The following is a 144,179-nucleotide window of genomic DNA, read 5'->3' as shown; positions in this document are numbered from 1 at the left end:
GGTATTTTTCAAAAATCCAATATGGCGGCCAAGGTCACGTGACCGCATGCGATTTTATTGGCAAATTTTTAAGACCTTAGGCCATGCTTGCTATACAAAAAATTTCAAATCGACTAGACCCCTAGGTATTCTGGAGAAGCCATTTTTAGATTTTTGGAAAATCCAATATGGCCGCCAGGTCACGTGACCAATCGAAATTTGTATACCCAGGTGCACGAGATCTCATAGGTACCTATTAGCCCTGCAAGTTTCAGAAGTTTGCGGTAAGCGGTGTTTGAGTTCTAGGTCGACAAAAAAAGAGCGGAAGAAAAAGAAGAAGAAGAAAGTTGAATTCCTACGAAAACAATAGGGGCCCAGCCCGTTGGCTTGGGCCCCTAATTAAAGCTGCAAGCAGCGTTTGCGGGGCCCAAGCGGTTAACATGGTTGAAAAATCTTGCACTAATGATATTATGTGCAAAATTCGAGCTTTAAAAAGTAGGATTTTGAACATAATATCTAATAGTTACTGTACAATTCACTTGGAATTTAATATTTTACGGAAAATCCAATATGGCGGCCAAACCACGTGACCGATCCAAACGCCTTTCGCAAACTTGAAAGAGATCACACTTAAGATGTTACATGTCAAATTTTAGTCGAAGCGGTTTATTGGTTCTGGAGAAGAAGATTTTTAAAGAGCAAATCACGATTTTCGCAAAAATCCAATATGGCGGCCAAACCACGTGATCGATCAAAACGCCTTTCGCAAACTTGAAAGAAATCACACTTAAGATGTTACATGTGAAATTTCAGTCGAATCGGTGTTTTGGTTCTGGAGAAGAAGATTTTTAAAGATTAAATCACGATTTTCGCAAAAATCCAATATGGCGGCCAGACCACGTGACCGATCAAAACGCCTTTCGCAAACTTGAAAGAGATCACACTTAAGATGTTACATGTCAAATTTTAGTCGAATCGGTGTATTGGTTCTGGAGAAGAAGATTTTTGAAGATTAAATCACGATTTTCTCAAAATCCAATATGGCGGCCAAACCACGTGACCTATCAAAACGCCTTTCGCAAACTTGAAAGAGATCACACTTAAGATGTTACATGTGAAATTTCAGTCGAATCGGTGTTTTGGTTCTGGAGAAGAAGATTTTTAAAGATTAAATTGATATTTTTCAAAAATCCAATATGGCGGCCAAGGTCACGTGACCGCATGCAATTTTATTGGCAAATTCTTAAGACCTTAGGCCATGCTTGCTATACAAAAAATTTCAAATCGACTAGACCCCTGGGTATTCTGGAAAAGCCATTTTTAGGTTTTTGGAAAATCCAATATGGCCGCCAGGTCACGTGACCAATCGAAATTTGTATACCCAGGTGCACGAGATCTCATAGGTACCTATTAGCCCTGCAAGTTTCAGAAGTTTGCGGTAAGCGGTGTTTGAGTTCTAGGTCGACAAAAAAAGAGCGGAAGAACCAGAAGAAGAATATTGAACTCCAGTAAAAGCAATAGGGGCCCAGCCGGTAGGCTTGGGCCCCTAATTAAAGCTGCAAGCAGCGTTGGCGGGGCCCAAGCAGTTTAATGGTTGACAAATCTTGCACTAATGATATTATGTGCAAAATTCGAGCTTGAAAAAGTAGGATTTTGAACATCATCTACTGGTTACTGTACGTTTCACTTGGAATTTTATATTTTACGGAAAATCCAATATGGCGGCCAAACCACGTGACCGATCAAAACGCCTTTCGCAAACTTGAAAGAGATCACACTTAAGATGTTACATGTCAAATTTCAGTCGAATCGGTGTGTTGGTTCTGGAGGAGAAGATTCTTAGAGATTAAATCACGATTTTCGCAAAATGCAATATGGCGGCCAAATCACGCGACCGATCGAAATCTTTTTCGCAAACTTGAAAGAGATCACTCTAAGAATGACATGAGTAAAATTTCAGCTCAAACGGTATTTGGTTCTTGAGAAGAAGATTTTTAATGATTAAATTGCAATTTTCGTAAAATCCAATATGGCGGCCAAATCACGTGACCGATCCAAATGTTTTTCGCAAACTTGAAAGAGATCACTCTAAGGATGACATGAGTAAAACTTCAGCTCAAACAGTGTTTTGGTTCATGTGAAGAAGATTTTTGAAGATTAAATTGCGATTTTCGCAAAATCCAATATGGCGGCCAAATCACGTGACCGATCAAAGTCTTTTTCGCAAACTTGAAAGAGATAACTCTAAGGATGATATGAGTAAAATTTCAGCTCAAACAGTGTTTTGTTCTTGAGTAGAAGATTTTTGCAGATTAAATTGCGATTTTTGCAAAATCCAATATGGCGGCCTAATCACGTGATCGATCAAAATGTTATTTGCAAATATGAAAGAGATCACTCTAAGGATGACATGAATAAAATTTCAGCTCAAACGGTGTTTTGGTTCATGAGAAGAAGATTTTTGAAGATTAAATTGCGATTTTCGCAAAATCCAAGATGGCGGCCAAATCACGTGACCGATCAAAATGTTATTCGCAAACTTGAAAGAGATCACTCTAAGGATGACAAGAGTAAAATTTCAGCTCAAACGGTGTTTTGGTTCTTGAGAAGAAGATTTTTAAAGATTAAATGGGTATTTTTCAAAATCCAATATGGCTGCCCAAGTCACGTGACCGCACGCGATTTTATTTACAAAATCTGAAGACCTAAGGTCATGCTTCCTACAGAAAAAAATTCAAATTTACCAGACCCCTAGATCATCAGGAGAAGCCGTTTTTAGGTTTTTGAAAAATCAAATATGGCCGCCAGGTCACGTGACCAATCGAAATTTGCATACCCAGGTGCACGAGATCTTATAGGTACCTATTAGCCCTGCAAGTTTTAGAAGTCTGCGGTGAGCGGTGTTTGAGTTCTAGGTCACCAAAAAAGGAGCGGAAGAACGAAAAGAAGAAGAAGAAGAAGAATATTGAACTCCTATAAAACCAATAGGGGCCCAGCCGGTAGGCTTGGGCCCCTAATTAAAGCTGCAAGCAGCGTTGGCGGGGCCCAAGCGGTTAACATGGTTGAAAAATCTTGCACTAATGATATTATGTGCAAAATTCGAGCTTGCAAAAGTAGGAATTTGAACATCATCTAATAGTTACTGTACGTTTCACTTGGAATTTAATATATTACGGAAAGTCCAATAAGGCGGCCAAACCACGTGACTGATCAAAACGCCTTTCGCAAACTTGAAAGAGATCACACTTTTTATGTTACGTGTCAAATTCAGTCGAATCGGTTTGTTGATTCTGGAGAAGAAGATTTTTAAGGATTTAATCACGATTTTCACAAAATCCAATATGGCGGCCAAACCACGTGACCGAATCAAAACGCCTTTCGCAAACTTAAAAGAGATCACACTTAAGATATTACATGTCAAATTTTAGTCAAATCGGTGCGTTGGTTCTGGAGAAGAAGAATTTTAAAGATTAAATCACGATTTCTCAAAATCCAATATGGCGGCCAAACCATGTGACCGATCGAAACGCCGTTCGCAAACTTGAAAGAGATCACACTTAAGATGTTACATGTAAAATTTCAATCAAATAGGTGCATGGGTTCTGGAGAAGAAGATTTTTAAAGATTAAATCACGATTTTCTCAAAATCCAATATGGTTCTGGAGAAGAAGATTTTTAAAGATTAAATTGGTATTTTTCAAAAATCCAATATGGCGGCCAAGGTCACGTGACCGCATGCGATTTTATTGGCAAATTTTTAAGACCTTAGGCCATGCTTGCTATACAAAAATTTCAAATCGACTAGACCCCTAGGTATTCTAGAGAAGCCATTTTAGATTTTTGGAAAATCCAATATGGCCGCCAGGTCACGTGACCAATCGAAATTTGTATACCCAGGTGCACGAGATCTCATAGGTACCTATTAGCCCTGCAAGTTTCAGAAGTTTGCGGTAAGCGGTGTTTGAGTTCTAGGTCGACAAAAAAAGAGCGGAAGAAAAAGAAGAAGAAGAAAGTTGAATTCCTACGAAAACAATAGGGGCCCAGCCGGTAGGCTTGGGCCCCTAATTAAAGCTGCAAGCAGCGTTGGCGGGGCCCAAGCGGTTAACATGGTTGAAAAATCTTGCACTAATGATATTATGTGCAAAATTCGAGCTTGAAAAAGTAGGATTTTGAACATCATCTACTGGTTACTGTACGTTTCACTTGGAATTTTATATTTTACGGAAAATCCAATATGGCGGCCAAAACACGTGACCGATCAAAACGCCTTTCGCAAACTTGAAAGAGATCACACCTAAGATGTTACATGTCAAATTTCAGTCAAATCGGTGTGTTGGTTCTGGAGGAGAAGATTCTTAGAGATTAAATCACGATTTTAGCAAAATACAATATGGCGGCCAAATCACGTGACCGATCGAAATCTTTTTCGCAAACTTGAAAGAGATAATTCTAAGGATGACATGAGTAAAATTTCAGCTCAAACAGTGTTTTGGTTCTTGAGTAGAAGATTTTGAAGATTAAATTGCGATTTTCGCAAAATCCATATGGCGGCCAAATCACGTGATCGATCGAAATGATATTTGCAAACATGAAAGAGATCACTCTAAGGATGACATGAGTAAAATTTCAGCTCAAACGGTGTTTTGGTCATGAGAAGAAGATTTTTGGAGATTAAATTGCGATTTTCGCAAAATCCAAGATGGCGGCCAAATCATGTGACCGATCGAAATGTTATTCGCAAACTAGAAAGAGATCACTCTAAGGATGACATGAGTAAAATTTCAGCTCAAACGGTGTTTTGGTTCTTGAGAAGAAGATTTTTAAAGATTAAAATGGGTATTTTTCAAAATCCAATATGGCGGCCAAAGTCACGTGACCGCACGCGATTTTATTTACAAAATCTCAAGACCTTAGGTCATGCTTCCTACAGAAAAAAATTCAAATTTACCAGACCCCTAGATCATCAGGAAAAGCCGTTTTTAGGTTTTTGAAAAATCCAATATGGCCGCCAGGTCACGTGACTGACCAATCGAAATTTGCATACCCAGGTGCACGAGATCTTATAGGTACCTATTAGCCCTGCAAGTTTTAGAAGTCTGCGGTGAGCGGTGTTTGAGTTCTAGGTCACCAAAAAAGGAGCGGAAGAACGAAAAGAAGAGAGAAGAAGAAATTGAACTCCTATAAAACCAATAGGGCCCAGCCGGTAGGCTTGGGCCCCTAATTAAAGCTGCAAGCAGTGTTGGCGGGGCCCAAGCGGTTAACATGGTTGAAAAATCTTGCACTAATGATATTATGTGCAAAATTCGAGCTTGTAAAAGTAGGATTTGAACATCATCTACTGGTTACTGTACGTTTCACTTGGAATTTTATATTTTACGGAAAATCCAATATGGCGGCCAAAACACGTGACCGATCAAAACGCCTTTCGCAAACTTGAAAGAGATCACACCTAAGATGTTACATGTCAAATTTCAGTCAAATCGGTGTGTTGGTTCTGGAGGAGAAGATCTTAGAGATTAAATCACGATTTTAGCAAAATACAATATGGCGGCCAATCACGTGACCGATCGAAATCTTTTCGCAAACTTGAAAGAGATAATTCTAAGGATGACATGAGTAAAATTTCAGCTCAAACAGTGTTTTGGTTCTTGAGTAGAAGATTTTTGAAGATTAAATTGCGATTTTCGCAAAATCCAATATGGCGGCCAAATCACGTGATCGATCGAAATGATATTTGCAAACATGAAAGAGATCACTCTAAGGATGACATGAGTAAATTTCAGCTCAAACGGTGTTTGGTTCATGAGAAGAAGATTTTTGGAGATTAAATTGCGATTTTCGCAAAATCCAAGATGGCGGCCAAATCATGTGACCGATCGAAATGTTATTCGCAAACTAGAAAGAGATCACTCTAAGGATGACATGAGTAAAATTTCAGCTCAAACGGTGTTTTGGTTCTTGAGAAGAAGATTTTTAAAGATTAAATGGGTATTTTTCAAAATCCAATATGGCGGCCAAAGTCACGTGACCGCACGCGATTTTATTTACAAAATCTCAAGACCTTAGGTCATGCTTCCTACAGAAAAAAATTCAAATTTACCAGACCCCTAGATCATCAGGAAAAGCCGTTTTTAGGTTTTTGAAAAATCCAATATGGCCGCCAGGTCACGTGACCAATCGAAATTTGCATACCCAGGTGCACGAGATCTTATAGGTACCTATTAGCCCTGCAAGTTTTAGAAGTCTGCGGTGAGCGGTGTTTGAGTTCTAGGTCACCAAAAAAGGAGCGGAAGAACGAAAAGAAGAAGAAGAAGAAGAAGATTAAAGCTGCAAGCAGCGTTGGCGGGGCCCAAGCGGTTAATTATGTGACCGATCCAAATGTCTTTTATAAACTTGAAAGACATAAGCCTAAGGAGTAACATTTCAACTGAACTGGTGTTTTACTTCTCAAGAAGAAGCTTTTTAAAGAGTAAATTGGTATTTTTCGAAAATCCAATATGGCGGCCAAATCACGTGACCGATCAAAATGCCTTTCGCAAACTTGAAAGAGATCACACTTAAGATGTTACTTGTCAAATTTCGGTCCAATCGGTGCATTGGTTCTGGAGAAGAAGATTATTAAGATTAAATCACGATTTTCGCAAAATCCAATATGGCGGCCAAACCACGTGACCGATCAAAACGCCTTTCGCAAACTTGAAAGAGATCACACTTAAGATGTAACATGTAAAATTTCAGTCGAGTAGGTGTGTTGGTTCTGGAGAAGAAGATTTTTAAAGATTAAATCACGATTTTCGCAAAAATCCAATATGGCGGCCAGACCACGTGACCGATCAAAACGCCCTTTGCAAACTTGAAAGAGATCACACTTAAGATGTTACATGTCTAATTTCAGTGGAATCGGTGTGTTGGTTCTGGAGAAGAAGATTTTTAAAGATTAAATCACGATTTTCGCAAAATCCAATATGGCGGCCAAACCACGTGACCGATCAAAACGCCTTTCGCAAACTTGAAAGAGATCACACTTAAGATGTCACATGTAAAATTTTCAGTTGAATCGGTGTGTTGGTTCTCGAGAAGAAGATTTTTAAAGATTAAATCACGATTTTCTTAAAATCCAATATGGCGGCCAAGGTCACGTGACCGCACGCGATTTTATTCGCCAATTTTTAAGACCTTAGGTCATGTTTGCTATGTAAAAAATTTCAAACTGACTAGACCCCTAGGTCAGCAGAAAAGGCATTTTTAGGTTTTTGGAAAATCCAATATGGCCGCCAGGTCACGTGATCAATCACAATTTTAAGGATAACATGCACTAGTACCCATTAGTACCTATTAGCCCTGTAAGTTTGAGAACTTAACGTTAAGCGGTTCCTGAGATCAAGAGGGGCAAAAAAGCGGCGGAAGAAGAGAGAAGAAGAAGAATATTGAACTCCTACGAAACCAATAGGGGCCCAGCCGGTAGGCTTGGGCCCCTAAATATTGAACTCCTATAAAACCAATAGGGGCCCAGCCGGTAGGCTTGGGCCCCTAATTAAAGCTGCAAGCAGCGTTGGCGGGGCCCAAGCGGTTAACATGGTTGAAAAATCTTGCACTAATGATATTATGTGCAAAATTCGAGCTTGAAAAAGTAGGATTTTGAACATCATCTACTGGTTACTGTACGTTTCACTTGGAATTTTATATTTTACGGAAAATCCAATATGGCGGCCAAACCACGGTGACTGATCAAAACGCCTTTCGCAAACTTGAAAGAGATCACACTTAAGATGTTACATGTCAAATTTCAGTCAAATCGGTGTGTTGGTTCTGGAGGAGAAGATTCTTAGAGATTAAATCACGATTTTAGCAAAATGCAATATGGCGGCCAAATCACGCGACCGATCGAAAATCTTTTTCGCAAACTTGAAAGAGATCACTCTAAGGATGACATGAGTAAAATTTCAGCTCAAATGGTATTTGGTTCTTGAGAAGAAGATTTTTAATGATTAAATTGTGATTTTCGCATAATCCAATATGGCGGTGAAATCACGTGACCGATCCAAATGTTTTTCGCAAACTTCAAAGAGATCACTCTAAGGATGACATGAGTAAAATTTCAGTTCAAATGGTGTTTTGATTCATGAGAAGAAGATTTTTGAAGATTAAATTGCGATTTTCGCAAAATCCAATATGGCGGCCAAATCACGTGACCGATCGAAATGTTATTCGCAAACTTGAAAGAGATCACTCTAAGGATGACAATGAGTAAAATTTCAGCTAAAACGGTGTTTTGGTTCTTGAGAAGAAGATTTTTAATGATTAAATTGGTATTTTAAAAAAATCCAATATGGCTGCCAAATCACATGACCGATCGAAATCTTTTTCGCAAACTTAAAAGAGATAATTCTAAGGATGACATGAGTAAAATTTCAGCTCAAACAGTGTTTTGGTTCTTGAGAAGAAGATTTTTGAAGATTAAATTGCGATTTTCGCAAAATCCAATATGGCGGCCAAATCACGTGATCGATCGAAATGATATTTGCAAACATGAAAGAGATCACTCTAAGGATGACATGAGTAAAATTTCATTTCAAACGGTGTTTTGGTTCTTGAGTAGAAGATTTATGAAGATTAAATTGCGATTTTCGCAAAATCCAAGATGGCGGCCAAATCACGTGACCGATCGAAATGTTATTCGCAAACTTGAAAGAGATCACTCTAAGGATGACAAGAGTAAAATTTCAGCTCAAACAGTGTTTTGGTTCTTGAGAAGAAGATTTTTAAAGATTAAATGGCTATTTTTCAAAAATCCAATATGGCGGCCAAAGTCACGTGACCGCACGCGATTTTATTTTTAAAATCTGAAGACCTTAGGTCATCCTTCCTACAGAAAAAAATTCAATTTACCAGACCCCTAGATCATCAGGAAAAGCCGTTTTTAGGTTTTTGAAAAATCCAATATGGCCGCCAGGTCACGTGACCAATCGAAATTTGCATACCCAGGTGCACGAGATCTTATAGGTACCTATTAGCCCTGCAAGTTTTAGAAGTCTGCGGTGAGCGGTGTTTGAGTTCTAGGTCACCAAAAAAGGAGCGGAAGAACGAAAAGAAGAAGAAGAAGAAGAAGATTAAAGCTGCAAGCAGCGTTGGCGGGGCCCAAGCGGTTAACATGGTTGAAAAATCTTGCACTAATGATATTATGTGCAAAATTCGAGCTTGAAAAAGTAGGATTTTGAACATCATCTACTGGTTACTGTACGTTTCACTTGGAATTTTATATTTTACGGAAAATCCAATATGGCGGCCAAACCACGTGACCGATCAAAACGCCTTTCGCAAACTTGAAAGAGATCACACTTAAGATGTTACATGTCAAATTTCAGTCAAATCGGTGTGTTGGTTCTGGAGGAGAAGATTCTTAGAGATTAAATCACGATTTTAGCAAAATACAATATGGCGGCCAAATCACGTGACCGATCGAAATCTTTTTCGCAAACTTGAAAGAGATAATTCTAAGGATGACATGAGTAAAATTTCAGCTCAAACAGTGTTTTGGTTCTTGAGTAGAAGATTTTTGAAGATTAAATTGCGATTTTTGCAAAATCCAATATGGCGGCCAAATCACGTGATCGATCGAAATGATATTTGCAAACATGAAAGAGATCACTCTAAGGATGACATGAGTAAAATTTCAGCTCAAACGGTGTTTTGGTTCATGAGAAGAAGATTTTTGGAGATTAAATTGCGATTTTCGCAAAATCCAAGATGGCGGCCAAATCATGTGACCGATCGAAATGTTATTCGCAAACTTGAAAGAGATCACTCTAAGGATGACATGAGTAAAATTTCAGCTCAAACGGTGTTTTGGTTCTTGAGAAGAAGATTTTTAAAGATTAAATGGGTATTTTTCAAAAATCCAATATGGCGGCCAAAGTCACGTGACCGCACGCGATTTTATTTACAAAATCTGAAGACCTTAGGTCATGCTTCCTACAGAAAAAAATTCAAATTTACCAGACCCCTAGATCATCAGGAAAAGCCGTTTTTAGGTTTTGAAAAATCCAATATGGCCGCCAGGTCACGTGACCAATCGAAATTTGCATACCAGGTGCACGAGATCTTATAGGTACCTATTAGCCCTGCAAGTTTTAGAAGTCTGCGGTGAGCGGTGTTTGAGTTCTAGGTCACCAAAAAAGGAGCGGAAGAACGAAAAGAAGAAGAAGAGAAGAAGATTGAACTCCTATAAACCAATAGGGGCCCAGCCGGTAGGCTTGGGCCCCTAATTAAAGCTGCAAGCAGCGTTGGCGGGGCCCAAGCGGTTAACATGGTTGAAAGATCTTGCACTAATGATATTATGTGCAAAATTCGAGCTTTAAAAAGTAGGATTTGAACATCATCTACTGGTTACTGTACGTTTCACTTGGAATTTTATATTTTACGGAAAATCCAATATGGCGGCCAAACCACGTGACCGATCAAAACGCCTTTCGCAAACTTGAAAGAGATCACACTTAAGATGTTACATGTCAAATTTCAGTCGAATCGGTGTGTTGGTTCTGGAGAAGAAGATTTTTAAAGATTAAATCACGATTTTCTCAAAATCCAATATGGCGGCCAAACCACGTGACCGATCAAAACGCCTTTCGCAAACTTGAAAGAGATTACACTGAAGATGTTACATGTGAAATTTCAGTCAAATCGGTGTTTTGGTTCTGGAGAAGAAGATTTTTAAAGATTAAATGGGTATTTTTCATAAATCCAATATGGCGGCCAAGGTCACGTGACCGCATGCGATTTTATTGGCCAATTCTTAAGACCTAAGGCCATGCTTGCTATACAAAAAATTTCGAATCGACTAGACCCCTGGGTATTCTGGAGAAGCCATTTGTAGGTTTTTGGAAAATCCAATATGGCCGCCAGGTCACGTGGCCAATCGAAATTTCAAGGGTCAGGTGCACGAGTACTAACTACCAAGTACTTGCCCTGCAAGTTTGAGAAGTTTTCGTTCAGCCGTTTAGGAGATCTAGGTTGACAAAGAAACGGCAGAAGAAGAAGAAGAAGAGGAAGAAATAGTAGAACTCGAGCAATAACAATAGGGGCCCAGCCGGTCGGCTTGGGCCCCTAATTAAAGCTGCAAGCAGCGTTGGCGGGGCCCAAGCGGTTAACATGGTTGAAAAATGTTGCACTAATGATATTATGTGCAAAATTCGAGCTTGCAAAAGTAGGATTTTGAACATCATCTACTGGTTACTGTACGTTTCACTTGGAATTTTATATTTTACGGAAAATCCAATATGGCGGCCAAACCACGTGACCGATCAAAACGCCTTTCGCAAACTTGAAAGAGATCACACCTAAGATGTTACATGTCAAATTTCAGTCAAATCGGTGTGTTGGTTCTGGAGGAGAAGATTCTTAGAGATTAAATCACGATTTTAGCAAAATACAATATGGCGGCCAAATCACGTGACCGATCGAAATCTTTTTCGCAAACTTGAAAGAGATAATTCTAAGGATGACATGAGTAAAATTTCAGCTCAAACAGTGTTTTGGTTCTTGAGTAGAAGATTTTTGAAGATTAAATTGCGATTTTCGCAAAATCCAATATGGCGGCCAAATCACGTGATCGATCGAAATGATATTTGCAAACATGAAAGAGATCACTCTAAGGATGACATGAGTAAAATTCAGCTCAAACGGTGTTTTGGTTCATGAGAAGAAGATTTTTGGAGATTAAATTGCGATTTTCGCAAAATCCAAGATGGCGGCCAAATCATGTGACCGATCGAAATGTTATTCGCAAACTAGAAAGAGATCACTCTAAGGATGACATGAGTAAAATTTCAGCTCAAACGGTGTTTTGGTTCTTGAGAAGAAGATTTTTAAAGATTAAATGGGTATTTTTCAAAAATCCAATATGGCGGCCAAAGTCACGTGACCGCACGCGATTTTATTTACAAAATCTAAAGACCTTAGGTCATGCTTCCTACAGAAAAAAATTCAAATTTACCAGACCCCTAGATCATCAGGAAAAGCCGTTTTTAGGTTTTTGAAAAATCCAATATGGCCGCCAGGTCACGTGACCAATCGAAATTTGCATACCCAGGTGCACGAGATCTTATAGGTACCTATTAGCCCTGCAAGTTTTAGAAGTCTGCGGTGAGCGGTGTTTGAGTTCTAGGTCACCAAAAAAGGAGCGGAAGAACGAAAAGAAGAAGAAGAAGAAGAATATTGAACTCCTATAAAACCAATAGGGGCCCAGCCGGTAGGCTTGGGCCCCTAATTAAAGCTGCAAGCAGCATTGGCGGGGCCCAAGCGGATAACATAGTTCAAACTTTTTGCACTGATGATATTATGTGCAAAATTTAAGCTTGGAAAAGAAGGATTTTGAACATCATCTCATAGTTACTGTGTGTTTCACTAGCAATTGCATATTGTAAGCAAAATCCAAGATGGCGGCCAAACCACGTGTCTGATAAAAATGCTTTTTTTCAAACTTGAAAGAGATTAAACTTAAGATGATAAGAGTAAAATTTCAGTTCAATCTGTGCGGTGGTTCTGGAGAAGAAAATTTTTCAAAGATTAAATTGGTATTTTTCGAAAATCCAAGATGGCGGCCAAATCACGTGACCGATCCAGATGTCGTTTACAAACTTGAAAGAGATCACTCTCACTCTAAGGATGACATGAGTAAAATTTCAGCTCAATTGGTGTTTTGGTTCTGGAGAAGATTTTGGAAGATTAAATTGCGATTTTCGCAAAATCCAAGATGGTGGCCAAATCACATGACCGATTAAATGTCTTTCGCACACTGAAAGAGATCACCCTCAGGATGACATGAGTAAAATTTCAGCTCAATCGGTGTTTTGGTTCTGGAGAAGAAGATTTTTTAAAGATTAAATTGCGATTTTTGCAAAATCCAAGATGGCGGCCAAATCATGTGACCGATCAAAATGTCTTTCGCAAACTTGAAAGAGATCACCCTAAGGATGACATGAGTAAAATTTCAGCTCAATCGGTGTTTTGGTTGTGGAGAAGAAGATTTTTGAAGATTAAATTGCGATTTTCGCAAAATCCAAGATGGCGGCCAAATCACGTGACCGATCCAGATGTCTTTTGCAAACTTGGGAGAGATCACTCTAAGGATGACATGAGTAAAATTTCAGCTCAATCGGTGTTTTGGTTCTGGAGAAGAAGATTTTTTAAGATTAAATTGCGATTTTTGCAAAATCCAAGATGGCGGCCAAATCATGTGACCGATCAAAATGTGTTTCGCAAACTTGAAAGAGATCACCCTAAGGATGACATGAGTAAAATTTCAGCTCAATCGGTGTTTTGGTTGTGGAGAAGAAGATTTTTGAAGATTAAATTGCGATTTTCGCAAAATCCAAGATGGCGGCCAAATCACGTGACCGATCCAGATGTCTTTTGCAAACTTGGGAGAGATCACTCTAAGGATGACATGAGTAAAATTTCAGTTCAATCGGTGCTTTGGTTCTGGAGAAGAAGATTTTTGAAGATTAAATTGGTATTTAATGAAAATCCAATATGGCGGCCAAGGTCACGTGACCGCATGCGATTTTATTTGCAAATCCTTAAGACCTTAGGCTATGCTTGCTGTACAAAAAATTCCAAATCGACTAGACACCTAGGTATTCCGGAGAAGCCATTTTTAGGTTTTTGGAAAATCCAATATGGCGGCCAGGTCACGTGACCAATCAAAATTTCAAGGGTCAGGTGCACGAGTACTATCTACCAAGCACTTGCCCTGCAAGTTGGAGAAGTTTTCGTTCAGCCGTTTAAGAGATCTAGGTTGACAAAGAAACGGCAGAAGAAGAAGAAGAGGAGGAGGAAGAAGAAATAGTAGAACTCGAGCAATAACAATAGGGGCCCAGCCGGTCGGCTTGGGCCCCTAAAGAAGAAGAAAGTTGAACTCCTATAAAACCAATAGGGGCCCAGCCGGTAGGCTTGGGCCCCTAAAAAAGTAGAACTTTAGCAATACCAATAGGGGCCATCGCCCATGAGGGCGCTCGGCCCCTAAAAAGCCAATGAAAGCAATAGGGGAAAGCTGTAGGCATATGGGCCATGGTACACATAGACAGGGATATGCTGTTGAGATGCTTAGGTCAAAGGTAGTGCTACTAGGTCAAAGGTCATCCGTTACCCACGAAGATAGTCCGGTTCAAAAAATAGTGCGTGTCTTTATGTTTGAATAGCAGCTGATCAGCACTCAGCTAGTGGCTTACAAAGATAGAGCATGGGTTGTAAGTTGATTTTAGAGCCAACATGAGATTCATTCCAAAATCAGATCAGTGTTTCAGAATGTGAAGCAAGCGAGCTTTCATCTGATTGAGTTACGTACGAGGCCAGCCTACAGCTTATGAATAGGGAATATGCTCAGCCAGCATTACTGCACAGGGGCTGCTAATGCCAATGCTGGGCAAGCTAATAGAGCTAGGGGTCTGATTTTTGGTACATGGGGATACGTGTGGAAGCAAAGATTTTTAGCAAAAAGTCACGTGACCAGGATGACCTTTGACCTCGATTTCACGAATAGGCTTGTAAATCAGTAACCACAAGTGCTACTGCCTTGATATTTGGTGGGATGGAAGACAATATGGTAACACATCATGTAGCTCATTAATTATGCGCATATCTAATTCCGGGCTAGCCGATAGAGCTAGGGATCTGATTTTTGGTACACAGGCAGAAGTATAGGAGTAAAGTTGTTGACAAAAAGTCACGTGACCAGGATGACCTTTGACCTCGATTTCACGAATAGGCTTGTAAATCAGTAACCACAAGTGCTACTGCCTTGATATTTGGTGGGATGGAAGACAATATGGTACCACATCATGTAGCTCATTAATTATGCGCATATCTAATTCCGGGCTAGCCAATAGAGCTAGGGATCTGATTTTTGGTACACAGGGAGAAGTATAGGAGCGAAGTGTGTTGACAAAATGTCACGTGACCAGGATGACCTTTGACCTCAAAAACTTTGTTTGCCTCCTTATAGCAAAAATCAGACCTCTTGCTGTATCTGGTACTCCAGTAATTGCATACGTGCATGTTTAATAATGTGCTAAATGATGCCAAGGTCAAAGGTCAAGGGGCATCCCAAAATTTCGGTGTTCAATGTGGTCCCCAAAGAGGTCATTGTTCAAGACACGCTAGCCTATTGGGACCCTTACATAGGCCAGAATAAGCCATTTGTATAGCTTAGCTGCAGAGTATAGGGGAGGTCAAAGGTCATTGGAAAAATAAGAAAAATAATACTTTAAAAATCTTCTTCTCAAAACTGCCTGGGCAATTTCCTTGAAATTTTAATATATAGCATCTCGGTATCATTGCCTATAAAGTTTGCGAAAAGATTTTGGATCGGTCAAATTTTATGGAAATGGGACAGTAAAAAACATTTTCATTTCAAAATTGTAGCCAGGTCACATGACTAATTAAATATTCAAGACTAACATGCACTACCTCTCATTGACCTTAAACATTGTACCAAGTTTCAAAAAATTTCATTGAGCAGTTTCAGAGATTAGGAAGGACAAAAAAACGGCAGAAGAATAAGAAGAAGAAGCAGAAGAAGATTAAAGCTGCAAGCAGCGTTGGCGGGGCCCAAGCGGTTAACATGGTTTCAAGCTCTTGAAGAGATGGTAATATGTGAATAAATTGAGCATTGAAAAGTCTTTTAGTTGTTGTAAAGAAGGATTTTTAACATCATCTCATAGTAACTATAGGTTTCATTCGTAATCATATGTTTTACACAAAATCCAAAATGGTATTGCGATTTTTGCAATATCCAAGATGGTGGCCAAATCACGTGACCGATCCAAATGTTTTTTGCAACCTTGAAAGAGACCTCTCTAAGGATGACATGAGTAAAATTTCAGCTCAATCAGTGTGTTACTTCTGGAGCAGAAGATTTTTGAAGATTAAATTGGTAGTTTTTGAAAATACGATATGGCGGCCAAACTACGTGACCGATCAAAACGCCTTTCGCAAACTTGAAAGAGATCACACTTAAGATGTTACATGTCAAATTTCAATCGAATCAGTGAGTTGGTTCTGGAGAAGAAGATTTTTAAAGATTAAATCACGATTTTCTCAAAATCCAATATGGCGGCCAAACCGCGTGACCGTTCAAAACGCCTTTCGCAAACTTGAAAGAGATCACACTTAAGATGTTACATGTCAAATTTCATTTGAATCGGTGTGTTGGTTCTGGAGAAGAAGATTTTTAAAGATTAAATCACGATTTTAGCAAAATCCAATATGGCGGCCAAACCACGCGACTGATCGAAATGCCTTTTGCAAACTTGAAAGAGATCACACTTAAGATGTTGCAAGTCAAATTTCAGTCGAATCGGTGAGTTGGTTCTGGAGAAGAAGATTTTTAAAGATTAAATCACGATTTTCTCAAAATCCAATATGGCGGCCAAACCACGTGACCGATCAAAACGCCTTTCGCAAACTTGAAAGAGATCACACTTAAGATGTTACATGTCAAATTTCATTTGAATCGGTGCGTTGGTTCTGGAGAAGAAGATTTTTAAAGATTAAATCATGATTTTCTCAAAATCCAATATGGCGGCCAAACCATGTGACCGATCAAAACGCCGTTCGCAAACTTGAAAGAGATCACACTTAAGATATTACATGTAAAATTTCATTCAAATCAGTGCATGGGTTCTGGAGAAGAAGATTTTTAAAGATTAAATCACGATTTTCTGAAAATCCAATATGGCGGCCAAACCACGTGACCGATCAAAACGCCTTTCGCAAACTTGAAACAGAACACACTTAAGATGTTGCATGTCAAATTTCAGTCGAATCTCTGCGTTGGTTCTGGAGAAGAAGATTTTTAAAGACTAAATCACGATTGTCTCAAAATCCAATATGGCGGCCAAACCACGTGACCGATCAAAACGCCTTTCGCAAACTTGAAAGAGAACACTCTAAGGATGACATGAGCAAAATTTCAGCTCAATCAGTGTGTTGGTTCTGGAGAAGAAGATTTTTGAAGATTAAATTGCAATTTACGCAAAATCCAAGATGGCGGCCAAATCACGTGACCGATCCGGATGTCTTTTGCAAACTTGAAAGAGATCACTCTAAGGATGACATGAGTAAAATTTCAGTTCAATTGGTGCGTTGGTTCTGGAGAAGAAGATTTTTGAAGATTAAATTGGTATTTAATGAAAATCCAAGATGGCGGCCAAGGTCACGTGACCGCATGCGATTTTATTTGCAAATCCTTAAGACCTTAGGCCATGCTTGCTATACAAAAAATTTCAAATCGACTAGACCCCTAGGTATTCTGGAGAAGCCATTTTTAGGTTTTTTGAAAATCCAATATGGCGGCTAGGTCACGTGACCAATCGAAATTTCAAGGGTCAGGTGCACGAGAACTAACTACCAAGCACTTGCCCTGCAAGTTTGAGAAGTTTTCGTTCAGCCGTTTAAGAGATCTAGGTTGACAAAGAAACGGCAGAAGAAGAAGAAGAGGAGGAGGAAGAAGAATTAAAGCTGCAAGCAGCGTTGGCGGGGCCCAAGCGGTGAACATGGTTGAAAAATCTTGCAAGAATGATATTATGTGCAAAATTCGAGCTTGAAAAAGTAGGATTTTGAACATCATCTAATAGTTACTGTACGTTTCACTTGGAATTTAATATTTTACGGAAAATCCAATATGGCGGCCAAACCACGAGACCGATCAAAACCTATTTCACAAACTTGAAACACATCACTTTAAAGATGGTATATGCAAAATTTCAGTCAATTCGATGTTTGTTCGGAGAAGAAGATTTTTAAAGATTAAATCACGATTTTCGAAAATCCAATATGGCGGCCAAACCACGTGACCGATCAAAAGGCCTTTCGCAAACTTGAAAGAGATCACACTTAAGATGTTACATGTCCAATTTCAATCGAATCTGTGTATTGGTTCTGGAGTAGAAGATTTTTAAAGATTAAATCACGATTTTCGCAAATCCAATATGGCGGCCAAACCATGTGACCGATCAAAACGCCTTTCGCAAACTCGAAAGAGATCACACTTAAGATGTTACATGTCAAATTTCAGTCGAATCGGTGTGTTGGTTCTGGAGAAGAAGATTTTTAAAGATTAAATCATGATTTTCGCAAAAATCCAATATGGCGGCCAAACCACGTGACCGATCAAAACGCCTTTCGCAAACTTGAAAGAGATCACAGTTAAGATGTTACATGTCAAATTTCAGTCGAATCGGTGTGTTGGTTCTGGAGAAGAAGATTTTTAAAGATTAAATAGCGATTTTCTCAAAATCCAATATGGCGGCAAAACCACGTGACCGATCAAAACGCCTTTCGCAAACTTGAAAGAGATCACACTTAAGATGTTACATGTCAAATTTCAGTCGAATCGGTGTGTCAGTTCTGGAGAGAAGATTTTTGAAGATTAAATCACGATTTTTGCAAAATCCAATATGGCGGCCAAACCACGTGACCGATCAAAACGCCTTTCGCAAACTTGAAAGAATCACACTTAAGATGTTACATGTGAAATTTCAGTCGAATCGGTGTTTTGGTTCTGGAGAAGAAGATTTTTAAAGATTAAATCACGATTTTTCAAAATCCAATATGGCGGCCAAGGTCGCGTGACCGCATGCGATTTTATTGGCAAATTTTTAAGACCTTAGGCCATGCTTGCTATACAAAAAATTTCAAATCGACTAGACCCCTGGGTCTTCTGGAGAAGCCATTTTTAGGTTTTTGGAAAATCCAATATGGCCGCCAGGTCACGTGACCAATCGAAATTTGTATACCCAGGTGCACGAGATCTCATAGGTACCTATTAGCCCTGCAAGTTTCAGATGTTTGCGGTAAGCGGTGTTTGAGTTCTAGGTCGACAAAAAAAGGCAGAAGAAGAAGAAGAAGAGAAGAAGAAAAAGTAGAACTCGAGCAATAACAATAGGGGCCAGCCGGTCGGCTTGGGCCCCTAAGAAGAAGAAAGTTGAACTCCTATAAAACCAATAGGGGCCCAGCCGGTCGGCTTGGGCCCTAATTAAAGCTGCAAGCAGCATTGGCGGGGCCCAAGCGGATAACATAGTTCAAACTTTTTGCACTGATGATATTATGTGCAAAATTTAAGCTTGGAAAAGAAGTATTTTGAACATCATCTCATAATTACTGTGTGTTTCACTAGCAATTGCATATTGTAAGCAAATCCAAGATGGCGGCCAAACCACGTGTCTGATAAAAATGCTTTTTGTAAACTTGAAAGAGATTAAACTTAAGATGATAAGAGTAAAATTTCAGTTCAATCTGTGCGGTGGTTCTGGAGAAGAAAATTTTTCAAAGATTAAATTGGTATTTTTCGAAAATCCAAGATGGCGGCCAAATCACGTGACCGATCCAGATGTCATTTACAAACTTGAAAGAGATCACTCTAAGGATGACATGAGTAAAATTTCAGCTCAATTGGTGTTTTGGTTCTGGAGAAGAAGATTTTGGAAGATTAAATTGCGATTTTCGCAAAATCCAAGATGGCGGCCAAATCACGTGACCGATCCAAATGTCTTTCGCAAACTTGAAAGAGATCACCCTCAGGATGACATGAGTAAAATTTCAGCTCAATCGGTGTTTTGGTTCTGGAGAAGAAGATTTTTTAAAGATTAAATTGCGATTTTTGCAAAATCCAAGATGGCGGCCAAATCATGTGACCGATCAAAATGTCTTTCGCAAACTTGAAAGAGATCACCCTAAGGATGACATGAGTAAAATTTCAGCTCAATCGGTGTTTTGGTTGTGGAGAAGAAGATTTTTGAAGATTAAATTGCGATTTTCGCAAAATCCAAGATGGCGGCCAAATCACGTGACCGATCCAGATGTCTTTTGCAAACTTGGAGAGATCACTCTAAGGATGACATGAGTAAAATTTCAGCTCAATCGGTGTTTTGGTTCTGGAGAAGAAGATTTTTAAAGATTAAATTGCGATTTTTGCAAAATCCAAGATGGCGGCCAAATCATGTGACCGATCAAAATGTCTTTCGCAAACTTGAAAGAGATCACCCTAAGGATGACATGAGTAAAATTTCAGCTCAATCGGTGTTTTGGTTGTGGAGAAGAAGATTTTTGAAGATTAAATTGCGATTTTCGCAAAATCCAAGATGGCGGCCAAATCACGTGACCGATCCAGATGTCTTTTGCAAACTTGGGAGAGATCACTCTAAGGATGACATGAGTAAAATTTCAGTTCAATCGGTGCGTTGGTTCTGGAGAAGAAGATTTTTGAAGATTAAATTGGTATTTAATGAAAATCCAATATGGCGGCCAAGGTCACGTGACCGCATGCGATTTTATTTGCAAATCCTTAAGACCTTAGGCTATGCTTGCTATACAAAAAATTTCAAATCGACTAGACCCCTAGGTATTCCGGAGAAGCCATTTTAGGTTTTTGGAAAATCCAATATGGCCGCCAGGTCACGTGACCAATCGAAATTTCAAGGGTCAGGTGCACGAGTACTAACTACCAAGCACTTGCCCTGCAAGTTTGAGAAGTTTTCGTTCAGCCGTTTAAGAGATCTAGGTTGACAAAGAAACGGCAGAAGAAGAAGAAGAGGAGGAGGAAGAAGAATTAAAGCTGCAAGCAGCGTTGGCGGGGCCCAAGCGGTGAACATGGTTGAAAAATCTTGCAATAATGATATTATGTGCAAAATTCGAGCTTGAAAAAGTAGGATTTTGAACATCATCTAATAGTTACTGTACGTTTCACTTGGAATTTAATATTTTACGGAAAATCCAATATGGCGGCCAAACCACGAGACCGATCAAAACCTATTTCACAAACTTGAAACACATCACTTTAAAGATGGTATATGCAAAATTTCAGTCAATTCGATGTTTGTTCGGGAGAAGAAGATTTGTAAAGATTAAATCACGATTTTCGAAAAATCCAATATGGCGGCCAAACCACGTGACCGATCAAAAGGCCTTTCGCAAACTTGAAAGAGATCACACTAAAGATGTTACATGTCAAATTTCAATCGAATCTGTGTATTGGTTCTGGAGTAGAAGATTTTAAAGATTAAATCATGATTTTTGCAAAATCCAATATGGCGGCCAAACCATGTGACCGATCAAAAAGCCTTTCGCAAACTTGAAAGAGATTACACTTAAGATGTTACATGTCAAATTTCAGTCGAATCGGTGTGTTGGTTCTGGAGAAGAAGATTTTCAACAATTAAATCAGATTTTTAGCAAAATCCAATATGGCGGCCAGACCAAGTGACCGATCAAAACGCGTTTCGCAAACTTGAAAGAGATCACACTTAAGATGTTATATGTCAAATTTCAGTCGAATCGGTGTGTTGGTTCTGGAGAAGAAGATTTTTAAAGATTAAATCACGATTTTCGCAAAAATCCAATATGGCGGCCAGACCACGTGACCGATTAAAACGCCTTTCGCAAACTTGAAAGAGATCACACTTAAGATGCTACATGTCAAATTTCAGTTGAATCGGTGTGTTTGTTCTGGAGAAGAAGATTTTTGAAGATTAAATCATGATTTTTGCAAAATCCAATATGGCGGCCAAACCACGTGACCGATCAAAACGCCTTTCGCAAACTTGAAAGAGATCACACTTAAGATGTTACAAGTGAAATTTCAGTCAAATCGGTGTTTTGGTTCTGGAGAAGAAGATTTTTAAAGATTAAATCAAGATTTCGCAAAATCCAATATGGCGGCCAAGGTCACGTGACCGCATGCGATTTTATTGGCAAATTCTTAAGACCTTAGGCCATGCTTGCTATACAAAAAATTTCAAATCGACTAGACCCCTGGGTCTTCTGGAAAAGCCATTTTTAGGTTTTTGGAAAATCCAATATGGCCGCCAGGTCACGTGACCAATCGAAATTTGTATACCCAGGTGCACGAGATCTCATAGGTACCTATTAGCCCTGCAAGTTTCAGAAGTTTGCGGTAAGCGGTGTTTGAGTTCTAGGTCGACAAAAAAAGAGCGGAAGAAGAAGAAGTAGAAGAAGAAAGTTGAACTCCTATAAAACCAATAGGGGCCCAGCCGGTCGGCTTGGGCCCCTAATTAAAGCTGCAAGCAGCGTTGGCGGGGCCCAAGCGGTTAACATGGTTTCAAGCTCTTGAAGAGATGGTAATATGTGAATAAATTGAGCATTGAAAAGTCTTTTAGTTGTTGTAAAGAAGGATTTTAACATCATCTCATAGTAACTATAGGTTTCATTCGTAATCATATCAGGGCTCTGATGTAAATTACAATATTTATCTATTGTAATCAGATTACCCTCTTGAAATAAAGTATAATAATAATAATAATAATATGTTTTACACAAAATCCAAAATGGTATTGCGATTTCAGCAATATCCAAGATGGTGGCCAAATCACGTGACCGATCCAAATGTTTTTTTGCAACCTTGAAAGAGACCCCTCTAAGGATGACATGAGTAAAATTTCAGCTCAATCAGTGTGTTACTTCTGGAGCAGAAGATTTTTGAAGATTAAATTGGTAGTTTTTGAAAATCCGATATGGCGGCCAAACCACTTGACCGATCAAAACGCCTTTCGCAAACTTGAAAGAGATCACACTTAAGATGTTACATGTCAAATTTCAATCGAATCAGTGAATTGGTTCTGGAGAAGAAGATTTTAAAGATTAAATCATGATTTTCTCAAAATCCAATATGGCGGCCAAACCGCATGACCGTTCAAAACGCCTTTCGCAAACTTGAAAGAGATCACACTTAAGATGTTACATGTCAAATTTCATTTGAATCGGTGTGTTGGTTCTGGAGAAGAAGATTTTTAAAGATTAAATCACGATTTTAGCAAAATCCAATATGGCGGCCAAACCACGCGACTGATCGAAATGCCTTTCGCAAACTTGAAAGAGATCACACTTAAGATGTTGCATGTCAAATTTCAGTCGAATCGGTGAGTTGGTTCTGGAGAAGAAGATTTTTAAAGATTAAATCACGATTTTCTCAAAATCCAATATGGCGGCCAAACCACGTGACCGATCAAAACGCCTTTCGCAAACTTGAAAGAGATCACACTTAAGATATTACATGTCAAATTTTAGTCAAATCGGTGCGTTGGTTCTGGAGAAGAAGATTTTTAAAGATTAAATCACGATTTTCTCAAAATCCAATATGGCGGCCAAACCATGTGACCGATCAAAACGCCGTTCGCAAACTTGAAAGAGATCACACTTAAGATATTACATGTAAAATTTCAATCAAATCGGTGCATGGGTTCTGGAGAAGAAGATTTTTAAAGATTAAATCACGATTTTCTGAAAATCCAATATGGCGGCCAAACCACGTGACCGATCAAAACGCCTTTTGCAAATTTGAAACAGAACACACTTAAGATGTTGCATGTCAAATTTCAGTCGAATCTCTGCGTTGGTTCTGGAGAAGAAGATTTTTAAAGACTAAATCACGATTGTCTCAAAATCCAATATGGCGGCCAAACCACGTGACCGATCAAAACGCCTTTCGCAAAATTGAAAGAGAACACTCTAAGGATGACATGAGCAAAATTTTAGCTCAATCAGTGTGTTGGTTCTGGAGAAGAAGATTTTTGAAGATTAAATTGCGATTTACGCAAAATCCAAGATGGCGGCCAAATCACGTGACCGATCCGGATGTCTTTTGCAAACTTGAAAGATATCACTCTAAGGATGACATGAGTAAAATTTCAGTTCAATCGGTGCGTTGGTTCTGGAGAAGAAGATTTTTGAAGATTAAATTGGTATTTAATGAAAATCCAAGATGGCGGCCAAGGTCACGTGACCGCATGCGATTTTATTTGCAAATCCTTAAGACCTTAGGCCATGCTTGCTATACAAAAAATTTCAAATCGACTAGACCCCTAGGTATTCTGGAGAAGCCATTTTTAGGTTTTTTGAAAATTCAATATGGCGGCTAGGTCACGTGACCAATCGAAATTTCAAGGGTCAGGTGCACGAGAACTAACTACCAAGCACTTGCCCTGCAAGTTTGAGAAGTTTTTGTTCAGCCGTTTAAGAGATCTAGGTTGACAAAGAAACGGCAGAAGAAGAAGAAGAGGAGGAGGAAGAAGAAATAGTAGAACTCGAGCAATACCAATAGGGGCCCAGCCGGTCGGCTTGGGCCCCTAAATAGTAGAACTCGAGCAATAACAATAGGGGCCCAGCCGGTCGGCTTGGGCCCCTAAGAAGAAGAAGAAGAAGAAAGTTGAACTCCTATAAAACCAATAGGGGCCCAGCCGGTCGGCTTGGGCCCCTAATTAAAGCTGCAAGCAGCGTTGGCGGGGCCCAAGCGGATAACATGGTTGAAAGATCTTGCACTAATGATATTATGTGCAAAATTCGATCTTGGAAAAGTATGATTTTGAACATCATCTCATAGTTACTGTATGTGTCAGTGGGAATTGCATGTTTTACGTAAAATCCAATATGGCGGCCAAATATGAAGGGTGTAGCACTTGTGGTTTGTGAATATTGACATATACTCATATTTAAGGGCAAAGGTCATCGAGGTCACGTGATATTTTGTCAAAAAAATTGTAATGCTAAGTTATCCCTATATACCAAAAATCAGACCTCTAGCTCTATTGGCTGGCTCAGAATTAGATATGCGCATAATTAATGAGGTACAGGATGTGGTGTCATAAGGTCTCCCATCATACCAAATATGAAGGGTGTAGCACTTGTGGTTACTGAGTTATGGACATATACGTATATTCAAGGTCAAAGGTCATGAAGGTCACTTGACATTTTGTCAAAAAATTGTATTGCTAAGTTATCCCTATATATTTAAGGTCAAAGGTCATCGAGGTCACATGACATTTTGTCAAAAAAATTGTATTGCTAAGTTATCCCTATATACCAAAAATCAGACCTCTAGCTCTATTGGTTGGCTCAGAATTAGATATGCGCATAATTAATGAGGTACAGGATGTGGTGTCATAAGGTCTCCCATCATACCAAATATGAAGGGTGTAGCACTTGTGGTTACTGTGTTATGGACATATACGTATATTCAAGGTCAAAGGTCATGAAGGTCACATGACATTTTGTCAAAAAAATTGTATTGCTAGGTTATGCCTATATACCAAAAATCAGACCTCTAGCTCTATTAGCTGGCTCAGAATTAGATATGCGCATAATTAATGAGGTACAAGATGTAGTGTCATAAGGTCTCCCATCATACCAAATATGAAGGCTGTAGCACTTGTGGTTACTTAGTTATGGACATATATGTATGTTTGAGGTCAAAGGTCAGGAAGTCATGTGACATTTTATTAAAAAAATTGTTTTCCGTGGTTATCCCTATATACCAAAAATCAGACCTCTGGCTCTATTGGATTGCCCAGAATTAGATATGACTCTTACATAGGCCAGAATAAGCCATTGATATAGCTTAGCTGCAGAAGTATAGGGGAGGTCAAAGGTCATTGAAAAATCAGAAAAATAATACTTTAAAAATCTTCTTCTCAAAAACCGCCAGGTCAATTTCCTTGAAATTTCATATATAGCATCTAGGTAGTATTGCCTATAAAGTTTGCGAAAAGATTTTGGATCGGTCAAATTTTATGGAAATGGGACAGTAAAAAAAATTTTCATTTCAAAATTGTAGCCAGGTCACATGACTAATTAAAAATTCAAGGGTCAGGTGCACGAGTACTACACATCACCTGTTACCCCTGCAAGTTTGAGAAGTTTTCGTTCAGCCGTTCGAGAGATCTAGGTGAGCAAAGAAATGGCAGAAGAAGAAGAAGAGGAAGTCAGTAGAACTTGAGCAATAACAATAGGGTCCCAGCCGGTCGGCTTGGGCCCCTAAAGAAGAGGAAGTAGTAGAACTTGAGCAATAACAATAGGGTCCCAGCCGGTCGGCTTGGGCCCCTAAAAACATTTTGGATAGTATGGTGGGGAGCCTCTTCACATGTTTTACATTAGTTTCTAATCCAAGGTCAATGGATTTCTCAGCAAGCTCTACAACTCAGCCTTTTTAGCTTTGGAAAGGGGAATCTTCCTTGCTTTTAAAATTCTCGTAGCTCTTTCATGTTCATTTTGCGGACGTCTTCACGCGTGATGTTGCGACTTCCCTCCATGACTAAAATTTTAGCCCTCACTTTTGCAAAATCTCGAGCGCCCCCATGCGACCGATGTTAAAAATTCGTGCGTTTCTGACAACTCGAAACCGAGAGAGTTTGATACCGTCGGAGGGCCCACAGTACTTCACCTGCAGAAAGCTTGAGGGCGCTGTTGTGAAGTCCTCCGTATTCGATGGGAAAAGGCTACCGTAACGGCAAAGTGAAATCTTCTGAGAACTTTTGTTTTGCGGACAGCAGGGAATCCAGTTTATTCGTGTAAATACACAGATGCAGGTTGTTGTTGGATATGTTGTGAAACGCATCCATTTATACCTTTACGTCCACATGCCCTCGACCAATCAGCTACAAGATGTTCACCAAATCCTCCACAACAGGAATATCCATGACGTGACTGGATATACGTTCAGGGATACGGAAAACAAACCAGGTGACCTCCAGACACAATTGAGCAAATAGCTTCCTGGGTAAAAACAACCCCAACATTTTTATCGACTATCTGCATGATGGGTGTACTGTATTGAAATATGAATACTATCAGGGTGAGAATGAACTAGTGCCACCAAGATCCTTGACCTATTCATTTCAAGACGTTGTTCAGTATCTGGTATGTAGTCATCTTGTCCTCTGTATATCGCAGTGTCTCACCTACCCTTACCCTATACGGTTATTTCTTATCTGCAAACGACTGCAATCTACTGTAAGAATTTAATATCTTCCCATATTTTTCATTTTGCTTTACAATGTTTTATCATGCTATCGTACTGATAAAAATATCCACATGGTCTTGTTTCTATCACTGTGCGCGAGAAATACATCAACGTCTCGTGTTTATTCGTCGTGATATACCGTCGCACTATGGCGTATTTTATGGAATATGATATCAAATCAATTCCAGCAATCGTTATCATTTAAGACAAGTAAATCACCAGGTCTAAGAAACAAGCAAACAAATCAACAACAACAACAACAACAACAACAACAACAAACACTGGCAAAGTGCAATCTCGAACCACTAGTACAAGGTGTCAGGAATGGGTAAGCGTACCCTGCTAGCATGCTACATCCGTCAAGTTCGGGTAAAATTGGATGGTGTATATGCCAAAAATTTGTCTTAAAGATACAGCTACCTGCATGGTCATATAGCAGTGGTTTGGAGGTCACAATAGGTCAAATATTATGCATGGAAGCATGATCTTGTGAAAGGTTTACCATGATTCATAAAAAGACGTCGACTTTTGTCGTACCAGCAGATTTTCAACATAAGGTCATTTAAGACGACAAACACCTACAGACAATTGGCCAAGAACAAAATGTGAATGGTCATACGGGTTCATTCAAATAACATACTATAATTGTACCTGCATTGGGACAGTACAGGATACAAAGAAGTTTACAGTGTCAGCATTCACTTGACAATGACATCTCGGAGGGATCATTTCATGCATTTCATGCGTGACAAGCTTTAATTATCGAAAGTCAGGATCAACATTATCAGCAAAGTCTGGGAAAATAAGGGGCAACATCAAAAGTTCAATATAATAATCTAACTTAATTGCTTAAGTTTGGCCTCAGACCCCCCCCACCCCCCCCTTCTAACTTAACTGACCTAAATTGAAAACATTGCGGACTCATACCCTGTACTAATTATTTCAAACGACGTACCAATGTACCATTGAATTATATGAAAATTGAAAACCATTATAGTAACACAAATTCGGGTGACTGGATCGGTTTTAGCGTACGAAAAGCAGCCTTGAAATCGTAAATTTGCCAAAAAGACGTTAAATCGTTTTGACTGCACAGAAATTAATTTGGCCAAAAACCCCCCACCCCCAAACTTAAGCAATTAAGTTTTTTTTCAAACATCGATCTTTTGACGTTGCCCCTAACACCACGGAACACGATCGGAACTAATCTGGGATAATTGGACCTTCATATTTTTCACATTTCTCAAACGTGTTAGGTGCCATATAGCTGAATGTTGTAACATTACAAATTACTCATAAAAACAAGTGTGTAACTTTAAAAGAAAAGCAGATGAGCTCACATATACAGATTAAACAGACATTACTTCACCATCAAATTACCCCAAATTAGCTCCAATCGTGTTCCGGATATTGATCCTGCCAATACATTGAATAAGCTCAGTTTTTGGTTTGAAAGAAAGTGGTAAATTTCAAACCTTTCTGAGTTAGGCGCTTTAAATAAAATTCTTTGTTTGCCTTCCATGTGCTGGTAAGTATTCAGAGAAAATTAAGAAAACAATGTTAACACTTTTACAAGTAAAAGTATTATTTTTCCAAAAGAAACCAAATAAAAATGAGCTTATGTTAATACACTTGTGTTTTTTCTCTGTTTGTGTTTTTCCCTGGCTGGCTGGTAGGTTTTTCAAAAATCCAAGGACGGCAAACAAAGAATTTTCTTTAAATGGCCTTAGTATTGATGACAGAAAAATGGTCGCTGGTCTGGTTAAGGTGATTTGCAGTGAAGTGAATTCTATCAATGACCCCTTGAGAAAACAAAAGAGTTGAAACTACAATCTTCAATCCACAGTTCGTGTAATAGTAGTTGTCCACAGTGAATGTTTATATGATATTCGTCCCTTATTCTCCTTTGAAAGTTGTGCACAGTTAGTCATTTTGTTCACACATAAAAAATCTCAGCTCCTTTAACACGCATCATTCCTTAACTTTCAAGTGACGGGTAACAAATATACTTATGGGCATGCTAAATCATTGTGATCACGAGTTTCCTCTATACGACAACAAAATTTCCACGATTAAAATATTCCTTATACGTGAATATTTGTTCTCTCTCCCTCTCTCTCTCTCTCTCTCTCTCTCTCTCTCTCTCTCTCTATATATATATAGAGAGAGAGAACAAATATATATATATATATAAGAGAGAGAGAGAGAGAGAGAGAGAGAGAGAGAGAGAGAGAGAGAGAGAGAGTGTGTGTGTGATGTCAAAGAATCATTTTTAACCTTTCACTCTCATTTCTCCATGCAGGTTAACAGGTCTGATCGGACTCAGAAAAGCAGCAGCATGGGTTTACAGTATAAATATGTGTTGTATGAGGAGTACCAGACGTCTTTCATCAGGTTGCCAATACATAGGTTCAAAATTTACACATTAAAAATTATCGAGTCAAATCTTCCTTATGTTTGTAAACTGTCTTTCAAACTGTGTTTTGTTTATGTCTAGTCTATGGAAATCTGTACAGTATGTCTATAGAGCAACATGACAGCATAATCATCTCTTAATGAAAGAATTACAATTTTAATCATGTAAGTTTTCAGACAGAAGCCAAAGCAAACATTACAAAATAATTTACATAACTTTGTTCTGTCACAAAAAATTCTCATTACAAGTTAATTAACCCTTTGGGTGCCAAGTCAATTTTTGTCACCTTTATAAAATGTGCCAAATTCAATTTTTTTTTCAGAATTTTGCAAAAGTTTTGGTGAAAAATTGTAGCAAATGAAATGTGATGTCCATTTTATCCAAAATTATCAAAAAAAAAAAAAAACCAGAAAAATTCATAAAAAATGGTGAAATGTTGTACTGAAATTTTAGTGGGAAAAATTACAGCACTCAAAGGGTTAAAACATGTGTTCACTTTGAAAGATTGAAGGGTGTCTTCCTTACATTTATTTTTTATATTTCCTTATGTATATACATGTTTAAGTGTCATTTATGTCTGGTATATATACCGGTACATGCATGTATGCAGGAGCCATACCTATGTACCATATACAAGTATGAACCATCAATTTCATTATTTGGTCATCCCAAAACCAATATCCAGAAGTCTAGCTTGCTAGTCCTGCAGTATTGTCAACTAGAATTGCATTCATTCTTTGTCATACAAGAGATTTGTGTTAACTGATCACTGGTCATCTTCAGATAACTTTGCAAAAAGCTAAAATCAAAAGATGGAAATCAATATGGATCAGCAAAGTTTTGTTTCTGTCACAGTACAGTACTTGATTTTGAGATGCTATTGCTACATGAAAAACATTTCATAAAAATTTCAATTTAGACTTTTTGTTTCACTGCTCAATTTATTTGACTTTGTTTAACCTGCAGTTTACTGAAGATTTTGAATAAAATTACAAAAAGAAGAGCTGAAAATAAGTAAAAACAAATCTTTCAAAAATCCTCAAAATTTTCTTTTACAACTGTATTTTGACACTGTATAAAATGATTTTATTTGAAAAAATAAGCCTTTGAGAAATCTTTGAGCCATTGAGAAATTTACATTTTTCTGTGCTGACCAAATATCAAATGCTTTGAAGATTTCCATATCAAAGGTATCTGCCATATTTTTTGACATCTTCTGCCGATGCTGGATTGACCCATGGAACCCATGCTCCATTGTGCTTGGCCGGGTCAGCCGCCGGATCTAATGCTGGATTCATTGGCTCAACAGACGTGGCGTTGTATGCGTCCAGTATGGACAATAGCTTCTCCAGGACATCTGAAAATTGGAGTGTCAATAACATGTTATTGAGGCCTGACAAAAAAACTTGAATTTTTCTGGCAAAGCAACACAGGCATTGAACAAATTTCTTTTACAAATCATTTGTGACAATGAGTTAATATATATCACTGCAAAGAAACAGGAACACAGTTGATGATGAAGTGTTGAATTCAAAGGAATATATATATAGTTTTCTTAATACTTTTGTTCTGTAAAGTGATTTCATGGTATATTCGATAACAAATTTACCAGTATAGAGTGAATACAAAATCTATCATTTTCAATGGAAGCATTTGACGTGTACAGAGGAAAATTGAATTTAAATGTTTGAGCATTTTGGAAAGAGCAGCATTTTGCTTGTTAAAGGTATACAGTAACCTGTAATCTAAATATGTCCGTATATAGTCAAAGGGGCATTCCTTGGTATTCAAAATGCCCATGTGAGGGCGCTGTTTTTAAAAAGTGGCCACCCGCTTAAAATCTGTGATTGGTTAGATTTTTTCTTTCCATGGTAACTGTGGCAAAATTGGAACAGGTGACAGTATATCTTTTAACACTCTCTGTACAAATTGCTGCATTGATATTGATGACTTGAATTAAATTGACAACAAAAATAACGCATATTACATATACAGGTAGTGTTTATAAAGTAAATGTTGAACAGTTAGCTATGCTTTTCCAAGTGGAACAAGATAAAACACAAGTACTGAAAATAGTTAGCATACCCGCTGTTGTACATTAAACAATTCCTAAAAGTGTGGGTGTCTAATTTTACCCTTAACTATGACCTCAGTCATTTTATATTGTGATCATGGACGACACTGTCTTGCACTCTAACGACGTGATTCAAATGATATGCTTGTTGCAGTGTTGTACGTCATCTCCGTCACAGTCATCTATGTCACAGCGGATTGTATACCATCACGGAAGTATCACATCCGGGGCCATAAACAATTAAATAAATTCAGAAGTATTTGTGGCTATTTAACAGGATACCAAAATATTTCCAAACTTGGAAAAGTAGAAAAAAGCAATTCCATGAATAATTTATTCATTTTGTTTGGTCTGTGATGAAACGATTTTTTTGTCTGAGCAAAGCTGAATTAAATTTGGACGGCGTTTTTTTCGAAAAATTTTCATCAAAGTTTATGTTATCTATAATAGGATATGATAACCCTGTGATGACCAATTTGTAAAAAGTTCTGCCTGCATTTCTGTCCAACATGATGAATGCTTGACTTTTGACAACTGGACTGTGGCTACACAAGGATAAGCAATGTTTAACTTTCAAAACTTGCTGGTAGTCAGCTGTTTTTTAATTGTTTTCATTATTCTTCTATCGTCTTTTGTCATTGCCAGCTTTGTACAGTAATCTGCTTTGTCGAAATTAAGGCTTGCTTTGATAGAGGTGTTTGATAGAATGATTTTTTCAGGCAAGTAACTTATTGTGCAGTTAGGGTTAAGCCATGCTAAGGTCACTTGGGGACATTGATCTGCTGGTAAGACCTGCATGCTGCATTAAGATTTCATTGATTGAAAATTGTTACCTTTGAAGGTTTTAAACCTGATACCGTCATTATTAACTTCATCAAGAGTACTAATTATCTCATTAATTATCAATCTTTTGGATTGTAGGGTTAGTTTTACAGCATACTATCAACTGCAGAAGGCAACATGTGTGCACTGAGAATCCTTATCTCACACGGATGTGAGCATAATTCAAAAACATTATTTTGTAGTAAAGTTGTTTTATAGGAATTCCTTAGTGCGTCAGTTGACATTGCTACAAAGACATATATGATTCACATGATTAATGGCAAATGACAAAATTTGCCAAAAAATCTTTCTTTTCACAAACAATTCAACTCTGAGCTCTTTCACTCCATTTTCCAGAGTACTGGTCAGTGCGACATGTGGTATCCAGCTCATAATCTCTTTGAGTTGAATGAAGAATTTCTGGAAATTTCTTTGCATCATTCATACACATCAGTGTGTGTAATTTAGCCCTGAAGCAATGCAGATATAGATGTATCAATGTCTGTTATAGGACAGTTGCATTTACACAGTCTTCAAGGTAGACTAAAAGATCTGTCGTAGAGAGCACCGTCAAGCGATGGATCTTTCATCCGATCTTCAATGATGATTGATCCAATCATGAGTAATCATCTGTGAAAGGGCACTATACTCACCAGGCAGCTTATCAGCCAAGTTAGTAAATTCACATGGATCCTTGGAGATATCATAGAGACATGGTTTCTCTGCAGGTTTACAATTTGTTGATGCATTCTCTGGTTTTGGTCCACAGTCTATCTTCAGGGGTGATTTCAGGCTGGAATTGCCTCTTTTGAAGGACTGATTTTCTGTTGAGAAAACCTTATTTTAATATTAGCAATCCAGGTCTATGAAAATATTTAAAAAAATATAACTTCAAGCACTTCTAAATATACTGCAAAGGTCATTTCAAATGATTTTTAGTGGGATTGTTGTGTATGCATGCATGAACAAAGTTATGGAATTTGTATTGGTACATCTGGAAAATTGCTCATGAAACACTAGTAGTTGTAGGCAAACTTTTATCTCAATTGATGCTCCAGTCCATCAGAATATCAGTCTGAATTCAACTATTACTCTTTGCTTTGTACGAGTGCAGTAAATATTTCAGGAATACTACAGTATCACACTTTTTATATAGGACTGCCTGATCTTACAACCCAATCATACCCCCTCACTGGTGATGTCCTGAGATACTTTCGTTTTTCACCTGCAATGGTTTTGAGATAATGGTACATGGAAAGCTTTGACTGATGGAAAGCAAGGTAGCTCAACAGTTACTTGCACTCATGTTTCTGAAATGGAACCCTGAAAAAATCTGCACAGCAAGAAAACAATGCAGAATTCCATGAAAATAAGACAATGGACAATTAAGAAATAATTTTTCTCACCACAGCTCTGATCAAACTTGTAATTTATGTAACTCCACAGTACAACACTGAGAGAAAAACTAATGAATATTAAAATGCCATACCATCTGTGATTTCATCTGGTTTATACCATCCATCATAGTGACCACCTGCATCCTCTCCAATCACTATCTTATAGCTGCCAACTCTCAACGCTGCTGTCTTGGACACTGGGTCTATGTTGTGAAGAATTTCAGTCCTTGGAGACGGTACACCACTGATGATTGAAATAGAAAGACATTAAAAGTGAGAGTGATATTTGACACAATTCAAATCATGTATCATGGACAGAGTCTAATCCTGGCATCTTGGTTGACCTGTGCAGAGTGGAGCACTCTGAATACTCAGAAGTCATTGTTTATGGTAGTACGCACCTCAGGGACAGATATTCGGGCTCTCAAACTTTTACAATTCTTTTCTGATTACCAATTGGGGGGGGGGGGGTCATTTTAAAGCTCTTATTGTAAGAAAACATTTCACCGTCTTAGTTTTTCGAGAATCGAAAATTATATATTTTTCTTCATAGAGTTAACACAGGGATGGCAGCCATTTTAATTTCAACTATTGGTAACTCTTGGGTATAATTTGGATGGTGACCTCCAATTTTTATTCTTGATTTTTAAAGAGAAAGGTTGAAGTGTTCCCTGAGGAAAGTTTGAGCAAAAGTTTAAGTCTTACACTTTCGAGGCGCATACTACCTTAAAGGGAAAATATTTGTAACTTTTCAAAAAATTTTCACCATTTTTCATTCTTGAAACAAAAGAATACATTCTCCTTGTTTTCCCCTAAATGAGGTGAAATACAATGTATCAGCCTTTCTGGTACAATGCATTAAGCACAATCTGTGATGTTCTCAGTCTAGTTAAGACCAAAGTTCATTTATCAACTACATAACATTGTACCTTGCTCAAATAGACCGTCAACAAGTTGAACAATGAGCTGTTCTGATATGAACTTTGGAGTAGAACAATAGCGCTTTGTTTTTGTTAAACACAAAATGTTCCACAATAGTATCTGCAGGTTCATTGGCTATATGAAGAAGAAAGTGTAGCCGAACTTAAAAATGTCATACTCCTAGGGATTGTAGCAAAATGATACATATATGATAAATGGTATTCAAAGTTCCTCAACGTTCAACCTTTGTAATACGTCAAAGAAGTATACGGTACACCCACATTATCAAACATAAATGGCTTGTTGTTGTCTGACAGACTGAAACTAATAACGTCAAGTCATGGGGAATTTCTCTGTGGATGCAATATACTTTTGTGTCATGCACATAAGAATTCTTTTGTAAACAAATTTGATCTCCTGTTGATGAGGGACCTGTATTTACGGCTTCTACACTTCCTTGTGGGAGTCGCTGTTGAGAATCACACAAGTTTTCTAGTTTATTGGTACTGTATAATTTATGCAAATGAGCAATACCTGTGCATTGACCTAAGAGAGGCTTGAATATCACATTTCAACCGATAAAACAGTGTCCTTGTTGTCTTGACAACTTGACATATAATCCATGTACACAATTCTGTCAAGATAAGCCTTGATGATCTGACATGGGTTCAAGTGGAGGGACTGCGGTTCAACCAAAAATACTTCCCTCACTAAGTACTTTGAATGGAATAGAACTCCCTAGGTAAGAGTAGAATTTTCAAGTGCCAGAGGTCACTAGCAAGGTGTGTGCTATTGACATTGGTCAGTAAAATTGTAATTCATAAATTATGCAGAATTCTAGGGGGTGCACTGGTTGTTTTGAGTTGTGAGTTCCGTTAAAATGGCTACTGCTGGAGGTGCATGGGCTGCTGCTGATACGCAAATCCTGAATGAGATTGGTGAGGACCTTCTGTGTTGCAGTATTTGTCTTGAGCAGTTTGTGTCTCCAAAGACACTGCAATGTCTGCACACGTTCTGTGAACAGTGTCTGGTCTCGCTGGCTGCAGCCACGGGTGAAGTGCTGACATGTCCAATGTGTTGCAGTCGATATGAACTTCCTCCTGGAGGAGTGGCGGCTATCAAAACCAACTTCTTCATCAACAATCTGATTGAGGTATTTCAACAACGGATCAGCACCGTAGAGGGAGCCAAGATCAAGTGCAATGGCTGCAAGGAAGGTAGAGTCGTTCAAATGTGTGTGGAATGCAAGTTTATTCTCTGTGGGAACTGCGCTGAAGCACACAGAAGTCAGTCACTGACACAGTCACACAGGCTGCTGATGATAGAACGTGAAACGAGGAAGTCGGAAAGTCCACAAGCCAAGGGGTTATGTACAGACTGCGGCCAAAGTGAAGTGAGGGAGTACTGTGCCACCTGCCAGGTACCAGTCTGTGCACAATGTGCAGTTGAAAAACACAACACACCCGATCATGACACAACGGACATCAGTCATGCTGCACGGCAGTGTGCCCAGGAACTGAGGGTCTTGATTGATGATCTCAGAACCAAAGCAGACGAAGCAAAGACTAGCAGAGATCAAGTCAAGCACGCACAAAATGATCTGAAAGCCCACTGCAAAGCAGAAGAAGGGAAGGTGAGACAAAAAGCAAAGAAAATTATCGATGGCATCAAGAAAGAAGAGGAAAGATTGGTGGCCGAGCTTAGGAAGCAGAGCAAAATGCAACTCAAAAAGTTAGCTGTTGAAAAAGCGGAGATTGACTTGAAATACGGTAACATTAAGAGTGCATGTCATTACATAGAAACGCTGATGCATCATGGGAGCACTACGCAACTCCTTTTTGCCAAAGGTGACGTTAACCTCAGAGGGAAGGAACTCATTGCCATGGAAACTGGACCAAAGACACATTGCAAGAAAGACGTGTTTGCGCCAAATGCAGACTTCAACGTGCATGGCATCCTGGGACAGTTAGAGGTGACTGCATTGGATATTGGTACCTCTGAACGCGTTGATGAAAATGATCCAGGCACAACGGACATTCCAGGACAAACTGACTTGCCAATACTGATTGGGATTAGCTGTGCAACAGATCAATCCTCGGGAACCAGAAACTCAAAGGAAAAAACGCTACCACTGGGAGAGAAACAACGAACAAACCAACAACCCATGATGCATCAGAATGTGGCTGAAACCGATCAAAACGCAACTCACGTTGCATTGATACAGACGCCTTGTGAATCTACCTGTACCATGGCCATACCAGGCCACTCAGAAACAGAATCTATGGCTGCTGTTACAAAAGGGTTACTGAAGGTCATCGGAAAGAAAGGACGTGATGAGGGACAGTACATTTCACCTCGCAGCGTGGCCGTCAACAAAGATGGCAAAATCATCGCGGCTGACAAGGGAAATAACAGATTGCAAGTAACGACCATGGACGGACAGGCAATGGAAATATTTGAATTTCCCATGTTCGAGAAAGATTTCACCCCGCGTGACATTGCGATTTCAAAAGACGGTAAACACTACAGCCTAGATAGCAGCAATAGGCAAGTGGTTATGACTGATGGCGACGGTCATCTACTCAGATGCTTTGGACAAAATCAGTTGAAGAATCCATATGGCTTGGCTATCAGTCCCGTCAACGGCAATATTTATGTGTCAGACCGGGACGGCCATTGCCTCCACATTTACACCCGGAGTGGCAAGTACCTAAGGTCATTTGGGTCAAAGGGTAAAGATCAGGGAAAGTTTAACTTTCCATGGTGCATTGCGGTGACCAGTACTGGAAAGGTCTTCGTAGCTGACAACTCAAACAGGCGTATCCAAGTATTCAGTGCAACAGATGAATTTTTGTATTCTTTTGATTGTCAGAAGGAGGATGGTAGCCCTGGACGTCCCAGGGGTATAGCCATTGACAGCGATGAGCACGTCTACGTTACTGTGAATGACAGCATTCTGAAGTACGACAGCACTGGTCACTTTGTCTGCCGTATCGACATGGACGAGGATGGCCTGAATTTTCCGACCGGTGTAGCTGTGACCGATGACATCCCATGTAAGGTGATTGTGGCTGACAGTTGTAACAACTGCATCAAAGTTTTTGTCCAGAAGCAGTCTCGTCGCTGTGATGATAGACGCTTGACAATTTTACTACTAAATGGTCACTCATATGATTGATCTTATGATACAACGCTCAACCTATTGTACATTCTCTACAAAAGAGATCGCAATATGAAAATGTTCAATAGTGCAACAAGTTGACTATCGCACTGTGTATTTCCTCATTTACACATACATGTAGGGTATAAATATTGCTATGGATAAACTCTCTGTCTTGTTTTTTACCAGAAACAGATGGGCACAAAATTAGTATTTAACTGTACAGTAGCTAACTATTTTATTATAGCTTGACTTTCATCGAAAGATGATTAAAAACCAAAGTAGTGATAACACTGTCATCGCTTTGGAGCAATTTGACTATGGAAAGAAGTGCTAATCTAGGTACATCATGAAAAAATGTGTAATTTTTCATTTTATTGTGGTATTACAGTAGACGAACACATGAGCTGTTGCCATCTTCATTAGATCCAAGTCACATTAGGTCAATTGAACTTTCATAACCTCTTTGCCACAGATACAAAAGAGTGTTCATGCGTTCATGTAATGAAAGACTGTTAGCACACCCCTTTGAGCCTGACCCTAGCCTACCCTACTGCCCCGTGAATAGCTCCAGCTACATCATCGAAAACAACAGGTTGAGGGTAAAACAATTGTGAGAAAAGGGGTAACCAGCTTGGGTGTGGGTCAGTACAAGTATCAATTTATCATTGAAACATTTACATGTATACAGCATTCTCTGAAGGTTTCTGCTTTAAAACAACAGACCTTTTGCTCTCACAATGAAGTATTTATTATGGAGTAATTTTGACCTTTGACCGGTGTCTGACAGCTTGCTGACACTCAAGTCAGTTTAATAGTTGCAACTCTATCTCAGGTTCCATTACAATCAGATGCAGGCATAATGTTTGTGCCCCTTTATTCCATCTCAGTGGTCAAAAAGTCAAGAAAGATAATTTGTTTTTCTTGCTGTGCAATCAGTCAGCTAAGATTATTTCAACTGCAGTATTATTCAGGGTATATTGTACTTCTATGGATAACAAGTGTAATTTGCATGTTCAGGGATTCCTCGGATTAAATTATTTATGCTCATTAGAAAGGCAGATATTATGCTGAATGAAATAAAAACGAAACTCTATTTTATTTGTATGTCTTTGCATCTCTGTTTTAGATATTTTCATTGTAGGATTATAATCATACACTGATGATACACTACAGAGTCAGAGTAGGGTTTTACGTACCTAAAAACTGAAAGTTTTGAACTTTTGCTCAAACTATTCTTAGAAGAAATTTCAACCATTTTCTTTTACCGGTATTATCAAGAATACAAATCAATGGAAATCGATGCAAATGTGGAGATCAGAGAAACAAAGTACTTCATATTTATACCAAGGTGAAATTCAAAATGGCTGCTATATACAATAACTGTACATGAAAAAATTGAATTTTTGTTTTGCTCAACAAAAATCAGGTATAAAATGAATCCACACAAGCAGAGGACCAACAAAATTATTGTATAAATTTGAAAGTACAAACATCTGTCCCTGTGGTGCTGTATTCTACCTTAATTACACTTACCGTACACAGGGATGTAAAAAATAGCTGGCAGCCGGCAAAAACAACCGGCTGTCAGCTAAAATGTGCCAGCTGTGAAAATTTACTTAGTAAAAAATCTGGACATTTTGCACACACTTAATGTACTAACACTATTTGTAACTGCCTGTACTTTTATTTTTACCACCTGTAACTGAAATTTTTAACATCCCTGTTACACGAGATTGACACAGTGTGTATCAGTTCAAACGGTTCTTCCACTGTACAGGTATGTACCGGTACACACAGACAAAGTAATTACAAGTACATGTATGCCTATCACACATTCTCAGTTTCTTACCTGGACAGAGTATCCCACAGATTAAACCCATCCAAGTTTCCAGGAAGGTCTTTGATATCTCCGCCAGCAGCGTGGTACAGAGTAGGCAACCAATCGCAGACATGCATCATCTCGGTCGTTACACGCCCCGGCGCACTCAACAACGGACTGTGAACAAAGCCAGTGCCACGTACACCACCTTCCCACAGTGTGTGTTTGCAGCCTCGTAGCGGCCAATTAGAAGCGTCGTTGCCATCGTAACCATTCGTTGGTCCGCCGTTGTCAGTGGTTACGACGACGATGGAGTTGTTGTACATTCCATTTGCCTGCAACGCCTGAACAACGTATCCGATAGAGTCATCCACTGCAGCAACCATACCTAGATTAGTAGATATGTGTGAAGACAATATCATCCTCTAAAATATTGTCATGAAAGATTTTTACAATTGAAAATTAACACAGTCCCTTTGTTCTCCCTGCCAAACTGAACACCATGGCAAGACAGTGAAGACCAGGTTTAAATGATCTTGTTATTATAGTTCCCTTGGCAACTTTGAATTGGATAAACAAAAGTAAAGATGAGTCAATAAAAATAAACATAAATAAACACAAATAAACATAACATGACATACTCATTCAAAATATTAGCTATAATGGAACTTTTTTTTTTTCATAAATATGATGACTGTCATGCTATTTGGATTATGTGTTTCAAAATCATGTAGCTATAACTTCCCTTCAGTAAAACATTCACCAATTACCAGTACATGTAACAGACAATACTGAGAGGTTCACCTGAAAAGAAAACTTCTCCCATTGTTCATTATAAAAACAATGAGGTTTTCTGAAGGGGCCTTCCCATTGCTTTGTGAAGTAGGTGCATCCCCTAGAATTATCGATATTCATTTTGGTTGGTAAACTTGTTTCATTTGTGACGAGTATAATCTAGAAGTGCTATAATTATAGTTTTTCTGAGCATTTATCTAGTACAGGTATATGGTCTGTAGTAACCTTTAGTAAGCTACATCGAAACTTAAATCTTACCAGCAAGCAGTTTCCTTTTTTCACTTTTGATATTGGGAAATCTACTGGTGTAGCTATCCGGCGCTTGCAGTGGATAGATGTCATTCCCAGCATGCACTCCTAGATGAGCTAAATATAAAAACAATGGCTGCAAGAAACAGGTTTAGAAATAATTGGTGAGGTCAAAAGTTAGGTGATCAGAGAATTTCAGGTCAGCTCAAAAAGTGAGTGATCTTGTCCTCTTGCAGGTACAGTACTTGTAATGACAGTATTTTGATCTGAATTGTTAATTTCCAAGTGTTGATGGAATACTAGGATTCCTACAGCACAGAGTGTACACTTGCCACCAAATCCCTTCTCAACGCTGATGCCTAGACTTGTGATTTTATCACGTTTTCATTCCCTTGGTAGTTCTTTTTTGATAAATCACCTCTTCTGAGTTTTGGCAACAATGCAAAGAAGAGAGAATCAAAGTTGTTTCTGTGTATTTGAAAGATTGATGAAACATGTGTATTATTTCCACAAAATCACAGGCTTTTCTGAAAGTATTAAATCCACTACCTTTACCACACAAATATTGCTAATGGCAGGATATTCACATCGTTCCCAAAATCTCAAAATTTACATCCTGAAAGGCTAATGGGAAATATTGGAAAGTTGCTCTACAATTCGTTGACTACAATAAGTAAAAGAAAGACAACATTGACATACACACCTTGGTAGAATTTGCATAGGTTCCAATGGTTTTCAAAGCCTCCATTGTGAAGAGATCAGTTGCATATTGGTTGTATGTACTGTAGTCTAACACACCGTTTCGTCTCATATCATAGCCCCAGTACTTGCCCTGGAAAGTAGCAATAAAATTAGTAGACTAATTGAGCTCAACACCTGACATGTTCAATCAAATATAATTTTGAAAATCAATTCCGGGAGATGATGTTAACATTTAGACATACCGTATCAGTGTGCTTCAAGAACTTACAACAATATTTATATCTGCATGAATATCTACAAATTGATACACTTGGATGTTTGTCTCGCAACGATTTTATTTAATTTGCATATCTCTCAATGGAGTACCAGTACACAACAAACCCTGATTTGAGAGAGTTTTTAGCTAGCTTTGAGAGGTTTAACCAAATTACACTTGTAGAAAAGACCAGTAAAAGAATGACTAACTTCACCAGCAAGTCTGTCGTAGTAGTCCTCATGGCCACAGTAGTAACCAAAGTGAGTTTCAAAACCACGATGTGTCGGTGTGTGATCCTCTGTAAAGAATCCTAAATGCCACTGTACCGGTAAAGAAAGGCGAAGAAAAACAATTGATACATTTACACCGTTCATCCACTAAGTCCCTGTAAACAAATCTACATTGATGACAGTGGGTTTGGGCCAAGGCAATGGAACCATGGTGGTGAAAGCATTTAGCTGACACAACACAATGTTTGTGAGGTTCAAGTGTGTGGCAAGGGACTCTAGTTCAATGCTGCATTAAATACTGAAATGTGACAATAGATCTTGAGGAGAAAAGTAGAAAGTGACAGTATTTGGTAGCAGATATGAGACCACTTTCACAAAACTTGTTTATTTTTAGGGAAGTAATCACTGAGCAAAGGAAAAATGTTTTTTATTCTTATTGAGTACAGGTTCTTAAATTCAATATTCAGAAACATAGTCTCCTTGATGGGCTTACATACCGATAAACCCTGGCTTTAACCAATCAAATAGCAAGAAATGTGGCAGATTTCGGAAGCAATGTAACAACATCACAACCTTTACTTTGTTTGTGAAAACATTTGACAAAAATTGGAGAAAGTTGATTACCTTTCCAATCATGTGTGTTGTGTATCCTAAGTTATGGAAGTACTGTGGCATAATGGTTTCATTCAATCTCAATCCATATGGCTGGGCTCCGTAGATCACATCATGTTGCAGACCTGGTTGACAGAATAAAAGATGGGATAGACAAACTGCAGAAGTGTTTCATAATGGGTTGAAAGATCTGGCTTGTCAAGCTTAATTCAAATATTAAAGGCCAAGAATTTTTTTGTCATTATGTTCAAGGTACCGGTAGTATGCACCTCAGATTTGAAACTTTCTCAAATTTTCCTCAAGGAAACTTTTAACTATTCTCTTTCAAAAAAAAAAAGAATAAAATTTGGGGGTACTGAGCAAATATCGGTATTGAAGAAATAAATTACTTAACATTTACTGATATTTGAAATTTTAAATGGCCCATGGCTGCATTCCCTGAGGGAAAAATTTAATACTTGATTTTCACAAAAACAAGCTGGTGAAATTACTGTATTTGTTCCATGAGACTCAAAATGAGCCCCAATAAGTGGACCAGTTAAACAAATACGGATTAATGAGGAATAATTCATTATGATCAGCTTTGAGTAATCTGCTACAAATAGGCCTTGATGATGTCTCATATTGGCCTAACTTATGTAAATAATAGGATGTCTGCTTGTCATTAAAACAGCCCTGGTTGGTGTACAGATTGGCTGAATGCAGTGATTGTGTATAATTCTTTGGAACTAATCTTACTTACCAAAATGTATAGGATGACTCTGCCTGGCATCATGGTTGGTGCACAGATTGGCTGTACAATATGATAGTGTTCAATTCTATCTTATTCACCAAGACGTATGGGATGTTTGCCTGTCATCAAAGCACCTCTGATTTGTGCGCAAATTGGCTGTACATAGTAATTGTGTAGAATTCTACCGTATAGGACTAATCTTACTTGCCAATATGTACAGGATGTCTGCTTGTCATTAAAACAGCCCTGGTTGGTGTACAGATTGGATGTACATGGTAATTGTGTAGAATTCTATAGGACTAATCTTACTTACCAAGATGTATAGGATGTCTGCCTGTCATCAATGCACCTCTTGTTGGTGTACAGATGGGTTGCACATAGTAATTGTGTAGTATGACTCCTTGGTGAGCCAGTGCATCAATGTTTGGTGTGGGAATCTGGTCAGAACCATGCAAACTCACATCATCCCAACCCTTGAAGTCAAAGAACATCGTTCGAGATTATTACATTTTCATGTGTACACATCACAGCTACTTTTCAAAGAATATATTCCGAATATCCTTTCCAGAGTTTTCTAATATTAAAAGCCCTGTTAATTGACCAATCTGTGGATATCACCAGCATGCAGATTACATGATAGTTTACAATTGAGAATCAAGATTTTAAGAGGCTGCTTAATAGTTGACTTTATCAAGTTACGTTGACAATGTTACACAGATAATAGTCAACTAATCACCTTTAATCAGGCAACTCCACAAATTGATAGGAGATTGAGTTCTGATAAAAAACCAAGTGTAGAGTTGACAAGAGCTTGTAAAGTAAATTACCGGTACAGACACAGTCCCTCCAAACATTTGTGTGGAGGGACTGTGTTACAGATGTTTACTGGTGTATAATTTTAAAGGCCTGGGACTTAATCCCCGAGATAAAGTTTGTTCTATATAGTCTGTAAGAGGATTATGAAGTAGTGTCATAGCCTTTTGTTCTCCATTCTATTCTAATCTTGTAAGTAGATTTCCTTGCAAGACAATCTGATGACAACACAGGCCTTTAAACAGATGCCTTTCTCATCCCTGGTTCTTGCATTAGTGGATGTGTGAAGTATTTGTTATCACTTTGTCATCATCTTTTGTTCTTCATTAAAACTGTTATCAACTAAATGAATTTCCCATTTAGCTAGGTAATTTATCTGTTAATCTTAAGAGCGGCCTCTGAAAACACAAAACAAGAGGCATCATACATAGATAGACTTTGGTATTTGAACACAATGATATAGTCTAGGCAAAATTATACCACACATGATCCATTCCTTGCAGCTTCCAACTTCATTCAAATTTGAGTTTTTTTCTTGAAGACTGGAACTTAAGCCTTCCCCAGTATGACTGTCTCTCACATGATTTAACTTACCCAATCATCAACCACGATCAAGATGATATGAGGTGGCTGCTTTTCCTGTTGTCTAGAAATGGCACTTTGGAAATAAATTGCTGTCATCCAAAGAACAACGGTTTTGACTTTGAATCCCCAGTCTACACTCATGGTGTCTGTAAGTGGAGTGGAAAACGGGGAAAAATGCAAAAGTGAGTTTATTCATGTTATTTTACTTTTAAAACTGTTCCGTTGTTATATTGTCCGTCTCAAAAAACGAAGCATTTAGCATTTTAGAGATGGGGGCGTGGCTTTGAACTGGTCTTTATAAACATGGAAGCTATGTTGTGAACTGGTATGCTCACAAACTTCCTTTCGTATGGCAATGACAGAAAACCGTCGCCATCCAACATAAACTGTTATCATAGACTTAGGACATGAAAGCAGGAGGGACTGCTAGTAGCTGTGGTGGGAGGCCGTATAGCGCCGGGAACACACAGCATCGTTCGCAGGGCTAGCCTGACCTCAGACATGTTCGTAAGACACCGTGTCAACTTTGCAGCAGCACCAATCCACACGGGAATCCACATGATCCACTCGGACATGTCGGACCCATTCCTATCAACCATGTTTGTCTTTGAACTCTTTACCGTGGTTGTTACCACAAAACATACTCACTTGGTACCTATCGTGTTCTACTGCAATGTGAAACCGTGTATGGTTGCGATTAATTCAACATTTTTCAGGTCCAACTTCCGGACTTTGGCCATGTCATGACATGAGACTTTCATATGACGCTCCACAACATAACCTTTGACCTACGGGAACAGCTGAGTTGAAGGGAGCCACCACGCGTCCATAATATATTCTCTTTTGTTCAGAAAGCTCTTCCAAAGTGAGTGCAAGTTGTGTTGTACTAGTCGTTTACAGGTGTAAACTATAGAATAACAAGTATTTTATTGAAATACATTCAATTGGTATCCTTGCGAATGACTACACAATATAAACACCAGCATAATTTGGTTATTTTTTGGTCACAATATTAATAATTTGTTTGCCATTTTGATTGATCATTACGGGAAGGCTCCATTAAGTTAAGAATACCCTACTTCCCTATGAGGACTAATTTCACAGACCTGCCTTTCCTACATAGCACTACAATAGCACCAGCTGGATTAGATAAACATAACAATGGAACATTCACACCTTGAGGGATTAAAGTCTTCTGTTTGTCACCCGAGTTGGTCAGGGTCAGGCAAGGACTCGGGTTTCAGGTACCATGCAAGTTAATGCAGTCTTCCCCTAATAAGTTTTGCCCTTAATGCCGCACACTTAGCTAGTTTTCTAAACAGAAGCAGATCTTTATGTCAACACCAAAAACTTACCCTAAGCAAAGGTAATACTGGCCTGATTTCCTTTTTAAAGCGACAGAAGCTGTAACTTATGGCAAGTTTTTCAGTATTCTGCAGCACTTCTGTATATCAACTACCGTGTCTGACCCTACCGTAATCCGTTTGTCATGCTGAAATTTTGAGTATTCTTTTTGTCAACACAGCTTGTATGTGTGTAGTGATCATTGTTTATTGTTTACAAATGAATTCTAGTCCGGACTTGAATACAATTTTCAACAATAACAATGGAGATTATACTCATATAGGTTGTGTTGATATGCTAAATACTTGGCATTAAATTACAGTTTAGGGATTCAATGCAGAAAGTGTAGGGAAATCACAAAACCAAAGTTCTGAAAAAATAGCCACACGTTTCAGCTTATGGAGCTTTAAGGTAGTTTATGAATTGGAATGGAGAGACTCAAAACTTTTATTCAAATTTTCCTCAACAAAACTTAACAAACCATTCCCTTTTGAAATCATAATAAAAATTGCGGGTCAACATGACGTGTGGTACTGAAGAAACAAATCACCCAACATTTACAGATAATTGAAATTCAGAATGGCTAGTATTTTCATTTCACAAATATCAGCCAGTGAAAAGTTTATTTACTCAATGAGCTTCAAAATGAGCCCCAGGTGCAAGTATTTGACATGTGAATATATTCATAGGTAGAGTCATTTGTACTCGGTAACACTCAGCAATAACGCATTGAGTACGATGTAACCACTGGGACAAAAGCTAGTATTTCTTAGGACAGGGACTGAGTGCAGCCCACTGTGTACTTTTCAATTCAGAACATAATCTAGCAGCCCAAATAACTGATTGAAACAAGCTTGACCTTCTTTGCCTAATAATGAAAAAGCAAATACAAATTTCAAGTTGATAACTTCAGTGACAACTGTAGATTGACTGCTGGGGACTGACTGTTAAGGATTGAAACTTTGAAGACCAAGAGCTGATATAAAATTTTTCTGTCCAGTTTATTTACAAACATTATCATTAAAAACATATAAGTACTGTTTGTAACAGTGAGGTGGTCTGAACTTCAGTGAACCGTGTTCAAATTTGATAAAATATAAATAGTGCAAAGTCAAATATAAAATGTACAACAAAACGTGAATAGGTGTTGTAATAATAACTTAAACACATGACTGAAAAATAGCTTGGCAACTGATTTTCTTTGATAAACCTCTCTCTTTCAGATGAAGGTAAGACAAAATTATTTACACTTACACATTCATTTACAACTGTAGCATCCTGGAACAAGGGAATTTAAAATCATCGCTTTATGGAACATGGGAATTCAAATTAATACTGAATCAAACAAATATTCCACCTGAGATTTAAACAATCTTTGAAAATTATAAAAAAATATTACATAATAAAATACTGAAACTTGCCGATGCATATTTTGCTCAGTCAGCAAGGAAAACTATGGTTAAAATATCTACTGTACATCATTTCAGATTTGAACAAGAACTGTTATAAATACCCTACACACTATTTTGGGTTTAACCCTTTGAGTGCCGTAATTTTTCCCACCAAAATTTTAGTGTGAACAATTTTCCAATTTTTGCTAATTTTTCTGTCATATTTTTGATAATTTTGAAACAAGTAGACATCACATTTCATTGGCTACAGTTTTTTATCAAAATTTTGACAAAAATCTGCAAAAACTGACCGTGGTATATTTTATAAAGGCAACAAAAATTGACTTTGGTGCTCAAAGGGTTAATCAAGACTTTCATACAACGGTACTCTGTGAGCAATCACAGAATCAGTAATTCTCAAAAAGAAAAAAAAATACCTGGAGTTTATGACTGTAATTTGGCAATTTGCTTTTCATATCAAATGTCATGTTGATAAAATGGCTAAGAATAGGACAAGTTGATGGTGAGAAATAACGTGCAGTAACAGTGCTTTGACGGAAATTTCCTAGGATAGGCAAGACGTCTTTTTGATTCATATCATTCTGGAAGGACTTTACCAGTGCAATTTTTACTTTTATTGCCTGATTTTAGTCTAATATATTGACATTCGACTGAAAAGTATGTATGGATTCCACTACTTTGAAATTTAATTGCTTGTTCAGATACTTTATAAAAAAATTTCTGAAAGGTAGTGTAACTTTGGATGGACGGAAAAATACAAACTTTGTTTGAAGTGTCACGCTGTGAATACAAACCAGGCAAAAAGGTGGACACAACACTATTTTATACAAAAGTGCCATACAAAATTCTACATCTTCATCAAACTAATACTCTGGAGCATGTACCTGGTAAACAGGGTATTATAAACACTGCCACCTAGTGGCAAGAATTTGAAAGACTGTACAACCACACAGGTACATGCATGTCTCACGTTAACATGGGAAAATATTTTAACCCCTTGACTATCACAGTGTACCAGTAGTAAACTTTTGTTACCAAACATACCGTACTGTGAATATTTTAATTAAGTCTCTGCAATTTTCCGGCTCTAAAGGTGTACAGTAATTCATTGAGGTGCCAGGAATTTCCAGCATTCAAGGTTGTCAAGGGGTTACTGTACTGGTAGTACATCATCAAATGTAAATATATAGTCTAAGTTTTATAGTAGCTGCCATCTCTGTCTATAGTGCTTTGTTTCCATGTCTGTTATTTCAGTGTTTTCATCTCTTTTTCTTTGCTTGGTGTCTTCTCCAAGCAGTCTGTATGACCTCGGCTGCCCTCATGGCTTTCCTTATCTTGGCCACTCTCTCCTTCTGTTGTCTGATGGCACTCACATACGACTCCTCTCTCTCTGACTCATCCATGGCTTTAATCTTTGGTTTATTCATTTTCTTGTTGCTGCCATCCCCGACGGAATCCTTGCTGACTTTTGAGCTGTCCTTGGCTTTCTCGTCTTTGCTTTTCACGCTTCCTTTGGTGTCAGTCCTTTGGGCCACATCGCCGTCTGCGGTAACTCTGCTATCCTCGGTTAAGAAACTGGAAGTCATGTACATTGACAGTGGGTCCGTGCCAAAGGACTCCATGGACGGACTGGTGAGTTTCAGAGACGATGACGCAAATGTGCTGATGTCATCACCAGCTCTGTAGTCTATATTTTGGGTACCTGTGTGTGAGAGATACAGTTACATGTCCAGTAAATTAACCAAAACCATTTAACTTTGAACCACTCTTTCAACAGTGGTGAATGAATGGACAACTAAACTTTGAAGTGCATGATATTTTGCAGTGCATATTTAGCGCTGTAGGTAGTTATAAGCCTCTCAACATGCTTCCGGGAGAATAACAAAACATGGTTAACATAAAAAACAAAACCAGTGAAAACATCATTGAAAGTTAGCATTACTGGCCTTTTCATGATTAAAAGATCAAATAGCTAATAGATCAAATATGTTATTTGACTGACATTTTCTGATACATCCTTGTTGACTGTGAAAGTTGCCCCAATCTTCATGTACATGCCGTACAACATTAACAACTATGCTGAGTAAACTCTGACATACATGTACATATAGAAAACTGGTGATGCCAGTTAGGTTCGACAGGCAGTGACACCAATCCAGTTGCTAAATTAGCCTGGTTTGGCCGGACCATTGAGGGCGCTTCATTATACCGCAGAGAATGCATATAAGATCTGTGCAGCAAAAACGGGGCTTATGGCAGAGTCCAACTTACGTCTCCTTGCCATTATTGGTTGTGTTCTCTTATTGGCTCCAGATGCAGCTGCCTTGTCTAAGTATCTTGCCAGTTTCTCTTTCACTGACACGGGATTTGAGTCAGGGCCCTGCAAATAATACAGATGTCATGTAACAGTGTAATAAGACTGTAATAATTGCAACCACCAAAGACTACAACCATAATGATGTGTATTCACAGATACATGTAGAGCATGCACACATGTAACAGGCAAGTATATCCAAAAAATACCGTCAAGGACAGTGTGCTCACATTCGGTTTGAATTGGTAAATTCAAGAAATATTTAAACCAAAAAAACAAGAATGACAAACACAAATAAGGTCTGCAACTTAGGTACTGGAGGTCATCTTTAGGAACATGCATATCAACTTCTATAGCAATGGGACAAGCAGATCCTACATACATAAGCAAATGTCAACAAAAAAAATAGCCAGCAAAGCTTGACAGAAAGAAAAGGTGGGAGGGTGGGGAAAATAAAGAGTGGGAAAAAATGTACAAGGGATCTGCTAAAAAGTAATGCTACCTCATCAATCTTCTATCCCCTACCCCCTCCTGAATATCAAATGTTCCACCCCTTGGTTGACCATGTTTACATAACACCAGCTGGCACCGAAATGTATTTACAACTTGGGATGTTTTAATTAACGCTATGAGTGCTATCATTTGAACATAAATAGCACTTAAATTAGTTACAGATGATGAAATGCCTTCCACTCTGGGGGGGATTACAACATCTGGAATTATCCTGGATCCAAATTTCTCATCAGTTCTTGTGTGTCTTACATGCAAAAGTTGCAAAAATTGGTTTGCAATGAAAAAATTTACCTCAGCTTTGTTTTCTGGATCAAATTTTACTTCAAATGATATTAAATATGACAAAATTATGTTCACAGCCTTCAAAACTCTCACAACATATCCTGGGTTGGTGTAGGTCATTTAAGGTCACAAAAGAAAATTACCTAAAATATAAAAATTTGGGGGTTTCCCAACACTTTGAGCTGAAAATTTATCTAATAACATCCCTCGGGACTTTTGTACCAAATTACAAAGCTATCAGACAAGTAATTTTGAGAATAAGTTTTCTTGACCAAAATGACAAAGTGTCTTAAAAATACAAATTTGTATATTTCAGGACAATTTCCACATATCCAACCATGCCATCTCTGGACATCTGTACACCAAATATAAAAGCTGTCTATCAAGGGGCTTTAAAAAGAATATATTTTTTAATATTTTTTGACCAAAATGACAAAAATTGCTCCAAAACAGTAATATTTCCAATTTTGTCGTAATTTCAAGAATTAGAAGGGTAACACCCTTGCAAACATCCAATCCAAAATGAGAGCAATTGGGCTAACGGTTTCAGAGAAGAAGAAATTTTATTTAAAATGAGAAAAATAACAAAAAATTCAGCAAAAATACAAAATTCAAGATATCTTTACAATATTCATTAAACTGATGTTGATCAACCTTAGAAGCCTGTATACCATATATCAAAGCTATCAGATTAGTAATTTTAGAATAAAAAAATTTTTGACCACAAATTTGGAAAAATAGCCCCAAAATTACAAATATGAAAATTTCAATTCAATTTTTATACACTTGACTAAGATCATCCTGAGGAACATGTATACCAACTTTCAAAGCAATCAGATAAGTGGTTTCAGAGAAAAACATTTTTTGACTAAAAACTAAACATGGGGCCCGGGGGCACCGATGTCCTTTGTACCTCCTTACTGTTTATTATTTGCCATAAATGTGAAATTTGGCAAAAAGTCAAATTGTTTGGACATAAATGAAAGTTATTTGAACTGGTTGGTTACTGCTCCAGCATAAGTTCAAGTGTGGATTCTAAGTATCAACAACCTTGATATGTGTGAAAGTGAATTAAGAATAAGAGATGGGACTACATAGGATCAACAATCTCTAAAACAGGAAACGGTGAACTTATATGATACAGAAGGGGAGAAAATTTAGCCACAAACTATTGTAATATAATGGACAATGGCTAATCTAAACCAAATTACTTAAACTGGATTGTTGGCATTGATTACACATGTATTTATTGTCCATCAAATAGGAAATAAATTTGGGCCATTGACTAAAAAACATTTGCTTGTTACACTCACCACACTTGTACTTAGTATTTGGAGTGTACACCTATCTACAATACAATGATAAAAAGTTTGGACTCTGTAGGTCAACAGTGCATCTTTAATGTATGAGACTAAATAAGCTTACCCCTCAAGTATGTATAGGCCAAAAACAATATTTAATTTTGAATTATGTGGTGCAGGGAAGGACATACAATATGGTGAAAAGCAAACTAAATATAAAAACTGAATATACAATTATATGGAAATGTTGTTCCACAGTCATGAGTATCTGGTGTGTGCCGAGAGACAAATGTTAAAATAGGACAGTATCATCCTGACCACAGTTTGTCTGACTGAATGTTTCCTCTGATTTTCTGACACGGTGATAGGTACAAAATATTATGTTATTCACGATAGTTATACAACATGGCTTGCATTTTGTTCATTAGAACTGAGTTTTACATGTAAGATAACTTTCTCATAAACTGTAAATTCTGGCTTCTGGCAGCTCAAACGTCGCAATACTACATTTTTTGATATGATATGGAGTGACTTGCACACATATGCAATATGCAGTGACAGTCGATATATTCATAGTGAGAGTCTACTACATTCAAGCATAGTGATGTTGACAACTACATGCATGCCAATGCACGATTTCAAAGTAGCCAGGAGGAAATTCTAATGGTCTTTTAGTGGAAATATAGGTATTAAACGACAGTGAAACAAACAACATTAGTTATCGTTACCTTGCTTAAGTGCAATCTCGGATCATGTATGATCTGATGATCATGCCAAATAACCGTGTCAGATTATGCCGTGATTCTGAAGTGCGCGTAAATCGGTCAACATAAGCACACACTGTCTTTAGCGATCGAATGATGTCAAAATCAATGCACAACTGTCGAAATTACCCAAAATAGGCAACAGAAAACTAAAAGTTATCGCTGTGTCGAAAGGACAGTACATCAACATAAAACGACGCTAGTTTGTTATGACATGGAGGTAGAAGGATAGAGCATTCCCTCGCTCTCACCTAGCCCTGCGTACGACGCTGTGTGTTCCGCTACAGCTAATCGCCCCGCTCACCACAGCCCTGCAAAGACCCGTACGTAGGGTCGCGGTCGGTCGGTGACTTCAAATCCATTTTGGGACTTGACGTAAAAAGCCAAATTACTGCCGAAATTCAGCGTTCTTGGGCCCAGGTCGTATCCCTGCCTACCTCAGCTACTCGATCGCTTCCAAAAATGCCAGTCTTTTATTCACTTCTCGTAAATAACCGTCGATCTCGGCAACTCTCTCGCTAGCCCTGCGTACGATGCTGTGTGTTGGCTGCCAACGCACAGCATCGTACGCAGGGCTAGCGAGAGAGTAATAATAAATAAACTCTAAAAACTTTAGAACGTCAAAATTCGCACAAGACCGAGGAACAAGATCGCGTCGTTTGATTTTTCAGTCTTGCAAAACAACGCTAACTTGTTATATGCGCATGCGCATATTAAGGGGAGACCCATTTGATTTTGGGGGGGTATGCAGGAAGTGCGTATGGGATTTTTTTTTTGGTCAGAGAGACAGCATTTTTTTATTTCATCTGTCAGACCTGCATCAATTTTTTTATCAAATGGAGTAGCAGTGCAATTTTTCAAATTTAAGCCAGTGTTTCACATATCACAGGATGGTTTCATATATTCATTTTACATTCCAACAAATGAAAACCATATGGAAAGTCTAGTATATATACAACTTTAAATTATAGAACACATTTTTGGCAAATCAACAATGATCAGTACTATACCTGCTTTTCTTTAAAACAGTCAATTCCTTTTAAGTTCTCAGGGGATATGTTATCTTTTGTGGTCAGAGAAACAAGGCTCACACATTGTATTTCATTATATTTGTTGTTCCTCAATTTTTCATTGTCAACTTGTAATCTTTCTAACATATTCATATTGAGAGAATAATGTATTGGTTTTAACACTAGTTTATTGACTCCTGTCTTGTGTTTTAAATTTTCACAATTTACAGAAGTCAAATAGTCCCATATAGATATTGCCTGTACCATTGAGATATTGCAACAGAAATCCTGAAATATGATTTCTTGGGTCAGAAAAGGGAAGGAAAACATATAGTGCACTGAGGTGTAAAGTAGTGAATGCTTATATCATAAGTGCTGGAACAAAAAAACACATAAGAATTGCTTGTGGTAAAAACATTTGCGCTGCCTGTGGCAGCATGCTAGCAAACAATACATGAGAATGAAGTTTCCAAAATTTTGTTCTTTTCAACTGCATTGTGACAGTTCCTTTTTTATTTCTGTCTGTTATGAGTATTTTTTTTTCAAGCCATTACAGGCTTAATTTTTTTCTTTTATTTCACCTGGTGACATTTTTTTTCTCAAAATCCTCCATACCTCCCCCCAGAAATCAAGTGGTTCTCCCCTAAGTGAGTCCCTGACCTGTACGGGCCAGTGGATTACTTCCTCAGTAGAACTGATATGCCTGCCGGTACCGGTGTTTATCGCCTACGGAGGCCATCATTCTTCAGTCGATAAAAGGCGCCTTTCGTACCAAAAAAATACACGGCAGCTGCAAAAGTGCATCACTGTCAACTTCATAACTTTAGAACACATTGAAATACACAGTGAAACGTTCAAAAACGTAAAAATGTGCCCATACCGAGAAACAAGATGGCGTCCGTTTCGATTCTTCAACTCAGATTTTGTCCTACAGTTGTGCGCATGCGCAGACGGTAGCTTTAGCGAAAGTGAGGCAAAATCAAGTAAATATAAAATAAAAATGGATAAAAATATTGTTTAAAAATAATGTAATGCATATATCACCAAATTTTGAACATTTCTGACGGTATTTCAACTATACGAACACCCATGCCAAACATCACAATAATCAAATCAGTGGTTTTGAGGAAAAATTGAAAATAGTGGTTTTCAGAAAAAAGCTAAAAAAGTGACTTTAAAATGATTCAATCAAAAAAAGAAAAAAAACCGTTTGAGATACATGCCCAAGTGACCACCAGACCAAATTTCAGAAAAAGTTACTGAAGCGTTTCTGAGATACCTGCGTCCACAGCTTACGGCCCACTATGTTGGCCATATTGGGCCGCGCCATCACATTAGTACCTTGTGCCCACAGGGCACAAAGTACTAAAAAATTGCCCTTAAAATAGAAACATGCGAAATGTCACCACATTTTCAAACACCTAACTAAAGTCACCTTCAAGAACCTGCACACCAAGTTTGAAACCAATCTGGCCTACGGTTTCAGAGTTTTAGCAATTTGCAGGGTTTTTCCTTTTTTCCCCTCATTTGCATATTTTTCACACTGGCAAGTTCATTTGAACAAATTCACATCTCCACCCCTAGGTGCATCTGTACACCAAATACTCAGACAGTAGGTGCTGTAGTTTAGCTGTTTTTGATGTGGACGGACATACATACATACGTACATACATACAGACATGCAAATGGCATGCAAATAAACTGATTCAGCTTATACGATTACCTCACATTGGTATACCAAATGTGAGCTAAAAAACAACTGAACCTTGCCATTAGTATGTTTTTTCTTAAAGCAGTATGGAGGTAAATTTTTACTGCTTTCTCCAGTAATGTTACCAGGGTTTGCCATATGTACAGCAATGATTCCAAATTGAAAATTCAATGGTAGCCAACTGTGTCTTACCTTATCACCTGGCCACATGTTCCTGCCATGCGACGATCTTCCTGCAGAGGCAGAGTAAGGCCCACTCTGACTGGCTGAATCACCGAAACCTGAACTGTAATTGGACCACTTAGAACTGCTGAACAAATCAGGGGGCTCCTTACTCTGAGTGGTGGCCTCAGAGGCCCTGTCGTCCAACATGGTGGACATTGCAGAATCAAACGTTTTTGACTGGAGTGAGAATTTTTTCGGGTCGAATGAATATCTGTTTTCATTCTGTGTGTACTCTGTTGGGCTGAAAGTCATTTCAGTTTGGTCGTCCACAATCTCTTCATTTTTGGAAGCCGGTGTATGTTCAGCGTTTTCTTTCTGTTTCCTTGACATTTTCATCATTGGGTTTCTTGCTGGCCTGTACAGAAAGCTATCATCAAAACCTGATTTCTTGACCTCGCCAGTGTCTTTAGAATCCTCTTGCCTGAAAAGACTCTTTTGAGCAGACTTTTTGGAAGGAAGACTGTTTTGTGTAACATCTCCTTCAATATCCTCAACAGTGAGGTTTTCACCATTTTGTCCCCGTCTTGAAACATTTGGCACAGAAGTCCCCGAATTTGACGACGTATTGTAACTGCCAGACCGATTTGGGGGACTGTTAGCGTGGTGTTGGTCAGCCCAGCTGTTCGCTAGCGTCCTTTTTACGGGATTACTACCATCAAGATTGGAATCGGAATCTTGTGCCAGACTGCTGTAAGCACTGTTTATATTACTTGACCCATTCATGAATGACTTGTCCCTGCTAGACACTCCGCTGTTGCTAGGCGTGTCTATGCTTGACGACAATCCTGACCAAGTCCGTTTCAACTCCCCGCTTGACTTTGGCGTAGAATTCGCCCAGCCGTTTGTTGCCGGGCTTCCAAAGTCGGCATTCTCTGAGTTCCCGCTCATATTGGAATTCTCCTTCCGAGAGGCGTACCACCAGGAAGAAGCAGGTGAACTGGACGGCCTGACTTTCTCATGTTTCTGTCTCTCTTCCTTGGCTTGTTTCAGTTTCTCCTGGAATTCAGCCAGTTTGCTCCTGGTCTGGGCTTCTTTGATGGTCATGTGATCACTCACAGCTTGTATTCTCTGCATCTCTATTCTGCTCTGCAACTGTAAAGTGAATGTACACACAACACTGTAGTGTGCATAAACTTACAATTTAGGCAAAATTTTGGTATATAGCACAGGGGGTAGCATAAATGTCCACCCCCAGGGGGTGGGGGCAGAGGTAGGGGTGTCAGCACAGATTTCTTGTTGCTATTGTTTACTTTATTTTCATACATTAGACTATGATATTACCAATAAAGATTTATGCTACCAACCTTGGTTGGGTGTTTTTGTTTTATTTTAGCACTGGTTTTTGTAACGATTTTTTTTCCTCCTTCACCGTGTCTTCTGTTATAACCTTGTAGTGCGGACACAGATACCCAAGACTGGAGACGTTGAAAGACGGCAGCAAGAAACCTGTGCTTAGACCAAGACACCTGTACTGGTACTCTCACCACACCCCTGGGGACAGACATTTACACTACCCGCTACGCATATAGTAATGCTTGGCACCTTCATGTTCAGGTGCTTGGACAATCAAGTACACTTAACCAGAATCTATCGCATTCAACATTTCAAAAACACAATTCATCTGTTGAATTTTACAACTTTTTGAAATGTATGAGGATCAACCTGATCACAGGAAATTATATTGATGTATTGTAATGAAATGTAAGAGAATCAAATCTACCTTTTCCTGCTTTCTTTCTTCCTTCTTCAACACTTCCAGGACTTTCCTGGAATCCATTCTCCCGTCTCTGAACTGGTATCTTTCAATCAGCTGTTCCTTGTAGCTGATGTTGTCCGCTCTTTCCGGATCATCCTCATTTTCCTTGTCCAGTCTGGCCTGTCCCTGACTCTTCATCATCATCTTCTGGTGATGTTGGAAAAGCATCAGTTGCTCTTTGACAAACTTCAGCCTTCTTTCATATTTACCCTGAGTGCATGAATAATCATGTCAGAAAGACACTTACACTGGCGGAACACTGGATAGTCTGATAGCAATCTGAATTTTTAGAGAAAAATTTCCTAGATATTTGGAGTAGAACAGTGTCCTTTAACTTCAAAGGCAATTTGGAATGATAATATGGCTTATTTAGGTGTGCTAAACAAACCAGTATTCATCACTCTATGGAGGTAACAAACAGTGTTCAGATAATGACTGCCTTTAAAGTGTATAACTATAAAGAAATTATCTGGCTGTGAAAGTGTTAAGACGTCAGCCTATGAACGTCAAGTTATACCCTTAAATTTCACCAAGCACAAAAATGTATAGTAGTACATATATTTTTCAAGCTTGAATAGCTTAACAACCAAGGATAGGAAATCCAAGAATCTCTGACACAAAGAATGATTGGATGGCTTATCTATCATTGTCTCATTGCATATACTTGGTATCTGTTATTTCATACAGTTTCATATCCCATACTTGTCACTGCATACCCCAAACCTGTCACGGAATACCACATCCCCTCATTGCATACCCAGTACCTGTCACTGCATACCCCATACCTGCCATAGCATACCCTACATCTGTCATTAGATACCCCATATCTGTCATTAGATACCCCCATGCCTGTCAATGAATACCCCAATACCTGTCATTACATACCCCATAACTGTCACTACATACCCTATAACTGTCACTGCATACCCCATACCTGTCAATGCATACCCCATAACTGTCATTGCATCCCCCATACCTGTCAATGCATACCCTATAACTGTCACTGCATACCCCATACCTGTCACTGCATACCCCATACCTGTCACCGCATACCCCATACCTGTCACCGCATACCCCATACCTGTCACTGCATACCCCATACCTGTCACTGCATATCCCATACCTTTCATAGCATACCCGATACCTATCATTGAAGACCCCATACCTGTCTGTTTCTGAGCTGGTTCAGCACTGTTTTCTCTCTGACAATGACTTCAGTGTCCTCTCTGTCTCGTTTTAGTTGTAAGATATACGCATGCTGCTGTGCTATGCTTTCAGTCAATGCATCCAATTTATTTCTGTAAAAAACAGAGACTGTACATAGCAGTATTGAAAAAAATATCTACGGTAAATAGTACCGATACAACTGAAAGATTCAGTAAAACATTGTTGTGCAAGAATGTTTACTCATACTGTGATTGGCTGATTTCAAGTATGATTTACATCTGGTGACCACTCTATGCAAATCAGCCTATATATTTAAATCCAGCTTACGTTATTTCCATTTCCATGTATTCCAGTTTTTGTTCCTTAACGCTGACTTGGAATTCCATGAGCTCTTTCTGATCATCTGCCTGGCTGTTCAGATACCTGTCAACTTTGGCTCCTATTCTTTCGATGTCCTTTTCCCGTTTTTCTTCGAATGGTGTCTTGTAATTATTCCTTGTCCTACTCTGTGCACTCCCTGCAGAAATGGTACATTTTCAATTTTATTTTTTGTTTCCTTAAAGAAAACTTAAATACTGGGACATTCTTTTCACTGGAATTTTCAAACAATTTTTGCCTCTACTTTGGATACTGTAGCTTTATTAAAAGTTGACAATTTGCACATCAGATGACTGCCTGGCAGCCATATTGGATCGTACTGCAAAACAAATCAATGTGAATATGTATGACACAAGGTTTTGTCTTGCAGCAAGTCACCTTGCTTCTATACAAACATTGATTTGCTTTGTAGAGTATCAAGAATATATCAAGAATTTGTCTTATAAAGTATAACTAAACAAGCTTATAAGATGCCTAAAAACTTGTGAATGAAAAGTCTTGTGTGCTGGTCCAGTTCAATTAAAACTTGTTGATAATATGACCAGGCAGTAAATTGTTGGTTGAATGACTCGGAAACGACCTGTATATTTTTATCTTTTCCTTCACATTTTGTTAATTAAACAATTTTTTCCGACTGATTATGTAGTGAGCTTACAGGTGGCTAAAACAGTGTACTGTATATTTCTATAATGCATTAACTTTTAAAGAATGTACTACAGATAAATACAGCAGAATTAATATGATGCCATCTGTTCCTCCGTATGTTTCAACAATGCACTGATGGTATCAATTTCAGTACCTGAATTTCTGGGACTCAGGACTTGGTGAGCTTCTTCGATTCTTCTTCTGTGATCTCTTTCTCTGTCTTTTTGTGTTCGTCTGCCGTGTGACACTGGGGCACTCTGAATCCTGTTGATTGAAGTGCAATTACAGATGAGAATTGTTCACATTGTTGTCACCTGGTTTAATCTGTTATCATCAAAGGGCCAGTAACTCTCTTGGCTTTTGTTGATTTGTTCATATTTTTATTTTAATTTTTCATGTCAATTGCAAGTTCTTGTTCTTTTCCCAAAAGCAGGTTGAAACATCCACTGATGTTGGTAGATATTGTGTAATTCGTTTCTCTAGTCCAAAGTGATACATAGTGACCCCCTCATGCTTATTCTTGACTTCAAGAGGGAATATTTTAAAAGTTCCTTATGTTATACCGGTATGATGAGGTGCATCTGGATATCATGCACAAAATACATTGTTTGTAAACAAGAAACTCGCACAGACGCAGTTCCGACGACCATTTCCCTCTACGAATTAAATCACTGCACTGTACCACAGTACATATACCTTTCAGGCATGTCTAGTTTCTCATCTGTCATTGGTTTCTGTGTCTCATTGGCAATGACGTCATCTTCATGACTGCTGGTCCGTGACCTGCGCTCTCTACGTCTTTCGTGTCTCGCTGGTGGCGCACTTTCAACACGCTGTTGTTGGCTTTCTTCCAAGGCGTACGACCTCATCAGCATCTCTCTCAGTATCTGCATGCATTCTCTGAATTTGTATGGATCAGATATGCCTAGAAGCAAGTGGAAATAATAAAGTCAACTGTTTAGTCTTCATATAATAAGTACTTTTTGAAAATTCACAAGAGTATGGTATTGTCAAGTGTATGGGGTTAATCATTACCACAAACATCAGTCAAATTTAAAAAAAAATTTGAGGGATTTTCTGATTTCTCTTACAAATGGTTCTTCTCTGGAGTAAAAAGAATGCGCTTTGTTCCACAGACCCAGTACTGGTATGCCCAAGAGATCACATGATGGCAGTACAAACAAACCAATGACAATCACAAGAGTGACTTGAGCATTTTTCAAACGTTTTCTATGTAAAAGATTGACTTTGCCAGACGAAATGACAGGAGCATACAAAATTCGGTCATGACAGTTTTATGTTTTCAGCTATGCGTATGGTATGCTTGGATTGGTACATGTATAAAATTTTAAATTGATCTGTGAAATTTTCATTTCCAGGTGAAATGTACGGCTATACAACATAACTTGTTGTGATTTCTTGTACATAAATGCCAACTACAATACAGTATTTTCTCTCTCTGAACATTTCTAGCTGGCAGTATCTAAACACCATACGGCTACCTTGAAGACATTGTGATTACAAGATTGTTGCTTACATACCATTAGATACAGGATCTCTGATTCTTCCTCCGATGAAACCATGCATGACCTTGACACAGAGCTTCTTGTCATCGTCTGACAAGCTGACTGACCTTGGAACCTTGAAGGAATCTCCATCATTTTCAAGTTTGGCATCCAATGCAGTCTGATTAGAACAAAAATTATTCATGAATTATTCATTATCAGTAAATGTGAACACATCAAACTGAGTTAGAGCCTGAAGGCAGAAAACAAAGACATGAATAGTGTACAGGTAACTTTTTTGTGATAAAATTCCTCAATTGTGAGAGCTGGACTGTCTGCACATTTTCATCAAATTCATCAAATGTAAACACGAAAAACTCAATTTTGTTGAGGTCAAACCTACCACCACACTAACTCTGACTAGAAATTTGACTTGATGCTGTATCTTGCTGAATCCAGCTTTAGTAAAGATAACTACTGTATGGCATTCACCCCTTTTAATACAGTAGTTAAGTCCCAACTAACTGTTCACAATGGTGGTTGTGTGTGGTCCTGTGTGTTACACGATGGGGTGAACAAGTTAAATGTTTAATTTTTTTTTATTGAGAATCTCCATTTTTTCAGAGGAGGGCTATGGTGTACCGGTAGAGGGATACAAGCCCTACTTATGGCATATAAGAGCCTAAGTATCAAGAGCATTTACCTGTAATGCAGCCGGAGAGCTAGTACTGGTGTTAGCAGTGGCACCCTCTGAGTTCACTGATTTCAGACAAGCTATCTCTGCCTCCAGTTCAGCTATTCTTCTTCTAAGTCTCTTGATTACCATTTTGTCGTCAAGTTCTTCATTCCGACTGAAAACAAAACCACATTGATTACCTCACTGTACATGCAGTTCAAAACTCGTACATCTACATGTACCTACACTCTCTTACCCATGCACCAATCAGGGTTTTAGTTAAGGCTGTTAACCAGGTATACCATATTTTATTAGGGGTCCCCAGTCATGTTACTGGGTTCCCTTCATAAATATCAATACAGTTATATGAGAGGACAATATAAATTTCAATGGAGTTCCAACAGCATTATACCCATTTTCCAAAACCTTAGTAAAAGCACTGTCGATGCATTCAACATGGGCATGTTACGGTACAGAAACAAACAGAAATTTATTTGAGCAATAAACCACACCCAGCGATGGTATACCACGAGATTTTGACCACTTAATGACATACTAGTTAGTATATGCACAAGTGACAGCGAATTCATATACATAGTGAGCTGGTCAAAATCCAGTGGTATACCCATTGCTGAGGGGGTTTATTGCTAGTGTATCATAATATGGTGTGAAATGTCAAAAACAGAATTTTTCTCTAGCTGAGAGCTTGTACCCGTTCAAACCCAGCACAGTTATTTTTACATCTCAACCAATCAGATCTCAGTATTTGCGCCATCAATATCGATGTACTGGTATGATATAATACATGATGGCTTCATTGGCATGGCATAACTAATATGTATGCCTATACAAAACAGAAGGTGAGTTGGAGTGAGGAAGCTTGCTTATTCTATTACCTTGCATGATTCTTTATACAAGCCACTCTCTGAGCAAATCTACAAGTTGATATGGACTCCCCTAGATTGGATTCCTCTATGGATATGGTGGCTATCATAGCTGTGAGGCAGTTACCGCCCAGACTGTCTCTCAGCACCATGGTCAGCAGGGAGTTCCTGTACGGAATGTGCCGGGATGTGCTTCCGTGGAAACTGCTGGAGCGAGATCTGTTGGAACGGGTGCTGGAAGCACTGCCAATGCGACTACAATGAAGAAAATAGCAAAACTATCAATACAAATACGGTACATGTAAACGACACAATAAACAAATAATACACCCACTACAAGAAATTAAAATACTGCCAAAGTTACCAGTAGTGTCTGTTGAGAAGGCAAGGAACGTTTTTTTAATATTTCATAACATAACATTACTCTTGTATACTGTACTATGCAGGGCTTTTGATCTTACAGGTTTAGGGTAACTGTGGCGGATATACCGGTAGAACAGGGTACTGAATCACAGAACATCATTTTTCATCAGTGATATCAAACAAATCTAAAATTTGATCACAATGCTTATAAAACTAAAGAAAGTCAACTTACACATTTCTAGAAGACCCAAAGCTGTTACTTCTGAATCTTGACTCAGTGATCTTCACACTGTCTTGCAAGGCAACGATGACCCTCTCCAAGTAATGCAGCGATAGATTGATAAATTTGGCTTCACCAAGCTGTTCACCTGAAATACCTGTCTTGGATGCTCTTTCCGATCCGGCTAAATCCACCAGGTGAAGCTTAGATCTGAAAATAAATAAATGTGATTATTTGCATCAGCATATCATTATTGGAATATGTAACCATAACCTATTCATCCCAATTCTCAGTGGACAGGTCCACACACACCAGAGACGACAATGTGGGTTTGGGTCAAACCATGGCAGTGAAAGGGTGCATCAGAGAATTGCTCTTTTGAATTTCTGCTTATGATTTTGCCTAAATTATAGTTTTTGAAATGCACAGAAAATTGTCCTGATACTTGAGCATTAAAGTTTCCCTTGGAGCTTAATTGATCTTTGTTTTCTTGTTTTTTCATTCAAATATGATACATTGACTTGGAACTGGTGAGAAACGGTCAATATCAAGAAAAGTTGAGTTATCTATTTACGGTATATCTGTCTATCTGTCTAACTTTACATACCTGGGTAATACATTAACTTGGTAAATGGTATGAAACGGTCCATATTGAGAAAAGTTTCATCTAACTCTATTTACCTATGTCAATCTATCTAACTTTATATATATATATATATATAATATATATATTATGTATATATATGTATATATATATATATATATATATATATATATATATATATATATATATATATATATATATATATATATATATATATATATATATATTATATATATATATATCGGTATACCAGGTACAAACATGTATACTATGGGTATGTCCTGGTACCTCATATGTATATACTGGGCATATACCCGCAACTTGAGATGTTTGTCTATAGGACGTAAATGCAGTTTTTGCTATTACTTTGAACCTTTGCATCAAAGAAATTCCTTCTCTAAGAAAGTTCCTGCGGCAAGATGCATCTGATGTAACAATAAATGAATAAAATACCGGTACACTGATACTATTGGAAGTCTATCACAGCATTAATGTCCCATACCTAGTGATGATCTCTGACCCCGGTGACCTTGCCGTCAAATGAACTGTAAATACTGCATGTGACCTGGAAGACCGTTGATTCATGGGAGTTTCGGCAACTTTGCGATTGGCCTGGCCCTGTAACAGCAACGACTGTGCAACGTGCTCATCTGCTGCCAAGTGCTGCGACAGATTACGAACTACACAGGTGTTATTTGGACCTTCAACAACATGCACCTGGTAGGAAGCAAAAATGAATACAGAAATGAATAAGAAATGTTTACTGGTACACTATCAACAGTAATTGAAGTTTCTCATCAATAAATGTGAAAGTGACTGCTCTATCAAACAACCTGCTTTTAAAAATATGGTCTATAGTCGAACAGACAAATGAGATTTGTTCATTTTTATCAATCAACACTTACAAATGTTCAATTTAACAATTTCACTCCATTTGCCTACAGGTACCAGTGAATACCGTAGTTGGTCCAATTTTACCACACAAAATACCCGGTAATATGATTGGGTCAAACCAACCGTGGGGAGAGGGATTTACAATCAGTTGAAATGTCGTGTGGTTGAACTTCCGTACAGAGACAGTGGATTGGAAGGTTTAATAATGTTTACTGTGTATGGTTCACTAAGCTGGTTTGTGAAGAAAGCATAATAATGGGAAAACAATTCAACAAGCACACTGGTACTTTGTAGAGGTGGAAAAAAATTCACCATACATCACACTCCAAGTGAGAGTGTCACTCTAGTCTGAGAAAGGCTTACACCACTCAAACAACATGCCAGAATGTGCTGATTTACAATTGATCCTGATAAGATTAATAGAGTATGACGCTTGAAATGTCGTGTGGTTGAACTTCCGTACAGAGACAGTGGATTGGAAGGTTTAGTAATGTTTACTGTGTATGTTTTACTGGGCTGGTTTATGAAGAAAGCATACTGGTAAACTGTAGAGGTGGAAAAAAATTCACCATACATCACACTCCAAGTGAGAGTGTCACTCTAGTCTGAGAAAGGCTTACACCACTCAAACAACATGCCAGAATGTGCTGATTTACAATTGATCCTGATAAGATTAATAGGGTATGACGCTTGAATGTTTATTTTAACTACCGGTATGGTACTTAAAATCAAAGTAACTGAATGTAAGAACTCAGACACTTTAATACTTGAAATGTTTTCTCTTACAATGAAAGTATCTTAATGTAACTGGAGCTGGGTATGGGTATGGTGGTTATGCAAATCTTAACATGTAAACAACAACATTTTCTCACAGGTACATATTGCCACTATCACCACCGACCCACCTTTGGTAAATGAGTGACAACATTGCCAGGTCTGGTGCTTGGATTCAGCAAATCGTAGCCAACTTCCTGGTAGATTTCTAAGTACGATACGTGTACGCTGATGTCTTCGTCCTGTCTGGATTCCAGGGATTTATAGATCAAGGATACTGCTCTACAAGGACCAAGGAAGATGGAAAGATGTGGATAGGTGAAACTGGACAGGTGAAAATTAACAGTTAAAAATGGATTGATGAAAATGAGTTAAGGACTACTAAATACCAGGACCTTGCAAACGTATTACTGGTGTGACGCAAAACTTATAAAGTGTAATGGGAACAAAATACTTATAAGAGTCTCATTGACCGACTTGGGCTGTTTTCATGATGATGTACTGTACTTACCTTGGAGCTAAACCTCTGTCAGAATACTTCCTAGCACCTCCTTCTACAGTGAAAGTTTTGCCAGAGCCAGTCTGACCATAGGCAAAGATTGTACCATTGTATCCGGATAAAAATCCTGTAACAGAGAACAAAAAAATAAACTTATTTATTGATGAGTGGCTGGTTTGTCATGTCTATGGCTGATTTATAGTTTAAATCATGGGATTTCTAACAGAATAATGAGACTTGTAACTGATGGCAAAGTTTCATAGTTTTCAAATTCTGCAATCACTTTATTTCTTATGTATCACTTCCACATCCGCATAGTCGTCTCACGGCACTCACTTAGCTTTGGCTGTTAAGGTAGAACTCGCCTCTGGGACAGATATTCCGACTCTCAAACTTTTACAATTCTTTTCTGATCTACCACTTGTAGGGGTTCATTTTAAAGTTCTGGGTGTAAGAAAAGTTTCCACAGTCTTAGCTTTTGAAAATCGACTATTTTACTTTTCCCATAGAGTTAACACAGGGATGGCGGCCATTTTGAATTTCAAATATCAGTAAGTCTTGGGTAATTTGTTTCTCTATTACCAAAATTTGCACAGTTACCCCCGATTTTTATTCTTGATTCTGAAAGTGAACGGTTGACATATTCCTTAAGGAAAGTTTCAGCAAATGTTTAAGTCTTTTCCCTTTCAAGACGCATACTACCTTAAAGTAGCTTTAGTCTTTAAACATAATCTTTACAGTATCTACGTTCAGGGGCCTTCAAATGTTCAATTTTGTTAAAATGCGCCACATGGGACTTGTTCTGCTTCACTAGTTTTGACCAAGTTGACCTGATAGTGACATATGAACTTGGCAGGAACAAGAAACAAGCATCTCTGGAAAAATACCGGTAGTTATAGAAACTAAATGCACCAAATAAGTGGAATTATCTACCCTAGTTCATTTCACTGCCACAAACAGACTGACACTACATTTTAGAGCCCATGTTGAATTCCTATACACTTGTTGAACAGATAATATCGGATGCTCCCACAAGAAAACAAAAAAACAATAAAAATGTGCACAAGAAATAAAATACAGTCTGTCCTAAAAGTAAAATTTTGCAATAGACTGTATACCCAATTTTCCAAATTCACAATAACACAATAACAACGCAGACTGTTTTGGTACAATAAAGGGTACCAGTATTGCAGTACAACAGTGTTCTGCCGAGGCCGCGGCCTTGCGCCATTGCCGCAAAAATAAAATTGAAGACCCCAAAAAAATCAATCATCGGGTCCGCAAGGCGCAGCGCGCCATCAGTCCCACTAAACTTTCGGTAAAAAAATACACTTATTTACGTACTATACGCGAAAGGCCAAACGCGGAAGTATACATTCCACGCTGCTCATGCGTGCATGCTGCTCGTGAGAACATGAGACGTGTTGCTTCCATAGCAACCTTCAGTGATTTTTTATTTGCATAATCGCGAACTAGGTTGGCTAGATTCAAGTCAGCCAGTCAGCGTCTCTGTTAAATTCAATGCCTCACAGTACTCTCTGGAAAGGAAAATTGCTTCCGTGAATAAATCAAAACACCGAGGCAGAACAATTCTTAGTTTCTTTGGACCAATTCCGCCCTAAAAAGGCAAATCCAAGAACCGGGCGAGTGAAGACAATACGATCGAACATGACATCGTGTCTCAGCTGTTTACATCCTCGGAAACTGAAAACCAATGCACGCCGCTGCCATCCACATCGGAAACACGGAAACGCATCAGTCAGAAACAGAGCAGTCTCAAAACATTGAGCAGCCATGCATCGGAAACTCAGCCTTCATTGAGGCAGGCCAGTGTTTCCGTTAACGCAAAATCCTGCGCATTTTACGCAAAATTGTTCTGAAATACGCAAAAAAAATCATGACTGTGTAAACTAATACGCATTGAGAAATGCTGCCCCATGACACGACGTACTTGCCGCACTGCATGTATTGCATTGTATTGCCTGAATGTGGTTCAATGCAGGACAAAATTAGAACATATGCACCTGCTTGCAAGTGACATTTATCATGATATTGCAACATTTTAGATTTTAGCAGACCGCAGCACTTTATGCAACATTGTATTTCATCATCACAAAACGTCACGTCAATCAGTTCTGTACAGACAATGGCACTACAGTGCAAAAAATTCGAGAATCGATCGAGTCTACGTTGAACTTGTTGGTAACACAATACAGTTGGTCATTACGTCGCATGTTATTGGAAAGTGTTTACGGATGACCATTTAGAATCTGTCGGGTTGCATTCTTGAGAGGTCCCGCTGGACTTTGAACAGTATCTGCTTTTTGTTGGCCTTTTGAAACACTAATTTCACAGTCAGAAGGTCTTTTCTTTGAACATGAACTCATTGGGCTGCTCAACGATCATATATGGGACTTGCATCACGGCATGGCAAGCGTTCAGCTACACCTTGAAGCTCCCCAGGTTGTTGTTTTTTATTAATAGAGCATGCGCATTACAGGAAACCCTCCAAGTTCTACAGAAAAGACTGCCCAACTCACTTCAGATACTGATTCCTTAGCCGTACGCATTTTGAATACATTTTACGCAAATAAAACTCAGTTGCGTAAAATCATACGCAAGTTTTAAAATTGTCACACAGGCATGTTCGACGTCTTCATGAAAAATGGTTACGTGATTTCAGCTGGCTCCACAACGATGCCAAAAACAACCAAATGACTTGCAAAGTATGCATAAAGCATAATAATAAACGAAATACGATGACCTGAGACAACATAAATTTCCGAACGAGTACTCTTACTCGCCTTGTAGACTGCAGAACCATAAAATCGCAGCACTCATGGAATCTGCGAGTTCGAACTTCGAAACAACAACACGGTATGGCACGTAATAAAGTGTATAACTGTCTTGAGAATGACCCCCTTTTTTCAACAGCGACCCACTTTTTGAGCTTCCATGGCCCTCAGACCCCACTGATGCAAAAGCTTGGCAGAACACTGACCAAGAATCTGACCTTTAAACTTGTCAACATACATTGACCATTGATAATACGCAGCTTCATATGTCATCCTGAGTTGCCTATTTCCCTTTCATAACTGCTTCACACTTCGCTACAGACACACAATAGCAACACAGATACATTTAATCTGACACAAAAGTGTCTCCTTCAAACCATACAGTTACCAGGATGACAGATGCAAATTGCAAATTGCATCCTGGAAAAGGTTGGACAGAACTTACAAAAAAAGTTTGATAAATAACTTCTTGTTTTGTTGTTCAAAATCTGACTTGGATTAAAAAGTCGTTTTATGCTACAGTAGTTGAGCGTCTAGATGTTTGTAAAAAGTGATCTAGCTATACCTGTACACTGCTATGTAATTTTTTTTTGTATTTCTCAGGATAATTCTCTTCGGTACACAATATCGGTGATTCATAAATCACTTTTTAGAGTGGACAAAAGACACTGAGCGCTTCAAGTAGGAGAGGGCTAACTTCTTTTGAAGACAAGACAAGGTACCCAGTGCAGATTCAAAGCCTTATAGAAACACAGACTGAAAGGACAGCTGGCCACGCTCCAAAAAGTACAGGGAGGAAGGACGGTATTTCAAAGTACAAAGAAATCAACAACTGCAATTCTACCAATTGGATATCTTACCCTGTGTAATGTTTGTACTATCATTCCAGCATAAAACTTTGGTCTGCAATTTTGTGCTCAGTGTTGTTTCATTTGACTAACTGGAGTGAAAATCAATACTTTTCCACATTCTCATGAAATATTCATATATGCTAATTAGGTGAACCAAACAATCATGAAATCAAGTGCCACCATACAAAGTTTGCCATTGGAGGAACATCAGAAATCACTGATATCTTACCTTGAAAATGGCATCTTATGAATTTCCATACTTTGGAACACTAGATTTTCTAAATTTTTGTTAAAACTAGACTCTTAATATTAAGAAAAACATGACAGAGAGAAACCTTGAATTTATTTCACAAGCATGGAAGTTGGATATGTGTCCACATAAAGGAGAAAGTCAGTACAGTATTTAAAATTTAACCCTTTTTATTACAATGGTTTGGCCCAAACCTATTGTTATCAATGGTGAGTGCGTACCTATTTACAGAGAACTTGGGGTGAACATGTTATGAGTCTGGCTGTCACCGAGGCGTAGTCTACCTGGTATTCCACCATCTCAGCACGCTTGCGTATTGTATTATCACATTTATTGTAGTATGCGCCTCGAAAATGAAAGACTGAAACTTTTGCTCAAACTTTCCTAAACAAAACTTTCGACCATTCTCTTACCAAATCAACAATTAAATCAGGGGTCACTGTGCAAATTTTTGAACTAGTGAGAAAAATTACCCAACATTTTTGCAATTTTTGAAATTCAAAATGGCCGCCATCCCTGAGTTAACTCTATGGGGGAAAATTAAATTTTGGATTTTTGAAAAAACTAAGATGCTGAAAAGTTTTCTTTCTCCAAGAGCTTTAGAATGAACCCCGACAAGGGGTAGATTAGAAAAGAATTATAAAAGTTTGAGAGTCGGAATACCGTATCTGTCTCCTAGGTGTGATCTACCTAATGCTGAAATTGGCCGTGAATAAACACCTTTAATACTAGCAGTGGTAACTGGTCAACTGGACCCCACGTCAACTGGACCCCTTACCCAAGTCAACTGGACCCTGCACCCAGTCACCGACCCTAAATGTTTTGTCTTGTTTTTGCCAAGCACCTTATAGCCCTAATCAATTTCACTCTAAAGTTGCATTTTTGAGGTTATGATCCACTAGCAGTTCTTCTGGCATGTGATGAACGCAAATCAAAACCAACCCATAACTAAACTCCTGATTTCATTGCACAAGCGAACAGGCTTAATACATGTAAACATGAAAATTTGGTGAAAGTTGTGTAAGGGAATCTTAAAATAAGGATAGATTGCACTTGTGTACCTGAACTAGCGTGATAGTATATACATGTATAGGTTCCGATTCAGCAAGCTAGCACCGCAGTTAGGCTGATACGGGGGTTGATTAAGTACGAATGTGGGTCCATACACAAATTATAAGAAGAAACGGAATAACTCTCAACACAAGTGGGTATTAATCACAAATGATTTGAACAGATATAATGTTTAGAAGGTAAAGTTGTTCGGGTTGCTGTTTGGGTAGATCGAGTAACCGTGTTCAGGGTGTAGGGTCAAGTTGACTTAGGGTCGAGTTGACTTGGAGTCGAGTTGACTGGGGTCCAGTCGATTTGGGGTCCAGTTGTCCAGAAACCCTAGCAGTTACCTACCATTGACTATACTTTTTGCGACTGAATCAAACACTTCATCCTGTGATGTGTGAGGTCCAAATAACGATCCAAAGCCAAACTCATGATCGACGGTCTTCTTTTTGTCAACACTGGTTCTTCCACTGGGAGTGACCTCCGGAATCCTGATGTACACTTTACTGGCGTCCCAGTCGAAACACTGGGAGAAGGTGGTTGTTGGACGGATTCGGCAGTAAGTCAGAATGTGGGCCATGGCTTGGGTCTTTGGTTATCTGAATCCCAATCTGATGCAGAGCACAATCCTTGAAAATGTCTCAATTTCTCCAGTGCAAATCATCTTAGACCTGGAAATAAAAACAGTACATGCAAAATCTATCATGTATAAGGTAGACTATATCAGAGGCAATATTGTGATAACAATTGTAGACTGTGCCAGTAGATACATAATGAACATAACTGAGGTTATGCAGTATTTACAGGGGTTTAACAACGCATGTTTTAACTGACCCTGATGGGATCACAAATTTGTATTACTATTTTTTTCAGTAATGTAATCTTCACATTTTTAAGCAACCATTTTTGTTACATAGCTTAGTTAATGGGAACTTTACCACTTTATACATATCCTTTTATCTGAATCCCAATCTGATGCTTAAATTTGAGCTTGAAAGATACTGGTATACACTGAACCCTGGAATGTATAGATATATCAGTAAATAAAGATGTAATAGATAGGTGGATATTAATATAAAGGAATAACGTCTACACAACAGAGTCCACTGTACTGCGTAGATTGACTAGTTTTAAGGGACACTTCATCGATTTTAAATGACAAATATTAGATTAAATTGAAATCAGTTTCAAAAATCTACAAAATAACTCTGATAATGTTGATACATGGTCGGACACGTATGGAGATTAGCTTTCGAAATCAAGTTGTATGTATAGAGCAACAAGCCACTACGTAAGTTCTCCAAGAAAATCTTCAGGTGTTCCTCCAAAGAGGCGGGTATAGTATAGAAATAATTTGCCTCAATCGATATTTGAAACGGTTTCATAGAATTTCAATTCAAACAACGGTCACCTGGGCCCGTGCCGTGATGTGACGGTTTACTTCAAACTTTGTGAAAGTTTTCTTACTTCAAAAGACGACAACGGCGCTATAGGTTCCTCCGAACTTACAAATGGCCACAGATAATTCATTGTGCAATACATAACCTTACACATTCATTGTGAACAGCAGTGACCTCAAGGATGTGTTAATGTTATCAGTTGTTGGTTAACATGTCACTTCACGACGGCTGCCATTTTGGAAAATAACTATTGACAAAGTAGTGCGCCCTCTACGTGGTTAATTTACTCTGCTGTCGTTCGTTCGCCATCGAGCTGAACTTTTGATCGCTGTTTTCAAGTTTACCCACAATATATATCTTTATACGATAGCTTAAATAAGTTAAAACCACTAGCAGCATAAACTAGGTCATTGGTGGTAATAATCCATGTATGTGTATCTGCGAAAGAGAGAAAAATGCGAGGCAATATAGTTGCAGCGTTTGTCACACTTTATTAAGCGGGCTTGTTAATATTCATGAGGCCGATGCACTCAAGGGCAAAATGGCCGACCTAGTGGCCAGTGTGATACTGGCCTTGGTGGTTCAGTCGACGATTTTACCACCTTCCCTTGCCAGTACACACTGGGTGGTGACTGAAGATGGTATGATAACACAACAGGTATGTGATAATGAACTTTGATGGGCTTTGGACCGCTCAATCGCACGAGAGATCACATAATTTTTCAACTTGCCTTCCGAGACAGCAACCGTTCGCGTCCTCACCTTAGGATAGGCTTAGGCCTTCGCGATGCATGCGAGGCAGCTTCTAAGGAACATGGCGCTACTTCCTATGTACAGTAGGTATTGCTTGATCGAAGTGTACACCTGTCTTGTCATCGTTGCTACCCTAACCACTCAATGAGACACGATCACTTTTCAAAACAAACAACACGCGCTGTGATCCACGAACATAAATTCTTGCGTGTGCGAGGTGGACATCGTACATGATGTGTAGTAAACACAGATTTCGCAACCTACTGACCTGACAGTAACTTACAACCGAGTGGGACCGGGCCTTACCGGCGAGATCAGACCACGAACCACGAACCTGACTTTTGATAGAATCAGCTATAAAACCCACCCGACGATCTAAATGGATACGGTTCTTGTTCATAGTTTCCTTGTCAGTTGTAAGACTTGAACATGTTATAACAGTCCTCGATTGTGTGCCTAAAGGGTTTCCGTTCATACTCAACGTTGTTGAATACATTCGCACACACCCATTTCTCTTGATCTATGGTTGTTCTTTACTCAGAAAACATTTCGAATGGCGCTGTTGATTTTGCTACTAATGAATATACACTGACAAATTTACTCAATCAAAAGCGGTGCCCCTCCGCGCTTCGTTTTATTTGTTCACCATCATCACTAAATTTGTAATGTCAATAGAACATGTGGCCTGCAATCACTTTCCGTTTGTACTGCCGCAGTCAAATCCTGGTATGTGACGTACCATTTCTACAACTGCCAGTACTGGGTGTATAGCTCGGCATACAGCAACTCATCCCCGATTTGATTTCTTTTCCCATCACAAAAAATTGGACAGGAGACATAATCTTTATGTCTGACATGAACAGTTATATGTTCAAGTTATTGTTATGCCAATTAAGATGTAATTAAGATAGTGTGTAATTGCATTGTGCAGCTTCTTGTAGACAGCTAGCGTTGATTTACATATGAATAGGAGAATGGTCAAGATAAAGCATGACCAATCTACCAAAATTTGAGGGTAATACCATAGACAGTGGGGAGGGGAGGAGAGTTTTTCCTCTCTCTACTGTCTTAAACCATGGATAGTATTGTCACAGAGGTAGCACAAAGTGCTAGCTAGTGTGGGCTGACTTTTTTTTGACCAGTCTGAGTAATCCACTCTGTATAACACTGAGTATGCGAGCTTGTGTGTTCTACAGAATAGAATTCACAATGTCATGGTTATACATGATATCATTAATTTTTAACACGCACACCCACACAAATTTTCTGTATTAAAATTGAAACAAGTTTATCAGCTTTATATAAACAAGAATGAATTAATAAAACTTGCAAACAAAGAACTATAAACTCAGGGTAAATCGTCAATGTGAACAAGAACTGCTGCAAGGATTCAGGACTGCTGCCTCATATTCTTTTTTTCAAAAGACATTTGTAAAGGATTTTTAATAACGCAAATGTTTGAAAAATTGATATGAAATTTATTCATCAAAATGTACATTTGCAATAAGTAGTTTTGAATATGCTTTTTTTTTTTGAAATTTATTATTTTCTTTAAGATTTTCACTTAGTACCTGTAAAAATTTGTTTGCCTAATTTTAGTTATCTATCAATTTAAGAATTGTCAACTTGAGTTCATTTTGCTGGAACTTTAAATTTGGTAGAGGATATTTTAAGTTAGTGCATGCCTTCAAATTATGCCTTGAAATTCAAAGACTTAAACATTTGTTCAGAGTTTCCGTAATGAAAACTGTAACCATTTCCTTTCAAAATCTAATTTGGTACAAGAAAACAATGACCCAATACTTACCGACATGTGAAATTCAAAATGGCCGCCATCCAGTGACTCGTTAGGGGAAATTGAAAACTGAGTTTGTGACTTTAGCAAAACTAAGCTGATAAAATGTTTATTTACTCCATGAGCTTCAAAATGAACCCAACAAGTGTTAGACCAAAAAAGTATTGTTAAGGCCCCAAAAAATAATAGGTTTGTTTCTGGTCATTGACATATGTGGCAAAAATGATGCGGCGTCAGCGGCGACACGATTTTTTTTTTCAATTTTTTTTTATTTTTGGTGGAATTTGATACATTTTCCCCTTTTTTCCATCGGGGCAAATGAAAAACAGGAAAAAAAAAGAGTTGACGTGCACACTTTGAAGTGATGCGCGCGCTGACCAGAAACAAATCAATTTTTTTTTTGCCTAAAGTTTGACAGTCTGAATATCTGTCCCCGAAGGATGTTCTTCCTTAAACAATAAGAGAGAAATCTAAAAATATTGGAAAAGGAAAGAGAAATAAAAGTACCACCCTTCCTTCCCTTGAACACTCCAGAGTCCTTGAGACTGGCGTCCATTTAATAGAAAATACAAAAATGAGATTATCATTAATTACTTGAACCATTTATTGCAGACTTCATATCAAAGATTTTTAAAGCCAAAGTACCAGACATGCATTGACAACTCTGACCTGTGAAGAATCTTTTTTCACCCACTGTTTCAAGTCTTATCATGTCTAGTTACTGCATTGCTGTACAATAACTGTTAGTGCCTGATTTAAAAAGTGTATTTTGGAGATCACAAGAGACTGAGTATCTGGAGACGGTTCTATTAATACACACGTGTACCAAATTACAATACGGTACATGTACATCCAGGGCCTGAAAATATCACTGATGGTCCAAGGTCCGGGACCAGTGATTTTTTATCAAGAACCAGTGAAAAATTACCCCTCAAAAGTCAGCGTACCAACTTGAAGTACGAGTGGACAGATGAAACTACTAAACAAGAACTAGAGAAATCCGCCAAATCAATGTATATGAAATATGTCTGTATTACAAAAATTGACAAAATTGGCATCCCAAGCAAATCTGATAGAAATAATCATTCTCATATTGTTATGCAAATTTCTGTGGACAAGTGGATTTTACCATGGGACCAGTAAAAAAACCAGGTCACTGGTCCTGGGACCAGTGGAAAAAAGGAAAATTTTCAGGCCCTGACACTTATACCTAGTAGTACCAAAAGTGCATTCACCTATCATAATGCACACAACATCCAGTCAAGAACCATTTCTGAGAATGCTGAAGTACCATTGACAAGAACTACTTGAAGTCAATGCTTTTTTCTGATCCTGTAATATATGCACGTTTGACGTAGAGATAATTAGTCCAAGAGCTGTTTTGCATGTGCATAAGTCATGTATCCACATATACTGTATACATTTAGAGTATTATTCTTCAAAGAAAATGCTCTGTCAGAAGTGTGTCAAATTGCTTTCAACAATCAACTTGAAACAAAATAATTAGCAGAAATGTCCTGATAATCAGTATCTTCTTGTCGCTGGTAGCCGGCAAATATCCATAAAATTGTACAGTGTACGTGATTAGAAATGCGAGGTGTCTTAATTGTTTGCATTTCACTGAATTAATTATCATGGCCATAGCATTGTCATCTCCAGTCAATGACTTGTGTTCATTTCAGTGAACAGCCAATCATTTGACTCGGAGATATGTATACCTGGCAAATGAGGGTTGGTTGAAATGCTGTAGATGACCTTTGCCCTCCTTTTACCTGGGTATTGATTCTTCTGTGCTATTTATAAGATTAAAAAATGGAATCAGATGATAGAAGGGAGAAGGCAGACAATGCGCAGAGAAAGATCATAAGTAGTCAATCATTGATATGACAAAATCATGCACTCCACCTTGAACTCTGTGTACTTTATACTTTTACGTGTATTTCTGGCACCATGTCGAAAATTATCATGATCAACAGAATTAACTATTGGCTCGAATAAAAGGTATGCTGTAAATTTGATGAATCAAGTTTATCTACCAAGGTGCACGTTAATTACTTAAAATAGCACGCATTGTAAATTTTTTAATTTCACATTACATAACGTCAAAATGACAAAAAAAATACTCTAATCAAACATGTACACATACTGTATACAGTAGTTTAATAGGGAATTGGTACTCTCAAACTTTTTATCTGAGTGGCAATATACCGATATTATCACACAAGTGGACAAACAAAAAGATAATTAATTCTGTAATTTAAAGGAAATGTCTCCAATAGTAACTGCTCATTTGTCAGATTGAAACCAGTTACATTGACATCATTTATGTTATTTCTCATTTTCTATAATAGAATTATTTATGGCAACAGACTTTCTTCAGAAATAGAGAACACATTTCAAAATTTTTTGTGTTTTTGGATCAAAATATTTATCTGTGCTATGGCGGGATTGTAAAGAAAATCATGAGCTGTACATAGCGATGGTAAATAGTGTATGTTCATAATTAATTGTTTGTTGCTTAGTTTATTTCTCCAATGGATGAATGCATGTAGGCTAGACAATAGAAACCCGTGCTCATTTGAGTAAATACACACGTTTTTTAATCAGTACTAAGTGACCCAATACAACACAATAGTGTATACATTCCTTTAGCAAGCCCCTACTTCACCACCAAATCATTTACTTTCCACGGAAAATTTAAAACATCTGTGAAACATTCTCTCTGAAAGCTACAGATTGCTTCATGCATATACAGTACCAGTATATAATATAGACTTCATAGAACTACTACTGGTAGAAATAAAAACAAGGAGTTAAAGCATACTATAAAGTTATTGTCATGCCAAGGCTGTATTCAAGACTATATATTTATTGTAGCCAAGACAATATATTTATTATTTTCAAGACAGTGGTATTATAGTCAACACAATAGCATTCTTATAGACAAGACAATATATTTATTATACTCAAGACAGTATATTTATTATTTTCAAGACAATAGTGCTATTATAGTAAGACAATAGTAATATTGTAATCAAGACAATATATTTATTATAGTCAAGACAATATATTTATTATAGTTAAGACTATATTTATTATAGTCAAGACAATATATTATTATAGTCAAGACAATTATTATAGTCAAGACAATATATTTATTATAGTCAAGACAATATATTTATTATAGTTAAGACTATAATAGTCAAGACAATATATTATTATAGTCAAGACAATTATTATAGTCAAGACAATATATTTATTATAGTCAAGACAATATATTTATTATAGTCAAGACTATTTATTATAGTCAAGAAAATATATTTATTACAGTCAAGACAATTATTATAGTCAAGACAATATATTTATTATAGTCAAGACAATATATTTATTATAGTCAAGACTATATTATTATAGTCAAGAAAATATATTTATTACAGTCAAGCACATATATATCCCAATAGTCAAGGCAATATATTTATTATAGTCAAGACAATATTTTAGTCAAGACAATATATTATTATAGTCAAGACAATATTATTATCGTTGTCAAGGAAACACAATATGTTTATTGCCACTTAGGGAAAATGCGCCATGAATGAAGACAACAGAATGAATCAATTCATGACCTTGTTAAAACAGTATCAGTTGTCCAGCAAGTAGACCACCTTTGGACCCTGAAATATCAATGGTTTGATCTGCTTCATTGTTATCAATGACATGGTTTCAATGTCCAAGTAAAATTGAATCAGTAGTTCTTCTTTGTCAATTGGATGATGGGATACCTTGATACTGATGTTTTTTCTTTCTTTCTTTCTTTCTTTCTTTTCACAGTTGGATTCTGTGTACAGCCTTCGTAAGCCTTACGACTTAGTAGAATTTATACGCCAAGCTGAGCGGTCACAGATGGTTCACACATTACAGCAAGAGTTACTGAATCAAAAGATACAAATAGATGAGAAAGATGAAAAGTCTGATACAAACATTGAGGCAAAGTTTTATGAAAGCGATCCCGATTGTATGATCGCTGAAAAATCTTTGCCTGAGTATGATCTGTATACTAGCACAGTCCTACCTATAGAAAACAAGGGCATTAAGTAAGTATTTTTGTTTTAACCTGTTCATCCCCACTCCCCGTGAACAGAGCCACAGTAACCATTGATAACAATAGGTTTGGACCATACCATTATTTTGAAAGGGTGAAGCAATGAGCTCCTCATTGTTGCATCTTAGTACGCTACAGTACTTCAACAAGTAATATTTGTTGTCAATGCAGTTGTTATTGTGTTGGTATTTTCTGAACATGAGATTTATTTTTATGTTGGAAAGTTGTACCTCTGTGTGAGAATGAAGTAAGTTTTGATCCCTAGCCCTGATTTTCATGAAACCAATCCATTGAAACCTTCCACTACAAAAACTGCTTTAACCCTCTGAGTGCTTTAGTTTTTCCCATCAAAATTTTTCTGCAACGTTTTATCAATTTTTATGAATTTTTCTGTTATTTGTTTTGATAATTTTGGATCAAATGGACCACATTTCATTGGCTACAGTTTTTTATCAAAATTTCGGCAAAAATCTGAAAAAATTTGACTGGGTAATATTTTATAAAGCCGTCAAAACTTGACTTTGGCGCTTAAAGGGTTACTGTAATGAGAACACATACTCTACATTGTAAGTGGTAATATTAAGAACTGGAGACATTATTTACGTGGGACGTTTAACGTTCAATCAACATTGTTTGTCTGTCGAAAGAAACCAGGGTAGAGGAAATCATGTTGAAATCAATTGGCCAATTTGCTGGTCACTGAAAAATATCTGTAGCCCAGACTCAGTTTCCCCTTGACACTATTTTTATGGTAGTCACCAGACAAATAAGTCACCTGTTCTTTGGGCTAATACTGCTACAAATTTTAGAAAAAGTACTCATGTGTTTCGGCTGGTTGATTTGCTCGCTACAGATCACAAATTTCTCTGAGTGACACTTGTCATTTCTAGGGTTTCCATTAGTGAGAAGATTTCATTGTGTCCCAGGGTACAGCTATAAAGATTTGTGAATGACTTAAAACAAATTTTCCTTCTGTTTCTGACGCCTATTACAGAGTTGAGGATCAAATAGACTTAGAGGCCAGGTTACCCAAGAAACTGAGACAACCCAATTGCTCAAGTTTGTTAGACTTGCCGTACAGTATTCATGCATTTGACCATCTCAAGGTACGTAATGTTGTGTGCTATATGTAATGTACTACACAACAAATAGTAACTTCAATGGTTCTAATAGGGAATAAAAAAAGATGCACGGTGTCCTACACTCTCAGTATGCCTGAAGTAGAGAGTGTGTGATGGCGGTACAAACAAACCAAAGTGTAAAAACTGCATACTTTAAATATAGGTATTTCTGTTCAAATTGTTGCACATGGTTTTGTTTGTAGCATGATCACTTTGAAGTCGGGGTTTAACCCATTGTACATGGCTTGGTTTACTCAACAGGAAAAGCCCATCCATGTCAAGTTCATGGCATGAGGACAACAATTCTGCCACTCATTGATGTATCAAAAGAAATACAGTGTATAAAGTGAGGAAGCCATTGAAACAGACGTTTAACTTTGCCAAAGTTGAACTTTACCCATTGTATGAAAACATAGGATGCCCATGTTTCTATGTGATGCTTGTTTGTAGGAAAAAGGACTTCACAATCTGAAGAAATATTTCACGATTATAATATGCTTTGCTGGAATCCGGCAATCTGATTGGCTGAAGCCGGGGTTTATATTCTCAACAAGAAGACCTGCGCGTAGCGCAACATTTTTGAGCTCGCGCAAATTTCGAACGTCAACTTGAGAGCTCAACGCGCCGTAATGTCGAACAAGTCTATGGCTTCAGATTGATTTTGATTGTTAAATTTTAGTCTAGTGCAGCTTGACGAACCAACAAATGAAGAGTTTCTGTAAGCAGTGGAGGTTATGTTACACAACAACATAATTTTTAAAGTTTTTGAGCGTTTTTTTTTAAGTAAAATTCTCCAAGTTCGATGTCTAATCGCGATATCGATGCGTTGCGTAACCGTATTTTATGAATTCAACTGTGCACGCGCGCGCGTTCTGAAACGTTCTTTTTTTAGAGTTTGTATGCGGCTGGGCGGTCCCGAACTCTCGTTCCAAATTCGGCCTAAATAACGACATTGTCCACTTGTTTTTAACTTAAGCATATTATAATGGGTTATAAACGGTGCTCTCGGGTATTTGGCTGCGGATATAAGACCTCTGGGGTGAAAATTAGCATATTTGGGTGAAATAATCACCTCGCTTCGCTCGGTAATTATTTCCCGCCAAATATGCTAATTTTCACCCCAGAGGTCTTATATCCGCAACCAAATACCCTCGCTTGCCGTTTATAACCTCTAATTCAAATACCATTGCTGGCACGCTGCACTGATTAATACAAACTCTAACTGATGTAGATGTAAATTTACCTTAGTTCTGTGGCAACGTTTATGGGTAAACATGACCTACATTTATGTTTGAGAATTTTACAGTGTTAGAATAATCAGGAACAAAATTCCTATAATAACATGGTTGATATTTTAAATACAAAGTGTATTGAAATACAGAGTATGAGCCTCATCAACAAAGCACAATGCAAACTGTAAAATATTATGTTGACAAATTAATTTTAGTTCTAACTGAAATTAAATTGTCCTCTGCAAGTTTGAACATTGTTTATCAAACGTTGGACATTTTAATAGAATTTTTGGAGTTGAATATTGACTTATATTTGACAGTTAGAACAAAAAATACTTGAAAATACATCAAAAGTTTAGCGCGCAAATGACTAAATTAAAGCTGTACGGTACTGGTTTGTCATCCATTGCTATTATGGGCATTGAAAAGCATGCAGAAAGCTAGCAAGTTAAATCAGATGAATAAACTGTCAATGTGAAATTCCATACGCTGGATATCAGGTTATTCTCGATATATTTTAGAGTTCTGAAGTATTTGCATTAATTTGCATCTGCCAGTGCAATTCTTTTGGGAGAATTTCTACTTTCAAGTGATGAAAGTAAATTATTGATTACGCTGTCTTGTCCAGTCGCCAGGGCTTTCTACCATATTAATTTGAAAAGGTAGCCTGCATAATAGGTTGATATCATAAACTCATCAAACAAAACAAACTATGATATACTGCTTACACAAAATGCAGTGTGTTTTTAATTAGCAAAGGGATGGAGGGTTGATGCATTCATTTCTTGTACTGTAGCTTTGCGCTGCAGGGACAGATTGTAAAGTTATTCACTATTTTATGCCAGATGTTTTCAACCTTATCACCCCCACTTCCCAGTAAACAGGTCCATGATCACCATTGATAACAATGGGTTCGGGACAAACCATGGTGGTAACACAGTTAAGGGATGGGGATGGAAGGGGGTTATACTGTATGTGTCAACTTCCTCCATTCTACAGTGCATGTACTGTACACTCACATCTTACAACAGTGTCCGTGTACATAAGGCTAGCGTTGAACCTGTGAGTATAATATTACAAATAAAACTTTTTCAGATTGAAAAAGTGTACATGTACTCCCTGTTCACATACCAATGACAATACATCACCGATTTGAAAATGGTTTTTAGAGTGGTATGATGTCATGATTTCATCAATTGAAACCGCCTAAAACATCTAAAAACATATTTTCGGATTTTAGGGACATTTTAGTTCATTTAGTAGATAATTATGAGTTATTTAATGAATTATACATTCATATCCAACTTCTTCTGTACAAGAATTTTGCACACACTACTGGTATAATAATAATAATAATAATAATGGTAATAATTAAAAAGATTTATAAAGTGCTAATATTTCAATAAAAATTGTCTCTGTGGCACTGTACGGTACAAACATAAACAGATGTGATATCATATGTTTCACTCCAATTTATCCTGGAATAATAAATATACTACCGATAGATGCTAAAACTAGGCAAACACAGTAATGGCAGCCTTCTTGGTCACATGACTGAAATGACTCTAAATATGCAAATGTTCCAAAATCCCTTTTAGGGATAGCGAAAAATTACAATATACCATACACTTTTTATGTCATTGGAATTTTGTTTGTGACACAACGAAAGTTAGCCAACTTAGGTTGTAGAGTTGCTTTTCATTCGAGGTTTTCTAATCCAAATTGATGTCTTCTCAGAAACCTGATATGAAAGACAACCTCTACACCGATGAAAGAGACAGACAGAAAAATGATGAGTAGAATGCAGATGATTAAAAATACATCATCATAACATCATCAGCCTTGGGAGTGTGGAATTAATTTGCTGCTGTATTTTGCCCATCCACTAATGACTTCATTAATCCAGACATTTGTCAAATTAATGACGCGGAAAATTATAAAAAGTTTATAGTGTTTTATCATAATGAGAAAAAAATGATGATGACAGCTTTTCTGACTGTACGATATAAATTATGGGTGCCTGGCTTATTGTGCTATTTCACTATTGAAGCACTGTGTTGACAGTATGGAAGTCTCTAGATATTGTGAAGTGTCTCATAATCGTTTGGCAGGGGTCCTGTTTTTCATCAGAGCAATAATGAGACAGTAGAAATATTACTGCCATGAGTTGCGATAACATTTGTATGTTGCGTAAGGCCATTTAAAGAAAATTCTTTGTTTTCCGTCCTTTGATTTTTGAAAAACTACCAGCCGGGAAAAACAAACATGGACGAAAAACACAAGTGTATTGACATAAGCTCATTTTTTATTTGGTTTCCTTTGGAAAAATAATATTTGTATTTGTAATAGTGTCAACATTGTGTTTGTTTTCTTAATTTTCTCTGAAAACCTACCAGCACATGGATGGCAAACAAAGAATTTTATTTAAAGCGCCTAACCAATAATCTTAAGTTACATGATCTCCAGTTTGGTAATGGTGCAGTGACAGAAAAAAATTAATGACTGCTGCAAAATTAATTTGGTTATTGAATCAGCAAACAGTGCCATTATCAATATCTTGAAGATCACCACTGATAGCACTGTATCACTGTTTATTCTAATGTATCAGAGATACCATCTTTAGAGACAATCTGTTAATTCCATCATAATAGTTACCCTATCTGACAAAATTTCCTGTCAGAGTTTCTCTGTTTCCAAGGTCCTTTTTAAATGAGATAGATATCTGCCATTGCCAACAAGTAAAAACACTTTTTTACTTGATTGTGTTTGTTTCCATAATTACAAAATAAGCAGTTTGTGGTCAGTTAGTGGATTCCTTTACATATTTGTATGTACTCTTTGACTGGGGTGCTTTTTTCCCAGAGATGATGAATAGATGAAAACTGGCTAAGAAATTGTGTACTCAGCTGATGAGATGGCTAACAATCATCTTAGCTGAGAGTAACCAATGTATATGCATTGGCATCTGCAATGACTTTACCTGTTTGCTAGTATTTCCTTCAAGTTTGCATATGAATGTGTTGTTGTCAACGTGTATTGTTTTATCTTACAATGTTGCCATCTTGATTAATTACAATACCTGGAATGCATTTACCAATAATTCTACAAAAAATGTCAAAGTTTTGCTGACTTGAGTATCTTTTTTTTTTCAATTTTGATGTCTAGGGAGTACAGGACCGGTCTAACCTGACCAACAACCCAGAGCCTGGCCTACGCAGTGCAATCGGTTACAAAGATGAACCAACGGAGTTTGGGCATCTGGTTTACAAAAGTCTACAGAAGGTAGTGTACCAAGCACAGAACTGATGTCATTTAAAATATTTTCAACGTAAAGAGGTTTTTATAATGGTCGCACTTTTTTGTTTTCCTGTTGCCGCATTCTCTGACTTTCCTACACTTTCATTGTAGTACCAGTCTACTACAATGTAATTACTTAGATAATTCTTTATGAATTCATTTATTGTATGCCCATGTAATGATCACCTATTACTGTAATTGATGTGGTTTGTCATTCTATGCTGTGTTGTACTTTATACCAGAAAGCTATACCATCCAATTTGTATGCAAATTAGATATATCTCCTATAGTTTCCCCCAGGCACACTTTCAACATGGACACTGTATGTGAAAATTTGTTTTTTAACATCATGCAAATTGCAGTTTAGAATTAATTGACATGTGCTCATTACAAGATGTCTGCCAACAAAAATATGCAAAACACCTCATAAATTTTGATGAAATGGTACTTGGTTTATACTTGACAGTTGAAGTTTTGTATTTGTATTTATTCACATGAATCTTTATTGCACCATTACCAGTAAAGTTTAAGAAATAAATTATATATCAAAGTGATAACGGAGAACTAAATGAAAAAAAAAAAGAAAAAATACACCGTAATATTGGTCTACGTTTTATTCCAAACCATAATTAAAAGTTATGTGTAGGGGTGCTTGTTTGGTATACTAGTACACACATGTTTGCCAACAATCTTATCACTTCCCACTGTACTAGCTAATACAACCAGCACAAAATCAGTAAGATCACTTATAGTGCTGGGTAGACTGTACTTTTCAACACTCAGAGGTGAATGCCAAAGATAATGTTTGTTTTTCCGTTCTCTAAACACAGAACAAGACGTCGTGGGTGTTGTACAATCTGGCGGCATTTTACTGGAGAATCAAGGGCAATTCTTATCAAGTGATTGAATGCTGTAGAAGAGCTCTCCATTTCTCACCAAGGTAGGCACTCACCCCTCTCTACATGTGTCTAGACCTGTCCTTCAATGGAATATCCTATGTGCTTGCCACTGTTAGGGATGCATTTGTACAACGAGTACAGTACAGATTCAAATGTTAATATCTGCAGTGTGTCTCTCTTACCCATGTTTACATGTACCCTACGATACATAAATGTACTACACAAATAAAATTGAGAAAAGAAAAATGGAATGGAGAAAAGAAAGTCAGGTGTGACAGATTCTGTACCAATGGTAGCTGAGAGTGTGTAATACTGCTTCTCAAAATGATATGCCAACAGTTCCTGAATGTGACTCAAGGACGAGCATTCCATGTAGCATTTGTCTTTCTCTCTATTGTGATGGTCCATCATCAATTCTTTTGCAATGTAATCAAATTAGGGTCAGCCTGATCCAATCAGATATCAACAGAAAATACATTGCACTTGTCCAAAAAGCATTGTGTTCCAGATCTCAACCACAGAAGTTCCCTTGCTCCATTGAATATAACCTTCTCTTTTTATTGAGTGTGAGTGTTTCAAAAACTAGGATTCTTAAATCTCAATAACCAAGTTTTCTTTACTGAGAGTGTATTTGTTTTGCATTCACATTACAGACAACACAAGGATGTGGCCTTGGTGAATATGGCCAATGTCTTACACAGAGCCCGTCACTCAGCAGACGCCGCCATCTTGGTGCACGCCTCATTAGATGTGTCTACAGACTTGAATGTCAATCATTTTACCTTAGGAAATATTTACGCAGTAAGTTTTCAGTACCAGTGCATGGTTCATTTCTGACTTTTGGTGAGAGCATCTGTGTGCAGATAACATTTCCATTATCCGGCAATAGCTGAAAACCTGTTTGATATTTTTGTTCAAAGAGTGCCTTTCATATTCGGAGGTATATAAGAACATTCAGCTTATTCTCCAGTTCAATGGCACTACTGTATGACGTACAGGTATCCTCATTTTGAATTCATCACCTTTCAAGTGGTCTTGTTTTCAACTTTCTCTATAGGTCATATTCGTGACCCCTGTGTATGACCTTACCATACATCTTCAATATACCACTTGTACCACTGTGCTCGTATGTGGCCACACAGCATGAGAAATAAAGCAATAGTCATAGGGGAAAACAATTTTTTGCTTGAAAATGAATTAAGTGATGTATCTGAATTCAGCATGGTTTGCTTGTACAGAGAGTTAATCAATCAGATTCTGGTAGATTCATTCCAACAAAATACCACAACGTAAGGTTAGGTCGGGTCGTGAAAATGGCTCATCAACGCCGGCCACATTACCATGGTGAAAAAGGAATCAGAGCGGCATTTTTGCAAGTCATGGTGTCCTGTTCACAAAAATGTACATATACCTCTGCATAGTGTTGGTTGAGGAATTTCCAATTATCAAGCAACTTGTAGATCAATGGGTTGTGGCATCATATTGTGATGCCTCTTCTTCAACCTGACACCCCTATTTTATATGTATTGATCCAACTATAGCACTGAAAAGATTTGGGTTTCAGCAGTGTGTAGGGATGACTGATCAAACACCTGCCATCTAATACGGATTATTAAGTAATCCGTGATGATTTGAAATCACAAGTGAAAATGTGGCGTGTGCATATATCACAGTATCTAATTTTGAATGTATGATTCTGTACTTCAGGTTCTTGGAGAGTACAACAAGTCTGTCCTGTGTTTTGAACAGACCACGGAACAGCAGCCGGACTTTGAAGCGGCACGGAAGAGAAAGCATGCCGTGCGCTGCCAAGAAAAACTGGAAGTCGCGTTAGAGGAGCAACATGAGTAAGTGTACAGTAATATTATTGGACTTGAAATTTGAAGATATGATCATCTTGATCGTGACAGTTTCCTATGGTACCACATGTCTCATATTTCAGCCATCTTTAATGTTATAAATACATAGTGTGTTGATTGTTGTCTTTCATATCAAGTCAGGTATTGCAGTGTTTCAGAAAATCTGGGACACTGGGTCTACATGTGACTTTCTGGAGTTTATCCCAGGAATGAGATTGCAGTTCACCTTGATGGAAAACGCCTTTCCAAAGTGTCATCTTTTTTGAAATTGTACAGGCTAGCGTCCTTTGCTACATTTGGCCACACAAATGAATCACTATTGCATTATTGTGATAATAGTGAAATCCACATAATATAATATCAAAGTGATCTCAGATATAATTACTGGCAAAATATAACAACTTTTACAGTCTAATAAACATTAGATAGGTGTTTGACGTTACCAATTTTGTTTTTATCATAAATGTACAGTATTGATACAAGGTAATCCTTACGGGACAACTTACAAAAGAACAGTCCGTACAAACCAATGCATTATGCAGATTTCACATTTCTATGAATGTGACACAAGGGTGATGAATATGTCATCATACTGTTATTAACCTTGAAAACACACCCTCTTTCTAGACACTTGCAGAGGACGCTGTCAGAACTCAAGGACTACCAGAAGAAACATGAATATTTCCAAGATCAACGTAAGATCATTACAGACCATGAACAAGCCACGGAAGTTCAGTTTGAATTGAATATCAAATACCAACAGCAAAGGCTCAGAGATGGAGTCGGTAAGTGTCCTCCTTCACATTTTTGATCCCCTCCCCTTTGCCATACTACCTTAGACAAATCTTGTACCAATTTGTGATAACATGGAGTAACGAATGCATTTTCCCTAGCAGTGTTTGCATGAGAATACATCGTGAAATAATAAATAAAGTTTCTTACAAAAGAGCAAGTTTACCAAATCAGTTCTGATGATGCCAATCTCTCTCAGTCCATAAGAACTTTTCAAGATGGTGTAAAATGTTGTTATGCTTGCAAGCTATCACCCCTATTTCATAGTTCTGAGGTCTCACATTTGGCATGACGATCACTATCATGTATTCAGAGTTAAGGGGTGCATGGGATTATACATGTCAAAAATTACACAGCACAAACTCTCAGTGAGAGATGTTCCAAACTTATAGCAATAAATGTGATAAACTGCTTGAAATTCCAGTCTTGCTTTCATATGAACATGTACACTGTACATTATCAATTATTTGAAATTCAGGTGAGACTCAGAAATGTCATATCAATGATGATACTGGAAGACAAGTATTGGTTTGTAAGAAAGAGATCCAGGCGGAGTCAGAAGCCTATGGAACTATCGTCACTGAGAAGGTAATCTAGACAGATAATAGTCTAGTTTGTACATGAAGTTTTACTGGCTCCAGTTTATGGTATCATACCAATGCTGCAGATATAGGTAACCTCTGTGGCTGCATAAATAGTAACTCTTGATGTAGATATATCCATGGACAGTGTTATAAATACCATCAATTTGTAAATGCCACAATCTGCATTTTTAATGGGAACTGTACGACCATCAAGATCATTACGTTGCAGTTTTACAATTTCCATCATCATCATCATCATCATCATCATCATCATCATCATCATCATAATCATCATAATCAGTGTTTTTGCTAAGGTTTGGGAATATCGGTAAATAATTTGGGAACCCCAGTAACATTGCTGCTGTCCCCTAATCTGATTGCATTGATATACCAAGGGGAACCCCAGTAAATGACTGGGGAACCTGGGTAACATTTACCGGGATACCGGCTTTAACAAAAACACTGACAATCATCATCTCAATTATTATTATCATCACCATTGTCTTCACCAACATCACAATCATCACCGTCATTGTCAATAACACCATTATCGTGTTAGTAATGTGATAATTAATGTTATCCTGTGCAGATAACTCTCCCTGTACGTATATGCTTTTCTCTCAATAACACTTGATGACATGTGTTACCACCTCCTAGTATTCTTTATGAATACTTCACCGGTCAATAAATCTTTTCATTTATTTGTGTTGTCCTTGCAGGAGCTACAGGCCTCAGATGAAAATGATTGGAAGTTGGAATTACTGAAAAGAGAAGAGGAAACAGTGGAGGTATGATGTGAATGAACTTTTCACTCTGTACTTGAACTTTTACCTGATTCACCTCTGAATTGCCTTTTGTGCTCATGTTGACACTTACCATAGAAGCTTAATACAAGGCCAATATGAAAAAGTTTTCATCTCAAAAGACCAAAGAAACTTCAAACAAGTACCATAGTAAAGAAATTGATTTGAAGTCTAAACAAAATTTAGTAAATGTTAATTATTACTGTACAAATTCGTGGTTTCTCCACGGAGGGACCATGGCAATGCTGAGATAGTGAGTGATCGGTAAGTTACATGCATAAAGATTTTGTGACTAACATGCAAATTTAGACAAACAGAGACCACAATTTCAAATTTCATGAGTTATCAAATTTCTGCCAAAGATGATTCAAGTGTTATTCCATAGATGTACGCGTTAATGTGTCAAACTTGCCACCTCCCCACCACCACCACCTTACACCCCCACCACAATGCTGACACATGAAAAGACCCAAAGATGACAATCCATTTGAAACACTGCGGTCAACCGAAGACTTGGAAGTAAATGAAAATGGCTGACACCTGAATGTATCCACTTTTGTTCTGTGTTTTGAAAACCAGGTTGAGGTTGAAGAGGAGGAGGTGAAACCAGAAGAACCTGAGGAAGAGACAGAACCCAGTGAGCCACCTGTGAGGGAGCCAGATCCTAACGCTGAGTATCGCACCAAAGAATGGCCTCAGAAAACAGACTGTGATATGAATTACAAGGGACTGCCAATCTGGAAGGAATATGAGTCAACCTACCTCCCACCTGAAAACAAAGGATTTGAGTAAGTGTTTATTTTCCAGGCAATAATCTACACTAAGAATTTCAGCATTTGTTCTCTGCCCTATACTGACGTCTGGCAATTGCATCACACACACTTCGGGTAGAACATGCCTCGGGGACAGATATTTGCACAGTCAATTTTCTGCAATTTTTTTGTGATCTACCACTTGAAGGGGCTCATTTTCAAGCTCTGGGAGAAAGAAAAGTTTCCAGTCTTAGTTTTTCGAAAATCCAAAATTTAATTTTTTCCCATAGAGTTAACACAGGGATGGCAGCCATTTTGAATTTCAAATATTGTCAAATGTTGGGTAATTTTGGGTAATTTGTTTTTCTAGCTAGTAAATTTGTATGATGGCCCTGTTTTTTAGAGATAATTTGGTAAGACAATGGTTGAGAGTTTCATTTAGGAAATTTGAGGAAAAGTTTTCAGCCTTTCACTTTCCAGGTGCATACTACCGTAATTGGAAGATGCTAAAGGCTTAGAATTGTTCCACTACCGGTAAATCAACATTTCTGCTTTCCCTGACTTTGTGTCTATAATGCTTAAAAAAGTAGCTACACTGTAAGTTTTATCTGTCCTTCCACTACAAAAGTGGACAAAAATTCTGTTCCTGTCCTGACTGAGCACAAGGAAACTCATGGTAATAATACTGCATTTTTTTCACGAAATGATCTTGCTCGATTTTTTTGCCAGGTTTTATAAATTTACTCTATGGTCAGTACCAAGAATGAAGACTGCATAAATATTTACTAGTTTATAAAATGTTTGTGGGGCAAAATGCTGTAAAAAATTTTTTTTTTGAAAAATGTAACATATCGTATGAAACAAAAGTCTGTATTAAATATCGGCCTTACACTTCAAAAAATGTAGTGCTAACATTGTGCTTTCTTTACAAGAGTTTTCTCTCAAACCTAAATTTCCTATTTCACACAGAGTGAAGCGGCTGCTCACTGAAGACCTTGGACTTGTACCTGGACCGGGGGAGGAGCACCCGTTGCCATGGTACCCACCAGTGTGCGTCCACACCGATGACCTGACCGGCATCAAGACGTCAGTGGATAAAGTGGACGGCATTGCTCACAGGACCAGAATTCCAATCAAGATGCCTGACCACAATGTGAAAAAGGTGTGCCTCATAGAAATGTGAATCTTCTCAGCTCCTGTAAAATTATCTTGTTTTCCTTTTTTTTCCGGAAACAGATCAAGACTTATGATATTGGGAAACAGTAAAAATTCCCAATATCATAAGTTCCAAGTTTTGAATCATCTTGTCTTTGCTTTTACACTGTGCTGACTGGTCAGTAATACAGCTGACTTTGATTTTTGATTTCTCTGAATCAATGTAGGAATGTTTGAAGTGTCCAAAATTCAGCATGATTGCTGCATGTAAGATAACACATTTCTTGGATCCAAGACACTTAGATGTAATCCATGAGCCGATGACTTAACAGCTGGCGTTGTTTGCTCCATGAACCACCAAGCCAATGTTTCGAAGCTTTTGATGTTTTAAAATTGTGTGAACATAAGATCTTGACTTGCTGGTTTTGTTTGGGTTTTCTCAGATTTTGTTAAAACTTGTAAATGATGGGGATGTTACCGAAGAGGAGGTGGGTCAACGACTCCTCACTGGACTGAAGAATGTAAGTTAAAACTCTAGAATATTGCTTTGATTATTTACTTGTGAATTTCATAAAGTCCCAAGTGAAAATGCGCCAACTAACACTACAGTATTTCAGTGCAAACACTGTATCTGATAAAAGATACAATGGGAAAATATTCTATGATTATAATATGGTCATATTCTAATTGAAATTTAATTCCCAGTTTTGTATATTATTTACAAATTATTAAGTATCTGCAGGTAAGTCTTGTCATCATGTAAGGTATCTCAAGCATCCTTTTTATGGGTACTGGGATAAACTAGTCTAGATTACTATGAAATACAAATTCAATCTTCTTCTCTTGTCACTGTCAAATTTTTTTATCAACATCTCATTGTCTATGTACTGGTAGGGTGTAGAGGTCATTGACTTTACGCATTGGATGTCATAATAATATCCGCTGAAGGAATTTTTTTTCAAATGTGATTTGTGACACTATGAAGAGGAAGCAAATCTGTAGTCAGTGAAGTTTTTGACTGGACATTTCTCAGTGGCAATGCTGTGTTTCGACAGAAAATTCAAACACCATCTCTTTTCATGGGAGAGCAGAACTGATTGAAGTGAAAATTGAACGTGTTCACTTTTGATTTGCAGGATCTTCCACACAAGTGGCTGCACTACACCGTAGCTGGATTGTATTGGAGAGTGATCGGCAACAACTACCACGGAGTTGAGTGTCTACGCCGAGCTGTACACTTTGCACCGGAGAGGTACCTTGATGTACCTCTGGTCAATCTTGCTAATATCATGCAGAGAGTCGGTAATCACAAAGATGCTGGTATCCTATTGAAGAGAGCCTTGGCAGTCAATGACACTGAGGTTAGTCAAAGTGTTTGGCCAACCCCTGGCAAATCTACACTTTGTGAGTTTTAGGCCAACCCCTGGCAAATCTACACTCTATGATTTTTTGTCCAAACTCTGGCACATTTACTCTCTGTGAGTGTTTGGCTAAACCCTGGCAAATCTACTGTGAGTTTTTGGCCAACCTCTGTGAGTTTTTGGATCTACGCTTTGTGATTTTTTGGCCCAACGCTGGCAAATTTACTTTTTGGGAGTTTTGGCCAAACACCACACTCTGTGAGTTTTTGGCCAAACACTGGAAAGCATACACTATATGAGTTTTTGGCAAATCTACGCTCTTTGATTTTTTTTGCCAAATTCTGGCAAATCTACATTCAGTTAGTGTTTGACCAAACCCTGGCAAATCTACACTCTGTGACTTTTTGGCCAAACCCTAGCAAATCTACTCTCTTTGAGTTTTTGGCCAAACTCTTGCAAATCTACTCTCTTTGAGTTTTTGGCCAAACCCTGGCAAATCTACTCTCTTTGAGTTTTTGGCCAAACTCTGGCAAATCTACTCTCTGTGAGTTTTTGGCCAAACTCTTGCAATCTACTCTCTGTGAGTTTTTGGCCAAACTCTTGCAAATCTACTCTCTTTGAGTTTTTGGCCAAACTCTTGCAAATCTACTCTCTTTGAGTTTTTGGCCAAACCCTGGCAAATCTACTCGCTGTGAGTTTTTGGCCAAACTCTTGCAAATCTACTCTCTGTGAGTTTTTGGCCAAACTCTTGCAAATCTACTCTGTGTGAGTTTTTGGCCCAACCTTGGCAAATCTACACTCTGTGATCAGTCCCCTAATAATGTCCGACCAGTGGTTTGACCTTAAAACATTGCAAAGGGGATACAACCAGCAAGTTGTTATGTTCTGTTCAGTAATTCTGCACAGGAGGAGGAATGAACAATTATCAAAGAATATTGTAGTTACTTGACTAGTATCAAAGTTGAAAGCCATGTAGAGATCCTAAGCTCCTGTCTTTCACCTGTCAGACAATTATTTGTAGTTGCACATCCTAAACTATTTGGTTCATTCATTCCAGAAATGAACATCACGTTGTGAATTTAAAGTGGACAAGAGTGCAGTGTACACCTAACTGACAGCATAGTGCATCTGTTTGTGAACCTAAACATCTCCTTGTAGTCAGTGATTTAGACACAGCCCACTATCTCTTCACAATAATGAAATGTTGCCAAAACTTTGAAGACATGTTTAGATACTCTATCTTGTATATGATTCAAACAACTGCTCTTCTCAGGAAAAGGACTCTTTACTGCCACAAATATGTTTAAAAAAGAGTTTAAGAAAGATATGTTTTATTGACTAAATAAATGTTATTTTTTCTCTACAGGCTGTAACTCATTTCACATACGGTAATGTACTGGCCTCTAAAGGGAATTACAGTGGAGCTGCCCATGAATACATCAGAGCACTGGATCTAGATCCGGACTTAGAACCTGCTCTGAAGACACTTCACACCCTAAGGTGCCATGAGAAGTATCACTGCGCAGCAAAAAGTAACGATGATGAGAGCAGTGACTCTGCCATGTGTCAGAGACCGGAACGGTCGTCGTCGGCTACTAGTAGCTCCAGTAGCCAGACTGAGCGGAGAGTTGTGTGTCACCATGTGCAGGGAGTTGAACAGTGCCAGCTGGAGACCAGACAACGGAAAGTCGTCAGTGCGGACGACGGAAGCTGCTCCAGCATCTGCCAGACGACCTGTGGTGGCCCTCCGTCGAGAGAGATGTGTGGCGATCCCAATGGCAAATCCGGACCCCGGAAATGTCAAGTGTGCTCGCAGTGTGAAGAAAACAAAGCTTTCCAGTGTCATTCCCCGGCGCCGCAGCAGTGCATCTCGGATGCGCTGGAGATCATCGAGATTGGCGAGGATGATCTCACGGATTTAGAAAACCTAGAGGAAAGCTTAGAATTGTTTGCGCCGGTTGCCAAGGCATTGAGTGAAGAACAGCATGTTGTGAATTTGAAATCCAGTGACACTGAAGGCAAGAAAATGGTAAGTTGTTACAAGTTGACAAACACTCAGAGAATTCTCCCCACAAAAAAGTTTACTTTATGGACATGCAATAATCAAGGTTTATGGCGAGCCAAGAATACATGTAGTTTGAGAATAATACAGTGATGGTGGCCATTTTGAATATCAAATATCGGTACATATTTGGTAATTTGTTTCTCTAGTACCAAAATTTGCACAATTTTTAGTTCACATTTGGTGTACCAACGTGAGGTTATCGTATAAGCTGAATCAGTTCATTTGCATCTGATTTGCATGTCTGTATGTCTGTATATTTGTGGGTATGTGCGGATGTATGTCCGTCACACACAAAGACTCCCATACCGCCAAAGCTACCATCTCAGTATTTGGTGTACAGGTAGATGCAGGGGTTGAGATGTGAATTTGTTCAAATGAACACATCAGTGTCAAAAATGTGCAAATGAGGTAAGAAAAAGTGAAATCCTGCAAATGTGCAGGAGGCATGCCAGTGAGAAACAGGCAAACTCCACTGATCTTGACTCATTTCCTGTCATTGTATATGAACTGTTACATATTAACAGACCAGCTGCAACCATAGACAGTAGATGGGGGAAGACCGTTTATACTAAACTAAGAGGGTCTTGTTTCTGCTATGCATGTTGCTAAAGTTGACCTCCAGTACCTAAAGTTTCAGACCTTAATTACTTTTGTCATTCTTTGTTTTTCTGGTTTAAATATTTCTTGTTGTTTTTCTGGTTGTACTGTGCAGAAATCATTGCCATAACATCAACGTAGAATTTTCCTCCACTGAACAGATAGAAACGACATTTATTGTTGATCATTGGTAACCCGTACTGGTATATACCAATTCTGATCAAATTTGAGCGACACTGTATAATTGCGGTATTTTTGTTATTCATTTTGAAAGAGAATGGCTGCAAGTTTGAGCAAAAGTTTAAGTCTTTCATTCTAAATTTTTGTTGTTCCTAAAATTTAATCCAAATTTTGAACAAATTTCTATTTTGCATATTGATGAGAGAACAATGACATCACTTGCAAACAGCTGTATTGTTGGTCTCTTAGCTGTTACTCATAATTCTGTTGTCAGCTGGAAATGTGCATCTGTAGGGGATCTCTGCAAGGTTTTAAATTCAGTTGTGATTTATTTATTTCCCCCCAGGTGACAGTGAACTTAAAAACATCATCAACAACCAAGACAAAACAGACAAGTACTACAAATGGAAACAACTCCAACCACAACAAAAATCAAAGCAAAGATCTGAATAAAAACAGGAACAATGGTGGAGGAAGCAAATCAGAAACAAACACCCCAACACTGACTGGACCCCAGATACCAGGAACACATGAACTTGAGAGTGAGTCAAAATCTTCTGAAATTCACAGCTGTCAGCATTTTGTGTGATCTCCAGTTACTGTTTCTTCTCTATAACTGTATGAATGTGACAAAACCTATGGGTCAAAGTTCACCAGGACCAGTGGGACTCTGATTGGTTGTTTGCAGGATTTCAGCAGTAACGTTGAATTGTTCACTATGTGCTAAACCGTCTCGTTGAAATTCCTCAGCAATCCTGTGGAATAGATTTTCTATCTGATAGCTTTGCGAAGGAGTGAATTGCTAGTATCGGCACCCTTACATTTTGCTTCATGATGCACGATATCATGTGAAAACTTTCAACTGATCGTATCGTGTCATGTGACAGTTATCCACCAATTTTCTCACACAGTTATATTTGCATGAATCACCTGTTTTCAAATTTGCTGATTTCCAACATAAAACACTCAACAACTGCAGCATGTTACACTCTAAAAAAACATCATTCACTTTGCGGAGAACATTTTTGACCAATGGTTATGAGTACAGTTATGAAAAGTGCCAGTGCTTTCCTATCAGTACACTAACAAGCCTTGCAATTATTGTGTACATGTTTCTTAGCAACTGTTGCCATGCTGATAGAGACGGCAGAGTATCCATGGCCTTCTTTAGAAGAATGTAAAGACATCAAGAAAGTGAACCTGAAGAGTTTTACGAGCACATGGCTTTCTGTTACAGCCAAGGACATCAAGTGAGTGGTCTGCTGATGTGGTGTTTTACATTTCAGATACACATCTACTGTACATTTGTTTGAGACCGGCCTCTTCATCTTGTAATTTAATGATTTCAACATTTCTGTAGAGTACCGGTAAATCCAAATAGCAGCTGACCTGATACACACATAGTATTTAGTATCTGTACATACATGTAAGTGAAACAGGCTCCTGACAAAATTTCATGCAGTCACCTATTTGCCAAACTTGTTTCAAAGTGTTTTAAAATGATTAAAGTTTAAATTGCAAAATATGCAAGCAAATTGTATTCTTCACAGCAAAATGTAAGTAATTGTACCGATCCATCAAACAGCTTGCGAGACCACATCAACTTTGATGATGATATAGAGGAGATCATCTTAGAACCATACTGTGAAGCAACCATTGGCCCAAGTCTATTTACTCTGGATCATCTCAAAGGACTTGCTGAGAGAGATGAGATTGAATATTCTGCTGAACAAGGACTTAAAGAAGTGAGTGAACGATTCATCCGTAGATATACATGTATTACAATTCCATAAACACAAAAAAAAATGAATCTTGTTTTCTCAGATGTGTCCACAGTCCAGACTCCTGGCTTCCATTGAAGAGTCTGGGTGCTGAACAAATTATTTCAATTGGAACCTGTATAACAAGAACGTACCAGTATACAGTGACTCCAATAGTATCCCTGCAAAACAGACCATACAGTGGTAGAAAAATTCCAGCAGGATCCTAGTCATGTTCCCAGTGTCTTTTGCGGCAGTATCACTACATTGTCGTTAAGTTGGTTACGCAAAATAGAATTGCAGTAATATTTAATATATCTTTAACATTTTTATCCTTCAACCAACAAGTGAAAGCCCAATTACCGTATTAAGTACCCATTTACCCACTGCTCAATAGAGCACTGAGGAGTAAAGTGCCTTGCTCAATTGCCCAACACTGCGCTGGAGTCTCAAATTCACCATCCTCTGACAGTGAGTCTGTTACCTTGGACTTACCAGGTCTTGAACTGACCATCCTCCGATAGTGAGAATGGTATCCTAACTAGTACCTCACTGTGTTTCCCTAATACTTAAGTAGCACGGGGCTGGATAGGTTGCTGGCTAGCTATCCACATATCCTGTATGACTTGGTATCTGCATGTACTGTATGACAGAATCAAACTATTAACCCTTTGAGTGCTGTAATATTTCCCACCAAAATTTAGGGAAATATTTTACCAGTTTCTATGAATTTTTCTGTTATAGTTTTGATAATTTTGAACCAAACAGACATCATATTTCATTGGCTACAGATTTTTATCAAAATTTTGGAAAAAATCTGAAAAAATTTGATTGGGTTACATTTTATAAAGGTGACAAAAATTGACTTTGGCGCTCAAAGGGTTAAGAAGTCAGATAACTGCAGCAGTATATCGACTTTGTATGGCAAAGCAAAGGTACCAAGTTTTATTATTATTGTCTTGCAGGTTTTAGAAACCCTTGGTGGTGACTTTGAATCATACCATTACATCGGTACCAGGATTAACATTGCCATCAGTTTCAACCAGACATCGTGGGTGCTTGCCAATATGGCGGCGTTGTATTGGAGAGTGGAAGGCGAAGCAGAGAAGGCTTTAGAATGTCTTAGACAAGGTCTCTTCTTCTCACCAAGGCCAGTCAAGGTAAGATTACCATTCTGAAGTGGAATTTATCCTGCATGATTCAGACAGATTTTCAGGAAAACAGTTGTTTTATCAAAGTTTGTTGTTATTTATAAACAGTGGGTCATCTTGAAATCTTTGAAACTACACTTTTTTTTACTGTTGAGAATTTGTGTAGAGTTTTACAGTCATTTATAGATCATTGGTTGTTTTGAAAATTTTGGAGAAGAAAGTGCATTTTTTATTGTTTATATGACAATCAAAGTAATGTTATTATTTCAAAGTAGAAATTGCCACAGATGGAAAGATGTGAATTTTCTTAAAATGGCACTTTTGTCAGAATTTTAAATTTAATGTTTTCATATATTCATGGTTCGAAAAGTAACAATTACCTACAATGTATGTGTAATTTCTTGATATCTGTGTTTCAGGATGTTGCACTTATTAGTATGGCTAACATTTTCCACCGTGCTGGGCTGTACGAGGACGCCTTGGTGGTCACTGCGATGGCCATGGAGATTTCACCCAATCTAGTGGTCATCCACTTCACAATGGCTAACATCTATTCTGCAATGGTGAGTCGAACATTCATATCATAAAACATGAAAGTGTGGAGCATTGATTAAAAAGAGATGTATGTTTTGCAGTCATTCTGCAAGCCATTATTTCTCATGTACTCAGAATACCGCACTTTGAGACAGAGGACACACAGATGAACTTGACAGTGTTTCTTTAGTCCTAAACCATGTCACCGTCAGACTTTGGTCCAGATTTGTCCCTTTCAACGGGATGGTTTTCTACATCACAGACACACAAAAAAGTTGGGGGTGGAGGGGTGGGGGTAAAGGTGTTACAGAATCGATGTTTGACCTTTTGTTCTTTTGAGCATTTCCACATTTAGGAATACTGTATGAATGTCATTCACTTGTGGTTTCAACGGTCATTCTATATGTTATATTGTACTCTTTGTATCAGTGTTTTGATAGAATGGAAAGCTGTTACAATAATCCAATTTACCAGAGTTTCAATTGGAGATAAAAGATGGATTATATAACCACAGCACGGCAGTTTCTCAAGGGTATTTTGTGACCCATTCATCCCCATTTTCAATGTACACAGGTCTAGCATCACCATTAACACTTTGAGCGCCAAAAGTAACTTTTTGAACCATTTTCCCCTGATTTTTGCCTAAATTTTGATAAAAAAAACTGTAGCCAATGAAATGTGATCCATTTGGTCCAAAATTACCTAAAAACTCATAGAAAAATTCATAAAAATTGGTAAAATGTTGCACTGAAATTTCGATGGGAAAAATTACAGCACTCAAAGGGATAAATAACAATGTGGTGGGTCTAAACCATGGTGGGAAAGGTTTAAGTTGCTGCGGTATAGTCTCTCTTTTACCGCGAATGCCATGATTTGACCCATGTACATGGAATCCGGGCAAATGGGTTTTAACCTTGCATTGATGTGATTCTATCGCTTGCCAGTCACTGTTTATCCAAACATGAAGATATATATATAAGAATATCGACAAAATTCTAAATATAGGGTAGTTTAAGATAACCACTATCATATTATGTAATGTTGACTACAACAGGTGGTCTGATGGGAGTTTTTATCCCAGCTAGGAATTACAGCTCCAATACCGTACATGGCAAGTCAACTGTGGGAAATTAATTAGCTCTCAGCAAAAGTTCAATTATGTACCTATAGATCAGATAAAGTCCAAATCTTGCTGGAAAATTTGGTTAAGAAGTGTCCCCTATCTCAATAAGGACAGCTGTGTCTGGTTGACAGATTACTGAGATGAATGTTTCTTTATGAAATGTCCTTGGAATGTCTGACAAACCATCACAATGATGATGATGTCATGTACAGCAGTATATACTATTCAGCATTCATAGCAGGAGACTTTTCATGTCAGATTCTTCTCTAAATTTGTATTCTGTTTCTGCCATTATCATTACCCTATAGATGGAGCGCAAACTTAGAAAACAATCCTTGTGTAAAAAGTTTGATGACAAATTTGGGTAATATTACCAGTCAAAAAAATTTAGAAATTCAGTTCAGAAAAAACACCATTGCAGATAGATAAAGGGAAAAAGAGAGAGCATTTGAATAATATTTCTAAAAGGCAGTAGAGTTTTAACCCTTTCAGGCCTAAACCCCTTCATATAGGGGTAGCTCTGGTAAGTTACCAGAAAGTCAGGCCTGAAAGAGTGAAACATTTTTAAATATCTAGCATTCAAATTCAGTCTCAATCCTATATGAAATTGCTCTTTGTAATATAGGGAGTGTCAAACGGGAAATGAAGAGCGCCACCATAGGTGAATGTTAAAGATTCTTCCTTTTTCTGAAATTAGAAAAAAACAACAGAATATTTGATGATCAGACAGTGGACATTGACAGCAGAAACAGTACTCAAATAAACACTTACGAAAGTATTTGCCACAGAGATATTGTTGAAAATCAATCTCTTGCAAATCAATGAAGTGCTTGACCATATGTAATATGTATCTCATTCATCACAGATGAAAATTCTTGCATTGAATCGAGTGAATAGATCTGCAGAGATATCACATAATGCTGTGCATTCTTATTGTCTTGCAGGAGAACTACGTAGAGGCAATACGGTACTATGAGGCCACTTTAAAACTTCAACCAGAGTTCCAGCCAGCAGTGGAAAGGATAAACACAATACAATGCCAACTCCTTCAGCAACGGAACAGCAAGAAATAACACATAGAGAAAATTCAGTTTTGTGTTTGCAATGAAATCAAGGCTAATTCATCCCACAGTTCAAATTTTGGTGTGGTCTTTTCTCTTGAGCGGCGATGATCAGACTCACTATTCAAAATAGGGGAGTACAGCTTACAAAATGACATTTGCTCTTGGTACTTGCAAGAAAATCACCATTCCGCCTGATACAGTCAGCCAAAGCAGGAAGCTGACCTACCCTTTGATAAAAATGGTTTTGAACTCTGTACACTCTCTGAGCTCTGTCCAAGCAGAATTGATTTTCCCCATCAAGCCCCTCAACTAAGTGATTGGAAAATATTGCACTCATTCAATTCATTTGTGAATGATTGTCAACGATTTGGAAATTGCACTGCTGAATTTCGAGTTTTCACATACTGGAGTAAAACCTAACCATGTAACACTGTGTATGTCACCCCTATTGCTATCACTCAGTGGTCCAACCCAGGTGCGTTCATTGCTTTTGTGGGGACCACTGTATTGAGAATAGGGATGAAAGAGTCAGTCATTTTGATGATGTGTTTACGCCTTCAAAATCACTGTTGTACCTATCTTACATGTGGTTTCACAGCAGTGCTGTAAGAACTTCAAATTCAACATGGATCTGTGAACAGAATCAGTCTGGTAGTGTCCAGCGAGATCTTCATTCATTTACACTTATTTCTAATGACAGCAGGACATTCTCATCATTACATGTCGAAAACAAATCTAAAAGCTTTGATGAGATTTTCAGAAAGTACCCTCACACAAATAATGGCAAAATTGGTACTTAGTTACCCACAGATATGATGAATGAAACTACCAAAAATCATGTCACAGGTTCTGACCACAAACTGCAGCAATAAACAAAGAGGTGCACAAGGACAAAATTTGCCTGAAAATCTGTCAGCGACAGCTGATGTAGTGCACAATGCTATACTTAACCACAAGACTGCATTCCTGATTAGCGCTATATAAATTCTACAGACTATTTTCCATTTTGCACTAGACTTTATGAGATCTTGTTTGCTTGTAATGTAATGCTTGCATTCCACAGAGATGTCGCACCGGGGGAAGTGTGTCCCCTGTACAGCATTGATGCAAATCACTAATTTGGGTTAAACTACACACATTTGGCAGGACTGCAGAATGCTGGGCCCATGCTATTCTGTAGTAGAAGTCAACATTATGTTAGGGGGTATGTTTGTATTTACCATGAAAGACACCTATGGATGAGCACTGATTTCCATGATTAGGGCGAAACACAGTGTTCTTGTAGTGTGCCAACCAGACTTGCCTCTTACACAACAGCTGGTATGTTTCCTTTCAGTGACAAGTGATTTGTAAATCAGATACCAAGATCTCATAAGATCTCGCTGCACATGGAAAATTGTCTTTTGCATCAGCTTTTGTCAAAGCATTTCTCAATGACAGAAAAATAGTCTGAACCTGATACAAATTATCCGGAAAAGTTTAATCAAGTTGATTCTCTTCTCATTTGCTTGCTACATTTCAAATTTCAGCTTTTTCTCAACCTGTTAAGTTGAACATCACCCATACAGAAGGCAGTAGTGTGTCATCACAGCTAGAATCACAGAAGAATTATCATGTTGTGTGTAGTCATGGCAATTTCGAGTGTCGGTTTCATTCAAAGCTGTATTGTGGTACAGATGAATCGGTAAACAGAGAAATTTCACCAAATTGGTGCCATTGCAAAATGTGTTAAATATTCAGGTAGCTACTTGCAATCCCCTTCAAAAGCACAAAATGGTTTGAGCCCATTGTTTAAGGTGGTTTGGTGGGTTACAAGTACCTCCTCAGGGGATGACGATCAAGTGTTTCAGGTTGAGAATTGCAGACTGAAATTTTTGCATTGTGCACTGAACATGGCTATTCCACTTTCACGCAATACAGCTTTGGTGCAATCACACATGGAATTGCTGAAATCTACTGAACACATAGATTAAATGTTGCACCAGTACTGAACTTACGGAAAGGCAAAACTGACGTCTGGGTAAACCCTTTTATTGGGTAGTGACATCATGATAAATTTCAAACCTGGATGAACAAATTTTCAATAAATGAACCCGCAGATATTCTGTTGCCTTTACATGATTTATTTCTCAAATTTATACAATATATTTCAGTACAAATACCCTAAAATCAAGTGATCCATGATTCACAAGAGATAAGTTGTACAATAAGTCTAGAAATTACAGATTTTGCATATTTCAGTAAATTCATCCGGGTCCCCATAGGGCAGTCAGTAGAGAGTGACAAAGGACATATTGCAAAATAAAATCATGGAGTCAAGGTGCAGACTCTGAAGCAGCCTGTCATTGGGTCATGGTACAGTCTAATGATGAATGGCTCCCCCTGTTGCCATGGCTGCACGCCCATAACGCACCAGTCAAAATGGCTGACAAAGAAATTGAAAGCAATCCAACAAAATCATGCTACAACTTAAAAAGGAATTGAATTATGAAATAAATTGACTCTGAAGTGAAATATGTAAGATTATTCTTTCAGCGCCAAGTCTACGCAAATGAATGTGAAAGTGTTTGTTTCTGTTTTTGGTTCTTGGCAACATTTGTACGTTTTGTTATAAATGATAAATGGTACTATAAACTGCCCCATCTACTGGTGGTGGGTACAATCAGGAGTAATTAAAATGCTTTTAAATTGATTAAGAGGAGAATGTCTGCATTGCTTTCATTTGTGTTTTCGAAAAAAACTTTGCCCTGTACCATGTTAACAAAGTAAGATGTATGTTAAGATGCATGTTTCAGAAGTGTGCTCACTGAATTGCATTGTGAGAGTGAACAAATAGAGTGCTGAGATCTGCCCTCCATTGGGGGTGTAGATGCTGAATTTCACAATACTGTGAAAGCACCAGTATCTGTTAGTCACACACAACTGAAAACATTTGTCCAAACTTTTCAGAAGTATGATATGCATTCGTACAAGGTATGTGGTGCCACAGCCAACCCAATGTATTAATTTTCAAGTGTGATCAACTTGTTATTGTATGCCCTGCTGTTAGGTTGAACCTGAGAGCAACTTACAACATTAGAAGATCTTTAGAATGGACTTATGAGAAAATTTTTGCCAGAGGGAGCCCAATATTCGCATGACTCTAAATATACAATAACTGACAGGTTTACAAACATGCCAGGATATATCCTAGACAGTCTCTTCTATGGTCTATCTATATCTTGAAAATGATAAGACAGTTCAGTGGTTGGTGATAACGGCTGGTAAGCCTAGACATTCTCAATGGTCTCATTACAAGGTCATGGGAAGACATTTAAGGTGTTGGAAAGGCTATTTTTGCACCAATTCTTTTCTCAGAGTTAATGTCAAGTTTCAAGTGTTAGAATCAAGATATTTAGTTCAGCTTTTCAGGATAACTCCCTTAGTTAATATTTTCTCCAAAGAATATAAAATTGTATATTTGCAGCCATGATTTTGAAATATGACACAAGTAAATATTAAATTTAATTTTTCATATTTTTTTTACATATTTGAATTTCATAATAATTGGATAGTATTAATATTACCAAATTAGTTATAAATATGTTGACACTATTTATTGTAAGATTTGTACGGCAGGATTTGTAAATAAAATTTGTTTTTATGATTTTACATGGGTTTATATATCAAAAAATTATTAAAAATTCTTTCAAATTTCAAAATGTTATTTTTCAAAAAGTACTTCAAATACAAGAAAATTGTGCCGTACAAATCTTATCTGTAACCTTGTTAATAGGCTGTAAAAATTCCATACCCATATCTCATTTCAAAGTTGGATTAAATTGGTATACAATTATGTAGGAAAACTGTTATTCTGTCAAAATGTTGAAAACAAGCCATATTTGCACCCCTCTTTTGAAGTCATAGAGCAGTTTTTTTTGGTCAATCTCACTTTTGACACCTCTTTGACACTCAAAGAATCTAAAAATGCATTTACAATAGCAGTCACTCACTCTGAATGCCAGCACCACCTTGTCAAACTTTCCTTAAAAACAGCAAATAATGACTTTCCCTTTTCAAACATTTTATAAAAGCTAGGGGACGTCTACCATAGTTAATACACTAAGGACTGCCCAACTTCTTCTTATTTGGTCAGTTTTTCAGAAGTTTTAAAAGGCTATAACTCTGCAATGCCTTTGTGCCCAAATGTCTAGTTTTTTTATTCCACAGAGAATGTTGACTACTTTTATATTTTAATAGTATTGTTTAAATTTATAACTGACGCTCTAGCCTTTCCAACCACCTTAAGGTAGCACACACTTCCAGACTGAAATTTTAAAATTCATTATCAAATGTTGAGATAAGAGAAAGAAAAATTATCTAAAATGACCGATATTTGAAATTCCCAGTGGTTGCAATACCCAGTGTGATCCCTGTATGGAAAAATTAAATTTGGAAGACATACGATAGCACACACTTCCAGACTGAAAAGTTTTAAACTTGCAAATTCATAATCAAGTTTGAAAATAGGTGGTCCCTGTGTAGAGCTTGGGATGAGAGAAAAATATCTAAAATTGACCCATTGTTGAAATTCATAGTGGTCGCCATAGTGTTATCTCCGGAGAATAAGATGTTCATTTTCACACAAGATGGTAGAAATTCATTTACTCCAAAGGCTAAAATACGAGTTTATTACACAAGCAGCAGATCAATAAAGTGTCACATAACAATTTTGAGTGTCTGACAAACTCCCCAAGCCCAGATTTCCAGACTGCAATTCACAATCAAGCATGTCCCATACATGTACTCTATGTAATCAAGCGACACAGTAACAGAGATAGGAAGAAAATGAGTCAAATCAGCAGTACAGAAAAAGATTTCATCACAAAAGACTTGAACACAAAAGGCTATGAGATTTTGAGCTAGAATGATGAAAGAGCATTTCAGCTTGCCATGTAAAAATCCCTGTATTTCTTGTAGTTTGTAATTGGCAGAGCTGAAGTTGCCTTTAATCACATGACCAATATATTTCATCTAGTTACAATCCAGTAAATGCCCATTACAAAATCTTCCCCTGTCTTTGCATTGTCAATACAAGCACCATAATATACCAGTATGTCGAAAAATATTACCCTAAGACATTTATATAAAAAATCTCTTGCTTGTTTCAAAAGTTTGTGGAAAATCATTGACTTTTCATGTTTTGTAGCATATTGCACATTGATTTGCTTAAATGTCTTTCACACTAGTGACATCAATTTTTGTGACCACACACAATTTGATATTATACAAAACTTTGATGGTGTTATTTTAATAACATAATCCACCCTGACAAAATTTATAAAAAGTAACTGAAACTGAAAGTCTTCACAACATGTCAGATAATGCTAATCATTTTGATGTCTCTCCTTTATCAATTGTGGAAAGAAACTAGTCTTCCTTTTAATCAAAGCTTTCCTTGGCTTGACGAGGACATCCCAGGTACCACCTTAAAATGAAAAAAGGAACAAAAATTTTTGAGGTCAATAATAAAGAATTCTAAAAATATCCATACACTGTACAACATTTAAACTTAGCCTCTGCCCCCCTCCTCTCTCTCTCTCTCTCTCTCTCTCTCTCTCTCTCTCTCTCTCTCTCTCTCTCTCCAACAAAACTCTGCTATCGCACCATGGAATAACGTTTCCAACCTTTACATTCTCTAAACACAGCCATGAATACAAATTAACAACAACATATGCTCAACCGGTACATGGACATAAACCATATGACACAGACCAACATTAACCGTTTGAGTGCCAAAGTCAACTTTTGTTGCCTTTATAAAATTACCCCAGTCAAATTTTTTCAGATTTTTGGCCAAAATTTTGATGAAAACTTGTAGCCAATGAAATGTTATGTCCGTTGGTCCAAATAATTAAAAAAATTACAGAAAAATTCATAAAAATTGTTAAAATTTTGCACCAAAATTTTGGTGGGAAAATTACAGCATTCAAGGGTTAAACACAGAGCTTAACACATACCATGATAATGTACCCATAGTTACCATGACAACATACCTGTAGAGGAATTCTGCTATTCCATATCCTTTCTGTCCGTTGACATTGACACTGATCATTTGTTCATAGATCTTAGCTTCCCAGTTGAATCCCATGTAGAATATTGGAGCTAACTTGACATCCACTTGCATGTTGTACTTCTCCTCACCTGTCAATGAAAAGCAAACCAACCAATGGCAGGAGACTTAAAAGGGTCAGTAGCTATAACTTTAGATGATTTTTTCACTATCGTTGTTTTTTGATGTCAACTACAGTTTCTTGTTGTACTCCCAGACCATGTTGAGATACACAGTATTCAGCTTGTCAACTCAGCATGTACATGTACATGTGTAGACTGCATTGTTATTGCTGACGACTGAATTCCAGAATTGAACTGTGAACAACAACAGTACACTTTACACTGTCATATAGATGCTGTGTTGACAAGCTAAATAGCTGGTGTTTCAACATGCTTTAGGGAGTAAAAAAAGAAGCTAGAGTTGAAATTAAAAAACAAAATTACTGAAAAAAAGTCATCAAAAGTGACAGCTACTGGCCTTGTAACATCAATTTCAAGTTAAAAGTATTTCTCAATCACTAGTGAATGGGCCATAAAAATAGGTATAGGAACTTATAACAATGAATAATCCATGATACTGGGTATTATCTTTACTGACCGACTGCAAAGGTGACTTCATAGCTTTTGGGTGGGACTCCATCTTCACCAAGCTTTGGTAGAGACATATCAGTGGATGTGATTGACTTTTTCTGACCATCTGGTGTCATGATGTAACCAATGGAAAGGCTGCAAAGAGTAAGATTTCATACAGTATCAATGTGACAAATTCTATGCCTGAGTCTACCACTAATGAACTCATAATTGGTATTCATGGCACTTAGTTCTATTGGCAATGTTGAATCTGCTGCTCACCTGTGCCTTTCTGTTAAAGTCAAGTTCACAATGCATTGTCAGTCAGAATTAAAGTTACATGTGATAATTTTGAAAACGGACACATCGAACAGTGTCTTAATTTGATGAATAAATTAAAAGATGAAAGACAAGTTTGTTCCAATGACAAAGTAGCAGAGTATTTTGCTAAAATTCATCGCAATGTTTCATTACACCCTTGCAATGCATATTAATTGATGACCTGCACTGACAGTGAATCCTACCTATGCCAGCTTTGCCGACGGCAATTTAGTTATCTATGATCAAAGTTAATCAGAGTATTTTTTCAAATCGTAAAATGCTATGTACTCTACATCACACACAGATACACATCATTAATTGTGGGATAATTTATTTCCATCTGATCTGAATTCTGAACTGATATCCGACTTACTCAGAAAGTGTCTCAGGGAGGCAGATCTTGCCAAGATTGATTGAAGTGCCATCTTGAAGATGGATCATGTGAATTCCATACCGATGGAAATCACCCCACTCACGGCGTTTCCCTGGCAACAGAAAAGATAGTAGTGGTTCATCAGAGAAACAGACTACAGTCACCTCTGAATATAAAACACTTTCCTTTATAAAAATAGCACAGGAGCACTGACAATTTTTTGAATCACAGTTCTATCAGAAAAGGCTGCACATAGTCATTGTTTGAGAGTTTACAGTATCTACCAGTACATGTAGTACAGAGTCTTGGGCATGAAATGCACAGACTACAATCAAGTTGGACAATGTTTGAACTCTTTGCACTAAAGCATTTAGTGCCAAGTGTAGCTTACCAAACGTGTTTATTAGCCTCAGAGATTAACCACATGCGGGCTTTTGCCACAGAATGTGATCAGAAATGTTTTTGCAATTTCAATTTAATTGTTCTTATCAATGGTTTCCTCCTACTTGGGTGAAAAGTGTACAGTTGTATAATGATTCCATCAAAGTCCCATTCTGTTCAAATATCTTCAAATTAAAACATTAATCATTATTTCGACAAAAAGCAAAAGAAATGCTGATCAAGTATTGTCGCACCGTTGTCTCTCCAATATGATATTGTCACAATCTGTCCAACTCCATAAACGGTACTATATGACTCAGTTGAAATAGCATAGCATGAACCCCATTGGAACTAATTTAGCATAATTGAATTGTGTATTAATGTAGGTTTGATCTGCAAATGTGTAAGCTCGTCTGCTTTTCATTTTTTGAAATACACTTCCTTTTGTGGGTAATTTGTAATATTGCAGCTTTTACATGTAGCTATAGGGCACCACACACTTTTGATAAATTGAACAATTAAAAGATCCAATTCTCCCAAATTAGTTCTAATCATGTTCATGGTAAAAAATGTGGAGCAAAACCTCATACAAAATCATCATAGATGCAGCAAATGTATAACAATGACACTGAGGATTTCAGACAACTTGATTTGGAAGACTAAATGTACGGTACGTAAACAGTGATTGATGAAGCCTTAGCCAAGACAGATCCTCTATACCTACCATAGGAGTGATCTCTCATGCCCTTGAAGGTCAAGTTCATGGCTTCCTTGCCGTCAATTTGAACTGTGCCCTTCCATTCTCCAAACTGTTCATAGTGGGTCTGATGTGAACTGATAGAAACAACAACAATAATCACACAGAGTTGAAAAAGGTAATGAAATGCGAACTACGGTATTTTACTACAAATAATTATCAACGGATTATACTAGTAATACTGGTAATCACTTTTATTCAGTAGAAGAGAGTTCAAGACATTCTTTGTGAAGCAACTGAAAGTTATAATTGCTTCTCTACGTTACTCGCAACGAATGTCTAAAACAGTTCTACTCTTCCATAAATACTGTACTGTTCTGTGTTAGTAAAATCTCAATCGTCTCTTTTTTTCACTGTGGAATAATCTTCAACTTCACTGCCATAGCCTGGCATAGTTTTACTCTTTGAAACAATGCTTGGTCCCTGGCACTGGATTTCTGTTTGATGATGGCTACTAAGCTTTAAAAATAAATTTTCTTCATTCGTTAATGCAAAACTACTGGAAACAAGTCATTGTCAATGATATAGTCCCCACTTGGTTCATAAATTTAGACCCTATGGAAATGATGGTCATATTGGACGGTATCACAAAATAAATCGATATACATGTGTATGACATAGGTACTAATCCTTGTACCAAGTTTCGGAAAGAAATTGCTCCAGGCATCTAAGAAATTTGCGTGAATGGAGACATGCACAGGCGCTTTGACATGGCCTAATCTATAAGTCTAGGGGACTAAAAAACACTTTTACACAACAAAATGTCACGTAATGACAATAAACCCCTCTGTAGGCTGCTATACTCTCTATTTGCATGTGATTTCTTCAGTGTAGCTGGAGCTACTTACAGGTAAGTCGCAAGTTGAACTAAATCTCAACTGTATACCCATTTGTAGTGTGTGTGTGTGTACCATATGTGTGTTGGGGGGAGGCTGCTAAATGACATTAACATCTTACTCTTTCAGGGTCTTGAAGAATTCTCTGCTCCATTGTTGTTTAGCAATGGCATCAGATATGGTTTCTGGAGCTTGATCCACATCAAAGTCATAAAAGTCAGTATAGGCAGTCCACCTGAAAATGGAATTTGAATGATTGTTTGTTGATTGAAAAAATACAATGCTGATGAGAGACTCTTCAAAAACGGCAGCTTCAAAAAAGGGGAATAATGTTCTGTTTTTAATAATGATGAACTTCTCCTTTAACCCTTTGAACCCGGCTTGGACAGAAATATCCGATGCTGTCATAGAGTACCAGGGGTCAGGGTGCAAAGGGTTAACGTTTCAGACAGACACAAGAATAGATAACGTGGATCAAAGACAAATCATGTTTTCTGAATAAAACAGAGGTTTTAATGTATAATTATTATGTACGCAATGGCAAGGAAGCCATTCTAAAATTATTTGAATCATTTTACAGAGAAACTGAAGCAAAAGCTGCAGCAAGTTACAGTTTGCTGACATACATGTATTTACCATTTAAATATTAACAATTCACATTCAAACCCTGAAGATTTTACTTAAACATTTCATTGCCTTTTTCTGCAACTTTCAAAATTGAATTTCCTTTATTATCATCCTTCTTAGTCAGATTATGCGGGTACTAAACACCGTATACAGGGATTGAACGAAACGCATTCAGTACTTCTCTCACTAAACATATTTCAACGACCACTTATAACTTACGTGAATTCAAGTTTTGCATCAACCAAGCCCTCATCATCATCCTTCCATTCATCCCTGGGTCCTTTCCTGTGAGGAGATAATTCCAGAGTTTAATTCCTGGACACCGGGTAATATCATCTGAACAAAATACTGGTAGGTCACATGCAAGTATTTACAATGTGGCTTTTAAATGTTGCACACAGTGATTTCACGTGCAATCTCACAACAAGTGTCCTATTTATTTATTTCAAAGGGCGGGGACCAGAACTATGTCTGTACAACTTTCTTCTTTACAAACACTGTACTGGTATTTCATGCACAATATCTACCCTACCGGTAGATGCATCATGTCAACATACATACATATGTAGCTGCAATATTTCAAATTTTACGATGTACATTTTGACAAACATGGTTTAACTTTCATCAATTGCCAAAACATCGTGGGTAGTGTTTACATTTGTCGCTATTGCTCGTTTATTATGTCGTGAACTGGTCAAAATCTCGTGGCACATTGCTGATTGTGCTTTATAGCTTAAATATCAAATGTTGATGTCGTGGAAATGAATTCTAGTCTGGATTGGAATCAGTTGTCAATTATAACAATTGCAGGTTGCACGTACTGTGTTGCATTTGGAAGGTTATTATTTTGTATTTTAGCAAGACTAACGCAACAAGTCTGTTGGCATATAAATAGAATAGTAAATTTCAATAATAAACATCAACAGACTGTCTCACTAGTGGTAAGCTGCCGCACAAATCTCAGCCTGCCTACACTGCCAAGAAAAACCAAACAGCCACCTTGTAACTACTGCTGAGAAAAGCCAAGTGACTACGGCAGCCTATGTTCCAAGTGATATATCTTTTAACAAACTTTGGTTGGAGGAATAGGAAAACAATGAAATGTATGAAATGTAATCAATATATTCTTGATCATGCATGCATCTTTGTTCATATATAATTGAGGATGTTGTTTCTGATACCATTACTTCTGCAAAATACCAGACATTACATCACAAATGCATATTGGGTGCACTTTTTAATAGCTCTGCATGGCAGGGCTGTGTTATCGGCGTTATACAGTCTCCCACTGTATATACACACACAGCCCTACCACGCAGAGCTAACTTTTTAAATGCTCCTTTGAAAGTTTCTCAATCCCTCGTTCTCACATTACTGGACGTACATGTCAGATGTTGTTGATCTATTTTCTCAATTCAACTTTTTATCATCTACATAAATTTCCTGTTAGTGTTAGATAAATTTGATAATAAGGTGGAATCGTTCAAATGGAAAAATGTAGTGTGGTAATTTCCACAAAATGAACCACATTGCAAATATCTTACCAAACAAACTAGGTTCCTTACAGATTATAACATTTATGATACTGTACAGTTGTGCTCTCTCAGCAACAACATTTAAACTTTCAAATGTATGGGTGAGTACAGAAAAAAGTTCATTTTCAGGAAGACTTGCCTAAGTTTGCCATCATATTCAATTTTCCATTCCTTCATTGGAGTGGTGCACTTCAACTTCAATCCTCCTGCATCATGAGCGTCAGGATCACATTCATACACGGTGGAATCCGGATGCTCCGGAAGTTGGAACAAACCCACCTCTGGAATGTTCAGGAAGAGCACAATCTGGGCCACATTCTTTGGTCTTCTGGACAATGCAGTGACAATGTAAGCACCATTTTCATTGGATCCATTGAAATACACAGCATCAACAGCCTATAGGGTAAGTATATCCATGTGTGGAAAGGAAGTAGAGTTAAGAGTTGAAAATTGAGAAACTTGATAAGTCATTCATGACTGTTTTGAGATATACCGGTAAGTGTTATAAAGGTTTCACTTAAAGCCCCAGTGCTGCTAACTTTCGATGGTTTTTTTCACTATTTTTACTTTATAGATCAATTGCAACTTCTTATTCTACTCCCCAAAGAATGTTGAAACACCCACTATTTAGCTTGTCAACTTAGCGTCTACATGTGTAAAATGCATGAATATTGTTTACATTTGAATTCTAGTCTGGACCACAATAATAATGCACTTTACAACCATAGGGGCTGAGTTGACAAGCTGGATACTGTGTGTATCAACATTCTTTTGGGCGAAGAACAAGGAATTATGATTCACATTCAAAATAAAAATGGTGAAATTATCATCAAAAGTTAGCAGCACTGGGGCTTTAAATGCTTTCATTCCCAACTGGATTTTGATATACCAGTACACATCAGGACATGACGGCAATATGAAGTTTACAAAAGGATGTTTTTAACCTTTGAGTGCTGTAATTTTTCCCCGCCAAAATTTTAGTGCAACATTTTAACAAACTTTTATGAATTTTTCTGTAATTTTTTGATAATTTTGGATCAAATGGACATCACATTTCATTGGCTACAGTTTGTTATCAAAATTTTAACAAAATCTGAAAAAAATTAAGTGGCGTGTATTTTCTTAAGGTGAGAAAAATTGATTTTGGCGCTCAAAGGGTTAATTATATTCTCTGTTGCTGAATTGGGAATAAAAATAAGGGATATCTGTGCAATTAGTCCAAGGATAAAAGAAATACTTCTGATCAGAAATCTAATGTCATCAAACTTTTCACCATTCTCTGTCTTGATTGTATGGTAGAAAACATTGAAACGTTAATTTTCATACAAACAAGACAGTAAAAGCTTTGTTTCTGAAATAAGTTTCAAAAAGACTCTGAACAACTTATTGCACTGGCCAGCAAAGAATTGAAAAATTTTAAAAACTTAAAAATCTGTCCTCTTTACTTTGTCTTTGACATTTATACCCAAATTGCAATCTGAGCTAAATATGCAATCTTTATGTGTTTGTTTAGCTGAAGGCTGGGTGGGTGACCTTTAATCTCTTGTGATTGGACAATGAACTGTGGACTCAAACCCCTGATCACAGACTTACTGTAAAATTTACAGTATGAGACAGCAGCGTTGTCGCTATTGAAAGTTGTCAGGAGTTCAATATCGTCACATTCAAAATCATCAGCAAACTTGTAATGAATGGGAGAATGAGTTGCTTGTATGGAGGTGAAATCAAATTTATTGAATTATTCAAAACATTTGTAAAGTTACAATGTTTGCAAATAATTGTGTGTACAAGTAGAATAATTATGAGTGGAACTTTCAACAAACTATAGCATACCAAAAAATATCATGATCAAATCATAACACCCTGTGCCCCTATCAAAGCAATGAAATTGCACTTCATGATTGTAAAAAGATAATATAAGTAATACAAAGACCAGGGGGTCACTACATTTCTCATAAGATAGCTGTCTAGCCATGATAATTTTTCTGCCATCTCTTTGCACCACAGCACACCTATTAAAATGGATTAAAATAACAACAACTTATTGCGGTTTGCTATGACGCAAAACTTTTGCAGAGTATTCCCTAACTCAGAACGCAAATAACGGAGGGGGGGGGGGGCGGTCGTCAGTGTCTGCCTGTATAAACTTACGACAAAATACCGGAATGCAATCGAGATTTGGACATTACCTTTGGTGTGCTAGGTAGCTTCTGCGCACATTCCATCTCTGCAACATTGCTCTTTGAACGTACTCCATATCCGGCCCCTCCACCGGACGCTTTTTGCTGGTCCCTCTCCGCCCGCCATTTTCTGAGCTTCAGAAGCAGCAAAAATATTCCACGTTTCTCCCAATACCACGGACCGGGCTGCGCGTACTGACCGTACAGCGCGACAGGTTCTGGCAGATAAAGATTTCTCAAGAAATACAAGAACACGATACTACAGAAAATAAAACACAACATTATGTCTTCTTTCTAACAACCTGACAGCGCTAAGTTGTTCGGAGAATGAGCAACTGGAGCCCTAGAACGATTTACTCCACGAGTTCGAAGTCCACATACCTGTACCGTGCTGTCCCTGGTTATGATAGCAGATCAAAATAAAATAAGAATACGAATAGTTTTCGGATGCAAAGATTCAATGGCTTCAATGTCTCTTCTTTTCATCGTTAATTCTCCCTATTAGGTATCGACACCTTAATTCAATCTTTGCAAAAGGAAGATGGGCTGAAATGATAAGAACGTATGGAAGCATACATACGACATCGCGACATCGATATGCAAAATACACGTTGACCTAATGGGGTCAATGAACTGTTGGGACATAAAACTCCAGCAGCATACATCACCACCGGGGTTGTTGCACCATTGACGTATCAGCGATATGTAACAGAATTTCATCCGACGTGCAGCGTGAAACACTGACCCAAACAGTTTAGAGGCAGGCCAAGGCCCATGTTTTGATTCATAGAAGCAATATGTGGTTGATCTAGATGCAATATTCAATGTTTCATAATTCAATCTTTTAGGCCACTGCGTGTGATACTGATAGCTCCAAGGCGCGACAATGGCCTAGGCGATGACCTAAAGTGATGATAGCCATGAGCAGATTTTAATCAGACTGACAGTCTAGTTGCTGGGACAAAACATGGCAAAAAGAGGCACTGAAGAGGACACACTTCGAATGTCAGATACATATACCTGCGATCGCTAAGTGATTGTGTGACTTGCCCTCCGAGAATCTCCTATAAACCCGAATGGAAATCATTTGGGAGAATATGATCTTTTTATTGTTCAATTTTTCAAAAGTGTTACTGCCATATAGCTGAAAGTTACAATATAAGAAATTACCCATAAAAACAAGAGAATTGCAGAAAAAAAAGAAGAAAAGTCGATGTCAGCTTAAATTTGCTGATTAAATCAACATAGTACAATATCTAAGTATCCCACTGAGTTCCAATCGCGTCCATCTTGGGTTTGACAAGTCGACCGTAACATTTTAGGGTTGGACTGAAAAATAGATAAGTCGGACACTTGTTTCTAACTGCACCACAGGTTACTATCTTTACAACTACATATGTTTTCTTTGCTTTGACTTCTTCTTTTGTTTGGTTCGGTTTTCTGTGCAACCCGTCTGGGAGAAACCTTTCTTCTCACGTCAATATGAGCTGAGTGTTAGGGATGGACCATTAGATCTTGGGAGGGGGTGGTCAAAAACAGAAGGAAAAAAAATTCAGAGCAGAAAGTTAGGAAAAAAATCTTCAAACTAGTTTGCAAAATAAATAAAAAATAAATAAGAATACAAATGTGTAAAAAAAAATCTGCAAAAGTCTTTAAAATCTTGATTTTTTGTTAGATTTTACCTACAGGAAGCAGCTTTCTATATTTTTAGTACATCCTCCAGGCACATTTTTAATTTTATTGTATACATTTAGAGTGACTGTATCCCTTATACTGGAAGTTGTGATCATCTTATCTTTTAAGGAATTTTGTATTCTGATCACTTGAAAATTATAAAATTATAGAGCCTGTTTTCTACTTGTTTCCTACGTACAAACCAAGCAGGTACTTTAGGTAAAACATTGAAACTATGGTATGGTTGTCAAGACAGAAAGTTATATTTGCCTTTTAAGATCAAGGTGAAAAGATGCATGCCACATCAGGTTCATTTTTTTTCACAGCATTTTATTGAAATGATGAATGCAAGAATGGGTGAACAAGTAGAAACACGTCAATAATGATAAAACAACATTTAAAAACTATCTACGGTTGATTGACCAATCAGAGTGCTCAATTCAGGGTGTTTTATCTACTCGTAAAGCCTTGGTCACCAAATTCCAGAAACGAATGACAGCACCGTAGTAAAGTACTGTCCAATCAAAAGTGAACATGTCATATTCTGTAGACATCTGGTACGTTTTAATATTCAAATTTGGTAACACAGCGGAAACCACTGCAACACAAAATCTGCTGTGCCCTAGGGCATTTATATAATGTGCCCTAGGGCATTTATAGGATGTTCCATTACATTGGAAGGCTATTTCACAAATAAAAGTTTTAATTCATATCCTAAACATGTTACATTGACAAGGGGACGGTTGACGTAAACACATTAAAAACAAAAATATATCAGTTAGGGGCGATAGTTTTTAAGTCGGATAAAACCCTCGTACTCTGGCTCTTCTGGTATATAAAGTCCAACCCTACGATAAAATGTCTCGGCCTGCGGCCTCGACATTTTATCGTTGGGTTGGGCTTTATATACCAGAAGAGCCCTCGTACTCGGGCTTTATCCTATACATCAAGTCATTATGTATTATTTTGCTTTTAAAAAGGCATTTTCAGTTCTTTTTTCTCAAAAAACAGCCTTAAACACAATAGCAACACATTTTTTAACATTCTACAATACACTACGTAGAATGCCATCTATCCAACAAATCCTGACACACAAACACACAAAAGGGTTGAACTTTGAAGGTTTCTCTATAGCAAATACTGAAGAAATCTGCATGACTAATCGTTATGTGTAGCAAATGCTGAATGACAATTATCTGAAGAATTTTTCCATTACAAAAAAGAGCATGACTTATGTAGCAAATTTCAAAGAAATTGGACAAGCCCTTTCAGAGAATACAGATTTTTTGACCATAAATTTATGGCATAAATTGACCTAAAAAGACAAGTATTGAAATTTCACCACATCTATACACATCCAATCAATTTGGACATGCTGCTACGGAGAAATAGATGTTTTGATCAAAAAAGGGCAAAAATTGCCACCCAAAAAACACAAATGTGCAAATTTCACTATATTTTGCAAACATCTTCTCAGCTGATCAATTGTAAATCATAAGATATGCATGATGTTTGGTAGGGTGAATGTAGGCATTTCACCACGCAGTAGAAAGGGAAGCCAGGAAACCAAAATAATCAATTTTCAAAACTATAGGAAGCTACTGAGGAGCAAGAAGACCAGAGGAAGATGTGTAATCTGAAAAAATACTCCCCAAGTGCCACCAAATAACACCATTTTAATCTCTATTTTTTAAAAGCTCCAATGGCAGGGGGGACACCCCCCTCCTGACCTCCCCCTCGACCGCTTATGCGGTCGCTTGTGGTGCTTTGCACCTGGTCCACATCTTCGCCCTCTTGTAAATAAATCCTACAGAGGGAAACTCATTGCCAACATTGTCTTTTTTCTGATTTGTCTCATTTATATGAATCATATGTTCAAAATAGTTTACAGAACCAGGAGTGATGCATGGACTGTCATTGGTTGTGCACAGATCAGTCTCTGATTCAACCACTTCTTCATTTCCTTCTCTTCCAGTATTAGGCACTACTGTTGGACATTCAGTGCGCAAGATGATCTGCAACATTTCGCGAAATCTATCAGAAATATAAATCACTGGGCCATATGTATGTTGGGGTTACTGCATACAATCTTATTTGCGCTAGTGATATGGAATTACATTTTATCCTCAGACGGCGTCGAACTAAAAAAATATAAATCTGAAAATTTACTCAGAAAAAAAAATTAGCACAGCTTTTCTCATTAGGAAAAATTTTTTTTAAGAAAGTTACAATTGAAAAAAAAATTCACAATTCATTGTGACCACCCCCTCCCAAGACCTAATGATCCGTCACCAACTTCAATCCGACTCCTGGATGTAATTGGTAGAATTTTAGGGCTTATGATAGTATAAAATAATGTCGGTTTGAACAGTTCCCCTCACACTAAAATCCCCTCTCCGGACCCCCACCCCCAATTTATCAAAACTACCCAGTGCCTCTCTAAATTCCCATCACAAGAACTCTCCAGTACCCTCTTCCCGAAACAAAAGTTAGGCTACTCTGTATCCTCCCATCAACAAATGATTTTGCCCCTTACTGTGACATGAAAAAAAACAAAAATTCACCGCCCTCTGATATAAAACATGCTATCATTTTGTCCACTGACAAAATAAAATAAATGTCCTTCCCCTCCCGCCACTGATCCAATCGTGAACAACTTTGAAGCGAATAGCATCAAAGACTGCCGCATGCCGCCCACCCAAGCCCAGTGGAGAGTACAGCGTGCGAGTTCAGCATAAAGTGGAATTAAAACTGATTCTGAATCTAAAATTGACATTGTTGCTCAACGTAGACGACGATGACAACCGAAGGATCGTTGCCGCTGAGCTATCTGGTACAACCGTAAAGGATCAAGAATGAGGATCCAAGAGGGTCGATAGCACATCACATATGTGTATCCGACCATCTAGTTTGTTTGTACTGATCCACGGCGTGTTGAAGGGACTGTGGAGCAGAAACCCTATTTTGGAGTTTGCAGGGGTTTGTCATTTGAAGTCGAACAGAGGGCACGCTGTGAACTGTTTCCGGTAAGCCCGTAAGAGTGGCAAGTTGCCGACGTACCGACTTTACGTGGCAATAAGTCTATGTGCCTGTCATCAGATGTTGACTAAGTGAGAACTGTGGCCAGTCAGTATGTTGGTAGAGCGTATATGTCCCAGTAATCTACACTTTCTGAAAAATCGACGTCGTATGTGGACTCCATTCAGCTTGCTTTACCGACTGTTTGTTCTGACGTTGTACGTCGCGTTCGTGTACCTAGTCGGGTGCGGTTATGTTATTTTCGTAGGGTATTGCGTATTGCTGTTCATTATTATGGAATTCAGTCGACTCGTTTTATGCAGAAGGAAAACTACCCTCGAAAAGAGAGCTCATCGCGTTCGAGTACTCGTTGGCTCCCTAGATTCAGCCAAATTTGATGTACCAATGAGGAAATTTTTCCTTTTATCGGAGGAATGTATCGGTTCCAGTGGCACCGATCAGGGTGGTGACCGGGGTAAAGAATCAGAAACCGAGAGACTTTTTCGCGTGAAAGACCCGATTCCACTAGTCGATCGCCAGACGTTCCCTCAGTGGAAAGTTGCAATCGAGATAGGGTCATTGTTTACCTCTTTACCCTGGACAAAGAAACGCCATCGAACTCTGTTCTTGCAGCCTCTAGGCGAATTCCCAGACTTCATACGTAACTTCCGCCTCGGAGATAAAACTCTTTTTAACCTGCTCAAAGCCTTCGCTAGTGCTTTCTTCGCTGGAATGGGAGTTGAAATATTGGATGAACTGAACGTAGACAACTTACCTTTTACAACTCGGCATCACAAAGTCACCGGCAAGAAACAAATCCTGGTGTCTGATATCCTCACAAAAATAACGAGACATGTGACAAAACACTCTAAAAACGACTTTGTGGTGGGCATATCTTGGACAGACTTGTACCCTAGTGAGGATTTGAACTTTGTTCTCGGAGAAGCATCCTACAAGGATCGGAGTGCAGTTTTGAGTTTTGGTCGTTTTGAGCCCAGGACTTACAAAGGCAATGAAATTGACGGTGATCCAGACATCACTGCCATTGATGGACAGATACTGTGGAGACTGTTGAAGGTAAGCTTATATTACAGTATTACAGAGAGAAAATTAAAGAAAATCACACATAGTACTCATTTCATTATGCTATTTATCGAAACTGATGATTAAGGTACTGGTAGAACAGGCCTCCAGGACAGATATGAAGACTCGCAAACTTTTACAGTTCTTTTCTGATCTACCACTTGTAGGGGCTCATTTTAAAACTCTTGGTGTGGGAAAAGTTTCGCCATCCTACTTTTGTGAAAATCGAAAATTGTATTTTCCCCATATAGTTAAGACAACTCAGCCTTTGTGAATTTCAAATATCAGTAAATTTGAAATATCACATATTTCGGGCTAACTGAAATGTTTTTTTATAAAAATCATAAATATCAACAGTTAAAGGGAACTCTGGGTTCTTGATACAAATACATTCAGTACAGTATTTTGTACATACACCTCAATCTGAAAAATAATCCATCCTTACAATGCTTTTTTATTTTGGTATTTATAGGTCCTGAGTCATGAAACATGCCATATATTTGGATTGGCACACTGTGTCTTCTTTGACTGTGCAATGAATGAGAGCAGCGCCATTGAAGAAGCAATGTCACAGCCACTCTTCCTGTGTCCCATCTGTCTCAGAAAACTCCAACACGCACTCGGTTTTGACGTTAGGTCAAGATACCGCGATTTGCACAGCATCTGCAGCCTGATTCAGCTACACTTCCCAACCAAACAGATGGCTGATGCCATAGTGTGGCTTGAGAAGTGCTCCATGTTCCTGAACACACTTGATGGAAGGGACATAGTGTGATTTATAAATGAGCATGTTCATCCTAATTATGCAAATTAGCTGGAAAAATGTTAAAATTGCAAAACTCTTGAACAACTTGTAGTCAGGCCTTGATAGCTTGTTTGTGAAAACCTCTGTTATTTACTAATATAGACTTTTTGGTTTCTCAGTAAATCTTTCCTGTTTTGACATTTTTGGTAAAAATTTCCACCTGAGGAACCTCTGACCGGATGACTCATTGGGTTGCCCAAGGTAAAATACTTTGTTTTCAGAAACCAGTCTCGAGATTGCTGTGAAATTTGATTGACAGGTACAGTGTACCGTCATATTGGGTTATTGTATACATCGGTTGAAATAATGGAATGGCTGACAATAAAATTTAGAGAATAGTGAATTGTATCTCTGAGAATAGAAAAAAGACTGGCAACATTGTCCTCCGCCTGTTCATCTGCATCACCTAAATGTACGTACCAACAATTGCCATGTTTTGAATATTTTTATTAATACCCAACCATTTTGTTTGCCAGCAAAATTAGCCAGTGGGAGACCATTCTTTTCAGATAAAATAAAAAGGAGCATTAAAATAAAAAGGAGCATTATTCTGGGAAGTTTACCATACATAATATACATATACTGGTATACATAATGTACATGTACATGTACACATACATACGTATACATACATACATACATATATTACATACATACATATGCACATACATTTACACATATGTACCGGTATATACTGGTACATACATACATACATACATTACATACATACATATGTACATACATGTACCGGTACACATATGTATATACTGGTACATACATACACACGCACACACACATACCGGGTACTACATACATGCAGATACACACACACACCAGAGAAATTTGCATGACTGATACAGTTACTATAACTCTCAGTTTCGTTATAACTTTGATATGCTTTAGGAGGAAGGAATTAATGGAGAGACAGTCACTATAAATTTATGATCTGCTATTTATTTCATAACTGGTTGGAATAGTAGAAAATAGGAAAAATGTCATTAAACATGGTGAGAAATATTCAGCAAGGAAAACTGATTTTTATTCTAAGAGTAAAATAACCTGAAGATAACACATTTTCAAAGAGACATATCGGTATTATGGTTAAAATTTGGTAAAAGATTAGAATTGTATGAAAGACCAGTTTGATTATAAAATGTATACAATAAAATCAAAAGTCATTTTATTTGCCCCAGAAATTAGTCTTTTTGCAAATTTGTGCCCAAAAGCTTGAAAAATGTTGATTATTGAAAGTAAATGTGAATTAATCTTTATTGGAAAATTAGTAAAGTCCCTACAGTGTCCTCTTGTTAGGGAAATGAATGTAATTTCACAGAGACATGTATGATCATTTCTTCTGGAACCTACTGAGGCTATGTGCCCTATATAAGGTAATATAATAAATTTTTCGTAGTTGAGGAAATAACTTCACACTGTAATTCTCTGGTTCTTTGATATTTAACAAAAGAACTAGTTAAGGAAGTAACAATACAAATAATCTCGAATAATACAGACTCTAAATATAACACTTGCATGTATCCTCATGTGTGTCAAACAACAAAATAATCTTTGGGTGAACACAGAACCAACTCCCAAATTACAATGATGCATAAGTGTAATAGTAGATGAAGTACCAGAAAATAATTATGGCTAGCCATAATAGAACAGTGGACCAAGTAATTAAGGTAGTACCGGTATGCACCTCGAAGTGAAAGACTTAAACTTTTGCTCTAACGTTCCTCAAAGAATCTTTCAATCATTCTCTTTCAAAATCAAGAATAAAAATAGGGGGTCACCATGCAAATTTTGGTAATAGAGAAACAAATCACCCAAGATTTACCGATGTTAGAAATTCAAAATGGCCGCCATCCCTGTGTTAACTCTATGGAGAAAAATGAAAATTTTCGAATTTCAAAAAACTAAGCCGGTGAAAAGTTTTCTTTTAACAAGAGCTTTAAAGTGAACCCCCACATGTGGTATATCAGAAGAGAATTGTAAAAGTTTGAGAGTTCGAATGTCTGTCCCCGAGGTGCGTTCTACCTTAACAGCATAGTACAATTTATACATTAGCATAGTGTAATGTATGGGATGTATATTACAAGGTCCACTGTTCTCAATAATAACTTGCATTATCTATTAACATAGCAAAAGCACTATTTTGATGACATAAAAAATAATACATTTTCAATGTACAATCTAGCCAGTAATTGCATGTAATTTCAAAAATTTTGAAGATTCCACTCTGCATAGAATCATAAATTGCAGTGACTGAAAACTTCAGTGCTGGTTCAGAGAGAATCATACATGTTAATTATACATTTCAGTGAAATGAAAGTCGTTCTGACATTCATTACACAGTATTTTGGTTATTTGTTTCATGTGGGTGTAATTTGTATTCTTCTTCACTCAAAGTTCTAAATTATCAGTTAGAAAGCTACAAACACGATTGGAACTAATTTGGGATAATTGGATAGTGAACAAAGGTTGGTATAAACTGCAATTGTAAGTTAATCTGCTTTTCTTTGTCAACAATGCCCTTGTTTTTATAAGTAATTTGCAATATTCAGGCACCTAACACTTTTGAGAAATTTGAAAAATATAAAGATCCAGTTCTCCCAAATTAGTTCCAATCGTGTTTACATAACAATGTAAATACATTTCCACATGAAACAAGAATTACTGAAGCAATTTGAAAAGATTATTTTGGCCCTTGAATTTAGTTTTAGTGCCTTGTTTTGTGATTACATTCAGTGAACAGTATTCAAGCTTGTTGTCTTTTCAAATCTCCAACTTAATGATGAACCAATACTTATTCACGAGAAAGCAATGGCAAAAGCAAAAGTCAAAGCACTCCTGTCATTACAATACGTACAACAACTAAAATAGTCACTCTCTTCATTCCAAGCACGCTCTATGGCATTTGTGTATATGGCTCTTGCTGTGCTCAATGACTGAGAATATTGACAAAAAATAGTAAGAAACATCATCACGTTTCACTATTCACCGGTATTTCTGAAACATCTGCGAAAATCTAAGTGTGATATTGGTCTTCTAAATCAAGTTGTGTAACAGTCTCCCAGTTCATAGCATTATATGCAATCATATGCAAAATTGTGCAAGCTAGAAATTGATTTCGAATAAATATTAGCTTTCAAGCAACAGGAAAGAGGAGAGCTCGAAGATGGTGGTATTTGGAGGTGACTTATGAAGTGAATAGTAACTTCTATTCTGTAAACAAATGTCGTACAACTGAACTCCTATTTTTGTTAGCTTGCTAAATTTTAATAAAATTTTCCCTATGAAGACTTTGTGTGATGCCCTGTCAGATTTTCGTACTATTTATGAACGCTACATGACACAAAGGATTATGTTTGAAGAATTCCAAACAAATAAGTCGTGGTATTGTTCAACATTATCAGAGATAGGGATGTGTCACATTACGCCATTTTCTTAATTACTTTTTTAGTCCCCGCCCGACTTCGCTGGTTCGGGCGGGGACTTGTAGATTAAGTGCCGTGCGTTTGTGCGGCCATGCGTCCATAGTGATATCTTAGACATGCCTGGACTGATTTCTTTCAAACTTGGTACAAGGGTAATACACTATGGCGGACACATGCATGTCAAATTGGTTTGGGATGATTCAATATGGCCGCCATCCGGCCATTTTGTTTCATGTCTGTGGGCATTATACAGCTTTAGTATTACCCGATTGCATTCAAACTTAGCACAAAGACAATACACTATAACTCAAACGTGTACATAAAATGTTTTCTTTTGATACAATCAACTATGGCTGTCTGGCGGCCATTCAGATCTATTTTTTTTGCATGTCAAGAGCTTTAATTCAAATATTCCTGCACTAATTTCTTTCAATCTGTACTGTCACAAAGGTAATACACACTGATATGCATAGGCATGTCAATTTTTGTTGTGATATGATTTACCAGTTCCTTGTTATTCGATGCGAAAACCTCTTGATTGAAAAACAAATCTGAATCTGATACCAATGTGACAGTGCAATTTTCTGAATCCCAGCCCATACACGAATCTGAATCAGTGGCAATGCAAATGGAAATCAGGGGTTTAGGGCTTAGATGTGAAGTTGTATGATTGAATATGTTTCCATCGATCAAAATATGACAACCAGGTTAAAAAAGGTAAAATGAGCAACATTGCCAAAACTGATTATTTGTAGGTTACATTAGGTTGATAAATGTCCCATAGTTACTTTTCACATTCCTATGCAAATGTGTTACTTTGTTGCGATACTTTTACATTTTGTATTTTATTATGAATATTTTTGGGATTGTTGCTTCTGAAGATCTTAAATGACCCATACCAACATAAAACATGTTATTAGTGTAACATTGGCATAATTGCTATTGATCTGCATTAAAATTTGCTAAGAAAATTCCAAGGTTATTTTCGATCCCCCATTTATACAACTTCAATTCCACTGTAGTCTCACCACTAACCCTTCCTGTCCAAGTAATCCTACAAAATTATCTGTGAAGCACCCTCCCCCACTTTTCTTCCCATGTCCCAATATCATTTACTGTTTCAGCATATTTTAATGCTTGTATCCTGCCAAAGTGTGTACACACACTTGAGACGACTTTTACTTACTACTGGTCTTGTGACTTGAAAGTGCATTTGCAAACACATTTCCGCACTTTCACTGCAGTACAGTGACAAAATTTATATTTGGTGGGTACTATGTCATTGAAAATGACTTGTTTATTTGAGGTCTGTCAAAATGGGATGCGCTAAGGCATGTTGGAAGGAAAAAACGAGCAATAATGATGACAACAGAGTTACTACTTAAACGGCGATGGAAACTTAGCTGAAGACCACTAAATTTTCACTGATTGAGAATTTTATTTCTCCTCACGGAGCAAAGAAAATCCATATATACATCGATCCCTTTTGATTTGTATGCTGCATGGCCTATGCCCGTACCTGCACCCATTGCGGTAAGCTTCCCCACTAATCCCCCAACTACACTACCGACGGCAAATCCCAAGACTGGTACTGGTATTAAAATCTGACCTACCACTCCTCCTCCAATAGTCCCTCCAACTCCACCTACAAATGCCCCTCCAATTTGCCACTGCCAAGTGAAAATGTCATGTTTCTCCTTCTTCGTGTTACGGACTTGATTTAGCTTTCTCTCCACTTTTATGGCGTCATGTGTTAAAAAAGCACTTTCAGAAAGGACGGCTACGCCTGCTGCAATACTGCTTGAGGCAACAACAGTCCGAATCCCCGTGGCTGTGGGACTGAGACCTCTGGCCGCTGCTCTCATAACAATACGGAGTAATGCTGCTTCTGCCACAATAGCAGCTGAAGTTTTCAAAGGCGCATCTATAAATTGCTGTTTGGAAACGTCGATACTCTGTTCTGCTAAAGCTGCTAGCACTCTTCTGCCCCCGTAATTTAGTTGATCACATTGTTTGGAACCGATCTTACATTTGGTAACGAAGTGTTCACAGTTGTTGTTTTCCAGAGAATAACCCTTTTCACCAATTCTTTGTCTCGCCCTTTTAACCACTGTGTCAGTATCATCGCAAACGTCGTACAGAATAATGAAACAGTGTCCAGTTTTACTGTCTATTTCAACTTCCTCTTCTTTTATTTTACTCCTTAACTCTTCTGCTCTAGACTTACTGAAGTGAATTACTTTTATCTTATTGGAACACGAACCATTTTCAACAGCCAATAAGTGGTGGTAGTAAAGACCTCCAAAGCGACATTGCATTAAGTGGTCACCTTTTCTTATATCTGCAGCCCTCGTAACAGGTTTAACTCTTGTGGGGTCAGGTCTCATTAAGTGCATCATTTCGACAAACAGAGAGCCGTAAACAGATTGCCCATTTTTCATGTTGCTTTCAAAATTATACCTCATATCCGATATTGGATCTTCTTCAAAGCAGTACAGGATTCGAAATATTTGATCCGTAGGATTCACATGAACAGATATTGTTTTGTTAGTGCTTGGGCTCTGTAGATAGTAGGACATATTTATGGCATCAATTTTATTTGTATGGCCATTTCCAGTCGCCAGATAAAGTTGGTGCTCCTCTTTACTTCTGTCAAAAAGAATGAACCAGTCATCTGTAATTATTTCCTCAATTTTATTAACTTCCTCAATAATTTCTGTGTTTACCATGCACCATTTCACAAAATGTCTGTTTTCATTATTCCCGATGCAGTAGAAACTCTTGCCAACTTCTCCCCTTGCCTTCTGGCCAAATTTATCCTTTCTTAGTAGGTGGGCTGTATCATAGGGGTTTCTGTACGAGCGATATACATATTCTTTTGAGGGGTCAACAGACAGCCTATCCTTCGAAACCATGTTCGAGTCGTAATAAATAATCTCCTTTTCTCTAAACTCATTCTCAACAACCAACGAGTGATGCTCTTTCAAACCTCTATACTTTTTTATAATAAGATGATCGCCATCTCGAAGTTGCTCGAGGTTGGAAACACGTTCTCTGTGTTCTGCTCGTGTTTTACACCAATACACAAAATGCTCATTGTCGTTAGCTTCGTCACAATACTGTTTTTCGCCAAGTTGTCGTTTTGCTTGAGAAATAATTTCCTCGACATCATGCTCAATGAGATCATCGTCATCGTCTACAAAGCGGTATAATCGACCTCCATTTGTACTTAGTTTGACATCCTCTTCAACGACTTTATTAACTTTATATTGTATTACACGTACTGTGTCACAACTATCTTTGCCATTTTTAAGAGCGAGATAGTGATAGTCGATGGACAAAGCCCCTACATAAATGATATGGTCCCCAAGTTTAATATCTGACATCTTATTGACGCGTTCTCTGTGCCCAGTTTCTGTCTTACACCAGTTGACGAAATGCTCGTCATTATTTCTCTCTGAAGAATACTTTGTAAAACCGATTTGGCTTTCCGCTTTTCTAAGAACTATGTTTGCATCATTGAAAATTCCATCTATCATGCAGTTTTCCGGATACAATACTCTCAAAAGCGACTGCTTATTGGGATTTAACGCTATTTCACTTTTGTTCACTTTCCCAAAAGTGTATTGAATGACTTCCAATGGTGTGTCTTGTGAACCATCTTCCTAAGCTATCATATGCTAATCCAGAGCCCCACTTTGAATGATATGATCACCTCGTTTTATACCACATATATCGGAAACAGGCTCTCTGTAAATTGTTTCTGAAAGACACCAATACACAAAATTTTCGCAGGTGTTTTCACATGTCTGAGAATAAGATTTAAAACCAATCTGTGTCTCTGCTTTCTTGAGACCTCTTTCGATTTCAGCAAAAGACATACATGAATTACTGTCAACTTTGTACCATAAATCCTTTTCTAAGTTTACAGAAATATCAGACTTTGCAACTTTATGAAGTACCAGTAAGTGATGTTTGTATTCAATTACCTCAATACTCGTCTTGTTTGCGTCAGTTATGTCTTCTAACGCAAGAACATGGTGTAGGTGAATTGTCCTCTTGACAACCAAATGATCACCACGTACTATTCCCTTCATGGATTTCAAGGGCTCTCCAAGTTTGTTGTCGTTGTGTGCCATTTCTGGGTGATGAAGGTACAGAAAAAAACAGACTTTATCATAAGCCCCTTTCAGTTCATTTCTGAATAGGCCGTCACAGAACCACCGTGAGTTTTTGCATTGACAGTCTCTGAACACAATGACCACGAACATGAAAACAAATGTTTCACGGGTTTCACACCACTAACCCATATGCAGAGAACACGATTGGAACTAATTTAGGATATTGTATATTGTAGTAATGTTGCTTTTCATTGCAAATTTAAGCTCATCTGCTTTTCTGTTTCCGATATACACTTGTTCTTGTGGGTAATTTGTAATATTGCAACTTTAAGCTGTATGACACCCAAAACTTTTGGTAAATTTGAAAAATTAATATATCCAATTCAACCAAATTAGTTCATATCGTGTTACTCTGTGTTTATTTTTTAATTTGCAGTATATACTTTTCAAAATGCAAACTTCTATTAAACAGCAATCAGGAACTAGATCAAGTAAATATTCATTGGGACCAACTTGAGAACAGGAAACCGTCAAAGGACTTTGAAAGGCAATAATCTGAAATGGTGGGAACCGAATATTTTTTTAATTTGGCATGAATAATGTTGAAAGAGTCTTTTGAGGACGATTGTCTAAGGGTAACATTGTAGCCATTTAGTAGGTTACATTAATCAGGAAGCAGCAGTAAGCTAAAGTCATGTAACAGAATGTTTTACCGGAAGGGTAGAGACAATATTGATTAGCAGAATCACAAGGAGAAATTCGGATTCAAAACAAGAAAATGCCCACCATAGATTGACATGATGAAACCTTTTGAGGATCATATGCTTGGATGATAGCAAACATCAAATTCAGGAACACGGGTGCCGCCTTCCAAAACAAGCTAAAAGCAGATATCAAAACTGTTAAACAATCAGATTAAATATTTGTGCCTGCCGACAAGACCAGAAATTTCTACAAGGTCAGTCCATACCTATTACGAGAAACTGCTGTTACGAACAACATGACAAAGACTTACAAAATTGCCAAAGAGATTGTATACTGACATAAATACTGAAGCGAAGAACATTGCAGAACGTCTTGGCATCGACGTCAGAATGAATACACTGGCCAAACAACAAACATTCGTCACGTTGAAAGATCACAAGGACAACTTCCACAACATACCTCAGCCCAAACTGCAGACGTCGACTATCAACACAACGAAGAGCGAAATGGGACGTGCGAGTAAGGAGTGGCTTGACAGAATAAATGCCGAAATAGATCATCCATTGGCGTCAGCATCAGTGATAAACCGGTTCAAGGCCATACCAGACAAAAGTAGTTACAAATTCATAGAATTTGATATCGTCAATTTCTACCCATCATTCACAAAAGGAATTCTACGTAAATCCCTTTGTTTTGCGAAACAGTACACCGTAATTTCTGATGAGAATATCAACGTCATAACGAATGCCAGAATAGCTCTATTTGATAAAGATCAGCCATTGGCGAAATGAGAAAATAAAGATATGTTCGACATCACAATAGGGCGTTATGATGGAGCGAAACTATGTGAACTGGTAGATCTCTGCATCCTTAACATCCTGGCACTAAAATACGAAAAAAAACCAAATAGGTGTATACAGAGATGACAGCCCAGCTGTCTTCAAAAACATCTCAGGTAACATTTAACAAGTCAGAGAAAATAAAGAAAGACATTAGATCACTCTTCCGCGATAGAGAACTGAAAATACCTGTGGAAACAAACTTAAAAATAGACTACTTGGATCTACCAATGAACCTTTCAAGATGGAAAGAACTCTCCGTATAGAAAGCCCATCTACCTACGAGTAAATATTCACAAACACTTCAACCATCCTCCTGTGATCACCAAAAATCTACCGTCTGCGATCAGCAAGCGCATATTCGGTGCTCTCTGGCGATGAAAAGATATTCAACAAAGTAGAGCATCTGTAGACAACAACGCGCTCAAGGCCGGCGGCTAAGACGAGGAGATAAAATGCAAAAAGGAAAATGAAATAAAAGGCAAGGCTAGAAAGAAGAGATAAGATAAATTGGTTGAGCCAACCCTGAGTAATAGGGTTGAGATAAACAACGGAAAAAGATCCCCTTTTCAACTTTCATGCCCCTATCTACTGCAGGAATGGAACCATCCAGCGCACAATGTGGAAACATGCATAATGAACACAATTAAGGACACGCAGAACCAAAGCAACGGAAAAAGATAAGTTGAGACATTCGTCTAATGATCGCAACTCTTAATAAATCCTTAGTCCTGTTTTCCACTTGTTATAAATATATATATATATATATATATATATATATATATATATATATATATATATATATATGTATGTATGTATGTATGTATGTATGTATGTATGTATGTATATATATATATATATATATATATATATATATAACACGATTAATATACATAAAACACGATTAATATATATATATAACACGATTAGAACTGATACGGGATAATAGGATGGTGAAGTAATGTAGGTTTAATCTGCAAATATAAGCTCATCTACTCTTCTTTTTAAGTTAAATGCTTGTTTTTATGAGTTATTTATAATATTGGAACATACAGCTATAGGGCACCTAGGCACCTAACACTTTTGAGAAATTTGAAAAATATGAAGATCCAATTATCCTAAATTAGTTTCGATCTTAATATATATATATATATATATATATATATATATATATATATATATATATATATATATATGTATATATCCTTGCGAAGGTTATTATAATTCTTGTCTCGGTTGCTTGTGATTCATGAAAAAATTACCTTCCCCATCTTCGCTCTTCTTTATATCCGTGAGTGTATCAAATCCAGACATTCCGTGGTTTCAAACTATTATTCAGGCATTCAAGTACTTAACATCTGGGGAAAGAGAAAGTAAAATACACAGAGTATGTTATGTAAATCGGGAAAACAATGATGTATAAAAGCTAACAATCAAAATGTCATGCTCATCAAAGTTTCAGCAGTATCAAACCATAATGAGGCCAATGTATTACTCGGATTCAAAGAAAGTTTGTGCTTTTGGTGTTCATATATGTATCAATAACGGAAATTAATTATAGACCTAAATGAGCGTTTTACAATTTCGTTGTCTCCACCGTCTATAGCCATAATTCTCAGCGCAGTCAAGGAGCCATGTTGAAGGCGATCAGCTGTCAGTGTCAGTGTCGCGGCCATGGGAAATCACAATGAATGTCGATGTCGTGACAGTTATGTGAAGTGAACTAGATTTTTTCGACTTTAACACTGCAAAACGGACTTCGTCATCACTAAAAAGTTGAATTGTACCATACAAATTTATCTAGTGGCCAAAATACGCTTGCAGAACATTAACACTGTGAGGACCGTGGCCAAATGCTGTTGCATGGGTGATACGACTGACGGCTTTTGCTACTATGCTGCGTTCAAAACCATGAATTTGTGATGTATTGGAACTTGCAAGGGATCATCCGTTTTTCACGGGGAGGGTAGGGGGTCGGTGGAACTCAAGCGATAAAATGAAATGTAAAAGCGACCCCCTCCAAAAAATTCGTCGAAATTTCAAAGTCAATTTTTTTAATAACTCCATGTAAACTTTTATTAGCAAAAATTGACTCCAAGCATTGATTGTAAAATTTGACGACCCCGTAAAAACGGTTTTGTAAAACTTAATCCCCTAAATTTCCATCGACCCACACACTCCTGTAAAAAACCAAAGGCTCCCTTATTTTTAAATAACAGAACAATAAGCTTATGTTCTTCATTTAAGTGCAAGAAGAGCAGTTCATATCGCAAAAATTGCATAAAAGTTTGGCGAGAACATGACCCCGTGTCATTCGCCTATGGACAGACGTCTATCAATCATTGATAGGCATAGCACGCCGGCTTTTCCCCCAGAGTGAACTTTGAACCTTTATGAAATGAGTAAATCCAAGATAGCGTTTGATACTCACATGTACTGGCCTTGCGTTGTTAAGACTGCGAATTCTTTTATTGTCACTATGGTATTACACATGCCCGTGAACCGTAATCTTCGTCAATGTCAGTACATCCGTACACAGCACGCGTCCAGCTGTCTCGTCTGTTCAGCAGACAAATGTGACTCATACAGATTCATGCGGCTCCTAAAATTATCCGCGAGCAACACCTCGTCCGGTCCGGTCACCAGTTATTCGCCAGGGCCGCTACCTCGGTTCTCGTCAAGGCAAGTCTGCCTAAAACGGAAAATATAACTAAAACTTGAAAATATAATCGTCGTCGAAGAAATCAGCATCAAACGCATCTCCACGGCATTACCATCGGGGCAACACCATCTGTGGCCAATTGCTAGTAATAAGCCCCGGCCGGAACCTTGGTCTTCGTTTCCTCGAAATGCCGAAATCCCCGTAATTCCACGTAATTCAACGAGATCTTAAAACTCCGGAATCAACCCCTTAACCTGGCGTTAAAAGATCAGTTGATGTTTTATGATTGGTCAAATAGCAATTGAACTTGTAACGCCTATTCTTTCAGTCTTAGCCAGTAAACTTCAGGTGCAGTCAACGGAGCTATTCATCGAAAAGCTATATTCCGGGAGCAATTTTTGAGGGCAGGGGAAATTTTAATTTTGCTTGGGCAGGGGACATATTTTTAGGTGGCAGGGGAGCAAATTTTAGTGTTTTTGTCGGGCAGGGCAGATATCGGTTGATTGTCCTGGGGACAGGGCTTGGCGAACAAATGAGGAGAGGGGAAGCTACTTTTAAAACGAGGACAAGGGAAGTTGAGCCATGGTGTTTCTGGGGATGGGTAGACAGGGCAAGTACTTATACCTTTTACAGGTTTAATACCCAGACTACTTAGCCTTATTGCAATAGGGTCTAAAGAGAAAATAGCTTCACACATCACCTAGCTCATCTTGTATGTGCTTTAGTGTGTTTTGTGTCTAAATTGTGTTTTGGCTGTTAGTGTGAAAATAAACAAACTGGTCGTTAATATTTGAATAAGCCATGGCGAAAACATCGACAAAATCGACAGGTCTTTTCATCACAGGGTAGGGTAGCTTCATGTCTGTAGGGAAAATGGAATGACAAAATTTTTAGGGGAATCTTTTCCAAGGCAGGGGAAATCGGCAATTTTATTTTCGCCACAGGGCTGGGGAGCTTCACAAATTCACAATGGGGAGGGGAAACAGGCAAAAATGAGTGGGGAGTGGGAAAAATGAAGTTTGAGTGAGGGAGGGAAAGTCGAAAAATTGTCAGTGGGAGGGCAAATTATGAACAGCTAATTAATTACCCTCTTGACTTAAAATTAGTCAGTTCACATTACTTGTCATGTACAATATATCTTATCATAGTAAGGACCCCTTTAAAAGTGCATTGTTCGTTGACTGCACCTGAAACTTCAAGAACTGAACTTTACTATTGACAGGTATCAAACAAAACAAAATGTAGACTCTGAAACCAAGCACACAACCTGGAAATCAAACCATATTCAAACCAAGTAAAGTGGCTTAAAACCAGCATTAACCACCTATTTATAGAAGTAAACCACCTGAAACGAGCACAGTACGTACTGCAGAAGCAAAATGTAATCCCAAAACAGCGCAGAAACGCGCCCAGAAACCAACAAGCAACATTCCACCAAAAGGCCGGTAGACATATTGTTCGTGCTATTCAATACTAAGTTGAAGGGCCATAAATTCCACTTCACGTTGAGGCGTCTTGGCACTGTTGAAGTTCCAACAATGTAATCATCATTAACTCATAATCTGTAAAAGTATGATTAGGGAGCCGTCATTATATACGGCCTTGAGGGGTTCGCATGGTGCAGTCTGGTGCAATCTGGGAGGCATTTTCAATTCGTCTTTTACTAGTAAAACTGTTAGAACACCCTAAGGGGGGAGCACGAGAGGGTGTTCCCCCTCGCATCAAACATTTTGAGATATTGATGTGTGCAATGGTGCAATCTGAGAGGAGTTTCAATTTATTTCGCACAAAAAATTGAGTCACCTCCCACTTTCTTCCTCTCCATATTTTGATCAACCCCTTGAAGTTTTTAATTTTTTGAGTGACCCCCTCACATTCCTTCGACCCACCCAGGCCGTAAATAATAACGGCTCCCTTAGGGACTGATTAGTTTCTTCGGCCTGAGGGGGGCCGGTGGATTATTTTTTGCCGACGTCAAAAAGTGGCTGACCCCCTCCCCATTCCAAATTTCGAAAACAGGCTGACCCTCCTATTCCACCTTTCGAAAACAGGGTGACCCCCCCCCGCGCGACAAAGGTAAAACAAAAGGTGGAATATAATTTGAATAATTCAGTGTATATATATATATATATATATATATATATATATTATATATATATATTATATATATATATATATATATATATATATATAAATTTAAACATTCATGTCATACTGTGTTTTAATGAAATTGTTGTCATGTCAGTTGTAAGATAGGAACTTAACAGTGTCAATTCTAAAGTTTGAATACAGTATTTTGAATGAGCTGTGAATGTACTCCACTCTTTTTATGCATAAAGCAGATGTCAAGAACTGTTGTGAGAAAAATGCGATCGTGAAATATTAGTGCATGTTGCTTTCTAACACTAAATTCTCATAGAGGAAACAGAAAACTATCAGGAACTTGTCATGCTTTTCATATGAACTGCAGATTTCATTACACTTTGCAAAACAGACTTTCAATTTACAGACATCAAGATACATCTGACATTATATCTCTGATATATTAATTTACTGTGCCCGAAGGGCGCGCCGAAAAATATTAAACATCCAGATATCTCTAATATATATACATATCTGATATATGAAAGTCATGTAGCTGAAGGGCATGCTGAAAAATATTGTTTGATATTTTAAAGAAATGCGCCCAAAGGGCGCACCGAAAAATTTTAAGCATACAGTATGTCATATATATATATATATATATATATATATAATATATATATTATATATATATATATAATATATATATATGTCTGATATATTAAAGTTTTGCACTAGGGCATGGCTCTGAAAAATGTCTTATTGTACTTGGGCCTCAGCCCAAGTACATTTGTTTTCATTCCGTGGGAAAAAACTCTGTAAGGTATAACCATTCCTGGCTGAGACCAGGGAGGGCAAAATGTCTTGGCTTCATCTTTCTTGGCATAATAAATGGCGTAATGATGTTAACTGAATGGAAGTGCTGCTCTCAGCCAGTCTTGAATAAGTGAGATGTGAATATTAATGCTTCTCTATCTGAGTTTTTGCCACAAAATCTTCTGAATATAATCAAAATGTGCATCGAAATGCAACAATTAATGCACCCTCCGTTTCCTAGGCGATGGCACGAACCTTGCTACACCCACTGGACGAGCCAAAGTGGGAGGGGTAATTTCAGTTTGGTCGAACAAGAGGGCTCGAGACCAGAATTTAACATTTAAACTTGAAACATGTTTAATCGCTGACAAGATGTGGACTAGTGTTAACCGAAGTAAAATTGTGAAAAGGAAAGGTTTTATATCCCGGACACAATGAAAAACATTACGACTGGAAACTGTACCCCCAGTTGAGAATAGTAATGCCCACAGCGATGGAGAACACTTATCCTTGAGCTGAGAAAACCAGACCATCATTTCGAAATAGAGCTGCAGATTCGAGAAGCTCGTTCAAAATAGCTAGGTACACCCCATAAAGGGGTGGTTTCGAGTTTTGAGGGCAAATTTCGCCTCCTTCATATAGAAATCGTACGTTTGTTTTTCCAGGAGAACACACCATTTGACACAAAATTTGCATGTAAAGGGGTCGCCAGTAAGCACGTGGTCAAATCTGGCATAAGAAACAATATGAAATGTTGGGTAAAGCCAGTCCAAAATAAACTGATTTGAACTTTTGTGTTTTGTAATTTATACCACTACAGTAACATTACCTTTTTTGACAACATCACACAATGTAATACGTTTTGAAACTGAATACTCCGACGAATTCTGTGTCTCCTTTGCTAAAAAATACGGTATGCCGATTACCATGTAAGGAGATGATGACGTCAAGACAGAGTTGTAGTGTGTTTGGTCCTGGATGGTGCACGAAGTTTTGTCAAGGTAGCTTGTGTATTTATTTTCCTAAATGGGAGAGATTAGGGTCGATCTAAACGAAGGCCGAAGAATGTTATGATCCTCTAAGCGAGCTGAACTCTAACGCGAATGGTTGGATAATTTGGAGGATGTCTAGAATGATTAGTCTCATTAAGATTATTTGGCGGTCAGTATTGAATTTCAACTGCGTCACAAGTTTGCGAAATGAGTATTCCGTCGAACGGTCAACGAACGATATTTTAGAAATCTGGAGACATGGCACATCGCATTTTTATATTAATATTTTATATTTTACAAAAGATGTAAGAAGCAATGATTTTGTCGAAAATTCTGAAAAAAATATAGGAAGATTTGATCGCGAACACATTTTCACTTGGGGTCAACTAGCTCTGCGTACGATGCTGTGTGTTCCGCTACAGCTAATCGCCCCGCTCACCACAGCCCTGCAAAGACCCGTACGCGTACGTAGGGTCGGTGACTTCAAATCCATTTTTGGACTTGACGTAAAAAGCCAAATTACTGCCGAAATTCAGCGTTCTTGGGCCCAAGTCGTATCCCAGCCTACCTCACTACTCGATCGCTTCCAAAAATGACAGTCTTTTATTCACTTCTCGTAAATAACCGTCGATGTCGGCAACTCTCTCGCTAGCCCTGCGTACGATGCTGTGTGTTAGCTGTAGCACATAGCATCGTACGCAGGGCTAGGGGTCAACATGGGGTCGCAGCCATGTTGCCTCAATTTTAAGGCTCAAAACTTATTTCTGTCTGCACTCAAAACTCAAAAATGTCGGATTGAACCTGAAAAATCGATGCAATTTTGTAAAACTTCGGCGAAATTTCAGCATATAGACAAATTTCATCTAGGTAAGCAGGGCTCGAAATTAACTTTTTACCCTGGTAGTCCCAGTGGGCTACCATTTTCTGAAGTTGGTAGCCCAGCGACAAGGTCTGGTAGCCCATGCATGAATGAAGAGGTTTTTTTGTAAAGAATATTTTATTTATATCTAGACAATGAACGATTTATTTTTCATGATTCTATCCAGTGAGTGAATTTTCTAGTCATTTGACATCAATACCTGCTGATCATGGCCTTAGGAGAACGGTATAGCATTGTGTAGTGGACGACGGTGACGCCTCAAAGTTTGACGACCTATTCACACATACGCAGAGCTTTGATGTACGCAATGACAACGACTTTTCACTCACACGTGTAAACATAACATGGCTAAAAATAGATTGGCTATGAATTTCAGGATGACAACTTGGTACAGTCATGTTCCTAATACTTTCGTGGCAATTTTGACTATATTTCCCCCGGAAAGCTAAATGTGTGGATGGCCCGACAGCTTTTTCTTTGCAGTTTGAATAATTTTGTGTCCAATTGTGATTGATAAATTGTGACTAAATAAATATGAAAATGAATTTTCATTGGCCATCATTTCTCGAGCCTGTTATCCAAGTACATCAGTTCAGATATAAATGATATTTTATTGAAAGTTTGTCGCAACAAATTCGACATGTCCTTTCTGTGTCCAGCTGGGTTGACTGTATGATCGTCGGTATAGCATGTGTAGTGGCGTCAGCGATCAACATCATGTCGCCCACTAAGTAATTTCCTGTCCCAGGCTTTGGTAGTCCGTGTGGGCTACCATTTCATGGACTTTGGTAGCCCCAGGGAAAAGTTGGTAGTCTGTGGACGCGGGACTACCGCTAATTTCGAGCCCTGGTAAGGTAAATTTACTGAAATTTGATCGACAAATAATCCTGAGCTTGAACGTGACAGCTCGCCTTCTCCGGGAAGTCAAGCATCCAGCTGCTCACACACAGTTGCCCATATGGCCAGGTTTATGATTGTTTTCAAGCGACGGCGGCAGACCGTACGGGGCTCGACTGGATATGAACCTGCCGCCGGTGTAGCTGTAATAACTGTTGCGTTGTTTTTAGTGCCCACGGACGAAGTCCTGGGGGAGTTTTATAGGTTTGGTCATGTCAGTCCGTCCGTCCGTCCGTTCACGCAGATATCTCAGACATGTCCTGGTCAATTTCTTTCAAACTTTGCACAAGAATAGTACCCAACCCCATACAGATGCACGTCGATTTGTTTCACAATGTGATCGAATTTGGCCGTGTTAGAGGACTTTTTAGTTTACACCTCCATAGACTCCCATGTATAAGGCAGTTCTCCATAGACTTTCATGTATAAGGCCAAGAAAAATAAAAATTTAGTTTCTCATCGTATTCATATTGCCTAAAGGATGCAGTGACACAGTTTTTTGTCCCCACGGATAAAGTCCAGGGGGCTTATAGATTGGGTCATATCCGTCCGTGAGTCCATCAGTGAGTCCATCGGTTCACGCAGATATCTCAGACATTTTGACAAAATATCATGTGACCTTGGTGACCTTTGACCTCAAATATACATTATTGTCCACAACTCAGTAACCACAAGTGCTACACCCTTCATATTTGGTATGATAGGACACCTTATGACACCATATATTGTACCTCATTAATTATGCGCATATCTAATTTTGAGCGAGCCAATAGAGCTAGAGGTCTGATTTTTGGTATATAGGAATAACTTAGCAATACAATTATTTTGACAAAATGTCACGTGACCTCAATGACCTTTGACATCAAATATATATATTTGTCCACAACTCAGTAACCACAAGTGCTACACCCTTCATATTTGGTATGATGGGACACCATATGACACCAGATAATTTACCTCATTAATTATGCGCATATCTAATTCTGAGCAAGCCAATAGAGCTGGATGTCCGATTTTTGGTATATAGGGATAACTATAGGGTAGAAATCTAAATATGCCCATCTAAATATTAGACATCTACCATCGAGAACAAAACAAATTTGCTGTAATTTGAATATTTAAGGAGTTTAAGCAATTTCACTATAAATAAAGAACCCCTGCCTCAAACTCCACAAAAGTTGCTAGACATATTTTGCCGTTGTCATGCCATTGCTTCGTTTAATAACCAGTTAATCAAATGCCTAATTGACAGGAGGAAATTCAAGACCATATTTGAATAGTAGTACAGTCCTCAAAATTACTCTATCTCGGCCCAAGTACTCATTGCCTTCAGCAATACTGCCTTGTTATTATTAAAGTTATGCACCCGAATGGCGCGCCGAAAAATGCAACTGAATGATGAAATTTGTGGCTGGCACAATGCATATTTCACAAGTATGAGCCATGTCGAAATTAAAAAAACACACTACCCCCCCCCCCCATTGGGCATTTCAAAAACATGGTGATCCCCCTGCCACCAAAGTCAAAAACAGGGTAACCCCCCCCCCCCATGAATCCACCGCCCCCCCAGGCCGAAGAAATTGACCAGTCCCTTAGCAGGACAATGAGGTGTTTACCACTTGTCTATCATATGATGTACATTCTTCGTATTCATTTGCGATCAAACTGGCAACGTACCTTCAATCCCAATGACGATTTCCTACCCAGCTTAAGGCAGGACTCACAAATTGTCAGGAACTTTGCAAATCTACCAGTATTCGATTTCCATAAAGCTGGAACTAATTACATTGACAGCATCCGAAAACAACATACAATAATGTAATCTTGTGATGGCCTTTGCTGATATCTGTTCTGTAAATATAACATCTGATTGTGTGACATGCGCATATGTTACCATGAACAAAAATCCCTGCATTATGTCTTCTGACAGCAAACATTCCTCATAATAGAATAAAGGGAAAGCAACTCCACACATCGTTCATATCTTAATGTTTACGTTTAGTGTATTTGTGTATTTAGCGGGTGTTTTTTATGTTTTGCTGTTTGTGCATGGAACTAATTAGCCATGGCGGGACACGTCGTCTGTAAGAGCGACGTCATTATTTATGACCGTGGTGTCGGGAGAATCTGAAAGGGTGACTCAACAATTGAAATCTACAAGGGGACACTCAAAATGTGGAAAGGAAGAGGGGTGGCGATTCAATTGTTGTGAAGCATTTAGTCAATGCAGACATGAAATGATACACAAATCGTAGTAAAGAATGGGAAATAGATTAGAAAATTGCAAAATTTTATTAAAAAAAAACATGGAACAATTTGATATGTAATTTATATTGACTGTCATTCCTCAATGAGTAATTTTCAATATTTCCTGATACAATTTGGTTTACCTGCCTGATCAAGCATGAGAAACATCTAATCTAAATTCTGTATAGGGTGCTGATCATTTGGAAGAATGTGCATTAAAAACTAATTCTACAAAGTATCTAATACATTGGACTGCCTCGATATTATAAAAACGTATCTTTTATTGCAAGAACATAATTTGTCATAGTCCAGAAATATCTTAGCGACAGAGATTTCCCTATCTTTCATCGAAGTGTAAGTTTAATCTCTACATTTAATTTTTGTTTTCTTTGTCTTGGTTACTTTCTCCGTCCTCTTTGACAAGGTTTTGACACTCTCTCGATAAACATAACATTGCAGAAACAAAGTTTTGATACCCAATATGAATAAAATTCATAAAATGCATTCTATGGATGTAAATGATTATCTAATAAAGTATATTTTACTAATATGAATGTTGAATATAAAGAGAAAGTCATAGAGGAATACTCTCAGCAGATACTAGTTTTAGAGCAAATGATCTTGGACAAAACTGAACTGTTGTAAACCTATCCTTTATAATCAAAGAAACGTGCTGTTAATTGACTTAAGTTCAGTGAACATTTTGACAAGCATGTTGTACTATCAAACTTTTCATCAGGCGGAGAAATTACACGTCAGTTGACGTCAGTTTTCTGGCTGGAAAATCTCAAATTTGCAAGCAAACAATAAATAGGTTAATAAAAATACTGACTCTGACTGTTGGTCGGAAATGTAAGATTTTGCAAATGACACAACAAAATCGCCAATTTTCCATTCCTGGATATTCTTTGATCTGCAAACTCATGCCAACTGAGAACTGTTTTTTTTTACCAGGTAGAAAAGGTATTATCATTGTTTGATTGCCGAATAGTGTGGCTAAAACACTGATATTGCAAAAATGTAATAAGTGTCCAATGTCATTTGCAAACAGTTTTACCCAGTGCAAAATAAATTGAACCACCTCTCAGGTTGTAGCGTAGCCCACATTGATTTCTAAAAAAATTAGACGCGAGAGCGAGGACACCTCTTTTCGTGCTCTTCGCCTCCTGAGTGACATGTCATTTTCTAACAGTGATTAACATAAAATTGAAACACCTTTAAAATTGTACGAGACTACACTATTACACGCATCAATTCCTCAACCACGCAAGAAAGGGGACACCTAGCTGGCGCTATCGTCCTAGGCATCTCGCGTGTCCTCCATTCCAAGCACTTTCTTTCCTGTTAGGTGTGAGTAAACCCTGTCATGATACCCATCCAAATTACATTATACTTTATCACTCCTGGAGGAACTGTGACTTTATGGTTGGATACTGGTAAGGGACTGGACACAAATTACAGGGGGGGGGGTGGGCCAGAGTTTTTCGAAACACCGCTGCGTCAAAAATAGTGACCCTTCAAAAGTTCATGCACAAAAATTAGTGACCCTCCCCCTTATCCGTGCATGAAAATAAATTACCCTCCCCTGTTACTCATTACCCCCCAACAAACCCGCAATGTGTTCAAGACCCCCCTTCTAACTTGCTATACTTTTGAATCCCCCTCCAAAAGGAAGGCAAAATGTGGCTGATATAACGCTTTGTCCAAAAAATTTCAAATCATATGTGTGTGATAATTCATGTAAATGTACTTTGCTTGAAGTGGCAGGTAAAAAGTGCATGCGTGTACAAACAATTTGTAATTTTTAGATTTCATCGATAATGTTGAGTTACTATACATGGGAGTCTATGACAAAACTGTAAAAAAATTCTTTCACAATTAATAATATGCACTTTTTGTGCATATATGGACCCTGAATAATTGACATAATGTACTTGATTAGAAGAGGGTGGTAACATGTGCATCTGTGTACAAGAACTTTGTTTTTGGAATTTCGCATAAAAAATTCATCCATCATACATTGTAGTCTATGACAAAAGTAAGAATAATTGTTTTAAAATACAAAACTTGGCAAATCTGTCTATTTATGTACACTCGATTATTGGAAATGTTCATGATTAGACTAGAGTGTTTCAAGTCCATGGTTGTGCAAGAAATTGATTTTAGTGGCATATCACTGAAATGTTGTTTCACTATACATGGCAGTCTATGACAAAACTATGAATAATTTTTTTGCAATACAAAACTAAGTAAATCTGTGCATCTATGTACACCTAAGTATTAGTATTAATGTTCATGATTAGACAAGGGTGGTTTCAAGTCAATGGTTGTGCAAGAAATTTGATTTTGGAATTTCACTGAAATGTCGATTCACTATGCATAGCAGTCTATGATGACACTATGGATATTTTTTTTCCAATACAGAACTAGGCAAATTTGTGCATTTATGTACACCTAATTATTAGTATTAATGTTAATGATTAGACTAGAGTGGTTTCAAGTCCATGGTTGTGCAAGAAATTTGATTTTGGAATTTCACTGAAATGTCGATTCACTATGCATAGCAGTCTATGATGACACTATGGATATTTTTTTTCCAATACAAAACTAAGTAAATTTGTGCATTTATGTACACCTAATTATTAGTATTAATGTACATGATTAGACCAGAGAGATTTCAAGCCCATGGTTGTGTAATGGATTTGATTTTGGAATTTCACTGAAATGTCGATTCACATTCATAAGAGTCTATGACAAAACTATGAATATTTTTTTCCAATACAAAACTAAGTAAATCTGTGCATTTATGTACACCTAATTATTAGTATTAATGTAAATGATTAGACTAGAGTGGTTTCAAGTCTATGGTTGTGCAATAAATTTGATTTTGGAATTTCACTGAAATGTCGATTCACTATGCATGGCAGTCTATGATGACACTATGGATATTTTTTTCCAATACAAAACTAGGTAAATCTGTGCATTTATGTACACCTAATTATTAGTATTAATGTTAATGATTAGACCAGAGTGGTTTCAAGTCCATGGTTGTGCAAGAAATTTGATTTTGGAATTTCACTGAAATGTCGATTCACTATGCATAGCAGTCTATGATGACACTATGGATATTTTTTCCAATACAAAACTAGGTAAATTTGTGCATTTATGTACACCTAATTATTAGTATTAATGTTCATGATTAGACCAGAGTGGTTTCAAGATCCATGGTTGTGCAAGAAATTTGATTTTGGAATTTCACTGAAATGTCGATTCACAATGCATAACAGTCTAAAATGAAACTATG

At 37.8% G+C, this 144,179-nt stretch overlaps 6 protein-coding genes across 7 annotated transcripts; 2 read left to right on the top strand and 4 right to left on the bottom strand.

Moving 5' to 3' along the window:
• Positions 1 to 30,115: 30,115 nt before the first annotated feature.
• On the bottom strand, positions 30,116 to 45,158 carry LOC139136561 (arylsulfatase B-like). Its single transcript, XM_070704303.1, has 11 exons — positions 45,021 to 45,158; positions 44,382 to 44,518; positions 43,288 to 43,447; positions 42,254 to 42,366; positions 41,609 to 41,719; positions 41,145 to 41,273; positions 40,451 to 40,577; positions 39,428 to 39,785; positions 33,587 to 33,738; positions 32,751 to 32,921; positions 30,116 to 30,558 (listed from the first exon to the last, which is right to left on the bottom strand). Exons 2-11 carry the CDS (start codon positions 44,511 to 44,513, stop codon positions 30,386 to 30,388), a joined length of 1,626 nt encoding a protein of 541 aa, XP_070560404.1. The 5' UTR covers positions 44,514 to 44,518; positions 45,021 to 45,158; the 3' UTR covers positions 30,116 to 30,385.
• A 1,535-nt stretch (positions 45,159 to 46,693) lies between these two features.
• On the bottom strand, positions 46,694 to 72,219 carry LOC139136554 (uncharacterized). The gene is made up of 17 exons (XM_070704291.1): positions 72,033 to 72,219; positions 70,914 to 71,236; positions 65,626 to 65,740; positions 65,246 to 65,396; positions 63,949 to 64,163; positions 62,855 to 63,052; positions 62,272 to 62,514; positions 61,403 to 61,550; positions 60,736 to 60,880; positions 59,891 to 60,119; positions 59,349 to 59,458; positions 58,499 to 58,688; positions 58,170 to 58,302; positions 56,969 to 57,214; positions 55,216 to 56,340; positions 49,400 to 49,508; positions 46,694 to 48,830 (listed from the first exon to the last, which is right to left on the bottom strand). Exons 2-17 carry the CDS (start codon positions 71,143 to 71,145, stop codon positions 48,388 to 48,390), a joined length of 4,032 nt encoding a protein of 1,343 aa, XP_070560392.1. The 5' UTR covers positions 71,146 to 71,236; positions 72,033 to 72,219; the 3' UTR covers positions 46,694 to 48,387.
• Positions 72,220 to 72,475: 256 nt separating this feature from the next.
• LOC139136524 (tetratricopeptide repeat protein 17-like) lies at positions 72,476 to 103,640 on the top strand. Its single transcript, XM_070704252.1, has 21 exons — positions 72,476 to 72,623; positions 78,345 to 78,607; positions 79,610 to 79,721; positions 84,134 to 84,250; positions 85,096 to 85,205; positions 85,818 to 85,965; positions 86,872 to 87,011; positions 87,651 to 87,808; positions 88,294 to 88,403; positions 89,119 to 89,187; positions 89,782 to 89,990; positions 90,924 to 91,116; positions 91,553 to 91,630; positions 92,246 to 92,470; positions 93,837 to 94,499; positions 95,659 to 95,854; positions 96,433 to 96,562; positions 96,898 to 97,057; positions 98,038 to 98,232; positions 98,643 to 98,786; positions 100,825 to 103,640. Exons 1-21 carry the CDS (start codon positions 72,507 to 72,509, stop codon positions 100,951 to 100,953), a joined length of 3,666 nt encoding a protein of 1,221 aa, XP_070560353.1. The 5' UTR covers positions 72,476 to 72,506; the 3' UTR covers positions 100,954 to 103,640.
• Positions 103,641 to 105,586: 1,946 nt separating this feature from the next.
• LOC139136534 (uncharacterized) lies at positions 105,587 to 115,034 on the bottom strand. The gene is made up of 9 exons (XM_070704261.1): positions 114,627 to 115,034; positions 112,577 to 112,833; positions 111,122 to 111,187; positions 110,397 to 110,510; positions 109,407 to 109,516; positions 108,302 to 108,413; positions 107,636 to 107,763; positions 106,980 to 107,127; positions 105,587 to 106,411 (listed from the first exon to the last, which is right to left on the bottom strand). The coding sequence occupies exons 1-9, from the start codon at positions 114,897 to 114,899 to the stop codon at positions 106,366 to 106,368; spliced, it is 1,254 nt and encodes a 417-aa protein (XP_070560362.1). The 5' UTR covers positions 114,900 to 115,034; the 3' UTR covers positions 105,587 to 106,365.
• Positions 115,035 to 119,056: 4,022 nt separating this feature from the next.
• Positions 119,057 to 122,605, top strand: LOC139136517 (archaemetzincin-2-like). Its single transcript, XM_070704246.1, has 2 exons — positions 119,057 to 120,386; positions 120,865 to 122,605. The coding sequence occupies exons 1-2, from the start codon at positions 119,424 to 119,426 to the stop codon at positions 121,165 to 121,167; spliced, it is 1,266 nt and encodes a 421-aa protein (XP_070560347.1). The 5' UTR covers positions 119,057 to 119,423; the 3' UTR covers positions 121,168 to 122,605.
• A 1,388-nt stretch (positions 122,606 to 123,993) lies between these two features.
• On the bottom strand, positions 123,994 to 133,493 carry LOC139136501 (uncharacterized). Of its 2 annotated transcripts, none has more exons than XM_070704228.1 (4): positions 132,731 to 133,488; positions 131,562 to 131,657; positions 128,624 to 128,775; positions 123,994 to 128,397 (listed from the first exon to the last, which is right to left on the bottom strand). In XM_070704228.1, exon 4 carries the CDS (start codon positions 128,171 to 128,173, stop codon positions 126,056 to 126,058), a length of 2,118 nt encoding a protein of 705 aa, XP_070560329.1. In that variant the 5' UTR covers positions 128,174 to 128,397; positions 128,624 to 128,775; positions 131,562 to 131,657; positions 132,731 to 133,488; the 3' UTR covers positions 123,994 to 126,055. The 2 variants fall into 2 exon arrangements, with proteins under 2 accessions (XP_070560329.1, XP_070560335.1); XM_070704234.1 differs by having other exon boundaries at positions 127,869 to 128,397; positions 132,731 to 133,493.
• Positions 133,494 to 144,179: the final 10,686 nt, after the last annotated feature.

Source organism: Ptychodera flava, chromosome 1, assembly GCF_041260155.1.
Source record: "Ptychodera flava strain L36383 chromosome 1, AS_Pfla_20210202, whole genome shotgun sequence".
NCBI lineage: Eukaryota > Metazoa > Hemichordata > Enteropneusta > Ptychoderidae > Ptychodera > Ptychodera flava.
This window is presented reverse-complemented; position numbering and strand designations above follow the sequence as displayed.

What these genes read in the sequence shown, in the direction of transcription:
- LOC139136561 (XM_070704303.1), bottom strand. Translation starts at nt 44,513, where the DNA reads ATGAGTGTAGACTGGGGATTCAAAGTCAAAACCGTTGTTCTTTGGATG. An exon ending in TGATCGTGGTTGATGATTGG is followed by an intron (nt 43,448 to 44,381) that starts GTAAGTTAAATC and finishes TTTGACTTCAAG; the next exon opens with GGTTGGGATGATGTGAGTTT. An exon ending in AAAAAGGAAACTGCTTGCTG is followed by an intron (nt 39,786 to 40,450) that starts GTAAGATTTAAG and finishes CTACTAATCTAG; the next exon opens with GTATGGTTGCTGCAGTGGAT.
- LOC139136554 (XM_070704291.1), bottom strand. Translation starts at nt 71,145, where the DNA reads ATGGCCCACATTCTGACTTACTGCCGAATCCGTCCAACAACCACCTTC. An exon ending in TACATGGAAATGGAAATAAC is followed by an intron (nt 58,303 to 58,498) that starts GTAAGCTGGATT and finishes TGTTTTTTACAG; the next exon opens with AAATAAATTGGATGCATTGA. An exon ending in ACCAATAATGGCAAGGAGAC is followed by an intron (nt 48,831 to 49,399) that starts GTAAGTTGGACT and finishes TCTCACACACAG; the next exon opens with GTACCCAAAATATAGACTAC.
- LOC139136524 (XM_070704252.1), top strand. Translation starts at nt 72,507, where the DNA reads ATGGCCGACCTAGTGGCCAGTGTGATACTGGCCTTGGTGGTTCAGTCG. An exon ending in GAGAAGAGGAAACAGTGGAG is followed by an intron (nt 89,188 to 89,781) that starts GTATGATGTGAA and finishes TTTGAAAACCAG; the next exon opens with GTTGAGGTTGAAGAGGAGGA. An exon ending in ACACTGAAGGCAAGAAAATG is followed by an intron (nt 94,500 to 95,658) that starts GTAAGTTGTTAC and finishes ATTTCCCCCCAG; the next exon opens with GTGACAGTGAACTTAAAAAC.
- LOC139136534 (XM_070704261.1), bottom strand. Translation starts at nt 114,899, where the DNA reads ATGTTGTGTTTTATTTTCTGTAGTATCGTGTTCTTGTATTTCTTGAGA. An exon ending in GATGCAAAACTTGAATTCAC is followed by an intron (nt 110,511 to 111,121) that starts GTAAGTTATAAG and finishes TTCCATTTTCAG; the next exon opens with GTGGACTGCCTATACTGACT. An exon ending in CATGAGAGATCACTCCTATG is followed by an intron (nt 108,414 to 109,406) that starts GTAGGTATAGAG and finishes TTCTGTTGCCAG; the next exon opens with GGAAACGCCGTGAGTGGGGT.
- LOC139136517 (XM_070704246.1), top strand. Translation starts at nt 119,424, where the DNA reads ATGTTGGTAGAGCGTATATGTCCCAGTAATCTACACTTTCTGAAAAAT. An exon ending in TACTGTGGAGACTGTTGAAG is followed by an intron (nt 120,387 to 120,864) that starts GTAAGCTTATAT and finishes TGGTATTTATAG; the next exon opens with GTCCTGAGTCATGAAACATG.
- LOC139136501 (XM_070704228.1), bottom strand. Translation starts at nt 128,173, where the DNA reads ATGATAGATGGAATTTTCAATGATGCAAACATAGTTCTTAGAAAAGCG.